This window comes from Nipponia nippon, unplaced genomic scaffold (genome assembly GCF_047370975.1).
Source record: "Nipponia nippon isolate SJK-2023a ecotype South Korea unplaced genomic scaffold, ASM4737097v1 scaffold_7, whole genome shotgun sequence".
Taxonomy (NCBI): domain Eukaryota; kingdom Metazoa; phylum Chordata; class Aves; order Pelecaniformes; family Threskiornithidae; genus Nipponia; species Nipponia nippon.
Genome location: NW_028262391.1, coordinates 14,143,626 through 14,247,714, shown reverse-complemented (window position 1 = coordinate 14,247,714; position 104,089 = coordinate 14,143,626). Strand labels below are relative to the sequence as shown.

Below are 104,089 nucleotides of genomic sequence, written 5' to 3'. Positions count from 1 at the left end.
ACATTCAGGCCTAAATGTCAAAATAATCTCCTCCTTTGGTCCATTGTGTTTGAGCCAATCAATCACCTTCATGCTAACACTCACTGAGCTGGCTGGTAATGAGAGCTAATCAATTCTGCTCACACCCAGGCTCTGCACTACCTCGGAGCAGGTCTTCTGCCATATGTTGGAAGTAGGTGCTGGCTTTCCTTGCTGCCTGCTGAGCCCTGGCAAACTGTGAGCCACATACAGTAGCATAAACCATGATAAAAGCCTCCCACACACCTTAGGAAATACTGTGCGCTGCCTGACCTCTAAGGAAGCTGCAAAAATCAGCTCGTGGTGTAATGCAGGGACTCCTGACATCAGGATAGCCCAAAAAACAGTGAGGCTGCACAGTGTCCACCTGCACCACTCCTGACTGGGAGCTACTTGGCTCCAGGTGCCCCAATGCCCTCCAGATGCCTGTGATAATGGCCAAGAAACATAAACGATGAAAAAGGATGTTTTCATCTCACCTAGCCCATGGTAGCTGTTAACTCTGCTAAGCCTGCAGCAGACCTTTGCCCTCTGAATAACAACAGATGCTGCTATGGAAGAACTTGCACATTTGAAGTCCAGCAGCAGAAAACACTTTACAGCACAGAAATATGGGTACATGTAAAACATTCACTTTGTTTCACCTTAGTTTGGTTTGTGATGTCCACACTGTTCTGGCAGTACATGCTATGCCACACAGCTCCTCTCACCTATGCATCAAGGGCAAAACCTGATAACATGGCTCCAGTTTGGACCATGAGGAATTTACTAGGAAAAAAACCACAGAAAAAGATACCAGCACGACAAGCATGCCATACTGCACCAGCAAGTTATGCCACAAGTGTCAGCATTGGCATGTGACAATGTGCTGTAAAGCAAAACTGACACTCAGCAAAGAAATTTATGAAAGTCGTCTGTCAACATTTTTTATTTGCAATTCTTCAAGCTGTCACAAGCCTCACTTTGCATCTTTACATCTTAAACTGCACTGATTGTGCACCATGAGTGTTACTGCCCCAGAAAGACATCGTTGCCACACTCTCTGAGCAAAGCTGAAGCAAGTGGTGTTGTAAGCTCTCCAGGCTGATTAGAGCTAGCAGGAAACAGTGTGTGCCATCCTTCCTGGCTTCATGCCAGCAAAGCTGCAGTATGTATGTATGGTGTAGACATGAAAAAACCCCTGACTTTTTGAGGCCTACAATTCCTAAAAAAAAGAAGATTCAGAATTATCATTAGTTACAGCAAACAAAACCAACCTTTGCTAATGGGCATACACTAAAATACACTACTTTTAACATGGGGGGGCATTGGCCCTAAAACATGCCCAACACTAGACCTCCATTAATTGTGGCATAGCTTAGCCCTGGTCCTAGATGGCAGGGCTCAGCTTGTATGTCACTTTCCATCAAGGGAAAAAAAAAAAAAAAACCACCAAGAAAAGACAAAAGTGAGTGTCTTCAGGGCCCAGTTCCTCTCCCAAAACTGGAACAAAATTTTTAGTTGCTGCTATGGGATGACCCACTGCAAGCACCTATGAGTAAAATCAAAAGAAACACCACTGCACTTCCTCAGTGAAGCAAAGCATTCACATCTTTCCTCTCCCACCGCAAACGCTTCAGCCTTCAGGGTGATTGATTGAAAGCTGTTTCCGTGGAATAAAAGGCAACAAGGCTTACCTCCTCCTCACCAGCATAGAGTAAAACTTGACTGCTTTTCTTCGACTGCTGAGCAACAATCATGACATCAACCAATTCCCCATGTTCTTCTTTTTTCTTAAAAAAAAAAAAAAAAAAAAATCCCATAGCCAGGCCGATACATTTTTAGCATCACGTTTAAGCATACCAATGTCTCAAACCTTTGTGGCCACAAAGTTAAAGCTAAGTAACTACTATTTCAGGATAGAGCATTTCTTTTCATGATACATTTATAACTAACTGCTGCATGCACAGAAAGTTGGGTATCTTCCCAGCCTGCCTCCCTCTTGGACTTCAGGCACCTTCTCTTTGGCAAAGGTCTAGGTCAGCATGGCTCCAGGGCTCATTTCACCAGTGCAAACACTATGGATCATTGTTATGGCGCAAGGAGCTCGCACAGGCTCCAAAGCATTCCCACCTGAGGCAACTGGAGGATCAATGCAGAAAGATTTGACCTTTTATGGACTTCTGGAAAGGACAAGAACTCTGGTCAAACAACTTCTTGGAAAGAGAAAAGGGAGTTTGGTTTATTCAAACCACACTCTGGTGCAGGCATGGGGATAATCCATCTTTGGGAAATGCCATTAATATTTACTGAGCAATACAAATGGATCTAGGCTCTCAAAAAAAAAAAAAAAAGGCTTTACCAATTACAAAAAAAAAGTGTCTGGGTACAGGATCTGGAGAGAAACAGAGGATAACCCTCCCAAGAGCCTATTAAGAATGGGTTATATATTGTTCCATTTTCCATGCTCATTACAATCACTGCCCCAATAATAGCTGCATGCTGTGCCTTTTTCTATTCTAGTACAATTTTCCTCATGGGAACTAAATATCTCAGTTTAAATACTGAGCAGAGCTGGTAGAAGAAGGCAGTCTGCTTCCGCTGTGCTAACCTTGTGTGTAATCTGCATCTTAGCTGGTTACTACCCTTCTTTCTCATTGCTTGACACAAAAATGAACGGGAAGCACAGGGGAGGAGGAAAACATTGGTCAGACAGTCAAACTAACTGACATTGTGAAGGTCAAAGTATGTCAGACTTAAAGTCTTTCAGAAATAAGGCTTTGGTGAATTTTAATTCCTTGAGCTCTGAGAAAAATTGCAGGGAGAAAAGCAATCAGTGGCTCCATCTTAGCACCAGTCCCTAAACTAGGACTTTGATGACATTTAAGTCTCTATATCCAGTTCCTGACTTGGCTCCTGCATACAGTGATGCTTTACTTTCTCAGGGGTCAGAGTTTCCCTGGGAACTTGTCCTTGTTGAGTCCTCAGGGCATCCCAGTCCAAACAAGGCAGAGCAGTTTCTGCTCGGGCAGCAGTGGGATCCCAAGCCAAGTACCCTGCTCAGGCTTTCAGCTGATGGCCCAGCCCAGAGGGGGTCCTCACAGAGTCCTCCCCACAGCACCACACAACTCCTCCAGACATGCCAGGAAAGACAAGAAAACAAGGCTCAATGTCCTGGACAATTCTGCTTCTAAGAACCCTGATTTGTGCAGACCCCATAGCAAGAACCCCAAAATCTGAGACACAGAGATGTCAGCCCTCCTGTTACGCCGTTCCTAGTCTGTACCCCTGGTGCCCAAAGTCTCCAACCGCTGGCAACCAGCCCCGCCGCAGGGGTGTCATGAGAATCACAACATTTTGGTTTATGAAGTGGTCTAATCATATGATAATGGGACCCTGCAAAGGAAAAGAGCTTCCAATTTGACTGTGCCTTGGAGGGGGTCACTTACACGCTGTGACTCTGACACTGCCTCTTACTAATTTTATTTTCCAAGTTACTACACAAGCTGGCAAGTGAAATAGTTCCACTCAAGTCACCGTTAAACAAAGAGGCAAGCCAGTGCATAGAGCACAAGCTTTGATTGACATTAACTCAATTTGAAGATCAAAAAGAGGTGTGTTTACCTTTGTGTTATCTTCATTTTTAATTTCCACTATTTTCTATGCTTCCTGCTATCAGACAGAACAGAAAGCAGAACTAATAGGGAGCAACACGCTGGGAAAACATTGACTTCTGGTGTGGAAGCAGGAAACCTTATTTCACAAATAGATGGATACTCTGGTCATTCCCAGCTCAGTCATACATCTACAAATGTTCCTCTGGGCTTCAGATGGGTAGTTTTCACGTGTGTATGTAATGAACTTCCACAAGGTCACATTTAGGGCACTGCAAGTCTTGCCCTTAGCCAGCAAGTTCAAGTGATTCTCCTAGCAGAGTCAATGGGCTGCAGTGTAGGACCTAAATCTGAATTCAAACTGTGCAGTCAGCACGGTAACCAGAGCTTCCCAGGGAATGCTCCCCATGGGGACTCAGACACCTAAATTTGCCATGGAAGAGGGTCTAGTTCAAATTTGCCATTTTTGGATTCCCCTTCCATATTTTTCCTTACAAAACCAAACCCAACTTCTAAATCCTACGCTCACCTCTCTTTTCTTGAATCTCCAAATACAAAAACTGGACTATTTGAGAATTTTAGTCCATCTGTAGAATTGACTGGGCCTTTTATAAAGTGGTAGCATTTAAACCAAGAAAAAAGTTAAGTATTGGATAGATCTGATTGCCAAGGAGCATGAAAACATAGCTCTAGACATGCCCAAACCTTGGAGTCTGCATCCATATAGAAATTTAACTTTGACTGTTGCAGCTTGAGCCCGTCTATTATTAATTCAATAAAACCATTTTTTCTGTTCAGAAATATGTTCCTTGGGAGAAGATTCTGCAACCACATCAGCAGGTGGTGGCTTCAGAGAGACACCAAATGGATGCACTACTGAGAGACAAATCTGGGGGTACTTCAAAGACAAGCTCATGAATGAAATGAAATCTTTCCAAAGGCAGCATGAGCTTGTTCCAGGTGAAGGCTTTACCTTTTCTTTGTAAAACAGTTGCCTGCTCCTGCAGATCTGCAGGAATAAGTTTTAAGTTGTTGTAGCTTGTAGTAAAACAATTGGGAAAAAAACCCAAACCAAAACAAAACAAAAAACAAACAGAAAAGCCCACATGGATTTTGCTTTGATTTGGAAACTTTAAGGAGTTGAGAATCAAACCCACCCTCAGGGCAACTCCAATGAAATCAATGTGCAACCCTGGGAATTAATCTGGCCCAAGCCTCATTTTCTCTTTAACTGCAGGAGCCAAGGTCATTTTCCCATCTGGATTTTACAGATGCTTCTGCACATACTGATGAGTTATACCTTTTATCAAACCTTGACCATCATTTTCAGGGCTAGAAAATGATTGCATAGTGTCAGACAACCACAGGAAATAGGATGAAGACTCTTGGTGTTAAAATCCAGACCTTATATTTGCTATGTGACACTTTTCCTCTGTTCCCCAAAGCCATATGCAATATCTTTCCACAGGGCAGTGCAGGACTTTGTCCTCCTTTGTCTCCAAGATCTCTCCCTTAGTGCTGGATAACACCACTCATCCTCTATCTTAACTTAAGGGAAGCTTCTTTTTTCCACATCTGTGGGATTTATCTAACAGTGTGGCCAGCATTTCTCTGCTGGTTGAAGGACTGAGAAGGACAAACTGTAAGCATAACTTTTTGGAGGGAGAGTGTGTCTGTTTGTCTGTCTGTCTGTCCGTCTATCTATCTATCTATCTATCTATCTATCTATCTATCTATGCCTATAGCCTTAACCCCCTCTTATCTCCTCAGCAATACACCTTGTACCAGTACATGTGACATCTGGATGGATTTGATCCTGCAGGAATCTCTGATGAGCATCTTGCAGTCAGGCTGCCTTAGACCTTGACTTGGTCAGTACCTTAAAAACTGCTTTTGAGTAGTTGAGGGCAAAGACCTAGTGCAAGCATGCAATTAGGGCAATTATTCCAAGGTCAAAAAAAGTAGATGGGTCAAAAAATGCAGCAAGGATCAGGTGCAGACACCCTCTCTGTCACAAGGTGTCAGACATGCTGGCCAAGGCTCTGCTTGATACAACCAGCAGTACCTAGCTTCAGTGAAGAAGATATGTCATTCAAACATGGCAGTGACTATAAGTCAATATATTGGAGAGAAAGGGTTTGCAAAAGCAATTCCGGCCTGGAAGCAGACTACACAAGGCTATCTTGTGCAGCCCCTTTTACCCTAGGCTTAGTATGAGCACGTCACCTCCTCAGTCTTTAGACTGGGGTGTTAAAACACACAGATGCCAGCTTCAAAGCCATAACACTGGGAAATTTGTGGTTTGTGATATTTTAATATCCTGAGCAGAGGATTATTTGCTGTTTAGTGTGCTTTAAAATGTTCTCCTTCTGCATAATTGATAGCTTTACTGCTCCTGGACAGAATAACAAACAGCTGTGCTGTTAAAATAAAAGAGATCCTTTGGATCATCTCAAGGCAGCATCTTGGCAGCCTTGGAGCCACAGTGACTTGTGGAAAGGGTGAACGGGTGTGGGGTAGTCTTGCCAGCTGGTGCAGGCACTTGCAGCTGCTTAGAGTTCATGTAAAAAAGATCTCATCGTGGATATTAAGGGCAGTAATCACAGTTGTAAATCGTAAGAGTCTTACTTCTTGTGTAACAGAGACTAGTGACTTAGGGCCAGAAGTCGTAGATGAGCTTGACCAGAGGTACCCAGGTGGGCGATGGAAATGCTGCTGCAGGTTGCTGGAAATTCACATGCCAATGTTCTATTTACACGATGCAGCAGAGAGTTCATCCAGAGGCTGGAGACCAGGTAATCATATTCTATACATGTTTACTTCTTGATTGTTTATTCAATAAGGATCACATCAAAAACCCACTGGAGGCAGTGAGAGACTCCTATTGACTTTACAGCAGTCTGAATCAGACCTGAAGCATTCAGAGCTTTAATTTGCACACCTGGAATTTGGTACTGATGATTCCAAAGATCTGTATGAAATTATAAGCTCCTTTTGGAGTAATGTGTTCATCACACATCTATACTTGCCTGAGGGTAACCTCTTATAACCTGTTCCAAATAGCTGTCCTGCCTGGATTGACGCTTCCTTAGAAGAGCTATGAATGAGGATCACCTACTAACCTCCTTCCATGTAAAAATTATTTCTTGGCCCAGATGAAGGAAAGCATGGCTGGCAAGGCTGGCAGAAAAGATGGAGCTGCAGTTCAAGGGAGTTGGGAGCAGTTGGGGCAGAGCTGTAGAAAGGGCTCCAAATGGCTTTGTGTGAAGTTTCAGCTAATGTTGCCTGGTCCCTCTCTTCTGTTTCCCCTTCTAGACAGGACACCACAGGCACTCCTTCCTCCCCTTCTCCTGCACCCCCATTCCCCTCTGGCAATACCTGAGCTCCGCCCTTTGCCTCAGCTGCTGGGGTCCCTGCAGTGCACAGCAGAGTGGAGAAACAGCTCATATTGGTGAATTCTGGGGTAAAACCTTTCTGGGTCCCGCTCCACACAAGCCAAATAAAGATATGAGCCCAGTAGCTGGCAACCTTTGCTATACGTAAAGGCACCAAAGGGAATGATCTGTCAAGGTTTGGACATGTCAGATGTGGAGTCAGAACAGGTTATATTGTCTGTTGACCACTTGATAATGAAGATCTTTTGCTCAGTCTATATAAGATTGAAAATCTAGGTAATATTTTTCTGGTGTAACAGTATTCTTCCAATGAGAAGAAATACAGTCTCTGATTTGTATTCCTCTGACTTGAAATCATTCATTTTAAATGACTGTTCTGCTAATTTAGAATCTGGGCAGGCATGGAAACAATTTATTTTCGTTTGTGAAAGGAGCTGAGCTTGAGTTTCTTAAGTGCACATATACTTTGTTGCTTTGGGATACAATGCAACTCCCTGCTAGAATAAGATTTCGTAAGTGGCAGGAGCTCCATAGTGAGCTCCATGATGATACTCTCACCGAGGGACCTGTCCTTCACCTTCCCTGGGCTTTGGAGCAGACCCAGTGATAGCTGGGCTAACATGGCTTGCCTTTGAGGAAAAAGCTCCACACAGCCTTTGTGGAAGGTGTGAGGGTGGGATTTGGCCCTACAGCGCACCCACAGCACTGTGGGGCACCTGATGAAGTGACACGTTGTGACTTCAAAGCATATGGCTGTGGTCCCCTGCCGGCCACAGTGTGTGGAGCAGCGCAGTATCACGTGCCCTAAATGTGCTGGCCAGATGCAGTGGCCCAGGAGCAGACATTGCTTCGTCCTCTCCCTCTCTGACAGTCGCACAGCACGTGGGCCCCACCAGCTGCACCATGTTTTGCACTCACCCCTCCTCAAACCAAAGCATCAGTTTATGTCTAGTCAGAAGCTTCTTGCTGCAGGCTGTTCCCCACAGGCTCAAGGCATGTGATGAAGCCAGAGGCTCTTTGCAGCATTTCTCCCACCTTCCACCTTCCTGATTAACCTGCTCGAGGAAGGTAGATTGAACGTCAATCTGTTGCATCACTTTGTCTCCTCTACAAGAGCTATTGTCTAACAGTCACTTAATGTACTAAACCTTTTTCAGATGGCCACAGTGACTTTCACACCCATCCCTACATGATGCAACCCAGACTGATGTTCACACAGGAGCCTAGGCTGACTTGGAACTTCTGGCTGAACTCCTCTTCTCCAATGGGGACCACTCGTCTCCAAATCCCAGTGTGAGCTCTCTTCTCTGCTGCAATGGAGAAGTCCTTGTGCTTCCCACAACCTCATTGTAAACTTACAGTCTCACTGCTGGAAACATGGAAACTCTTCCAAAAAGCATACTTGTGCAGATGCAGATAAACCAGGATTTTGACATCTCTAACAATGCTGCTATCCCAGTAAATAAATTATCAGCATTCACTTATAATTACTTTTGTTATACTTGTGCCTGCCTCACAGCGAATTTCCCAAGACAGAGAGTTCTGTCTGTTAACTCCATTTTCCCTAATGTCTAAGCAAAACCCATTTTTTTAAAAAATGCTCCTTATTATTTGAAGCAGAAAAGTAATTGGTATTGAACAAAAGCTGGATAATATTGTCTTTCGTGATATGCTGAGCAATGACTTGGACTACAGCAATGTTACATGAAGCGAGGATTTGTTTAAATAGCTTTCGTTCTGGTTTGCCACTAAACCTCAGTAATAGTACATTAAATACATGTATTTCAGTACCCCAGCACAGACATTTTGTTCTGTAACTCGGAATGTTTCATCTTACCGCTCTGAGGATTCTTGCCAGTTGGCAGCTTTGCACACGTGCTAAATTGCTAAATTTTTAGCGTTTACCCACTTATCTAGTTTGACACAGCATGCTTGCACGAGGCAGAGGGATTTGGGCCTGGGAATATGGGCACTGCACTTTCAGGGTTGTAGACACTTAAATTGGCACTCTGTAGTCAGATAGCATGGCAATGGGGCCCTTGCAATTAAACTGATAAACAGCAAAATATGTTAGAAGCGGGATGAATTGAAACCATAGCCACCTAACAGCAGAATGATTTGCAAGAGAGACTGCACTGTCAGGAAGAATCATATGCAAAACCTGCCTGATTTACTGCAGACAGCTCATCCCCTTTGAAACCAAAGAGCGAATTCATGCCGTATCTTTGCACCTGCCACCCATGGGTTTGAAGTTGATTTTGGTCCAAAACCAGAAAAGAGTTTGTCTCCATATCTTTGATTCAACTAAACTGGTGTGGCAATTAGCTGCTGCCAAACTAGGGCTGGAGCTTTCCCTCATGCTTACACCACCTCTTGTCTGGCCCCTGTTCAGAACTAGTCCAAAGCACTGAACCCAAAGAAAATTATTTGCTGGTTTAGCCCCTGAACAGACTCACCCCAGGGGCAGCCAAGCACCAGCGCTGCACAAGGGGCAGGGTGGGAGCCTGTGGCCAACCTGAGGGCGACAGCTGGAAGCAGGTCTGCTGCTGTGGGGAGCAGATAGCCCTTCCATCATCTTATCCATAGTGTCAGGCCATGCCCTCGGTGCCTGCTGTCCTCACCGCAGACAGAACAGTCAGATCAGGAGACTGTGGAAGATTTCTAGCCACTGTCAGATTAATGAGAGACTCACAGTCCTAGGTTGGCTTTTGCTCTGAACCAGACACTTTCCTTTCTCTGTTGACTGGTATCAGAAATGAAAATTAACAACAACCCACAAATACAAGCACGTTAAAGCTATGCAGCTACTATGAATACACAGAGACAGAGTCATCTCACCACAGATGGCTGCTCTCAGTATTTCTAGCATTGTTTCTAACAATCCTACCAGAGACAGCCAGGACCACGGCAGACCCCTAGATCCGCCAGCCATGTGTCCACAGGTAGTCTGCAGAAAGAAATGCACGACAGCAGCCTGCTGACAGCCTGCCTGGTCTTCATGACAGCAATAAACTGCCTAAACTTCTTAGCAGCATTGTGCCAAGGTGCCAGCTGTGCTCAGCTCTGTTCTGGGTGCACCAGGGACCCCATTCCAACTGTGCCTGTCCTGTCAGGTTGGTATCAGAGCAGGGAGCCAGTCTGGTTCATAGAGTGGCCCTGAGTATCCAGCACAGGCAGCACCAACTCAGCCGTCTTCCCAGGGAAGAAAATTGGCTTCTAGAGCCCTTTGCAAAAATAAATAAATAAATAATTCTCTTTATTCAAAAGTGAGAGAGGCTTGTGGCCAAAATTTCACATTTTGCAGTATTTCAGAGAGGTCTAGTCTTTGTTCTGGACAGAAACTCCAGCCCAGTTGGCACAAGTCCCATGGGTTTCAGGGAAGCTAGCGTTCCATTCTCTAACTTACACTGCTGAAAGCACTGGCTTATGAAAGGTGAAGAGCTTCGAAGAAATGGGTTAGAGCCTGGCCTTCCTTATCAGTTTCCTGGGGCTTTTAGTGCTAGTGGCAGGCGACTAGCTAGTAGTGAAAAGCATCCACAGTAACAGCAGAGCCCCAAGGACTGCTTCAGGCAAAAGCTCCAACCCGTCTCCTGGAAGAGCCTTGTCTGGGGTGCACAATAACATCACAATAAGACAGCCCGTAACAGGCTTTATAGGGAAGGAGTTGAACTACATCTCTTCTACTGAGCTCTTCACCTTTGCGATAATCCAAGATAGTGAGTTTCAAAGGATTATTTATCCTCCATGCAAAATAGCCGTCTCTCCCCAAGGTAAATAACAGCATATTAATGACTTCAAATGAAATAGCAGTTCTTCCATTGTTTCAAGCACCAGAGCTGTGCAGGTTAAAAAAAATGTTGTTAACAAATCTGTTGTTCTGAATCTGCCCAACCTGCAAGGGTTTGAATACTGGAATAAATGCCACCTGGCTCTGGGAGTCTGCTTTCACCGGCAGCGCCAGGTCTGCCTGCCCTCACCCTCTGCTCCCCACGCACCCTTAGAGGAGTGATTGGGTCTAGTGCCTGCTGTGTTGGCTCCAGACCAAGGCAAGCTGGGCTCTATTCCCAGACCTCCCTCTGCTTCCCGATGCTGTGCAGCTCAGATCCCTTCTCCAAGCCTCAATCTCCCCATCTGTAACAAAAGAGGAGCCATTGGTCTCTTTATGAAAGCTCCACATAAGCAATGCAAAAGCAGAGAGAGGGAAGGACTGGGACTATCCAAATTGCTGCTCTATATGCAATGGCCTGAGCTCAAGAGACGATGAGAACTGGGCTCCAGCTACCTCCAGCTCTGGTTTTGGAAGCACACACCCTCACTGCTGAGGATGCACAAATCTAAATGTCCTTCCTCCTGCACTCCTGCCTGTTTTTCTATGGCGCCTGTGAAAATTACAATTTTGTCATTTGAAAACAAAAGTGCTTAGCTGGCAAGAAAAACTCCATAAAGAAGGCAGTGGAAGCTTTCACATCTGTACTGTCTGAACACCATCTGTCTCCCAAGTTTACTCTGAAAGCAAGCAAATCCCATCCAGTCCTCTTGCTATATATCAGTAAAATGCTTAGCAGTGGCGCTTGGAGAAGGAATGAACACATTTCAATTAGACAATAGCATCGTAAAACACCAGCTCAGTAAATAAAAACCTGGAGGTTAACATTTGTAGAGATTAAGCAGTCTGTTAAGTAAAGTTTACCATGGCATGTTAGGGTTTTTGTAATACATAGTTGTATACATGTAACATCCAAAACAGGCTCCTTAGCTTACTTTTCAGACTGTTATTTTTGCTTTAAGCATATGTAACTACCTCTCAAGAGTTACCGGAGATCCAGAGACTGGTTTGGAGCTGTAGACACCTACAGAAACAGGGGTATCAATTTTGGTAGAGAAAGGAAGGACAGCAGAGTGATGGAGAGGGAAAGCAGAATCACAGAATGGTTTGGGTTGGAAGGGATCTTTAAAGATCAAAAAGGCAAATCTTATCTTTGCTTAAGGGTCTGGTGACAAGTGCTGGAAACAGAAGGTAACTGCTGCAAGTCGGCTAGTTACCATTCAGGAAAACCTAATTGCCAGGTTAGATGGAACTGAATGCTGGGATAACACCTTGCTGAGAGCCCTGAAGTATATGCATCACCACTAATTTCTAAGACTCTGCAACCACTATAGTTATGAGGTTATAACTTACTGCTTTCCTTTCTGTAAATCTCAAAATAGCCTCACAGATCTTTGGTCCTGGAAGGATGGAGTGACAACTATATGCACTACAAGCCTACGCTAAGAGCAGGATCCACTCTTTCTTGGCTGGTTTTGCAGACAGCCCTTGCCTCCTAAGCAGAGTAAACCTGGGCGGGTTTCAACTTCTTCCAAACTCAGATAAATGTTTTTGATTAAGATAAAGAAGTACAAATAGTCAAGAAAGGCTGCTCCCGCAGAGTGCTCCTGGGGTAGCAGGTCCCTGTGTCCACAGGCAGGGCTCACAGGGCTTTTCAGAGAAGTAGTGTCCTCCACCTGCTTCAAGAAGTGGCTGCTCAGGGCTGACGTCACTGTGACCATCCACTGACTTTATGAACAAGACTTGGGACAGAATTTATTCAAAGAACCTCAGGAATCTTCAGTGTGGAAGTCACAGCACATTCGCACTGCAGTAAATTGGGCCTCACAAACAGCCAGAAACATTGGTCCCGTATTACATACAGGGAAACAAGTCTCAAGACAAACGCAATCTGTGACGATGTACCTTCCACCGCACTCCAGTAACAACCAGACCAGATATGCGTGGTGCGAGTACTCCAAAGAGCTGCTGAAACCTGCTGGCTGCCGAACACCCCTGCACTACAGCACTCTCACTCCTGTGCTGCCAATTCTCCTTCCTCGTCGCTTTTACCTCCTGCTTCAGCATCATTCCCCCCCCCTCTGAGCTGAGAGATTATCTCAATTATTCCAGCTGTTGTGCTACACCACACTGAACATAATCAAAGCTAACAAAGCACGCTTTGCTGGCTCCATTGTCATCTGGCACTGAAAGCTGATGATCCTAAATGAACAGTACTTAAGCTGATGTCATACTCGAGGGAGTTCAGCAGGGGAGAGGGGCAGAAGAAAAAAGAAATAAAGCTGTGGATTTTACACAGCTGGGTTTTTTATTATCATTAGAAAACTTCAGAGAAGTATTGATAGGATGGGATGGGAGGAAGCTGTGATTCTGGGGGTGTATCAGTCTTGATATCTTTTTGATATGCAGCCTTCTTAGACAAATATCCCTAGGAATACCTCAGATTATGAATGCAGATTTACCTGGGACTGTGCTCATACAAGGTCCTGGATAGCCCTGCAAATTCATTCACTTATGCAGATACAGGCAAGATGCACTCTTCCACTTTAAACACCATGATTAACACAGCAGCATCTTCAAGGCATCCATCTGAAACAAAATGAAAAAGAAAAAAAAGACCTTAAAGTAGAGTCCACATTATACATACTTCCAGCTCATTTCCCTAAGCAGAGAACTTCGGGCTCACCAGCACCAGAGTGGATGATAAATAAGGGCTATAGCCTTAGGCAAAAAGAAGTCCCTCTGCTTACCCTGCTCCACCCAAGCTTGCAGCAGTCAGTGCACAAAGGTGATCTGAGTGGGAAAGAGGAATGGAAATAATTTCCCAATGGTTGGTAGAGAGGGGACTGCCTCTGCCAGTGGATTACAGGTATGTGGCCGCAGTCCACTTCTGCCTTTTGGGCTGCTAAGTCTCGTTGCAAAAAATTAAGAATACACTATGTGCCCATGAAATGGCACTCCCCTCCCATGGTTGTTTTTTCAGGTGCTATTAAGGTCCACATCACACCAGCTGAGAGCAGCTCCCTAAGTGAGATGCTCTAAAAGGCTGGCACCTTGGGAATCCTGAGGCCATCTCCAAAGAGTAAGAGAGCAAAAATTTCCAAACCACAAATTGTCAAAACTCTTTACATCATGGCCCCACTATTACAGATTTTGAAGACATTTAGTCCTTTTTAAAAATTAATGCTGACATTCCCAGATCCTGTCCCAGATGCTGGAAAGGCCAGAAACTTTGCAAGTTTTCACGTGATGCCATTTCAAGCAGGCTGAGAAGCATTTCTTGGCTTCTCAGCATGTGAACCACAGCAAACTCTTCTCCATTATCATTCTCTAGTATTGCACTCAGGGATGTACATTCCAGGGGCATTCAGAGCTTCATGGCAAGCACAGAATCATCTCCCAACATCTAGGCTCGTGTTGCCCAGAACAAAAGAAGGGAACCCCTGTGTGTTGTAGAGCTATGGCACACAACTGAAGAGGCCAATCTCCATCTCATACAGAGCAGCATTAAACATATACAGAGCAAGTTTCATAGAAAATTCATATACCCTCTATAAGACATCATGCAAAGGTGATACCCGCATGCACATGCAGAACTCTTTAACACCCAGTACCTGAAGTATTAATATAGTACAGCAGAAACGAGGTAATCTCTAAAATGAGGACAGTGCTCCAAGAACGGATTGATCCAGGGTTGCCCTTCAGTTCCCAGTTGCTGACAGACAGCAAATTGATCACAGTGTGGTATGAATTTCTCTCCTGACAATTCAGGCAGGCGAGGGCCAGGAGCTCTGTAAATGCGTAATCTGCACCTAGCACTCACTCACTACGTACTAAACAACGATAAAACCTTTGGAGCAAGCTGTTTCTCCTCCAGTCGGTTAACATCTGTATCCAGCTGAACTCCTGGGGTGATAAGTACAGCAGCCCTCCTCCTCTGAGGCAGATAAGTAAAACATACTGTAAAGAAAAGTACAGGGTATTGGCACATCTCTCCTAAAGGGGCTGTCAGCAGCTGAGTGCTGCAGTCCCCGTGAATGCGAGGAACAAGAGGGGTATTTTTTCTAGGGAGCCTCTGTGCTCTCTCTGCCTTTCTCACTGGTAACTGATCCATTTTTTCATTCCTCCTTCCCCCTGGCTTGGTGTGCATAGAGCCATGCCCCAACGCAGGCCACAGCAGCATCTTTGCTAATTCTGCCACCTACAGTTTGTGCGAGTGTATGCGTATGAGTGCACACATTCATAGGCAGAGATAAGAGACTTGCTAGAAATTTATACACGTATTTATATATATACGCACATATATACCTATATATCTATATATCTGAGTACTGAAACATGATCAAACCAGCCTGTAGCTCACACATGAGAGGATAGAAATAAGCCTGGAAATGCTTCTGCTCTTCTGGGGAGCAGGTCCTCTGCCTACAAGGGGAAATCAGGCATTGAGCACACAAACTCTGCAGGAGCACAAGCCTTGCAGGGAATGAAATAGGGTCATTCTCATAGACTTTGTGAGTGGTCCTCAGTCCCTATCTCAGAAGAAGTGCCACAAGCACAGAAAAGGGATCTGGAATCTATTTTCCTCCCTGATCAAACACACCAGTGGATCTAGCAGTACCAGCTCCCCAGAGGTCCCACAAAAATGGTGGCAAGTGGGAGCAAGTGCTAGAGTGGAGCAGTGCAACGGCTTCAATAGTCGCAGTGATTTAGCAATCACCATCAGCACCTCCATTCCACCCCCCCAGCAAAAGGGCCCTGCACAGTGGAGAAGCTTTTTTAGACAGTAGGGAAGACAAATGGGGCAAAGAAAATGAATGCAACAGCTGAGAGCCTTGGGATTTAATCAGAGCTGGCTTTCTACTGCTTACTGGCTGTCTTTTTCACTTATTTTCAAGGGAAAATGTCCACATCTGTAGAAAATATAGAAGGTTTTAAAAAAAAAAAAACTATTCCATGCTCACTTTTGTATGAATGAAATAGAAAAAAAAAAGTGTGTTTTTTTTAAATTGTTTTCTTGTAGAGATATTTTAAAAGAATTAAAAGAGGACTTCACTGGTCATATGTTGTCCTATAGCAGTCAAGTTAGCTGGGGTGCTCACAAAAGCCATCCCTAGGTCCACAGGAAAAATAATGGCCACTCTCGGGTAGAGGCTTTCCTTGGAGATTTGCCTCCCTCCCCTGGGTATTCCTACAGCTCTGTGCAATGGCTTTGTCTTTTCGTTGGGGTTTCATCCAACCCATAGAAGGCTGTGGTGACCTGACACCATCAGGGGACTGTACTGACTAGATTTCAATTAGCATATGGGTAGACCTCAAACAAGCCCCCACGATTGCTGAAGAGCCTATTTCTGTCAGGAAAAACCACCTGCAGGCTTGAGCAGATGTTTGCAGGAGAAGACCTTGGAGAGGCTTTAGTGCTCTGCTCTGGAGCTACTCATCCTTTCTGCTCCCTGCTCCACCCAACCCCAGAGAACGCAACAACACACTCTGTTTGGACATGGGCATGCTTGAAAATGGTTATTTACAATGATTTCACCTGGACTGACAAGAAAACAGGAGCACAGAATGGTTTGTAAATGCACCCTGTGCCTAAAAGCCTGAAAGCAGCTGGCCTCTGGCCAGGCTATGAGAACAAACAATGATATTTTGGGGCAGAGGCGGCGGTGAGCCCAGCTTCTTCCTGCTATTATTTGACTTTTTAAAATGTACTTAAATGAAGAGGATATTAACTAATCGGATGTCTTTCAGTTTGACTCTTAGCTTTGGCTTGTGATATAGTAGATGTACAAACTGCACATTCCCAATACCCCCTCCAGTCATCAGTCATTCCTCTCACCCATCAGTTTGTTTCTTTTCTAAAATGTTTCTTTGCTGTAAATTTAAGCCTTTTGTGGGAAAGAGAAGATGGAAGAAACTTTTCTTCCTTTCTGTTCATAAGAAACACTTTTATTCTGCATGTTAACTGATTTCTTGGCTTTTGAAGAAGTAAACAAAATGTTAAAAAGTCAAAATCAAAGATGAAATATTGAGGTTGTGCTGACTCCTTGTTTCTTTTCCAAATCTGCCATAACCATTTGAGATTTTAATTTCTGTTCCAAAACACCAAGCGAGAAAATCATTTACAAATCATCAAAACTCCCACAGAAATGGGAAAAACATTCCCACTTAACCATCTGGACAACTATTGCGTCTGCTCCAGCTTACGCTTGTTGGGGGTCAGACCCCAGCCTCCTCACCGGTGAGGGCAGAAGCCAGCTCCATCCCGCAGGTGATGGGACCACACTGACTCCTCCAGCGGGAGGTCCATTTCCCACAGGGCAGGTGGCTGTGGTGCCATGCAACTTGTCCTGCACCATCCCATGCCAACACAGGACACAATGTTACTGAAGGCTGACCCAACACCACAAGGAATGGCACGGAAAACTCCTTCAGGGTGATCCTGGCAGGATTTGGGGTTGGGTGAGCATTTAAATGGCTGCTTCTGGGATAGGCTCTCAGCACTTTTGAACAATACAAGAATAACGAAACAGGCCTTTGATTTTTTTTTTTTTTAATCTGCAGAGGGTCACTTACCTGGCAGATCTTTGCCAGGCATACTACTCTCCTGGACATTTTCTGCTAGAGAGAGACATTTGGTGGGAGCGGAGAGAAGGAAATTGAAAATGCAAAAGGAAAATTTGACCAGACTACTCCCACTCTTTAAAAACCCGAAATACATGCGTGCATGAGTGAGCTGGCTAGATAGGAGCTTAAATCCCAGATGGAGGTAGAGTCACCCAGCAATATCCTTATTTGTACCCTTCCTTCTTCCCTCCATCTAATTCTGTTAATTTGCAGCCTTACATCCACCCACCACAATAAGAGCCCCAGAGAAAAGGGGAAGCCCTTGATCAGGGAATTGACTGGGGATGGTCCCGCAGACTCACAACCACAAACTTGTCTGAAGGAACCTGCCGTCATCAGGTTTCAGAAGCTAAGCCAGACTGTCCTGGGAGGTGCTGCAGATGAAGACAACCACATGTAGCTGAAGGTCCCCATATTTAACCACAATTGGGTGGTGACAATTTGCTCAGCTCACTTGTTGCTGCAGGGCTGAAAGGCAGAAAGACAGAAAAACTGTCTTGTGGCAAGCCTAGCTGCCCTCTTCCTGAGGAAAACATGGCTTTGGCAATCGCACTGCAATCCTGAACCCTTCTGCTGAAGCCTGTGGCTTGTTTCAACCGAGTCTGTTGGAGTGATAGAGGACAGGAGGGTAAGGGAGTTCCTATCAATTTTCTGAAAACAGGTTATCTGGGTACAAAAGACCACAAAAGCCCTTTGAACAGGGGACAGACTGCAGAGGTGTCAGAAAAGGGACACTGAGAGAGCCACATGAAGCTTCAACAGGACAAAAAGCCAGAGTTGGATCTTTTTTTCTTGGAGATCACAGTCAGCCAGCCAAGGGAAACAAGCCCGTGGGAAACTAGACTTCCAACTCTTATGCAGGGACTCCTAACGTGTTACTCTTCATGATAGGACTGAGACACCCCAGCAAAAGAGCAAATTCAGTGGGCAAGAATAAGGTATGGGACCATTGCAACAGCTTGATCAAAAGGCAAACAGTGGTCCAGTGGCTTTCTTTAGCAGAGATTAGTCTTTTGATCTGCCTCACTTGTGGAAATGGCTTTCTGTGTGCCCATGTCTGAGCAGCTGGCAGGATCGGGACCTTCTCCCCTGCCTCGTAAGATACCCACCAAGCATGCCCTGGAGAGCTGTGCAGATAAACAATACATGAAAATGTATGTGAGGAGGAGTGTGCAGGACTGAATACACAGGGGAAGAAGAAAGAAGAACATGAGAAACCAGACATCTAACAAAGAAGGAAGAAAAATAATCAGGCAAAGCAGTAAGATGAGAGAGAGTTGTTATTAGAGGCAAGAAGTGAAAAGAGGCAAATTAAACACCAGTTCAAACCAGAGTAAAAATAGAACAGGAGGAAAAGGAAAAAGAAAACACCTGCAAAGGAACAAAACTCATGTTTTTCAGGAGGTGCTATCACACTCACACATCTGCTCTGCCAGCTCTGCAGGGGAGTGCACCCTGAAATTAACTGCAGGGCAGCGGGGTGCCCCAGGGAACAGCCCTGGCTGTAGCCCACCCTGACGAGTCCCCATGCTCTCCCAGTGGATCAAGTGAGATAACAAACTTGGGGACTGCTGCTGGGTCACTGCACTTAGTTATTTGCATGAAGTATTGAACACTCACCTCAAAAAGAGCAGATGAGCTCTTTGGCTACTTTTCAAGACACCTGCACCTCCCCTCACCCACAGAAGACAATGAAGTTTGGGCCACTGGGGCTAAATCCAGCTAAAAGCAAAAGTTAAATCCAGGTACACAATTAATTGGTGCAGAATTCTTCACATAGCAGTATCAAGCAGGAGCATCGCTATTAAGATATCTCAGAAAGTTGTTTAAGACAGACTCAAGGCCTGTGTATTTATATTTAATTTGCATCCTGGTCACAAAATTAAAGCTAGGAATAAGACCAAGATCAAAACTTAATCCGGGGACATGACCTCCCAACTCTGCCTCATGTCTAGCTGGATTCACAACAACAAGCTACATTAATCCCTGGGGACAGCAAAGAAAACTGAAAGCAAAGCAAATCAAAGCAGGAATTTATGTGTAAGTAAGAACCATATGACACAGGGTACAAAGCAATGATAATGCATCACTGCAAAAATCACAGATGATTAGAGGCATATGGGGCTGTCTCCCTAGTCCCTTGCCAAAGAGGCACACTGAAATCAGCCAGGCTACTAATGACAGACAGAGGTGATGGCTGTTGGTGCTGCCCAAAATGTCTTGGCATTCTCCGATGAGAGTGTGTCCTGAGAGAAGAGGTGTCATCATCCAGACCTGTCAGCATCTGCCACAGGGGTCACAAGGGGTGGGAGGAGAGCAGCCTCAGGGCAGGCAACGCAAGGCAGCAGCCAGGGAGCAGACTGGGAGAAGGACCCAAGGTGACTCTTTCCTTTGACTCCAAAGAGAGATGAAAAACAGAAGAAGGTGTCATTTCTGCCCCTCAACACATACCAGCATAAATCCAAAGCAAGTTCAGTGCCAAAAAGGCAGAGCATGTTCACTCATGAGCTGTCAGTGCTACCACCACAGCATTGGGAACCTCTCCTCCCAGCACTGAGTGAGGCTGGACGCCTCTTTCCGAAACCTTGTATTTTCCTTCAAGAATGCTCTCTTTACCCATTCTCCCTCCTGCCCTCCCTGCTGTCATTTCTCACCGTGATCCCTTTGGATCCCTCAGAAGCAGCTTTGAAATGAAACTTTAGGGGATGCTTTGGCTATGTCCTTATCCTGAGTGCCCAAACTCAATAGCAAGTGTCACCTATACATATCCCAGGAATGCATCTGGTATCGCTCTTACCTCTGGCTGACATGGAGACATCCATTAGCGTCAGGCACTGAAAGGGTAAAAGTGAGTCACAACTCCACACCTGTGTGCCTGCCCTGCTCGATCCTCATCCCCCACAGGATTAGTCTGATGGGCAGGAATGTCTTTAAGGGTTTAAGAAAGCTGTTGTACTCCCTTTTCTGCCTCTGGCTTTCCTGCCTGACCTTCACCAGGTGACTCTGCAGTTCAGCTCTCTCTCTGCAAAATCAGGATTATAGAACCACTCTGCCCCAAGACAGCATTGTAAGAATAAATGCATTAATAGTTGTATTAGGCACAAGAGTAATGAGAGATTGGATGAATATAAAAGATTACTGCACACTTGATTTCTAACTTTAGCTCCGAGGTCAGACTGAGTTACCTGACTTTATCAAAGTGCTACTCACACTGACAGCCTCTGGAGAGTCAAAGAGCTCCGGCACAGAGGCAGAAAAGTCAGCCTCCTCTCAATACTCTTCTCAGGACCTGAGTGGAAAGACCAGACCTGGTCACTCTTCAGTTCTGCTGTCACTTCACTTACAGCACTTACCCGCATTTCCAGACTTGCACACATATCTGGAGATCTGAGCAGAATGAAATATCAAGCAAAAACAAAGCCCTAGAACACATATTTAGATGCAGTCATAAAAACACAGTTCTTGCTTTGATGGTATGTTATCCTGACATTTTCTGTGTGTAAATACATGCTACTCCAGCTAATCTTAGATGAATCCAAACGTTAGCGCACCAGCTATTTGCTTTAATATGACCATAGGTCTTTGGGAAAAAGAGAAGCTATGTGATAGACAGGTGAGTTGGATATTTGCATGGAAATGGAAAATTTTGTGTCAGGGTTTTATAGCTATGGGCTTCTTAAAGAATAATAGTTTTACTCCAAACCCGTCTTCCTCCCGTCCCTGCATCGCAGGCTGCATTGCTGCTTTGCTTTGAGAGCTCTGTAATGCTGTATTTACTGATTCAGCTAACAGTTAAGGAAGGTCAAGCTGACCTTGTCGTGCACAGGCTGTCTGGGTAGGGAGCCTACTGGGGACCGTATCCGTCTGGCTAATACAGCCTCCCCGTGTGATAAGCCTGCTACTTGTGGAGTTAATATTCACACCCACTCCGTGCAGGGGTTGCAAATACCCAAGGAACAATTAACCTGCCACAAATGCTTGTTTCATCATTTTTAATCCAAGGTGTTGACAGGAAAAAATATGTTTTTGTCCTACTTGGCTTAGTAGGAAGCAGTGAAGTCTACAGATTTACTGATGAAATACTTCCTAAAAGAAATTCTCAAACAATGAGCCCTCCAAACAGCATCTCTTCATCCTCTGGTTTTCATGCAGCAAGGAATTTAAATTTCCCGTGACTTATATCTGCTTTTGTGAGGGAAATGCCCTTTTAAAACATGCCAATGCCTACTGACTGATGCAGCTGCCTTGCACTTAGGAAGAAACAGTTAAAAGAAATACATTAAATCTCACGACAGAGCCAGACCTGCTGTCTCAATTCCTTTGAGTCAATCAGCACATTGTTGCTCCTGTAAATCAAAGGCAATTCTGCAGTACAACAGCATTTTATTAAGCAGGTACTGCCCTGCAAAGGTAAATGTGTATGCATATTAACTACAAAAATTTATTCAAAGTTCATAACTATTGTTTTGTTTATAGTCTAAATATTCAAACACATTATTTTAACTGACGTGTATAAGTGAAACACCAAAGACATATATGTATAGGCATATACTATAGATGTATAAATACATCACACATACATATTTATTTCACTACACAAGATGATGGAATTATTGTGATCTCATGTAAGGTTGGATGCTGTTTTCTGTAGATCATGATGACAACTTCTGTTGGAAAACTACAGGATATTAGCCTTGGATACTCTGAATACATTCTCAGCTTTTTGAGGAGCTGCAAGAAAGCAACTTATATTCAAGTTAAAACTGTTCCTCAAGAAATATGCACATTCTGAATAATGTGATTTTTCAGGCCAGTGTAACTAAAGACTGTGAAGCAGAGGAAATAAATGCACAAAAGAAAAGACTGGAGAGCACCCTGAGAATATTTATATTGTTAATTACTAGATAGGAACAAAATATTAGTGTATTTTATTATCATTGTAAGCTTCCATGTCATATCAAAAATGAAACAAGGCTTACGATCGCAGAAGGTTTCTTCTACAAACCAGTAGCTTACTATGAATTTGTCCACTGTGGTTCTTGCTCTTCAACTAGTAAAAGGGATGCTCAGCAGCAGACACATGGCTTTACTGAAAAGCCAGAGCATGGATGAGACAGCTTTTCTGATTTAAGATTCCAAGTGTTTGCAAAAACTAGGTCCAACCCAGCTGCATCTCTCACTTTTCTGCAGCATGGGCATGTGAATGCATTACTTGAAGGTCCCGTAGGTACACTCTGAGAATCAGGAACCACAGAAAGGCCTTGCAAAACCCAGCAGTGAGCACAAGATGCCTTACCGACCATGAATAGTGGGTCCAACTGCTTCTTGCTTGATGCGACAGCACAATCCACACTCTATGTGAACTGGCAACTTTATCATCTACCAGATCCTTGGACGAGCAGAAATAAGCACAGCTATAGAAATGCTGTAATCAAGAGAGAGCTCTCAGAGCACCTTTCACTGGATAAAGCAGTGGAGTTCAGATATACAAGCCAAAGGCTTATAGCACGAAGAATAAAGCAAGGGTATTTGCCAACTTTACCTTCAATCAGTGCCTCAGGTGCTGCACTGATTCCTTATACCTATTGCAGGAAGTACGTTGAATGCTGAAAACAATGGGAGACGAGCTAACGATAAATCTTTGTTACGGAGGCTGTCTAAGGCAATTGGTAAGTTTGCAAGTACTGATGCTTATATGTATGTGGTCTGTGCAACTGCACTGGGTATGCACATAAGCAGTGAATTCCATGCTAGATGTTTACTTAGACTTATATATGTTATATAAACACACAGACCCCAAAGATGTATTTTTCAATATAACCCATGGCCATCCCACATGACCTAGATAATTCAAGGGCAGGAAAGCTACATAACATAGTATCTTTGCTGATAACAAAGCAATAATCTCCTTTCTGTGAGGAAATGACAGGTTTGAAATTGCCTTGTGTTCCCAGGCTTTAAACTTGGCAGCATGTCGGTTCTTGTAAATGTTTCACTCCAGAAGAGTCTGGCTATCCATTATTAGCAGCTAATTCACTGTCAAGCACATAGGCAACAACGTTTGGACACAAGCAATGAAACACCAGCTGTTAGCCTGCTGCAACTCCCCACGTGTTAAAGATCAGGGGATTTTCTGACATAGGAATTTATTTCATGTATCATGGGTCACTCTTCTGGTGAGAACAGCAATTCAAAGTCTGGGCTTTGCAGAGAATCTCTTTTCCCTGTCTAAGGCAAAGTCGTGCTGTCCCTTGTCCCATGGACAGATAGAAAGGAGCTTATTTTACAGTAAAAGAAACATGTGAGAGGAGAAATGCTAGTGCTCAAAATTCATGTCAGCCAGAAAATCATTGTTGTATTGGATAAAAGTACATGTGTCTGCTACCTAGGCAATCTTCCCCAGTAGCCAACTTGATGGGGGCATTTCGGTTGATGTTAATTTGTGATAAAGAAATAATGCAGTTCTTTCATAATGCTGTCTCTTTTTTAAACCAGATAATTATCAGTAATGAACAATTAAAAATAGCTTTATAAATTTTACCATGCTCTTAAACAGGAAATGACTAAATTCATTGTAGAGCTTATCTGCCATAAAGAGATTCAGTCAGCTCTTCTATTTATAACAGCATCTCCCTTAACTAATTAGCAGCATTAGCATTCACAGGCTGTTCACCAGTAGGAGCCAAAGACCCTCATCTCCTAGTCTGACCCTTGATATTTTGCATCATTATCTCATGAGGACTTTCTGCTACCTGTGTCCTCAATAAGTCAAGGTTCTCTCATCTCTTGACGACATACTTTTGTCACAGCCAATGTATTATTCTGCCATGAAGTCACATCTCTGTGTATACACGTGGCATAATGGCACATAGCACAAAAATTCTGGCCAGACTCACCACCACCCCAAGTCCTCAGTCCTATTGGCTATATTACCACCAATTTCTTTGCAAAGCTGTTCAGCAGACATAATATTAGATCTTTGCCTATGCCTGAGTGACAGAGAGAAAAGAAAAATCTTTCCAAAGTAGAGGGAGAAAGCCAAATTATTCTGAGTATTTGCCAAGAGCAGGAGGGATGTTTTGAAAAGAGGTTTTGGTACCAGATTGAAGCAAAGGAAGGGAACAAGGAAGAATAAGTCCTAAAATATTTCCCTTTGCTGGGTTGTCTGCCCTCTAGGAAAGAGCAGACTGAGGTTGCACTGGGAACCCAGCTCAGACTGCGAGGGCAAAAGCTGTGGAGCAAGTGAGGTTGGCTTGGGGAGAGATCAGAAACCATGTGGAGTTGGCAGTGATGAAGTAAAGGAGGGATTGAAATCCGATCCCAGATTTGACAGTCAGGGAACTACAAAACTTTGTGTGGAATAGAAGTCAGTCAGCTCTACAAAAACAAGCTGGGAAATCCAACAAAGATACAAGCTGTGCTGGTGGTTGCTTATAAAGATAGGACCTCTGAGAAGAGGGCTGCTAGCATTTGCCTTGCCAGGAAGCGTGCAGAAAGCATTGCACTGTGCTCAGCCTATTTACATGGTGATTTTCCTGGCTTCAGGAAGTGTTCAGGCTGTCCCTCTGAGAAGCCCATTTTGTATTTATAAGGCTTTATGAACTTGCAAAATCTTTCAGAAATTCTGATCTGTGCATAATTTCCCATGCTTTTCTTCAAGTGCTTTTCCTCTCCATAAAAATGTGTTATTAACTTTCAAAATCTTACCGCATCACCGTTAAATTCAGGGGAGGCTTCAGAGCATTGAGACTAAGCATTGGAAACTGGTCCATTGGAACCGAAGGAAGAAAGTGTTCTGGGAAACAAGAGAGGGCAGGAGGGTTATAATCATTCTGCATACGAAGAAAAGAAAGTTGGAATTGTTTAACAAAGCAAGCACACAGCCTTGTGTTCTTCACTCACAGGAGGAAGGTACAATGAAACCAAAGATCAAAAAGGGAGAAGAAACAAATTTTTTGGCCTCCTCTGAATTGTTCTTCATACTGCAGACTGGCTATTGTGAAACCCATTTATACATGTGCTCAGGACGTGTTGTTTCACGGCCAATATTTAATCTGCGGCCAAACAAATGCACACAAGCATCCAGACTTTCCCCAGTATGTTGCTAGGTTCCTGGTGAGCAGATTTGTCACGCATCACAAAATGCAGCCCACAAACCCATTTCCCATCTTTCCCAGGTTTCAAAGATTTGTGGATGCCAAAGGTAGAACAAAGCTTTCACATTGCCTGTGTAATACAGATCAGAGGATACCAGCTGGCACATCTTAGATCAGTAAAATAATTCTGATTAGTACCATTTTATCCTAAGGAAAGACATCCAGTTGTAAGAAAAAAAAAAATCATAAGCAATAGAGAATCTACTCTGTCTCTTGTCTGTCTGTTCCGGTACTAATTCCCTTCTTGCTGAACATTTGAACTCCACCTTTAGATTGAATTTTTCTAGCTTTGGAAACTTTAGAAGTGCTGGGTGAGATTCTCCAACCTTTGCAATAGGAAGGAGTTGAGACTAGCTGATAATAACAGCATTTCTAACTTGAACATCTCTGCATCTCTGAAAATACTATGAATTTTGACAGGTTTTCAATACATTTGTCCACCCACAGAGCTGATGTCATCTCACTTGCTGAAGGAAACTGTAAAGGAGAGATTTCCTTTGGCTCAAGAGAGATGCCTGAGTAGGGGCAAAGTCTGTCCTGCAGGCATTTCAGCCAGCAGGGAACAGCCTGAGAATTCACAGGCTGTTGTATTCAATCAGTGGCCAGAAACAATTAGAGAGCTCGGCTGGGTGTTTCTTCAGCCTGCCTTGCTCAGGCAGCCCAGCTATCGCTGGCGGTAAGAGCCAGAACTGCCTCTCTCCGAGACACATTATTAAAAAGCATCCTCCCTTCCCCTGACACAAGGTTATCACTGGCTGTGAGCGGGATGACATGCCAGATCTAGTGATATGGAGGGGATAGGAGTGCTAATAAAGTCCAGACCAGTCAAATAAGCTGGTCTCCAGCCACCCCACCACTGCCTGTAACATACAGCTGGCCAGTTCAGACACAGCCGTGTTCTTGACACCTTCTCCTCTCATCGCATCTTCTCCTGTGCAATACCTTCCCCGTGGAGGGGCACCCCCTGACCAAAGCAGCTCCAATGCTATGTGTGTCTGTCTGCAACACTCAGTCTCTCGTCTGTCACTTGTTGCACTGGGTGTTTTCCATACTCCTACATCTCAAGACAGCTTCCTGCCTTCATCCCCACACTGGATCCCATCATGCTCCCCTGCAATTAGACTTTGTTACCTACATTAAAAATGGCAATACTGGGGCATCTCACTATTCTTGACATTACTTATGGAACAGGGGAGAAACCCCAGCACTGACCTGCACCTTGGGCATGCCACCAGACCCGGCCCCATGCTCCCAGAAGCCCTGCTGGAGGACACATTTCCCAGGTCCCTCTGGTGCCACACAGCTCGCTCTTCCAGCCCTGCTTGGGAGGGAAGGGAAGAAAGTGGGGAGGTCTGATTTTGACTCTTCCTACCTGCAGCTTGGAAATATAAGGGCTGTAAAACTAATCAGTGTTTTAAATCAGTTGGTGAAATTTTCCTCTGTCAGAGTCACAGCCAGTCAGATAAATGTGGAATAGGCATTGGAAAAAGATGGATGTGACAGGTCTGATTAATCCAGGTGCTTTTCTTGAATAACGATAATTGGGGTTTAGCATGGCTATACGTATAAAATCAAATTTAATCAGTAAATGGACTGCCTCCAATCTTACTGCCAACCCACCCTCACATTTATCTAGGGCTACTACTGTAATTTCATCGAAACTGGAGTTTTCACCCTGAAAATTTCTTCTTTCACCTTTGATGACATTTTAATTCTTTCCTTTGCAGAATGCAGATTTGGACTTTCACTCTAAGAAGTGGAGCTGCATGCACATGAGCCTGGTCCTATCAAGGGGCACAAAAGATCAGTGAATTTCACCTCACCTGTGGCTGCAAGACTCTGCTAATCCACAGCTTAGAAAGAGAAAACAGCAGGGTAATGCACTGACTGTCAGCTGGGGCTGCCAGCAGGAAAATGTACCTGAATATTCAAACTAGAGGAATAGACTACACCAGCTCAAGGAGCAGCCCTGTGAGCTGCTAATTGTAGTTGGCCTTTGTCTCCAGTGGCTTTCTCAGTTACAGCAGATGCAACATGGCTCATTAGTACTGCAGCACATAGGTGTAAGTGTAATTGCAGTAATTGCTTATCTCAACTATCCCAATCATAAGCACGTAAGCACCATCCCCTTGGATAGTCAGAGGACCTGAAGATGACACTTGAAATGCATCCTGCTCTTATGATGACATGGAAGATCACCAGAGATTCTCCAAGTGGTTGTGAGGCAACTTCAAGGCACTCAATATTACCTTTTTATTTGTATACCTGATGTATGAGCTTGTGTGGGTTAATAAGCAGTCTGCTGCCCTACCAAGTCAATGTAACTCAAACTGTGCTCCAAGAAAAGGATAAATTCATCAAACCAGTACGCAAACCTCCCTGGCCAACACTTGGTAGCTGTGACTTGACTCCAGCTCCTGGATCTGCTAGAAGACCCCTGGCATCCCAACATGTCTGGCTTGGCTCTGGCCTTTGGCTTGCTTCCAGACCACAGATAGAGTTTCTGACCTCCAGCCAAGCCCTGGTTAATGGTCTGGATTGCCTGTCTGGGATCAAGTAGGCTCGATCCAAGACCCACAGAAAAAGGAGCTATGCAAACAGCTACCCCTCAACTGAGAAGCTTTAAGTCAGGGAGCTGGTCCCACACATTGCTATGAGCGTGCTCCTTGCTTTCAGATCAGGCAAATGAGGTGAGGAGGCCTGGGAGGAGATAAAACAATCATATAGGAGGTCTTGAAAAATATCCACGCTCTTATATTCATAAATCTATAATTGTGAATAAAATTATGGAACAAAATAGCTCAATGTACATATATACATTCCTCTTTACATAACGGTCATGCAACGTTTATTGCAGAATTCCCTGCTCTTGCTGTCCGCAAAGAACTACATTAAAGTTTGCATACTGTATATTTTACTGAATCTATTTCACAGCAACATTTCTGCAGATTTTGATGTCTTTTTAAGGATTTTTTAAGGTTTGTCTGAAAGCGGGCTGCTGTGGTGTGACCCTGAGACCTGGGATCTGTTAGCCTTCTGGAAAGAAGCCAGTCCTACTGTTTTCTGTCTAGGCATTTCCTCTGGGTTTGCATGCCTGTTCTTTTTGGGTGTTCTGTAATTAATGTATAATTTATTACTTTATGAGGAGGTTTGCAAGTATTCTTTTTATAACAAGATGGGCAAAAGCCAACTCTGGGGTAATAGCTCAGGAATCTCCTTGTATTTGTATCGGGGAGGAATTTGCTGCTGGTGTTTTTTGGATGATTAAGCTCTTAATGTACAGGCAATTCTTGTTCATAAATATTAAATGACCATCCAAATAACAAACTTCCTAGTGATGATTTGATTCTTAGTTTAAATAAGCTACTGACTCTTATACCAATAAATCTCACCTAGTGTCTTAAGAAAACAAACAAAAACCCCTTACCTCACAAAAAGTGTCCACAAAGGATTTACCTGGGTCTCTTGTACTGTCTTTTGATGTTTAGTTGCTCTCTTCTGTGGGAGCTATTGAACTTGGCTCTGTTCAAGCCGGCATCTGAGTCAGCTGTTTCCTAGCTCAAGACACAGCTGGTCTCCTTTACCACCAGGTAACCTGGCTGGTATCATCAGTAGTGATGTTTTAGACTCTCCATGAGACTCTTCTAATTGGTGCCTGCCAACGGAAATGCTTATACATGTACATGTACATGATTAAGCGTATATGAACTACTCCTCTCAGCTTGAATGAAGCGCTAACTGGGGCCCATGGCTAAGCGACAGGGAGGGAGCTGGATGCAGTGGGAAAAATTAATAACAAGGATGGCTGGAGCAGTTTGCCTAGTCATTTCCATCAGAAAACAGGACAAGTGCCTGCACAGTCCTGGCAAGTCAGAACCAGGCTCCTGGCTTGTAAATCAGGAGCTACATTACAAGGGAATTAATGGAGTTTGGTCATTGTGCATTCCTACAAATGTGGTGTTACTGAGGGAGCAAAAAACAAGCTGTGTATGTTATACACAGGCACTGAATTTCAGTGTAGCCCAGCTGTTTAAGCTGAGCCTTCTTTATCCTATGACGAGGCTTGGAGTGACATCCCAGGCTCCATCCCTCCTCTGTGGGTTCTGCTGCCTATGAGGGCTTGGCCCAAATACTTAACAAGCCAAGAGTTCGGCTCCAAAAGGATGAAGCAAATAGGGAAAGCAGCCACTGCCCCAGGGGGGATAAGATACATACGACAACGATGATCAGTCCTGGTGGTGCAGGGCACACATGCTCTTTGGCCAGGATCCAAGCCAGATGCTTTGTTTTTCTCCTCTTTCTTGTTGCTTTTTCAAGTAGGCTCTTCTTGACTACTTCTAGGGTGAGCAAGGCCATAGGGGAAAAAAAAGAAATACATGCTCTGCCAGCTCCTGAACATTTGCCAGTGATCTTCAGCTTCTCAGATTTGCTGATCTCCAGCCATTCCCCAGTGGAGGTGATGAATATGATGGGAAATACAAGACTGACAGCAGGAAAATTGCTGTCCTTAGCCCCCTTTGTGCATCACCTAGGACTAATCGGTCCCTTGAGGGATCCCTAGGATCTGTGGACCAAAGTTTAATGACCACCACCTTAGATTCATGTCTCCTCCTCTCACAGGTCTCTGCAAAACTTTTTTAGACTCCTCTGCTTTTTACAATATTTTCCAGGTTTGTACAATGTCAGACTTTGTATTTGTCTGATTGATAGCTATAGGGAAGGGGTGATTCTCCACTCTCTTACTCCCTTTCACTGGAGTAAGTTGCTGATCTAAGGTGTCCATGTTCATCAGCCAATCATCTAAGAGCTTTTTCTGTGTTTCACAAGTCACTCTTAATTTCTGTTAGCATTTATGGAGACAGATTTAGGGAAAAAGAAAAAGGACCAATATTTACTTCTAGAGCAGCAGCTGTTCAAGTGATATTTTTATTATTTTAACAGAATGGGTTTCAAATCTCACCATAGGTGAAATGAAAATAATCTGATATAGTCACTTTACTTCCAACTAGTGAAGAGCCTGAGAACTGCTGTTGTTACACTGCTTTTTTAGAGCACATCCCAGTGGCCCTGGGGCCTGCTCCTCCCCTCTGCCTGACCTGCAGTGGCTGGCACAAGGAATGATGGAGCTCGTCCTACTCTTTCTCACTTTGAAAAGCTGCCTATAAAAAGCATGTGGATGGGACTGCAGGAAACACGTTACATATGGCAGGCAATGGGTGGTACTCCCAAATGTTTACATATCAGAAAAGCTAATGAAAATAGATTTTTTCACAGATAAAAACTTTTTTTGCCATGGAACATGGGAGCAGTTCTGCAGTAGGTACAGTAGGATGGTGACGGTGTGCTAGCATGGTAACACACGCTGATGTAGAACAGCTCTACCACTGCTTTGACACAGGAAAAACTTGGTCCAAGCTAGCATTTCTATCCTTAATCAGAAATAATATATCTTCTAGGAACTCACCCACCCACTCGCAGGATATAAACATCCAACATAGATGGGGGGGGGGGCGGGGAGGAAGCAAAGAGTTCCTCAAGCTCACTGGAGACTAATTGTTTGAATCAAGTACAGCCTGAATACTTTTTCCCAGGGCTTACAATATTCACAGAACCATTTCCTTGTTTTATTACAAATTGCCCTGTATAATAATGCTAAGCATCAAACCACAACACCTACATTCCCCCTTAAGCAACTTGCATTGCAATTCAGGGGCTGGAAAGCAGAGGAGAGCTGTCAGCACTAGATGGCTGTATCATTTCCTGATGCTTTTGCTGGGGGCTGCAAAGTGTTTAATGCTGGCTGTGTTGAAAGAGATTAACTTGTGCTGACAACACCCTACCTGGGGTGAAACACTGGAGGTCTGTGCTCTCCAGGGAGCTTTAATGCTACAGGTATCCTTTATCATCTGCACTCAGGGAAAACTTCTTTATCAGGTGCTTCAGGGTCTGGGTGAATCATGTGAGAGATGAGGTGGTGGCATGCCACGAGTTTGGAGTCACATCCCCCATCAGGGAAAGGACACCCTTCATGGAAACGCTATGGCCAGTCTAATGGAAAATGTTACTTTGGGCTGGTTACATGGTCTTCTTTGCAAAGAGTGTCCTGAGCTAACCCCTGCCCATCTCCTGCCCTCTCTGCAGGCAGGCTGCTCTTGCCCTCACCGCCATCAGGCAGAGGCAGCTGGTCCCAGGCAGCCTGGGGATCTGTGCTCCTCACCGAGCCCTGGGATAACAGCTCTGAGTTACGCTGTCCGTCTGGTGTGGTTAAAAATTAAACTGCCCTTGCTAATAGTTGATCTGCAGCTCGACAACAGACAGGGCTGACTCCCTTAGAGCTGATTTTGGCAATGCACTTAACGTTCCACCTCTTTGAATAAGGTCTGGCTATGAGAGAACTGCTCTGGACACAGCTGGTGCCAGAGAAGTAACGTCTCCTCCACACACTGGGCATATGCCCATGCTTCGACACCAATGGGCGATGCTCAACTCAGTCCATTGCATCTGGAGTTTAGAATTAACCCCTGAAGATTCAATTTATGAATTTAAATATAATACAAACAAAAGCATCTGGTGATGGCACAAGCAGATTCTGCCAAACAGGTAACAGAAACCAGGATAAAATGTTATTGCTTTGGTTATTAGGACAAACTGGTCATCTCTGTGAGGCAGCTCAGCCACAGCAGATGATACAGTAGTGCCACTTGATACTACTGTTAACTTTTTGAACCTGAACTATAACTGGAAAAATAATAATCAAAGGAAGGAAGCATAGGCTTGAATGGTCTATGTTGAGATGATAAAGTGCATTGCAGAAGGTAACAGGCATTTCTCTCTATCAAAATGCTTGTCCGTTTAGATGGAAGAAATTAATAAAACTATACATAATAGCATTGCTGAAAGACTCCCCAAAAGCCATTAAATGCAGCTGAAATTTGACATGATATTTGGAGCTCAGACCACTGCTTCTTCCAAACGACTTTGCAGAGCCTCTTGTTTATTAATGGCTGGAGATGCTGCATACCTCTTCTTTCTTTCTTTATTATATATATATTAACAAAATCCCTGCTTTCCTGGATGAACGATGGGATGCCTGCGATTACAGCAAGAAACACGCACCCTGGTAAAGACATACTTGTAACATGGAGGTCTAGAGGTACCCATCATACCTTGAAGGGCCACATAAACCTGCTCAGTATCACAAAGGGCTGCCAGTGCAGAGGTGAGCTCTTGTGATATGGCCCCTTCTCTCCTAGAAATTATGCTAAGACTGAGAGAAAATCTCATACAGACCCTGAAATTAATCTCTGAAGTTCACTTAAAATAACTAATTACCTGTGTTAAATTAGAATACTTGAAAAGGTATAGCATTATAGTCCTCCCTCAGCTGGAGAATAAATATTCATCTTCCAAGATCTACAGATCACCTCTCCAAGGGTGCTATCCCCATCTTTCATCTTAAAGTGGTAGAGAACACAGAACATTTATTTTCTATTAAAAAAATACAGATTTTATGAAGGCAGACCAACAAGATAAGTACTTTCTTCCTCAAATCTGAAACAAAACTCTTCTGGGCTCAAGGAATCTTTTCCAGGCCTCATTTAATTGTAAACCTGGACTTGTACAATCCTTATGAATTCCACAGTGGTAAAGGATATGTGATTATACCATCTTTATTTGATTATATTAGTTTGCTCTTCAGTGCCATAACGCTTAGCCATTATACAAACAGACAGAGATAAGTTATAATTAGCGACTTTGGGAATGTTCTGAAGATCACTTGTAATTGGCAACAACAACTAAAAACCCCTAATTCATTTAATTAGACATGTGATGGATATTATGACTTGTAAAATGTATCTAAGCTTATTGATAAGGAATAATTATTAAAAGCAGCTTCTCTTTACTAAAGAAGCAGTAGCAGATACATTATAAACAGTGTTAGATCTGTAAGTCTCTGCTTAGGACGGGTATTGTCATTTTTGCTTCTTCTATTCTGCTGTAGGGCTTCAAAGGGTCTACAGAATGGAATTAAGGGTAACACAGTGTTTCTGCAAAGATTATGGGCTGCTCATACAAGCACTGATGACAAATTATCTTAAGATCATGTCCAAAAGTGCTGTTTTCAGACCTGTGCCACAATAACACCTACATCCTGGAGAGATAAATTAATGTTTGTAGGCCCTCAGAAGAGAGTTACTCCAAAATGCCAGGTATGATGACTTGAGCATTTCCATTTCAGGTTACTGAAGGGTATTATCATTTGCACGAGGTCTGGAAATTGGTCTCACACTGTGCTTTTAATGACAAGGGAATATCATGATTTGGAAATCTAAGCAACTCATCAGGAGGCTGGGCTCTTAAATGACATTTAAATTGAATGGTGGGTAAGATGTTCTCCAGAGCATCCTCTATCAGCTTTATGTTTTGAGTTTTGCCAATCTCAGGATAAAAACTATAATTAATTTCTCCTTTTCAAACCTTTAAATTATAATTAAAGACAACATACATAATAAGAAATTTTTCTCTTGGTATTGCATGCAATGTCGGAGTTAATTATTATAATTTTAGCTCGGGGTTTTTATCACTCAGAATGTTAATCTCTGTTACTCTGAGAGATTGAAGAAAACTGGAAAAAAAATCTGTAATTGGTTTTTCCCCCCAAAATGCTTCTGTGCACAACTTGAATGTAGCGTGCATCTATTTTTGACCAAAATATTTAATTGGCAATGACTGCAAAATAAACTTTGTTCTTGTTCTCAAGAGGTTTTCTCCCTGTAAGAACTACTTTTGGTAATTAAACAAAGGTGAAAGAATATCATACACAAAATTGCATATGCTCATTAACTGGGATGTTGTACAGATTCAGCTGGATCCAGCTTTGCTGGATTTTAGCCTTAACGGCTCATCTCCACAAGCGTTAATGCTCTCTCCGCAGCTTTGTACAAGGAAATGTTGCTGCTGAAGTCAGAGAGACTATTTGGGAGGCTCAAGTTAAACAAGTTTTCAAGTTTTACAGGATCAGGGCCATGGTTTGTCTCTGGGAGCCACTAAATCAGTGTAATGTTGCACTACAATTTTATTACCTGTATTGTTTTCTATTGCTTTCAAAGCTGTTTGGTGGAGTGTTGCTAGCATCCTGGCAGAGGCTGTCTTACCAATAAAATCATTATGTTTATTGTTACGCTATCAAGCAGCTCAGGAGGGTTTGTAGTGCCACTGCTTATTGTGGGACTGGATAGAAGGGCTTGGATTCAAGTCTTGACTCTATCATCAAGGCAATGCATGGCCACAAACAAGCTCTTGAATGTAAACTGCTCAGCCTGCTGCCCAACCTTCTCCCTTCACTCCCAGAAGACAGCCTGTATTTTGGTCCAGCTCTGTAGGTGGGATGGTAGGATGTGCTAGAGCATCTGCAGCAGCTCAGTCTGGCCGACCGAGGTAACAGCAGCAACTCAAGAGGAGCAGCCCAGGTTTTTCCCTGTTAGCAACCCGAACGTGGGGCTCCAAGCCTCTGAGGATGTTTAGTGCCTGTGTTTTGTTGTGTATTTCTGGAGAGGTGACAGACACAGCTGCAATGTTGATGGGGCTGCAGGGGAGATGAAACAGCCTTGTTCCTGCTCTTCATTGGGAACGCAAATCCCACACGGGGCAGGTGTGCAACAGTCTTTTTCTCCCCTGTAAGCCCATGCATCTTGCTGATTGACCTGAATTGGCTCTGCCTGCACCAGAGGAGCCGTGAGCATGCACTGACTCAGACTTGGCACTGTGATAACACATCCTCACAGCTCTGGTCAGCTCTGGGCTGAAAGAGTAAACTCCTGTGTGCCAGGAAAGAGCAGGCGGAGGTACTCAATGCTGCCAGCTGTACCAGGTATGCTCCTGCACTTTTGTCATGTCCAGTGGTGTTCACAGAGGAAATTACAAAAGCCCAGGATAGTCACAACCCGGCCTTGGAGGAACAGCTTGTTTCTCCATTGGCTTACACATATTGTCATTTACAAGCCAGGAAACGTATCATCAAACCAGGAACAAATCCCATATGTGTGTTTTATTTAGCATAAAATGTCTTTCGGCATAGCTTATTTCCCTTTCAATGTGAATACACCTTTACCAGGAAAAACACTGTTGCAGTGTTCACGGTGTAGATGTCCACACTAACGTGGGTTGTGCAAAGGAATCTATACTCCTGCACAGTTTAAATTCACAACTTAGATCTATTTCTAAGTCCTTCACGTGCAGAAAAGGTAAAGCTTCTCCAGGCAGAGGGAGAAATTTTTGCTACCATCATGGTAGCCACAATACAAGTAGCAAGGACTTAAATCTCCACATATACTCAAGTTTTGTAAAGTCTCCTAGGACGTGAACATGAACCAAACAGATGGAAATCAAGCTCTAATGTGAAGACATGAGAGATAACATTTAGGAAGGAGAAAAATTATTTGAAAAGTGAACACTGAAGTATTATCTTGAACATGAGAGAACAACAACTTGCAAATCAAAACAACCCTGATTACTTTTTCAAGCACTGAAGGTGAAATTGGCTTTGCAGCCCACATTAAGTTGACTGACACAGTCTAGCATTTCATGGACATAACCTAGACCAAAGTTCTCTTTTTTTAAAGCAGGTAGCTATAAATCTATACAAATACACGTACATAGACATAGCTCTATTTCATCCTATCCAAAAAATCTTTTCACTAGAGAAGGAAAGAAGCAGCACAGGAGTTCACAGCTGCCATATATATATTTACACCTTTGTTCTAGAAAAAATCCTGTCTGAACTGTATTGAGATTTGTGCAGAAAAACAGATTCTCTTAGATTTTTGGACTGAGCATGTGCTTAAAAGAAAATTTATTTGTGGTCCTTGGCCACCTGCTGAGCCACTATCTAAACTACCTGTTAACCTGCCATTGCCACTTCAAAACTGAAGCTGTGACACAGCAAACCTCAGTACATGACATAAGTTACTGAAAAAGATTTGCTGACAGGCTTATTGGCTGACGTTGGTCAAGCTGCTTCAGTGTTTGGGTCCCATGTTGGCTGAATTATTTCAGTTGCAACAGGTTGCAAGAGTTAACCAAGACGGCAGAGATTAGCTGTGCCGCACAGCTAATTCCCACCAAAACTGTCTCCACTAATGGAGTTCTCAGTTCAGATTTTGCAGCATGGCCATGCCTGCAGCTTTGGTCCTGGCCATCACCCTCAAAAAACTCAGAAGTATCAGGACACAGGATTTGAGCCTTTCTCTATTTTAAGTCTCACAGGAATACTTCCTACCTGACCTTCCTCTGCTTATGCCACAAACAGTTAGAGTGGCCCATCATTCAGTGCAGCTGTGCATCCCATGGCAACGAATAATCCACTGGAGGAGGGAAATACAGCACAGGTTTAGCAACAGATTATGTTCTGCATGTGGGAGCATAGAACCGCCACCTCCCAGCCCCAGGCCAGCAAAGCCTGTCCTCCCTCAAACTCTGAAAATCTAGGTTTCCCTAAAACCAAAATCGCAGCTTTCCCGTCTAGCCTGCTGAAGTAAACAAGCAGCTTCGGGGTCCTTCTCACCTCCTTCAGCTCCCAGGGTTGCACAGCCCACTCTTGACTTAGACTTTATCTAGTGTATCTTCTGGCATAAACCTCTCTGAAGACAGAAGGGGCAATGTTTCAGACCACCACTCAGTAACTTTAGGGGACAGTCCCTCTCTGTAGCACCCTGGAGTGCCTTGTCTTTCCCTGAACTGAGCTTTCCGCCTCCACCTGCATGCACAACATTTATGAAGCATCCTGGTTTACCCATCAGAGAAATAATGTTTGATGCAGTGCCTCTGAACTGAGTGATTTGTCAAGGTAACTGCAACGGGAGGACATAGCATCGCTAGAAGCTAATGTATTACTGTCCTGATAGATTCATGTTGTTAAATTGATGGCTGACATTGCTGGACCTCTCAGTGGAAAAACTGCCTGGGCCATCAAAAATGCCATGTTAAAAATACTAGTATTTATCACTTACAGGGTGCTTTATAGCCTTGGAGCTATTTACAAAAATTAACTAGCAGATCTCCTTCAGTTTCCGTGGTGGGTAGTCTGCATAACTAACATTACTCTCATCTTATAGAAGGGGGAATTTGAAGACCTTGTGAACTCAATTTCCAGCACTGGCTGAGTACCCACAGATCCACCTGAACACTGTAAGGGTAACAAGAAAAGTGCACCTGAGACATAAACCTATAAACACTGGGCTATGAAAAGATTGGTCACAAACTACATTAAATTCTGTTCTCTCCCAAAGGAATATAGAAATATGCCCTTTGTTTTTAGAGATGTGATACCATATCTCTATATTAGGAACAAAGGAGGAATTCTGAATTGTCTAGGTTTCACCTGGTATCATAACCCAAATCCCATTTCTGATGTCCCATTGAGCTCTCTGCTTATTAGTATCAGATGTCACAGCAATTCAGTCAGCTTCCCAATAAGAAAAAAAAATATAAGCAACGCAGTATCTGGGTGTAATTTAAAGTTCACTTTTTTGGGAACTTCTCTGTCAGTCCCAGAACTTTACAGCAGACCATGCGAGACAATCCCTTTCTCCAGAAACCTCCCCATCAGTATCACATTTGCAAGTAGCAAGTCTATTTTGAGAACAGATTAAAAACAACCATTCTGGCAAAGCCCAACCGCCTTTGACTGCCCAGTGACTCCTATGTAGAGTTCTCCCTTGTAGGCTATCAAAACACTGGCAGCACTGCAAGACTGTTTGTAAGCGTTGCTCTCCAACACCTGATTGCAAAGCTGTGTTATGCTCCTGGGAGCTCCCACACACCAATACAAGTGCTGTTTGTATTACTTAGAAAAATAACGAGGTAATTTCTCCTTCACCTTGTCCTTCCAGCTGTCACTACTGCACGCTCCTGACTGCAGAGGCCATTCCCTCCAGCCTCTGTGATATTCCTTGCTATTCACAGGTGCTACCAAAATAGCTCTGGGAGCCGACATTATCACTGCCTGGCATTTTCCTCTGCTGGTTTGCATTTTCAAATTGCTGTATTCCTGTTAAAGGTGAGACTTTCAAAGCAGGCAAAAGGGACACTGTGCTACAGTCCAAGAGGTCTTCAAAATGGGAATTAAACACCCAAAACTCCATCTGTGCTTTTGACAAATCTCTGCCCCCCCAAATGAAGATGAGTATTTTTGACATCTGCAAAGCAAACTACTGAATGGCCCAACCTTCCCTACCTTTAATGTTAATACTGACTTCCCTTAATCCCCGCTCTTGAAAAATGCATCAGGCACATGTCTCTGTTTTCAGAGGACGAAACCCAAACCGGTCAGCCCAGAATAGCTTTGATCTTATTTATTGAAGTTGTCTTTGTGAAATATGTTCCTTTTAAAAGTCGGTTATTAGAAGTTCAGAATAATGAGACCATTAAAATAACTTAGCACAGGCTGGGATCAATTAAAATAAATAGGTATGAATAAGGACTTTAAGAACAAGTTGCTTCATCAGGGAATTCAACACTCAGCTGTGTCTACCTTGGCTTCAGTATGTACCACATGTATATTCATAGCACCTTGACTCAGAGTTATATACAGCTGAATGCCATGGTTATTGAATCAACTCAAATGTACTATATTATTTTTTCAAGGTAGAAAGATTGTTTTTAAAAAACACAGTGTATGCCAGTACACTGTCAATGAATCTTTAGTGGTCTCTTTTCTTTTACAGCCATATGTAACTGCTGTACCAGCTCTCCAGGTATATAAGCCCATGCTTAAGTTTATTTTGATCCAGTAAATCAGGTATTTAAGGCTAGGCTATTCACAGGGCTGAATGACTTTCAGCAGGATTTGGGGAATTTAACCTCTCTTTGTTGAAAATTGCAGCCAAAATACTTAACTGAATAGGGATGAAAAAGCTTAACTGGAGTTTTTTAGCTCACCAAATCTGCTGCTTTCTTCCCAAACTAAAACTAAATCTAAAGAAGGGGAAATGTTGCTGAATATACCTTGCATAAAGAGAATTTTTTCTGATGAGACATAAGTCTGGATATGAAAGCGGTTATCAACATGAAGAAGGGATCCAGAAGAAAATATAGCAGCAAGAGAAAAAACCTTGGAACAGGAAACTAGATGCACAGTGTCTGTCATGGCTTGCAAATAGGTAGAAGATCTGAATAATACTTTTATGTCTAAGACCCAGCATATCTTTCCTATCTAGAAAAGCAGTCTAGAAAAATAAGGTTAAAGCACCATACGGGGACTCAGGAGAGCCCAGTACGACTTGAGCTCAGCCACTGATTTTCAGTGCAAGGGGTCAAACCACCAGTCTGTCCCCCAGTTTTTTTGTCTGTTTCATGGGACCTTTTTGTCTGTTCTTTGCTATAATCCTACTGTCCCATGGCTGCCTTTCCATGCAGTGATGAAGATGATGCATGTTATGCGAGAATGAAGTTTATTTCATGGTGAAGCAGGTGAAAGCAAAGAGACAGCACTGGGAACAGACGCTGAGTTTTAGATACCAATTTTCCCCCAGGTTGCCTGCCCAGACCTGCAGAGTGAATAGCCGTTGGAGTGGGTCTGTCCACAGGTGCTGGAGCCTGAGCTGGGACAAGCCTCCCTGGGACAAGCCCTTCTACTTGGGATATGGGTCCATACTGGAGCTGGAGTCGGGCTCCAGCCATCCCAAAGAAAGGTAGAGAATGGGAGAATAAGAAAAGCCACAATTACTTCATCTTGAACAAAAGGAGAAAAGACAAGTGGGATGACAAAAGCTGCCAGGAGTAGGGGAAAACTAGAAAAATGATGGGACATGGCATTTTCCTGTGCATTTTTAAGAAGGAATATTTGTTTTTAGCGTACTTCAGCTTAATGTTAGAAAGCCATTGCTTTCCACTAGTCTCTAGTTGTCCATCTCTACCAGGTTTAGTTGAAAGGGCTTCCAACTTTATTAGTTTTCTTTCAAATTGTCTTCAGTAACTCTGTCTACGCATGAATGACATCCGAGCAGGAACTTTGCATCATGAAGAACTGCATCTCAATAAAAAGCTTTCAGCAAGCAGCAGTTCTCCAAGGCAGGGAGTTATTAATGTATTTGAGCATGCTAGTTAAGCAAGGTAATTAATATATCTCTGAACATTAGGTATGCATGGCCAACTCTGATAGCTGTCAGCAAAACATAATCTAGGTAATTTCTAGCATATAAATTGAATGTATTCATGAAAAACAATTTCTAATTATGAAGACTAATTAATTTTGGGGAAAAGTCTGCTTTTGTTTAACTGGAGCAATAAATTTAATTATGATAACAAACACCCAGTGGACAAACAGTTCTGAAGAACATCATCTCTGTCCACAAATAATCAGTTTTCTTTTATTTAAAACCTGATCCTGTTATGTTACCAAGAAAAAAATAACTGCTTATTGCAAACACAAACATGATTTCCTATGTTATATTTAGGGATACGTCTGGCATTAAACGCACTTGCAAAGGTGCCAACTGAATACGCATATGGAGCTAGGTATCACAACCTGCCTGATGCTCAGAAGTGTGGGCGAGACATTCAAAACCACAGGCAATTGATAAAAAACAAGTAGCTGGAACAGAAGGTATTTTTTTATTATCAGCTTCCAGCAGCCTGGGTAGTGGATACAAAGCAGTGGAACAAAACCAGGGAAAAAGCTGAGCTGTGCCAAGCTTTCTCTTTTTCTCCTCAGGACAGCAGTCACCCTTAAAAACCAGCAAGGTGTGAATCAGACCCTATCCTCCTTTGTCCCCATTACATTCAGTAATACTATGTTCAGATGCACCCTCTCATGGCTAGGACAAGGCAAGTATTTCGGTCATCCCAGTGCTAGCCCCTTGAGCAGAAGTTGCTGGAGAGCCCGTTCCAAATAAAGGTGAGTCTGTAATTGTCACCCTCTCAGTTCTCCTAGCACTTCCCCATTTTACCTGTCTTCTCCTCTTCCCTGAGCAATAGGTGTGGACTGTTTGGAGTAGGAGATTCAGTCCTTCAACATCACAACACACAGGCTTGCAAACAGCAAATATTATGCTGAGCATATGAAGATTGGGTTGTGCAGGCTAAGGGAAGAACGAGCACTGATGGGAAAGGCTGATGGGGAAAAACCTGTTTCCATGGTTGGGGAACAAGGTATGCGAGGGTTGTGGTGTCATCATGCACCCCTTGGCAAAACAGAAGAAACTCTGGCTCTGTGCAGGCATGCATGTGTGGTCCAAGGAAAGCAACGTGGCCACTCCTGCAGCTGCCCTCGAGCTGATGCTGAGCAGCTGTGCCATGCAGGACCATTGCCACCACAGGGGAGGGACCAGGCTCTCCTGTGCTCCCATCATCAGCCCTCATGCATGGGGAGGTGGCAGTGATTTCACACCGCCACCTCCATGCAGCTGGATGTGCTGTCAGGGAAGGAAGATCCTACCAGCCAGGTCAGTTTTGCTTCCCTCTTTCCTCCTTTCTGGAAGGTGCTCACCACATGGCAGAGTTGCACTGTGATGGCCATAAGGCAGTTTTCAAAATACAACATCCTTCTTTTGCCCGTGGCAGATAGCTGTTTTTGTTTACTCTGAAGTGTTACACTCCACCCTAGTTCACACAGGATTTGAGATTAGAAAGTGAAGTTCAAGCAGCCAGTTAAAATTGCTGAGGTCTGGAAAGGGAGCAGGACAAGAAGCTCAGATTCCCCTGAAGGAGGACAACAAGTCTTTGAAGTCTTTTTCCTTTGCTCAGCCATCTGACTTGTATGCAGTTCATGGCCCTCGGGGTTAAGATTTGCATCCCAAAAGAAAGACTTGAAAAGTAGCTGGTTTGAGGCACTCACAATCTAGAGACTTCACAGGCTTCATGGATAGATGCATCACATTTCTCCAAGGTCTCTATAACCTTGGTGCTAAGGAGTTACTCATGTCAGAAACCCTTCGCACAGTGCTGAGTCAGGTGAAACATCAGCAGGAGGTGGCAAACTTGCTTACTCTTATTTTTCTTCATGATCATTGCTTTCCCTTGCTGAGTACCTTATCAGGGCAAGTTCTTCACAAAGGAGTACTTCAGCAATGAGATGTGCACTCAGATGACATAGGAAAAGCCACAGAACTATTAAAATAAAATAAAGAAAAAGAGAAAAGGAGACTTGGGCTGTCTGAATCTCTGCTAAGGCAGCTCAGAAACATGTAAGGCCTTTAAAAGACTTGAGATGAAATGCAGCCTCAACTTTGAAGTACTGTGTACGTGAGCTAAGGATCATACTGATGGAAAGACAAATACACCCTTCTTCCTCCCTCAAAAGCTCTTTCTTCTCACATTTGCTGTTTTACCTCCAGCTACATTAACCTCGTCACAGCTGGAAGTTTCTGAGCTGTATTCCCAGGAGTCTCCACCTGTGAACTCAAGGAGAATTGCCTGCTTTACTGTCCTCACACTCAGTTACAGGGATAAAGTAGGGACTGGATTCAGGAAGTGTCTGTTACTCCTTCAGGCTCTCATTTGGTCTCAGGCAAGTCACCACAGATGGTACTTTCAGAAATCTCCCAGAAACTTTGGAGCCCAATTAAAATAAGAAGTGAAACAGAGCTGATCAAGCCAAGCAGAACTTGTTTGGTAGAAATGAGAATGGGATCAGTACATGTCAAATCCAGCTGAGTAAGTTCGCTGCACTGTGGGGCTTCTGAAACAGTGACCAGTGAACCTGGGAAGACAGGCTAGGCAATTTAAGAGAGAGCTGAGAAAAGATACGCATCGTCACAGAGTAGTCCCATTGTCAGACAAATCAGAGCACAGCTAATTGCAGTATTAAGACATATCTAACAGAGAAATGCATTGGAAAGATCTGACAGCAAATAGAAAGATAAAAAAAAATTCTGCAATGCTTAGCATAAAACACCATCATCCTGATACCATAAGTGAGCGCAACAGGAGTGAGCAAAATTTCTGTCACTCTGCAGAACACAGTGCCCTGCAGCTACCAGTTTTTCTCATGGGAGAAGGGAATCCCTGCAGTGGCATGAATACCAGCATCTGGCTGTAGGCTGAATTCCCAAGGTCACTTTTAAGCAGAGTAAGAATTCGGCTGCTACTGAGACTTGAAATGCTGCACAAAGCGCTGTGTTGGGCTGGCAGAAGCATGTGGATGCTGCCCACGCAGACCTCTGCTAGGGATCAGCAGTACAAGGGAGAGGCACATACCACAGCCATGTAAGCCCTTCTTCTCTCTCTCCTCGCTGAAGCACCATGGCACTTCAAGTCCACAGCTCCAGCTGCACTGAACTGAGTGCAAGGACCTTGTCCATCTAAACAAGTACCCAAGTACACACCGAGGGGGGGGTGGTGGTGGTAGTGGAAGCAGCTGAGGATTTTATTATTAACGCTGCAATTGCATTTAATTATTTCACATTATAACCAAAGCAATTGGCTCTCAGGTCATCTGCCCTGCAGAGGATCTGCTGTACAAGGAGTGCCAAGACTTGACTGCTTTTGATGAAAGGTCCCTGCAATTACAAGATTCCTGGAAAATGTCCGATTTCAAGAAAGCAGCATTTTCTGGTTGGAAGCACAATACAGGGCAATTCCAGCCAGCTGTACATGTGATCCCCTTTCTGTAGAGCAGGGATCCAAATTATAGGAGGCAATTTTCACTAGAGAGTTCACAGCAAAGCAAGTTGCAGAAGGAAAATCCTGACCGCAGTGTTTGCTTCAGGTATGCAAGGGCAATTCTCATTAGCAAGAAATTATTTAACATAATCTTTATCTTCTCCTTGAAGAGAGAATTGGTATGTGACCAAAGGTTTTGTTTCCCCACCCATCAGCCTGGCCCCAAAGCCATCTTAAATTTTCTCATTAGCTTTCCTGTAGGACTCTCCCACCACAGGATTTGGATGCTTCATAAAAATTAAAGAATTCATTTTGTCAGCAAGTCTATGGTATCAGAAACTATTACCCCTTGGTAATAGTTTACATTACTTGGAAGCTGCAGACAACACTACAGACTTGTTTCGGGTGCATACTTGGAAGCTGCAGACAACACTACAGACTTGTTTCGGGTGCCTGGTGTGAGACGCATGAGCCTCACGGGTTTTTAGGGTGCCTGACATTTTTTGCTCTGAGAGCAGCTCCCAGAGAATTCTGTTAAAGACATGACCATGAAACACTGGGAATACAGAAAAGGAGGATGTGATTAATCCTCATCCTATCCGACTTCAGGAACCTAACAGAAGCTCAATTAGGACTTTATTTGCTCTAACCTTGCTCTATAGTGTCTGAAGAGAAATAAAGCAACCTGTGTCCACATGGCTCTCCAATACCTTCCCTAGGTCTCTTTCCATCTATCTTCCTCTTGGGGGTGGCATGCATTTCCTCAAATATACTAATGAGCGTATTTCCAACAGATTTTCTGGTTCAGCTTCCTCTAGCTCAGCACTACTTCATTGCCCTTATGGAGTCAACAGTGCTTCCAAATGGCCTGGCTGCAATGCAGCAGTCCCCATTATTATTATGGTGCACTTGTATACATTTACTTTTGATATCCCACAAGCCTACAATAAAATGCCAGTCTGTGCTCCAACAGATTGGTAATTATGAAGGACCTACTTATCCTCTTAATAAAAGAGCGATGAAGATAATCAGAAGGACCCGCCTGTGACACTGTCCATTTATCACAAAGATGTTAATTAAATTTTGTTAAACTTTGATGGTCCAGCTACTTGCAAAGAAGGGCTATCACTGTTTCTGGCCATGAGTATAAGGTGTGGTCTCTAGCAAGGAGGCAGGAGTACTTTTTTCCTGAATATCCATTTTTTTTAAGCCACTAGATGTGCACATGCTGAGCCTTGGTTTGCAAAAGCACATGAAGGCAGCAAGCGCCTGTGTGACTGGAATCATTATCCAGGTTGCAGATGCAAGAAACTCAGCATGCAAAATGAATGCATTTAAGAGTCCCCCCTTCTTCCCTGGAAAGGTAGGCCTGAGGAGCCACTTGCAAAATACATCCTTTGATCTTGAGCTGCTGCTGCAGTCTGAGGCTTTCAAAATGCAATAAAAGTATAATTTGAACAGGAGGGAAAGGGTGTGATATGTGCTTTATAGAGAAATAATTAACAAAATGAATTGAAAGGACTGAAATATCCATAGCTTTAAATATTTATAAATTAATTTTAAAAGTCACTATATAGTATTGAATTATCTTTAAAAGTCTGCCAATCTAGGACCTCTCTCAGTTTCATTTCTGCTTGTTATTACAGTTATTAATGCTCAAAAAATGACAGGTCTTTGGCAAGAGAGATGAAATGCAGTTTCCAAAAAACAACGGTAGCTAATGCTTCTGCACTAGTGCAGGGTCAGCTACTTTGCTTTGAGTCACTGGAGAAAACCCAGGCTCCTTTATTTCTCTCCTGAGTGGACGTGTTCAGAGCTAGCTGTGCCACGCCAATAACCCCCCTCAAAGCACTGATTCCTGGCCCTATCAGTGTTAGCAACAACTCTGTTGCTGACTGCCTAATAAAGGGGCAAGTAACAACATCCCTCTATCTGGGATCCTTGCTAGACCACTTAACAGATATGGTGTGCCTCTGTAAAAGACTATCAGTGACAAGAAATACCAGCTTGACAAAAAGTCCATTGGCTGAAGCTGGATCCGATTCCTCCTTGTCCCCAGGATAGTCTGCACGTGCTAGCAGGAATTTTACCTGTCTTAATTTATCCTAAGATAAATTAAAAATATGGATAATGTGGCTGGTGACATTCCACTCTGGCACAACATTACTACACAAGAGGAGACCCACATCTGCTCTCCTACCATCAATACCTGAAAACATTCACCCTGAGACACAGTTATTTTGCTGGATAGGCAATTAGACACATAGTTCCTTCACGTTCACAGATACCAGAGACATCTTGGATTGCTCTTGTATGCCCCCCTTGCAAACATGAGGCAGCAGCTGCACAAGAGCACTGATCCTTTTTCAATATCCCTGCATTATGTGGCTCCTTCACTTCCCTTTGATGCTTATTTCTGACAAATACTCTGTATTCATGTAGCAGCAGGAGACCATTACCCTTTGACAAGAGTCTGTTTTCATTGACGTTATCTCTAAATTATTCTCATTTGATGTGACTTAGATGGGTTACACTTAAAGAGGCTTACATGGCAGTGTTTAGGAGAACAACAAAAGTTGTCAGACTACTTGTTTTATACCAACTAAGGAAATCAAATCATTAACAAAAAAAAAAAAAAAAAAAGGAATTTCCATATTGTAAGTGTGTGAATAGCTGGAGCTGAAATCTTTCCAGAGCAACAAGAATTAAGGGTCAGTTTATGACTTACAGAAGAAATAGTTTAATCTAATTTTCTTAGAGGATTTAATAGTTTAATCCAGTGTTGCTTTAATCATGGTTTAAGATTATACCTCAAATAGGGCTGAATACCACGGTAGAATGGATAACGACATATATGAACAGGGCACCTCCAAAATGGGACAGAACGAGATATGACCAGTAAATAGGATATAGTTTTGGAAAGACAATTCTCAAGCCAGGAGATCACTCCTGTGAGCAGCCATCACATTTTTCATGCATTCACCTTCTGTTCTGTGTTTGTGGAAGGTCTTGTGCTCTTGTTGCGTCTGCTCCTGAGCAGTTCTAGTCCATCACAGCCCACATCAAGGGGAAATAAGCACTTAAGAGATGCAGATCACCATCTGTCTGGTGATGTAGATTACCTGAACTACTCTGCTTTTCACTCACACTTTCTGGCAATTTCCTGTCTTGACTTAATCTTTAAAAATGAACTTATTTAGATAATGATCCTTCTCTGACAGTCAATTGCTTTCTCCAAGTGAGCTGATGTAAATCGAGTAGGTGGCTTGTCATCATACCACAGAAACATCACAGAGATGCAGCAAACTTCAGCAGGCTGCAATTAGTATTTTCAGAGCAATTTATGTGGTTCATTTGCTAGCGCTTCTGCTGGTTGCTCCTACACAGTGAGGATTTCTCTTCATGTTTACAGATGTTACTCAAAGCAGTTTTAATACTTCTTCCTTTAAAATCACTCAATTTATGGGATTCTTTATTACACATATGGGCAACTGAATAAATAAGAAATAATTTGGAAGGCAAAACGTACCCTTTTCCAGTTCAGAAAGTGTCTGTGTACAGAATGCCATCCTCTTAGACATGCTATGTGAAATTATTTGTGACTTATTTCTAAGAATAATGACAGCCTTGCAGCTTGTTAGTGAGAAGTCTGTAGCAAGGACTTGGTATTTCAAGTCTGACCTTTGAATGGGAAACAACAGTTGGAGCAGTTATTTTTCATCTTTGAATAAATTAAAGTAATCCTTAGAGCTAGGACTGCAGTTTGGATTCTCAAGAGTCTGAAAAGGCAAGTCTCCTCTTCAAGTTTTTACCGTAGCAAACACCGGTCGAATAATTGCTTGTAGTTATTTTTTAACGTTCGTTGCAATTGAGTGGAACCAGAAACAGGGCAGACACTTTGTGGCAGACAGTCCCTACAACAAGCTGATATAGCAGACAGCCTCAGGAAGGCAGAGCAGAGGCACAGACACTCTCCCAGTGCCAGCCAGCTCATCAGCAGCCACACTGACAGCAAACACCTGGCTGGGACTCCCAGCATGAAGCCCCATCAAGCATCCTTGCCTCTCTTCCCCTCAAAGGCATCTCTGGGAGGATGGTTGCTTCCCAGATTATGACTGAGGAGGTTTTGATTCAAAAAGCTATCAAAGGAGATAGTTTAGATGCTGGGAGGATAATCCCCATCTATCTGCTTTAAAAAGGGAAGTAAATAAGGATTCTCTCTTTAAATCACAGAGGCACATGGGTCTATTTGGCTAAAAAGCACCCAGGCACGGGCTCCTTAATGTGAAGGCAGAGGGAAATGACAGTAGTAACTTGCAGGGTCAATAAGTACAATGAGGACTGATAACATTAAAAGCTGCAGTGCCAGCATCCTTCCACTACAAAACAAGCTCATGCTTTAGATCCCTCCCTTTCCTCTACAGTGTTTTTAAACATTTCTACAGGTGGCTAACTTTTCTGCTGAGATTGGAGGACCACTGATCAATGTCTCAGATGTGACCGTTTTACAGAGCAGAAGTTGCTCATCAGGATCATTTACTAAGGAGTATCTCATAAAATAGTCACCTAACAGCATATATTAGCAAGGGGAATGTGTGACCATGGGCTATTTCATTTTGCTGAATACTCAGGTAAACTAGATTTTGGGTGAGGCATCCAACTGCATTATTAAAAGTCAAAGAAATAATAAGATACAGTTGCTGCCACTGAAGAAAGAAAAATTCAGATTGAAGTGCGATGCAGATGTTTAAGAGTTCAGGTAAATAACCATGGGAACAGAGCATCTGGGGAGTCTGTGAGTGGGAACTACATAGCGTTATAAAAGACACAGGTTAGTTCAAACAAAAGCTTAGTTTTTTTAAAAAAAAAAAGGTTATGAGCTCAAGGATGGTAAAAATAATTACAAGGTTTCTCCTTCCTTTGTTTTGCAGCTCAGACTAGATGGTAAAAATGGTTGTTCCTTTCTTTGATATCAATGATAGGAAAAACCACTTTTACCATCTAGTCTTGACCTTAGATTTCTTTGATAATGATAATATCCTTGGTTGGGATAAGGTGTTAGAGAAGTCACATGTCGTTAGCATGTTAGAAGTGTCTCAGAGGATGTGATCTCCGCCTTGAATCATAGAATCATTAAGGTTGGAAAAGACCCTTAAGACCATCGAGTCCAACCATTAACCTAGCACTGCCAAGTCCACCACTAAACCATGTCCCTAAGCGCCACATCTACCTGTCTTTTAAATACCTCCAGGGATGGAGACTCAACCACTTCCCTGGGCAGCCTGTTCCAATGCCTGACTACCCTTTTGGTGAAGAAGTTTTTCCTAATATCCAACGTAAACTTCCCCTGGCACAGCTTGAGGCCATTTCCTCTCGTCCTATCGCTTGTTACTTAGGAGAAGAAACTGACCCCCACCTCACTACAACCGCCTTTCAGGTAGTTGTAGAGAGCAATAAGGTCTCCCCTCAGCCTCTTCTTCAAACTAAACAACCCCAGAGCCTGTGGCTCTTCCCATGTCAGAGCTGGATTGGAGGCTGCGGGAGAAAAGAGGCTGAAGATCACAGAGCAGCCCAGCTGCAAAAGCCTCGGTAATGAAGGAAGCAGCCTGTCCATGCTCCCGGTGCTCAGTGTGAACCAGTGCACACCAGTGGCCTGATGGGACTTTGTGCTAAACGGTATCAAAGACTACAAAGACACCAGCATCCAGAAAGCATACTCCATCCGCCACTGCCTCAAAGCACATCCAGAACAGGTACTGCTGCAGATCAAGGATACCTGTGGACACACAAACCTGGATTTGTCACCACATCAAACTTCATTTGACATTTTCACTTCTGTAAAATATTATTAATAAAATCCTACCTTTCTGGTTACCTAACGCTGCACACAAATGTGATGTTTTCTCTAGCTGACAAGGAGATGACAAGGGAATGCCATTCTAAACCAAGACATTGAAAGTGAGAAATTTAGACCCTTCCACCAGTAAATCCGTTGAAGACAGGCCCTAAACCTTCCTCTCCTTTCTCTGAGGAGGAGGAGGAATGAAAGAGTTTCATATCTTGGTGAGCACCTTTACAGGTGCCTCTGCATTTCAGAAGTTTAAAGAGAGCCAATTTCATACTATTTTGCAGGACGTTAAGACAAACCCTTTAAATTGACCCAGAACATGCCTAACTCCCAAAGTTTTACTCATGCTCTAAATAAAGTCCTTATGAAAGCTTTGCATGCACTGTCCATTCTGCCCTGATGAAAAGCAGATACAATATTTATTTACTTATGTAAGATTGTCTTCTCTGGGCACTGGGCCCAAGTATAATAATCATCCTCTTTTGAGAAGATGGCTTTGAACCAAGCCATCTTGATGAAGTATTTCTCATAGCCTCATTTACAGCTGCGTATCAGCCAAACAACCCAGCTACAAACAGAAACACCAGCAGGAATTGCTTAAGTACTCTGGTACTTTGGAGTCAAGGTTTGGCAGAAGAATAAAACACAAAGAAATATCCTTTGTGCTGCTGTCTTTTGAGCTTTTTGATGAAAACTGAGGCTTGCAAGGTAGTTTCAAGCCATGTAACACACATATGAATAGCTATTGATAATACAGACAAGTCAAATTAAACAAGCTAACTAACATTAGAAACAAAGGCATCCGTGGTTGTATTTCTTGCTACTCCAGCCTGAATACCCAATTCATGCCAGAGCTGGAGGAGGAATCAATATTATTGTTATTATTTATTTATTTTTAACTCTAATATTATAGCAAAGTTCTTATTAGAATGAGACAGAGACATATTTTCTAGTGTTTTTTGTCAACATTAGTCATAGAATTTATTTGAATAAGAAGCCCCCTATTTTCTTCAAGAACAATTTAGGTTTTTAAATGAAGCAAAAATCTCTTTAAAAAACTATCTTTTTTGATTTTTCTTCCAAAACAGAAATTTTCTCACATTTCTGTTTTAGTGAGCAGACACTGACAAAAGTTTAGGTATTCTTTTAGTTGGTTGTGGCTCTTTGGCTGCACTACTTGGCAGATTCCTTGGGAACCTCATACCACACAGCCTGCTGAGCCCCAACAAGCATGCCTGAAATCTGGGACACAGGACTCCTTTCCACCTTGCTATATTCCACCTTCTGGCAGGCACACATCATTCCCCGTGTCAGATGTGGGGTTGTATGGAAGGAAACTAGAGCCCACAGGCAGTATTACACAGACCTGGCCAGGTACCTGATTTGGATTGACAGGAGGCCAGTACCTTACCCCTGCAGAATACCTCTTTAACAGCTCAGACATAACTTAAAAGGCACCTGCAACTCACAATAGCACACACCTCCTCTAATATTAAGCATTTCCAGAGAGAAAACTTGAAAGCAAGGAAAAGGAGCAATTTCAGTGAGGATAAAGATGAAAGGCTAAGAGCAAGATCACAGAGAAGAAACCTTGCATGGGTGTGGGTCCCAAAGCTCCAGCTCCTCTAGCAGATACTGCATTCGTGCTTCCCCAGCTGTCCCTTGCTCACGCTCAGCCCGCTGCTCTCCTTGTACAGGAGGGACTGATCAGACCCTTTTCCCCGGGAGCTGAAAACCTCAATCAGAGCAGTATCAGATGGTGCCCTTTTCCAGCCCCCTTTGCTGGAGCAGCCCTGCCTGGCCACAGCTTGGCAGGGAGGAGGGAGCCAGCTGCTGCCCACTGCCTCACTCCACCAAGATCCCTCCGGTTTGTTTAAGCAGCACAGCAGCAGGTAGCATTGGCAGTGTCACCCATGATGAGAATAGATGTTACTCATCAAGCGCTGGTGCCTGAGCTGAGACAAACCGCGCTGGGTTTCTGTGAAGTGCAGAGAGGAGAGTTTTTAAATTGCCTTATACCTCAAGGACACCAGTCCACACTCAAAGGTCAGAAGCATTGAAAAGCAACACGTTCCTGATGCAACCAGCTTGAAAAGATGCAGAAAGGATTAAGCCACGGTGCCTGGCACTGACAGGCAGGGGAGGGGCAGGGTTGGGTAAATGTTTGCTGAGATGTGGCAAATGCAAAATTGATTTTCTTCTTCATTTAACATGTTTTTCACTCTCTTCCCCCCTTCTCCTCCCCTTTATGATTAAATTTAAAGACAAGAGTGACTTCAAAATGCAAACACACTTAAAAGTTTAGAGGAGAGGCATAGGGAGAGGGGTTTGAGAAAGGAAAAAGCTGCATATCCAGCACTGAGAGAGAAACTCCTGAATTAGGAAAGCTGCAGGGATGCAGAAATAGTATGAAAAGGGATTCTCTGGGGAAAGAGGAAGGGGATGGTCTTGGTTTCAGCACACTTCATAGGATCTGAGCTCCTGACTCCTCTGAGAGAAGGATGGCATGAACACAACTGACAAGTCAGGACCGACCATGCTCATGGTTTAGTTTAACTTGTACGGGCCTTTCTCATGTTTGCTGTGCTTCACAAATAACAGAGATGAATTAGACATCTTCTGGAAGAGGAAAAATCCACCGTGGATTTTAAATTGTCTTTAACAGACTTTTCAACTGTCTTTTACCTGGTAAAAAGCTGGGAGTATTTTGAAGATCTGTAACATTACCCTCATTTATTGCACAGCAGGAATGTCCTTGGGGGGTGAAATGGGATGGGAATATTGTAAATTGAAGAAAGTGTTTCTTCAAACATCACAAAGCACTTTCAAACTTTTCTGTCTAATTCAACCATTCAGAGCTGGTCAGGCTTGCAAATCAGAAGAACAATCAAACAGGGCAGACTTCAAGTTTTTAGCTTAATTTTTTATCTTTTAATTACTTACACACACCATTACTGATCAAAACATCTGGAGAAGAGGCTCGAAAGCCACATTCAGCAGCAAGCCTGCAAAGGAGAAATACCTTTTTGCTTTGCGTTCAACTATTGCACTATTGGGAACAATATCTTTTTAAAGCTTTCCTTAAACTCATATTCCCACTCCTTTTGCCTCCTTTGCCGCAGTTTTGCAACCTCAGCTCTGCCAAAGCTTTTTGTTTAGAGTAGCTCTAGACACCCTCACTCTCATGGCCTGTGCTATCAGTGTTTAGCAATGCTTCTTTCCACACTTGGCATCCCTAGAGATGCTCGGTTTAATCCAGTGTAGGTTTTTCCCAGCCATCCAAATTAGCCCATAGCAGGCGAGTTATGTGGTGCTTATTAGTCATCTGAATGCACACACACACTGCTAGCGCTAAGCTGAAAATCTCACCTATAAGGATGGCAAGAAACAATTCAGAGGCAAAGGGAGGTGACCCAAACTGTCCATTCAGACTGAACAGCTTGTAGCAGGTTGATTCTGACTGGCCAGGTGTGCGGCAGTGCCTTAGACCCAACTTAACACAGATATACCATTAGTATGTTCTCAGGTAACGACTACTTATTTTAAAACATGCTGGCTGGGGTAGAGTCCCCTGATGGTTTTGGCTCTGAAAATCTTCTAACAAATGAACATCATGGCAAGGTTTTTCATGGGAATAGCAAAGCAGAGGTGATTATTGGGAAAGCCCCAGTTCCCACACATTTAGCACAGTGCTACCTGGTTTTCAACTCCAACATAATACACAAACCCTCAAAACTCTCAGCTCCTGAGGCTCAGAAACAATGTTTCTGAAGGCCCCTGCACCATATAAATCATGCATGAAAACTTCCAGAAAGCAGAGTGCTACCGGACACATACATGCCCCTCAGAGCCCCAGGACACAGCGCCATGCCAGCTACAGCAGTCCTGGTGCCTCGGTTCCTCCTTCCCTTTTTCTTGTCACAAGTATTAGAAATCATCGGCAACCTGGCCATAGGAAAATGATGTCATCAACTATTTGTGTGTAGCATCATCCTGTGCTTAGCGTCATGTGATGTCTTGTATGAGACCCAAGGTAAGGTCCACTTCCAAGCCTTTCTTACCCCACGTGACCTAAAAGTAAAATTATGTCAGTGAAAATCTGGATATAGCAAGATATCACTCCATATATCGTACTCCACTGAGCCTGGTGGGGACTATGAGGCTAATCACGTGCTGCATCCAAATCCAGACAAAGCTGAAGAAGCTTCCTATCAGTAAATCTATAGTCTGAACTGGAACTGCCCATCTGACAGGCCTGGAGTGGTCTAAACTATGCTGGGTTGCTCAAGTTCTGTTTTAAATACTGCATATCATAAAGCTTCCTAAGAAAAAGTGTTTTCTGCACTGCACGGATTGTGGCAGTGCAGTTGCAAAGTTCAAACTCTACTCTGTCCTCCAGCTTGAATTTATGAACAAAGATCAGTTCAGAGCTTATCCTTAGGCTTGGCTCTGCCTCAGGATCTTCCTTTGGGACAGCTCTGCCTGTATGCTCCCTCCTCTTTTCCCTTGAGAGCAGGGGGTACACAGGAGACAGCAACCTGCTCCAGTGAGCCAGCAAAATCCAAATCCAGCAGGAGGGTGGGATGTTTCTGGCAAAGAAGAGCTATGCCAAAGCATCCTCCAACATCTCCCTGCCAAAAAAGAATTTTGGTACCCCTCACATTGCTCTGTGCTGATTTATTTCTGCAGCAAGGGGAGTTTTCCGTGTGCTTATTAACTATCTCTAGGACATCTTTGGCAAATTACATTGCTGCCTTTCTCCTTGAATGCATCCCACTGAAATCTGTATTCCTGTCACCTGCCCCCACCTCTTTCAGTGGCAGCTACTCTGTTCAGCTGTTCTTCCACTTTGCATTTCTGTTAGACTAGCAATATCTGCATAACATCTTTGGGGGGAAAAAAAGCTTTTGAAATACAGCTTTTGTTTTAATGACAGAACAGCATATGCTGTCACTCCTCCAAGCATTTTCTAAGTGGTGATAATGCTCTCAACTTATTTAAGTACAGTATTTTTCCACCAAGGCTCTTTGTGTAACGATGCTCCCACCTCATTATCTTTCAGTAGCGGTGCTAGCAAACAAGGTACATGGAAGCCAGAACGATACAGGTTGCAACTCAGGCAGGCAAGAACTAGCCAGGGATGGTAACAGACACAAAAAGCTGGACCCAAAAATAAACCAGGAGAGCCTGATGTTAGGACTCTCTGGCACAGTTACAAAGACAACAAACGCAGCCTGGACTCACTGTCCTTTTGCATTTTATGCACAAGAAATACCTTTGTTAAAGGATGCTGTTTGCAGCAAACTATTGAAGCTACACAGCCATCTTTTGTGCCATGTGGTGGCTGGACATGAAAGTGCCTTCAGATAACGGGCAGGCTCCCATCGCCAGCTCGCCATATGCTTCCTGCCCAGCCCACAGTCAAACCGAGATGCTCTGATCTGCAGACCCACGCACGGCACTCTGCCCAGCGGCTGCCTGCCTCTGCTGCCAGCACATGGAATGACTTCCAAAAGTCAGCCAGTAGAGGTGCCCATGGGTGAGTTGAAAGGCTGTGAGATTTACCCTGCTGTTTGTTCATACAGAAAGACAGACCCACGCTCATGTTTGTACCGCTGACACGGGGAGCACTGTCACCCCCCACCAGCAGGCCTGTCACACGCACACAGGCAAGGACCAGTGCCTGTGACCTGGCCCTAGAACAAGACACATGCAGCACAGAGAGCAAAGGGCAGAAGGTTGGTCCCAGATGAAAAAAGGTAAGAATCCATCTCCACACTGCTGCCCTAAGAGCTTCCCATGGCTCACTTGTGTGACAGCATCTTTCTGCCTCTTCTGGCTGTGAGAGCAACTGTGATTCCAGATGGTATCTGCTCCCATGTGAGTCCCACTCAGTGTGCTTGCACACATGTTTTGACTTGTTTTGTTTAGATTTGCAATATCATCCCTGGCTGGACAAATGCAAAGTGACTCATTGGCAAAGATTTTTGAAAATTATTGAATTATTTACTGACTTAATACAGATAGGAAGCTGCTCATTAGCTCTGATTACATGTGACCGTGGTTGATTTAAACCAAATTTGCTCTTTGAATTCAAAACGCAAACAGAAATGACAGCAACAATGTTTGTCAGTGCTAGGCCTGACCAAAGTTGCACAGGACACGAGCAAGTTTTTCTGCAGAGGAAGAGGGATTGCTTGGAGCACTTAGTGCTGCTTTCCCTTCCCATGTGGACAGCAGATATTTGTTTGTTTCCCCACTGATGCCAGGAGTGAACAGGTAAAGCATGTGCCATGGCTCTAGACTGTCCCATTATAATATACACACAAAAATATCGTGCATCGGAGAGGGGGATATTTCTGCATTCCCTTAAAATAAAGCCAAGGAATCCCCATAACCTACATGCTTACATTCCCAGATTTGTTTCTAAATGAAGTTCCAACAAACTACAAATACCCCAGCTTTGCTTCGATATGCAGGTGACAGCCCCTCTCAGACATGCAGCTGGCTCTAGGGATTTCATTTATTTCAGAATATAGTTGAAGTACGAAAGTGAAGACGGAGACTGGAGAAGTTCCAAAGGCCTCAAAATGTCACCCTTGTTATTAAAGCAAAAAGACAGTATGTAGGGCACGAGCTGAGAAAAGGACAAAAGTTTTTCTGTGAAAGAATCAAATTGCTTTTGCCTTCTCCAGCTGTTGCCTGCAGCTTTGTTGACACTTCCACTCGTAAAATGTAAGGACATGCTGGATGTGACCCGAAGCAAACCTGCCCATTGGGGACATGGGGTTTCCTCCAGCTAATGTCCTGGTAAGGAAACTTACCTACCCAATGGTTGTTTTCGGATGTGCTGCCCACATCATAGAGGATGACTCAGGAGTGAGGAAAGAAAGGTGTGGAGTGACTGGAGGTGGTGCTGGAATTGCCACCCCAAGGTTCTCCTCTGCAGACAGCTGTAGGCTGATAAGAAACAGCCACATTCTTCCCCACAGGGGTGATCAGAGAGGCAGTTCCTTAGCTTAGAGGAACACCCAGCTTGGAACTGACAGCCAGAAGTAGCGGTTTGTGACGCTAGAAGCAATCCATGCTCTGGAAAGGATTTGGCTCAGGCTGGTACTGGCAGAGCTGCAAGACCCAGAGATGGAGCAGACAGTGCAGAGGGGCTAGCTGAAGGCAGGAGAAGATGCTCTGAGTACATGCTTGAATGGGATCACTTGGAGTTAATTTTTTCCATTTGCACTGCACATGCCCTTCTAGGGCTTGTCTCCCTCAAGGAGTTCCCAGACAGATGCTAGAGGAAGGTGTAAACTTTGCAGAGAAATCTGACCTGTTGTCTAGACCATCCCAAAAGAGATGCTTCATTTTTTCTTATTTATTCACAGTACACCTCCCCCCAGGTGCTAAGTCTCCCCAGCTGAATAACACTCAGGCAGGGCACAGAGGTGGAGTAGATTGGTTCCTTTCCTCTCCAAGCTCCCTCGGTCAACAGCAATGCTGACTCCCTGTCTGGGAGGCACAGCACCAGCAGGTCCTGGAGATGCCACGGGTCTGCATTGGCTCACTTCAGGGTTTCACAGCACAGAATTAAAGAAAATAAGTAAATCATGTTATGATGGAAGCTCAAGCTTCCTAATGGCAGCTGCAGTTTGGCTTAATCAGATAGTAATGCCTGCAGGTGCAGTCCACCAAACCCACACTGAATTGCTCCTTTTCAACCAGCCCTGCCAGGAGAAAGCTTTCCACACCTTTAGCCGAATCGCAGAAAAGCCTGAATGATATAAACATCAAAGAGACTACTTATCCTATTCTGCCAGCAATATTCCTGGGCAAATCCCAGATCTGAAAACCCTCCCAGACAGCCAGACACCTGTGAGGTCAACCTCTGCATAGTTGGTTGGTACCTCACACAAGGTTGGCCCTTACATATGTCTACAGTCCAGGCCACTACACAACACCCTAAGAAAGATTATAAATACTTGATCTACTTAATTCATGTCTTGCTGCAGACCTGTTCCAGGTCCGTGATTACAAGCAATCTCCAAGCAGGAGGAGAGAGCTGCCAGAATGCATACCAGTATCCAAGATCAATTTAAAAATCCTATATGTAGTTTTAAAATGCATCTAAAACAGATCTGCACCTCAAATATTCTTGTTCCCTTGAACCTGTCCCAAACTAGGCTCGGTGACTGAGTTCTAGATATTATATGTAAATTACAGCTCATCACTGTAACACCCAAATGCAGCAATATCAATTTGGGATTGAACAGGCTGTCTGGACAGTTCAAACCAGCTCCAATCTCCCCTGCAGCACCCAGGTGCCTCAGTGGCTCTGACCACTTGCTCCTGTGTACGTTTAAAGGCGTGATTTCTTCACTGAAAGGGTGGTCAGTCACTGGAACAGGCTCCCCAGGGAAGTGGTCATGGAACCAAGCCTGTGAGAGTTCAAGGAGCATCTGGACAATGCTCTTAGTCATGTGGTTTAGTTTTAGGTAGTCCTGCGAGGAGCAAGGAGTTGGACTCAATGATTATTACAGGTGCTTTCGAACTTGAGATATTCTATGATTCTATGTACTTGTCAGGACTGTGGTCTTCACGCATCCGTGCACATACACGGATTCCTCCTTAACCAATAAGCTGAACTGTTTGCATGGGAGATGCTTTCCTGGTTGTAGCCATAAATCAGAGAAAATTTAATGCTTCTTTTTCAGATGTTCGAAAGCAATCCTTGTTTTCCCAACACTGAGATCTATGGCTCCGGGGCCATGCCTCTTAGGTTCCTGCTCCTTAACCACATGCTGAAGTTGTGAGTAAGCTACATGGCAGGTGAGCTCAGGAGGGAGCGGACCTGCAGGAGCAGCTCCTCACCAGTGTCGGGTGGTAGGAGTCTGATGGGTCCCTGAGCTCTGTGCTACTAAGCAGCACAAACTTGTGTTGTGCTTGGGTTGATCCTGTGACAGAGGGAGAACAGGTTTGTGAGAGGCACTTACATTATGCCTTTGTCTGCTCAGCCCCTAGGATATTGTCATCCGAGCAGGCAGCTCTCATGTACGGAGCAGGCAGCAGACAAGGGCCTCTTGTTAACGTATTCCTCTTCCCTCCTTCAAGTGGTCCTTGCTGGTTCAGAACAAAAGCGGCTGAACAAGCAGCTGCACATCCCTGCCCAAAAGGCAAAAAGATAAACGCCTCTCGATTTCATCTCACTTGCTCAGTAGGCAAGAGTAGCAATTCCATGTGAAATAACAATGCGACATTGTGAAGGGTATCAGGGGAGCTCCTTTTGTTTTTAAAGTGAAAAAACAAAAGCCAGACCTTAACGACAGCTTATCCTTCTGCACAGACAGCAAATGCAGAGCCTGAGCAGCTCAGAGGAGGTCACAGCCAGTCCCACACCATGAGCAGATCAAGCTCCCTTGCCTTGCTGGGACTCCCCTGCAGGGACTGGGTCTCATTTCCCAGCTCCTACAGTGCAGACTGATTGAGCTCCATCACCCCATCCTACAATGGGAAACTGAGGCATAAAAAGACCAACTTTTTTTTGTTATCCCTACAGGTCTGAAGGAAGAGCTAGGTTCTGCACCAGGATTCAATTTTCACACCTGTCTCCTTGACCTGCCACAGTTCTCCTGCAAAACATCACCTCAGACCATCTCCATCCATGGGGAGTCAGGAACAGGACTTTGTACTCCAAGAAACTTTCCTGGACACATGGGTACGATAAAAGTTTTAAAAGGTGAATTAGCCATCTTCCTGAATCATACCAATCTCCTTTTCCTATAGAAGGCATCTGAACTGTTTTCCAGCCCTCTCTTTTTCTCTCTCTTGCAACTTCTGAAAAAACAGGACATTTATTCAGACAGACAATTGGAGGAACAGCAAGTCCCCACTAGGTTATGGGACAATTTGCCAGGGTCCTGAGGCCCCTAGGAAACGGTGCAGGGATGATGGATGAAGGTGCGAACCAGAATTGTCACTCCACGGCTGAAGCATTAATCAACTGTCAGGACAGCTGAAGAGTGTGGCAGGCAAGCCTGGAAAACAGGGCACCATGCTGCAAGCAAGGCCTCTGCTTCTGGCACCTCCTGCAGAAGGAAAACACTCTGGGAGCGACTTCAGCTATGCACAAGAAGCAGCAAACGGTCCTGGCAATTCCCTAGGCAGTTATTCCTAGAGAAAGCACTTGTTCTTGCATTTTAGAGAAATTTCTTCGCAAGTCCTGCTGCGCTTCCCAGAGTCCATTACCAGCTGTGGCAAGTGACTCCAGCTCTGTCAAAGGGAGAGCTCACAAGCAAGCCCAGCCCTCACTCAACCCCCCTTCTTTTTGTTAAATGTTTTTATTTCTGGTTTGCTTTAAATTGCACTTTGAAGTTATTAAATTCCTTTTAAATTTTTTTTTAATGTAGGTAATTTTTAAAATAAAAAAACCCCACATTGCAGCATAAATGGTCTTTTTCCTCTTTAAAAATAGAAATTAAATGTTTTGTCACTTGAAAAAACCTCCCTTTATTTTGTAGTGAAATTATTCAGCAAGAGCTAATTTCACAAAGAGTTTTGTTCCTTTGAAAATTCAACTGTTATTTGAGATCCTTACATCTCAAAAATATTAGCGCATATAGAACAAAACCTGTAGAAAGCAAGCTCAAGACAACTTCTGTGGCCAAGGAGGTGGCATCTCAGATCACTATTAAGCTGCTCTTTTCTGTTTCTACCTCACTCCTCCCTGGTATTCATTTCCATCTTTTCCCCAAGCTCACACATCTGTAGCTGTCCTTAGAGAAGTGGATGTAGCATTCCCGCTAGCCTGTAGACTTACATCTCTGGTACACTAAAATGACATAGCCTGTGACAGATACAATATTTGAAAATTTTCCTAAGACAGATTTACATACAGAATTCCCCTTTGAAGAGCGGGAGGGACAAGACCTCAGTACACGTCAATATCAAATTCCAGTTTTTGCTCAGAGAATTTACCACAGATTTTTAATTCAGTTTATATCCACTGCTGCAGGTTCAACCCTACTCCCTTGGTGTTAACAGGACTTTGGTGTGTGATTTCAGCAGGACCATAGGAACAGATATCTCCTGCATATTTTTATAATATTAAGCAGACCTCTTTACACATACATTAGTAATAAGAAATTGCCAGATCAAAAGCCGGGAGTCATATTGCTGAAGTTCTGGGTTTCACAGCACATCTGATATCTCTGAGCTAGGAGAACAAGCTTGACATCCCTTCATCCAGAGATATTAAATTTTCCTGCTGGGTCTCAAAAGAGATTTGAAGCATCAGATCACCACAGCTGACAGGTTTAAGCCATAAACATCTGCTGAGCACAGCCCAGAAGGGATAGTGTCAAAAGAGAGAGATTAGCAGCATCTCCCTGCTCTCTGGCCTGGAGTGGTTCTTATTTGGTGCAGAAATGCTCTGGGCTTAGACACACTCTGAGGGCTACATTTTCTCTTTCTCATGACTGTGTTTTGGAAGAGATCTGCAGCCCAGTAAATGAGTTTCAATAGCCTGACAGAGCAAGGGTGGGCAGCCCCGGCAGACGCAAAGGTGCAGTGCACATTCTGCTCCTCATTTGTACCATACTGGTCAGACAAGCCTGAACTCCTGAATAATCTGGAATATTCTGAAAGGCCTTTGGTGGCAGATTTTACAATGTCAGTGTCCAGACAAACTTAAAGCCCAGCCTGAGTGAAAATGCTGTGGGGAAGGTACAGAGGGTGGAAATCCTCCCCCAAAGGTTCAACATGGTCTCATAAAAGTATTCTAAGGCAAAAGTGATGGCTCATCACTGCTTCCTTGGTGAGCTAGGAACACTGCTGCCAGTTGGATGCAAAGCCTGTGAGGACTCCTGTGGTTCTGCTGCCATCCTCCTACTCCTTCAAGTGAGTCCTTCCAGAGCAGTCCTATTCCAGGTTTTCATTAGTGATGTGGGTTATGACAAACAGAGCAAAATCATGAAACTTTCAGACCACACTGGGAGACAACTTCCAATTCAGTGCTCAACAAATTCCCCCAGCCAGAAACTTCAACTTTATGCCTGCTTTTACTACCTCACCACTCCTCACCAAACCAAACACCATGGTTTGCATTTTGCCTTCATCACTTGGCTGTGAAGGAGGTAGATCAGGGTATACATTTTGCATGTACAACAAAACCTACCAGGAACAGTCCCACAGTCCTGGTTCAGTTGTCTGCAGCCCTGTCAGTGGAAGTCTGCAATGCTGTTGAAGCGTATCAGCTTCACAGCGTCAGGCTTATTCAGTAACTAGTTGAGAGATGGAAAACCGACGTGCCAAATAAATAGATTGCATAGTCTTGAGCCAGTCCGGAATGGCTGGAAGGTAAGGGAGTGATAGTGGATACTATAAAGCTGCCAGCAACGTTTTCTGGGAGATATGTAAAATCAAAGATAAAAATGTGGAGCTGAGAAAGTGTAAAGTGCAAATACCAGCATATGGTGGGGGAGCTCCAAGATTTCCATGCGGGAGATTGCAAAATTTGATAGGTTTGACAAGTTCTTTCTACCTCCATCTTCAGCAATTACTTGCATACTATTCAGCATAGAGATCTGCTCCTTCTCTCTTCTTTGCTCCCAGTCTTGTTATTAAATACAATTCTTAAGCTCCAGGGGCTTGCAGCTGCAACAGGAGAAGTTTCCCTTGCTAAGGCATCTTTCCACACCATACAGAGACAAAGGAAGTGTCTGTCTGAAGAAATTACCACAGCAAGCAAAAGACTAATGGGGCCATTCATTATCTTTAATTATATTCATCATCTTCTGGTGATTAGAACACAGTCATAAATTAAGATACATTTAAATCTGGTACATTTGAATGAACTAGATATCCTTTGAATATCTTATGGGAAGTGAATTTGTTAGGAGTAACGATGCTGTCACCTTGATGGGGCAGAAAGGATGCTTTAGCTTGTCAGGGAGCTCAGAGGGCCTTGCAGTACAATAACAGTGGAACTAGGAGAGGAAAGGATCAACCTTTGCTTTGGTTTCTCATGGCTGAACCTCCCAAGAGCTCAACTCCCAGTTTTCAGCAATTTCTCAAGTACTGAAACAAAGGGCACAGCACTTTGTACTTCTAGAATATGTTGATTTTTGTTGTTCTCAACACAGGGCGGGCAGGACAGGACTCTGTCTGTAGAAGTAGTTCCCCTTGTGCCCACAAGGTGATGAATTCATACATAGATGTATACTTGCATAAGGGTTGCAGACTTGGAGCCGTTAATACACTAACCTCATGTACCCTAGGAATGGGAATCTCCCAGGCCTTCTAAATCCCTCACATCTTAATGATTGCACCATAAATTAATCCAGTGGGAAGAATTAAGAGTTCATGGCTTGAGCTGGACCTTCCTGGGGGATGAGTGGATGACAGGGTACATTCTGCCCCAGCTTTTACTCCACTTTTATGCATCTCTAGTTCGTCAGAGAAAATGAAGCAAGTTACTTCCCAGAAAGAAAACCACAGGCACAATTATTGTGCTTCTCCCACATTCTTACACTCCTCCAGGTGTTAACTAGCAGAGCTCAGACAACACAAGCAGAGAGCTGCGGACCTCCTGCAACCTCACCCAGTGTGTCAGAGCACCCATGGAGCTTCCAGCACCATGCCTATGCTGTCCACTTTTGTACATAGCTCAGAGACAAACTAATACACCTGCACCTTGGGATGCTCCATTTAACTCTCTGGCATCTTAGTGAAAACCTGTAGGGATTGTAAAAGATGACCCTGTTTACCATTAGAGAGAGCAAGTCTGCAACATTATCAGCTGTGCATTGCATCTAGAAGTTGGCCAAGTGTAAATATTGCTGTTTTTTAATGTGGATTAAGGCACATGGATAAGGTATGTCAGCTTAACAAAACACACTGATATCAGCTGATCATCAGTGATATCAGCGGGCCTGGTTGTAACTCACATGCGTCATGTTACCGTGTGTTTGCTGTGGACAAAATACATGCAGCCAGCAAGTTCCCATGGCTTGGTCAGTCCTGTTTTGTGGAAAAGGACCTGCTTCTCTCACACAGACTGTCCCAATCAGGAACAAACAGCCATGTGGGTAACAAAAAGCTCTACTGTTATTTGTTCCTGGATACAATTTTTTGTTGATCAATCCCTGGAGCACCACAGTGCTTTACACCAATAACAAGAGCGTACATCAACATATCATACTCCGTATGTCAACAGCCAAACAAACTATTGCTGTTAAACGATCCACCTCTGCCAACACAAACACCTCATCATTGGCAGCAAAGAAACACCCTCTTTCCAAATTTGGATTTAGCTACATGCCAGAATTTGTCTATGATCAAATCATTCTGGAGCTACTTTAACCATGTTTCCATTTTCATTGGAAAAAAAATAGATAGGAAAAGCCTAGCCAGTTTAAAAAAAACTACATGAAAAGTGATAGCCGGTACATTACTTCAGAGAAATAAAATGTTCGATCTGACTGGAACTTTTATCTGTGAATACATCTGCAGGGCCAGGATTACTTTGAAACAGGAGGATTTCAGAGCAGAAGCAGTTCTCAGTCTTAGCAGCTGCTAAGAAATTGTTGAGTGCCTTTAAAATCTCCTTTATTCCCACCACTGTCAAGATAAGCCCAGTGTAGGTTGCACACATAAAAACCCATAATGCAATGAACAGAAGCTGAATAACAGCGTTGAATCTGAATTTAAATTATTTCAAGCAATTAAAAAGAAAAAGAGATAAGAATAAAAAAAGCCAGCCTGAGGCAGAGGTAAAAAGAAAAAAAATAAATAAAATCAATAGAGATCATTCTCACTCGTTGCCCAATAAAATAAAATGCACTAAGATAAAAGAAAAACAGAGTAAAATACAACCAGAAGAACATGATCTTAAGAAAATAACTAACACATTTCCTAATAAAAGTATTTGCAATCAATAAATGCCTTTAGAGCAAACGCATACTACTTTCTGTGCTGATTTACGTGGTGCATATCTGACTTTATCTGACATCTCCCATTGAGGTCCCAGAGTTTCACTGCCAACCTAAGTGATGCAAGACAGAAAAAGAGAGTCCAGGCTGTTGTAGGTAATGGGAAAAACATTAAGTCAAGGTGATGCTTTAGTCCTTCAAAGGGCCCAAAGGAGGCTGTAGCCCAGGCACTCCAGTGACTGTCCTGTGCTTAACATTGGGCCTAAGTAATAAAGAATATATTTGTTTTTAATTCCTCCTAGTTACATCTTTTCTACGTATTTTAGGTTTATTTCTTTAGACTGGTGCTTTGCAAAAGAAGCATTTAGCAGCTTCTAATGAACAATAAAAGTACATTTTAAAACATACTAAATTGCTTCTGGAGAGGCTCTTCCTTTGTTAATCTATGTGCTTTTCCTTACCTTAAGTCACAGAGTGGTGTCCAGTCCACATACATTTTTAAGTTTGAGTTACAGAACAGAAGAAATGACAGCTGCTGGAGGGAGGAATAACATCCATTTACCTGAATAAGGTACCAAATCTAAATTCCTACCACCAACATTCAAATAGCAGCACTTTTATTTGTCAGAAATACGTAACTACTTGTAGCAACGGAGGTTGAGTAGCCACAGTAAAATGTCACTTTTCATGTCAGCAGGTTTTAAAGTCCCCCCTTCTCCCCTCCCCAAAAAGATCTCCCACAGAGAGCGATTACACTGCTGTCTAGTCTAGCCCATGAGCCCACATACGTTGGATTGTTTTCTGTAACTAAACATGCCTAAGAAAGTTTGAAAAGCTACTGATTATCGAGCAGCTCTAGGTAATGACTCTTTTCACACCCACAACTAGAAAACACCACTTTATTTTCAATTCATGTAAGTAATCAAACCATAACTATGACCCAGCAATATCTGAAGATGAAAGCATTCAGCTGATCTAGGCAAAAACTTCCTCCATCTTTGTTCAGGATGAAAGCACACCTCTATGTCTTTGTTGTTAGCTATTTGAATAGTTTGGTGCTGTAGTTTGGATCTGAACTTGCAATTTGGGATTGACAATGCATTTATACTTCCTATTACACATCCCACATGCGTTTAACCTCTGAACATGATGGCATCCTTAATTTTCTCTGTTACATCTCATTGTTAGGCTGTTTAAGTTCATTTGAAAAAATCATTAGCTTTACATTAAGGATCACTGTGGCATCTGGCAGATGATCTATAGATGGAAATTGTGTTCGTATGGAGCTCCATCAGTGCTCACAGACTGAGAAACATTATTTGAGAGAAGGACTGCACTAACAATATTTGACACATAAATACACGTCTGTGATCATCAATAATCTCACAGTGCAATATCAATAATAGCATTCATAAGACCCCCATGGAGTAGGTAAGCAGGATTACCGAGACTGCTGAGATGGGGAAATGAGGCATAGGTACTTTAGAGAAAAAATTGGGTTACAAATAAATAGTACATCTAAACACATGAACAAAAAGGAAATTAACTCAAGTCTCTCTCATCTACTGCTTGAAACAGAAACCCATCCTGCTCATCCATCCGTCTGATGTCTGAAGTGCCTGATCCGACATGGAGGGGGCAAAATTTTAGGATCCTCTCGTCTCCAAGGTTTTAGCTTCTTGTAGGCACCCAACCAGCAATGCATTTCAATAGAGGAAGAGAGTAACAGCCACCCTCACCAAGGCTGAGGCCAGCAGAACTGATTATCCTCCTCCCCCCGGCAGTAAGTCAGGAGCCAACTCTGAAGAAAAAGTGCTGCTGGTAAGGAGACTATCAGCAGCATTGGACTGATGAGCCTTGTCATCTCCATCCATTACAGCTTTGATCAGGAAACAAAATCTGCATCCTCCAAGCCCACAGACATACAGTGAGAAGACATGAATGTTTTCTTGCCAGCCTTCATTGACTTTTGCATTATAGGCTTTTTTATGCTTATTTCTGTATTTTTATGAGCGCTAGGAAGATAATTCCTGACTATTCCATTCATCCATACTTCTGTTTGTTAAATATATTTTATTAAGTCAACAGAGCAAAGATTATAGGGAAAAATGAGACAGTTTAAATGCTCCATATTACAGAGAGCAATAAAAAAAAAAGGTTTAAGTTTCTTGGTTTTATAAAACACAATGGGCCATGTCCACTCCTGAGAATAGCTTAAGCACACTGCACCCTATAAGATGTTTTAGTTAATCATCCATATTAAAAGTCCTGTTGGTATGATGAGGTTTGCAGAAATATTTTGCATTAATGGTTGATTTTACCTTCAGTTTGGGAAAGACACAAGAGTCTCTTAGAACTAGTAATACTTGTGCTAGTGGGTGCCACCATCCCATATCCCTAGCATAGCTGAAACAGGTCCTCCTCTTTGGAAATACTGCCCAGCTTTGTCCCAAAAGTTTATTATCCAACTGACCTCTAAGGATGAGTCATTCAGTTCCAGCAATGAGCAATCTCTAGGTTGTCACTACCACAGAGTTACCTGTGCATCATTCCCACTGGGACAGGATTTTCCCAGCAAGAAAGTTAGCAAGATACAAGAACTTAGAGGAAAGACCAGATCACGAGGATGCACACTCTGCCACGACGTAGGATATTTTTTTTCCAGTAACACTTCTCTCAATTTGTTCCACCATCCAGGTTTGAGATTCTTGGGAATTAACATTAACTTACCAAGAAATGTCAATTCTTGATAGAAAGCTTCTCCAGATAAACAGTATTTGTTCATCAAATAAACAGGAGATAACACCACTCCTATTGACTTTCACAAACAATTTCTGCAAAGGAAACCAATCTTCTTCTTTTTCATAGAATCATAGAATGCTTTGGGGTGGAAGGGACCTTTAAAGGTCATTTAGTCCCCCCTGCAATGGGCAGGGACACCTACAACTAGATTAGGTTGCTCAGAGCCCCATCCAGCCTGTCCGTGAATGTTTCCAGGGATGGGGCATCTACCACCTCTCTGGGCAACCCGTTCCAGTGTTTCACCACCCTCATTGTAAAAAAATTTCTTCCTTAAATCTGGTCTGAATCTACCCTCTTTTAGTTTAAAACCATTACCCCTTGTCCTATCGTTATTGGCCCTACTAAAAACCCTGTCCCCGTCTTTCTTATAAGCCCCCTTTAAGTATTGAAAGGCTGCAATAAGGTCTCCCTGGAGCCTTCTCTTCTCGAGGCTGAACAACCCCAGCTCTTTCAGCCTTTCCTCGTGAGAGGTGTTCCATCCCTCTGATCATTTTTGTGGCCCTCCTCTGGACCTGCTCCAACAGGTCGATGTCTTTCCTGTACTGAGGACCCCAGAGCTGGATGCAGTACTGCAGGTGGGGTCTCACCAGCGCAGAGTAGAGGGGCAGAATCACCTCCCTCAACCTGCTGGACACACTGCTTTTGATGCAGCCCAGGATATGGTTGGCTTTCTGGGCTGCGAGAGCATACTGCCAGCTCACGTCCAGCTTTTTATCTGTCAGTACCCCCAAGTCCTTCTCCTCAGGGCTGCTCTCAATCCCTTCATCCCCCAGCCTGTATTGATACTGGGGGTTGCCTTGACCCAGGTGCAGGATGATTTTTCACACATTTCATCAGTGTATAATACAGTCAATGAGCCCTTGCCCACTAAAACTTCAGCTCATTGGGTTTGCAAATATTATCAACCTCATCTCATGCATCTGAAGGCAGAGGGCAGCTCTGCATCTCTTCAGGGCCCAGTCATCAAGCCTCTGCTTGAAATAGAGTGCTACAGCTTAGTCTAGAAGCCACAACAAGACCATTCTGGAAAGCTTGCAACGCTCTAAACCTAGCTTGGCATTGGTAGGAGAGACTTAGAAAAGAAGTCAAAGCAAGAGCATTTAGGTGGTCAAACAGCAGTTCACCATGCTTGAGAAGAGACAGGGTCGAGAGTGATTGCTCATCAGCATTTGGATCTGGCAGGCAGAGCCATGTCACACAGCTCATGCAAAATCCCGTTTGCGTTCAGTTCAGCAGCATGAGATCTTAGGCCATACCTGCATAAAACAGGAAGCCAGGGAAAGCCCACACAGGATTAATATTCCCTCTTGACTAACAAGGTGGCATAAAAGAGACCAGACCTGATGTAAAGCCACTGATGGTCTGATGCCTTCTCTTTCCTAAGAGAGTCAAACGTGACAATGCAAACTTTGGCATTGCATCACTGTCAAATTGGGCAAAGCACAATGGGGAGAGTGAGCAAGCTCCCAGATTAGTAATGGCTTTTGGAGGAGGGCAATAGGAGTTAAACAAGCAATAAGCGAAGGTATAAAAACACAGACACTGTCTTGGTATGAGGGTAAACAAAAACATAGAGGACAGGAATGGAGCTGAGGCAATGAAGGCTTTTCAATCAGTAGCTGAGGGACACAGTTTATTAGCCTAGCAATAAACCTTATTTGCTGCCTGTTTGTTGATGAGATTCAAATTCAAAACACATGGATAGTATACAGTGCATACTGCTGCTGCTTAGCTTAATACTGCAGCATGTTGAATTAACCCCATCTTTGCTTGCTGTATATCCTACAAACAACTTTTACCAGCAATTATAAAAATTGATTGAACATTTGAATCCAAATTTTGGATGCACAAAATCCAAACTGACCAACCAAGCAGTTATTTATAGCGAGAAAGTGGGGAGAAGCTACTGATTTTTTACTTTTTCCTTTAGACAAATGTTTTTATTGCATGCACTGTGGTCATGTTCACATCACCCTTATCTCCAAAGAGCTTTGTGCAAGACTAACAACCACCAGTTTCATGCCAAAAATACCGTGCTAGGTGAGACTCTGGGGGGTACACTGCCTAAAGGAGTAGGAAGGACCCTCTTTTTAACTACTACTTTTGCAGGTATGTTGAGGGACTTGCACTGCCTGCCTCGTTGTGAGAGGGAAAACACTTACTTCAGTGACAACAGATATTCTGCTGTTGTTCTGGTTCCAGGGAGAAGCAGACATCAAGAAACACAACAAGAACAGAAACCCACCATTGCATTCTTTTAACGTTGTAGTATGGAAGAAGGTTAGTATCAGTTTTCATCTGTCCACCCTGACTCCTCTGCCTCCTCTCAGACATGACACCAGGGCTGAGTCTTGCAGAGGGAAGACGTTGCAGAGCACCCCCAGTGTAACAGCACAACACATTATAGGAGACAAAGACAAAGGCTGGACAAGGCTGGTTTATGGGTTTATTTAAGGGATTTCTAGCAAGGGTAATTTGTACCAAGGTTACTCGTATAATTCACTAGTGCAAAAGACAAGCAAAAATTCAAGTTCTTGGAGGTCCAAGAGATCTTTTATTCTTTAACCTTTTTAATTTTCTTTATTTTTTTAACCACTAAAGGAGGGAAAAGAGGGTGTTTCAGCCCTGAACTATAAGGCTGACTTACAGCTGGTAGCTCAGTAATTGGTATTTATGGCTCAGAACACATCACTAACACAGGTTGGAGGCTGATATTTTCATCACTTCTTACTTTGCTCTCAGCTTTGCAGCGATTTCATGCACTCTGAGTTTGTCAATTACCTTCCTGAGCTGGGACAGTGTGATTTGTTTTTAATGCACATACAGTGAGTTTTAATAGCCTGTTTTGGTTTTTTGCATTTGCAATTTCATGGGAACAGATTCAGGGACAAATACACAGGGAAGGCCAAGAGGGCACATAGTCTTGATAAGCACCACAAAGGCTTCTTGGAGCTTCATCTCACACCAGCCTGTAAGGTATCTGCTCCCATACGGGCTCCTAAAGCCCCAGCTAGCACTGCTCCTTTTGGTCTGTGGCCTTTGAGCTTCTGGCATCTGTTAATCTGTTACGTAGTTCTCGGGCTGTGAGTTTTGCCCTTCTGAAGAGTGGAAATGATGCTGAGGGGTGGTACAAACATTGCAACACTGAAACCTGAAAACTGTAGGCTGGATGGAAGAAGATATTATTGAAAGAGTTCACGGGATGAGTGTGCCAAGTCAATCCAGAAAAAGATGTCTTGACAGAAACCTATGAACATAGGATGAGGTCTCAGTATGAACTGGGAGGTGTGAGGGCAGCTCTCATGAGACATGCTGCTAATTTTATAGTCTGCAGCCCTGGATTTCGGATTTGTGAGGAAGTCAAATAGCCTCTCATCTATAATTCAATCCTCTTTTTCCTGGATTCCTAGAGTTCCAATTTCCCCAAAAGATATAACGTGTCCTGCCTGAGGGCATAGGTACCGATAAATTGAAAATGTCACCATTTTGTCGTATTTGTCACTTTTGGCAGCCACGTACTCAGAATAGGAAAAGGAAATGAAAGGATCAAGTGCACAACCAGCCAGAGCCCATAGCATGCACAGAGGCTGGTTGGGTGAAATACCAATTCCCAAAGTCATAGATAGATCAGATAGCATGGATAAACTGTTAAATACACAATAAAATGTAGAAGACAGGCCCTATATGGATTCCAGTAATATGCCAGAAGTAGAGAAGAGGTACTGGAAAGCCAGATCAATCTGCATTCCCAGGATTTCTCAGTGTTAAGGATAGAAAAGTGAAGGCCCTGGTATAGAAAAGACAGAAAATAAAATATTTCAGGGAATATGCACAAATTTTCCTGTAAATGGGCTGCTGGAATAACCCAGTTTCAACTGAAGCATGAAAGTCAATAATCTTCTCTGTAACCTTTCTAAACTCTGCTTTTCTATCATATATACTGAGGCTGAAGGGAGATAATCTATTCAAGGTATGACTATAGACACAAACATTATATACAGCAGAGTGCTACTTCAAAGAGAAGTAGTTACTCAGCAGTCTGTCTCATGATCAGCACCGGTAATATTTAAGGCAAGTGTCACTTATCTTATTGAGAATTTTACCAAAACTAGGAAAGACGTAGTTGCTCTTCCCAAGAAAATGATGGGGGTGAAGGGTGAAAGATGGTCCAAATTGTTTTTTACCTATCAATTATTTGTCTGTAAGGACTCTTAAAAATGGATTTCTCATATATGTATTACAATTGCATAAATCATTTTATATCTATATGCACTGTACATTAAAAATGAAATTGGGAATATTTCTTCCTGAAAGCTATTTCTATAGATGTCAAACTTACTCATGCTGACTTCGTCCTTTAAGTTTCTTTGCAAGTGAAAAAGTGCCTGAGCAGAGCACATCATCTCATTCTCAGAGGGCTGTGTCTAATTTCAAGTTGTGTAATTACTTTGGGTAAGTTGTTTTATCCCTGATGAAGGGATCTGTTGCAGTCCATGGAGGGTGCCTTTCCATCTGGGCATCAATTAATAGATACTCCAGGCTAAGACTTACAGTTTCAGGACTGCTCTAATTTTCACTTGACAGTAATGAGACTGTCAGAATAATTCTTATCTCAGTAGAAATAATCTCTCTTGTTCAGTGCTACACAAAAGGTAAGACTGTCACTCACTGAGTTTCTCTCATACAAGGGCCAAACTGTTAGTGATAGGATCAAATAGAAAAAGCTGTTAAGGGCAGGCAGGCTTGCCCCATCAATAGAGGGCTCTTTCTTAATAAATGGTTTCCAGATTCTTATTCATTCTTTTAGCTACCCATGACACAGGCACTTCTATCTCTTCCTTAGAAAGACTACTTCAGACAAGAGTTTTTCAGGGAGCTAACAGGGCTGTCATATCCTCTCTCTCAATAAATTAGCACCCTGCTATACAAGACATTCAGGTTGATCTTACAAAGGCAGCATGATTATATGCTTTGATTTATTCCAAAACAGAAGTGCCCAGCTTCAGGTCAATATTAAAAGGGGGTGGGGAGAGAAGAAAAAAAAAGAAAAAAGTATGATTATAGCCAGAGAGACTATCAGAACAGAACCCAAGAAGTCTCCTGGCTTTCCAGATGAAAAAATTATGAAATTAGGTTTCCACTGCAGAATAGGGATATTTCTATCCTCTCTGGAACACCGCACAGACAAATTCCTTCACCTGTGGGAAATGCTCAGATATTGTGGCAATGGGCTCTACATAGAACAGGCAGTCACAACCTAAGCTTATCATCAAGTTTATTGCAAATTAATAATTTTAAATAAAGTAGCTTTATAACAAGTGATGACTGAAGTAGGAAAATATCACTGTTGTGGTACAACATAGGCACACACAAACAAGCTGCATCAGCAATAAAAGGGAGGAGAAAACCACCTCTGACTAGGTGTCATTTAGAAAGGCATTTATTTATGGTTTGGCACTAGAGTATTTGAAATTACTGATGCAACACGCTGACATGACATATCAAGTGTTCACTGGCTAAGCTACCATTTCTTCTACCACAGGGACAGACAGGTTAAAAAAAATTCAGGCATATGTCTGGTAATATATGAAATCAATTATTTCAGGACTCTGAGGCAGGAAGAGGGAAGAAAGACTGGGGATAAGTTGACTGCTGTTGAAAAATGCTTTGCACAAGATGCAGTGATAGCAAATATCCCAGTTTCAGTGGGCTAAGCTGTGATCCACAGATAAATATAGATTAAAAATACAACTGCACATACCATCAGATTTACAAATCAACAAAATTGAACTTGTAAATGACAAAGCGTCCATTTCTTTCTTTGTTGAAAAGTACAAAAATGCTGCACTCAACTACATTCTTTGAGCCAGTACTTCTTAAATATTGATATGACATAGGAAACAAACAGAAGTAGCAGAGTTTCTCCCACCCTCACAGAAATCCACATTTTCCACTGATAACCCAGAAGGAAATATACATAAATGTATTTAGTAGAGGATGTCACGTGTGACATACTGACCTAGAAGACCATTGCCGTAACTACCTCATTATACATCTCTGCAGTGCAACACAGCTGGAAGAGGCAGCGGAGAAGCACACTCCCAAAATGCAAAAACCAGCCAAGAAATATGCAGTTGCCTCTTGCCTAATATCCAAAACCAGAGTATGTGAACTCCACAGCCAGAGCATTGCTGGCCTTCATCTAGCTGCTTTTCCCTGTGCTCACCTCCGAAATTTATGCATAAAGTTTTTTTGGCATTTAGAGTCTGATCTGAAGATAGTTGAACTCAGTAGAAGCCCATAGCAAGTGCAGCTGGGTTTGGGATGGACTGCATAGAGAAAGGCATTTCTCTGCCCAGTGCCATGCACCCCAGACCCAGACAGGTCCCCAGCACTACCGGAGCATACAGAGCACATGCAGAGGGAAGATCGTTCGTGTACGGTCTATACCCAATTCTCAGCTCTGTAACACTGATATAATTGCCAGTGCAATACCTATGTGACACAGCAGACAGTCAGAGCTCTCAAAGTGACAAATAAACTTAAAAGTGATAACTCTGTCACACAGCTTCAATTACTCAACCACTTTTTTTCTGCTTACTGGTAAATTGCTCATCAGGCTGTTCTTGCTGTGGTTTTGCCTGACTTGGTTTCCTCTGGTAAGGAGACAAATTAAAACAAGGAGAAACTGAAAGCTAGGAAAAACACTTCCCCCAGTTTCCCATCTGATGATTTTCACCCTGTTTTACCAAGTACATTATAGATGACATATTAATTGCAGCACATACAGGACAACACAAAGCAATTAACACTTCTCCTGTGCTTCATGGCTGCTCTCTGTGCTGTTTCCACAGGGAGTTATGACGTAAAATCTCATGACTAGCATGAAACCAACTGTAGTCATCACTGAATTTATATTTTTCCACGTCTGCCTAACACCCCTTTCAGTGGGCTTTCTCCTATAGGCAATCTGGCAGCCTGAAACAGCAGACCTAATTTCTACAGACATGGCATAAGACCAAAGTTACCCACTTCTGGCAGAACTGGGGATTTAGAGGAAACCAGAAAACGTTCAGTAATCTACCAAAACAAGGGGGAAGGAAGGAGTTCCAGCCCTGGTTCCTGGCTTTGGACAACTCCTTGCATCTACCCCAAACCAGACCTCAATGCCCTTTGATTATAGGACCTGTTTCCATATCCACTATGCGTCCAGCTTTCCCTCTACCAGTGTGCTAAATTGCCCCTGTTGCTGGTGTGTATCTGTAAAACTTGCTAGAAGTATATACAGCATCTAACACAACAGTATCCCGAGCCTCATTTAGGATTGCAGCATTACTGGAATGCAAATACAACAGCATTCTTAAGATATATTAGTGAGTTAAAGCATAAAAACTACAGGGAGGGCTGAGCTTCTCAGATCTCCAAATCTGGAGCTCTGAGCATTACTAATAATTTGATTTTATTAAAGTCAATAAATATTGGCATTAAATCCAGCCTTCAGCTGTAACTTGTCATTAGCATTCAGCAGAATCCCCCACTAGAATTGCTTCAAAGCTGCAGGAATGACCTTACACCCATAATTAATCCTATCATTGTTAATGTTTGGTTTTAGGTATTGCAGCTCTTCCCCCAGGTCCCCTTTCAGCCTGTTGTTCTTTGCTACCTCCTACTTCTCCATAACTGCCAGGCTGGCACCAGGACTGAAGGGTCCAGCCACAGGCAAAGGTGATGTCAAGTAACTGGCTGATGGGGTTAATTTCATTCATTGCACCAAGGTCCATGGTCACCATGTTCTGCTTTTAGCTATGAATAGTGCCTGTGTGGTGCTAAACAAGAAGTCCTGGCTAATCCCAATGAAAGAGAAAGGAAACTCCATTTAAGTTTGACAGAGGATTTAGCAAACATGGGCACTATTTCCAACCTCACCATGTGGCTCTTAACAAATCAGAGACCTGCAGGTAACTTGGGATGTTTAAAACAGCACTTACAGAACTGTCCTAATACCCAGCCCTAAGGCTGTGTCATCAAAGGCTGTAGTCCAGGATGACCGTGAGGTGGTGAACTTCATCAGCAGGGACAGACACGCTGCCAATCTGGCCTGCCATGCATGCCTAAATCAGTAAGGATTACATCATTGCTTGTGTAGGTGTATACTTTACTTAGCATCCTAAATCTGTAGGAAAATAAGTTACCTTGGCACTGGGATTCTGATTGGTGAGACTTGTCAAATTATAAGAAGGAACCAAACTCTTGAGGTCCTTCCCTTCCAAGATGTATTTCAATTCTAGAAGCTGCAAAGTTAAGCGTTAAAAGCAAGACCCAGAAACACATCTTTTTGTCTCCGGTTTTGATGCTCTGCTTTCCTCTAAGTTAATTGGCAAAATCCTTTTATTTGCATATCTCACTGGGCTTTTATAAATTCTCTGCACAAAATTTGATTTAGAAAGGAAAGCCTGAGAGCCTTTTAAGCTGAGCAGTTGGCAGATGCCTAGGACTGTATATAATGTATGCCTATACCATAAAGACATACGTTGGTAGTGGGTGGACTGTATATCTCCCTATGCACTTATTCCTATTTTATGGTATTTTAAAATAAGAAATACCATTCAAAGGACCTGATTGCCTCAGGCTGGCAAAAATTTACAAGGCTCACTTGAAACGTTTTTGCTTAACAGCAGAAAAAATATCATGCATTTGAAAGTGAAAATTTCAATCATCCCAATCCCGGTGACCTCTTCTAGGTATTAAGATGCTATTGGCAGACAGCTCTCAAAAAGATAAATCTTGGCTTTCCGCAGCAGGAGAATGGCATTTGTTTTCATGTCAGGAGTAATGGTGTTTCTGAGGGACATATTGATTTCATACAGATTTTAGAGAAAATAACAGCTGGCCACATACATCAGTGATGCCAGAACACCCAAGTACAAGTGCCCTGAAGAGGAGGGAAGCAAGTATGTTAGTCTCAGGGCTACACCTCAGAGCTGGGGCCAGAAGGCATCCTGGGTCCAAAGGCCAGAGAGCAGTGAGCTGTAGTGATACAGAGATGTTACAGGAGATATTTTGACTAGTCTTTGAGGGTTGCCTGAGCCCTGACACTTAGAGCAGATCTACAAGGTAGAAACTGAACACCTGCATCTCTCCCTCCACCCAGGCAGGTCCTTTGCTTTTTAAGGATGGGAGAGGCAAATTTTACACCAAGAACATGCAAAGAATACTTTCTTGGAGGTTGTCAAACAGTTCTAGGAATGCAAAGTCAACCAGCTAGTAGAACAGGATCAAAATCCCAGTAACTGTTCTCCTGAGACCAGAGCTGGCTTTGACAATCTTTAAGAATGAAGAAATATAGAAGAAAATATCATCATATCTCCAGGCCACAGAGCAGGCCACTATGAAGCCACAGATGGGGGTGGGTGGAATCCTTTAAACTGAGGTTTCAACAGTGGCCTGCACATAAACATCTCCACGTTTTTAATGAAGAACAAACATCACCCAAACCACACTGAACCTCCTGGGTTTGGTAGTACAGCTCAGAAACACTTTTTTTTTGCCGTGCTGAGTCAGGCCACATAACCCCAGAAGTCCCAGTGCTAGTAAAGCCAGGCATCATCCTACCTCAGGTGATCATTTTGGGTACTGACCAGCAGCTGCTGTGGCAGGATGAGCAAAGGCTCATCTGGTGGACAATGCAAGATGCTCATGGGAGAGCAGTTGTTTTCAGCTCCTATGCTGCAGTCCTGCACTTGTATACGGGATGGTTTTGTGATATTAGAACAGATGCGTTTTCCAAGCATGACTGCTTCTTTTGGGGGTAATAGCCATTAATAGCACCCAGGAAGGAGGCACAGCTCACCAGCACTGAGGGGCCCACTTCAGGATGAAACAGACTGCATGCAGAAACAACCCCAAACCTATTTGTAATGTCTCCCCAGTTTCAGCATCATCCCCTTCCCAATCCAATTTTAGTAACAAATATAATGACTGGGCAAATATTGAAATTAGTTTGCCAGCTGGTTTGAGTATCTATTTCTGAAAACATCTTAATCTTCTGGAAAAGGTCATAATTTTTAATACAGTTGGCAACACAGTCTTTTAGAAATTGGTACAAACACAGGCTTAAGGGGGTTTTAATACTATTCTTCTCTTTCATTGCAGATCAGAGAGCTAGAATTACTGAGGTTTTTAAACATGACATGTATTTGCTTTTATAGAATGAAATTAAAACAGGACAAAAAGGCTTAAATATTTAAGGCTTTTTTTTTTATTAACAGATTGCAAATGGTGCAGTCATGACAAAACATACAGGACTTCCCTGCATTCCAGATGAAGTCATTAGCTGGGAGCCCTGTGTCATACTTTGGAAGCATTTTGACTGGTAAAAGGTTTTCTTTAAGTTTGCAAGTCTTGGACCAGAAATATTTATTTTCTGGTGTACCTCGGCGAGAGCGCTTTACTGACAACACCATTCATATGTCATTCTCATTCACACTGTTTTACCAAACCTATCAAATTCCACAGCTTCACTACTGCTGAAATGAACCCATCATTTTAAGGAAGAGCAGTTACAGTACTTGTTTGGGCCCTTGACTGCAGGATTATTTTATTAAGCTCAGTGAGGAGCAGCCCAAGGTAGAAGAGCATCCCAGAGTTTCACCATCAACCTGAAGCACACACTGCACAGGTTTGAAAGTGTTTACAAAGCCATAGAAATTCCCAAGGACTTTCTCCAGGGCAAAAAGAGTGGGGACTCCACTTTTCATCCACTCAGTACAGAAGCCACTATCTCCACATATCCCAGCCATTGGTCTTAAACCAGTACCAGTCCCCTTCATTCAAGTGACTTTAACTCCTATTGCCAGGGTCAAAAGGATAGCTCAGTCTCTCATTTACTGATATTAATGCAATTTCCAGTTAAGACCTCACTGAGCCTGTTTGGCAGCTTTAGATGGGCATGCTTAGGACTGATTTAATATCCATGCAATCTCAAAATAAACACACTGCTGGCCTTTCAGCTTCTGATCTCCTGCAGGACGGAGTTGGCATAAGGAGAGCAATTGCCATGACCCATACTTCCCTTGCTGCTCTTATCTCATGCACTTGAAACATATCTCCTAGTGACAGAGGAAAGAGCAGAGCTGGCTCAAAATGTTGCCGTTTTTAAAGCAGGGGGGAGGGGGACAAAAAAAAAAAAAAGAATGCTATTTTTTTTTTCTGTCATTCATTAAAAAGAACATGTCCTAAAAATCTTTAATGAAAGAGTCAGAGTTTTTGAAGTAAAACCAGAAAACAGACTTCTAAAGCAATCTATAAGAGCAAATGTGATAGTTTCATAAAAAATAAATTATATTCCCTCACACAACTTGCACTCTGTATTTAGCCTTGGCCAAACCACACAGTCCAGGGCTCCTGGCACCCCAAAGAAAGCTACCCAGTTTCACCTCAAGCCTCAGTGATAGGCAAAAGGGCTCAGAAGCAGAATATTTGTTTAATCTCATTTTCATGGAAAGTAAACCCAAGGCAAGTCCCACTAAAATAAAGCATGCTCTAGGGAGATCAATGAAGACAACCCTGAGGCTTCATCCCTTTCTGCATCATGTGCAGCCTAGGAGAGACTTCAGAGTCCTGATCCAGAACTGGATGCTCTAGTATTACTGCCTGCCAATATTGTAGTGTTGCCTCTGTTTATGCCAGAGCTTAAAAAAAGGCCATGTAGAGGAATTCATATAATTTGGCTTCAAGGCATGAAGCCAAGGTGTTCTTCACTCATCACCAAACAGCAAAGGTTTGTTCAGCTTCTGAAACAGCCCAGGCTACTGATCTACAGATTATACTGCAAGGCCCAGCTTTTTGTGTGTCATGGCTGAAAAAGGTGAGGAGCCACTTGGTTGCACACAACAGAGCTTTGTCTGTAGTGGTGGGGCTACGTTTGACTGGCACTTTGCATAGGAGGGAAGATGATGCCTGGGGCAAGGAGCTGCAATTCACCTCTACTTTTCTGAATTACTATTAGTAGCACTGAGATTGGACCCAGAAGCCTGATTGTTGGTCAGGATTTCACCATGCTTAGCAGTGTGCAAACACAAAATAAAATTGCATTCCCTGAAGAGTCATTTTCATGCTTTTAAATAAAGTCACTAAAGTCATAGCTGAATTCCTTTGAATCTCATTTATAAATCAAAATAATTATTTTAGTGAGTGATGACAGGTAATAAGTGGCACTGTCTCTTGTCTTTTCCACTGCAAGATGAACCACTTTCCTTGAATTACAGAATGATTTCCCGATGCGATACTCCATCCCACACTCACTCTCCCCTCTCGCTCTAAAGACGCACTGCTCCTCTTCCCTCTTCCTGCATCCAGTGCTGGGAACACCAGCTGAGTACTGGACCAAAGAACTCATGAAAGCAAGGATTATGTTATTTAGAGCAGTGAAGAGTTTCCTTACTGCCTATACACCAGTGTAATAAAAAAAAAAAGTCTCATTTGCTGCAGCTCACAGCTTCAATCTTTACAGATATGGCCTAAGCATCTGCTTGCACACACTTCACAGCAAGGCGTCCCACCAGCCAAATACATAATCCCTGCATTTGAAACCACCCACGAAGGAGGCAACTATTGAATCATTTTGGGGGCTGGCACAGGAGATTTGCATCTTGCTGGTTTCATTACCTTGAATAATAGCACAACAGATTTGTAAGTCACATTTAAATCGATTTTAAATGAATCCAAACCCTAGATGTAAACATAACCAAAATGTTGGAAGAGTCTGTGTTTTAACCCATTTTTAGACCTCCTGTGTTTCTGGGTTAGTGAGGACTGAAAGCACAGATCTCAGAAGAAGGGGGGTTCAGCACCTGAGCCGCTAGCAGAGTCTGAATTAGAAAGGTGGTCCAGCCCTGAGAAGGAGAGAGGAGGCAAAACCCTGGATACAAACATCCGGGCATGGAGGACAGACCATCCTCGGCATTTCAACCCAGGTTCTATTTTAGGACTCCTTAGCACAACTTATGTATACCACCAACTGACTCACAGATCTACTAAAGCAGAGCTAATATAGGGACTGTGCTCTAGCTGATACTGGAATAGTGCACCTAGTGGTGTCTGGTTTCACAGCTATACTATTACTTAACACTATTCTTTCCTTGTTCCTGCCTTTTCTATACAGAGGGACATAAAATGCAACATATTCCTGTGTCACTGGCAGAGAAACAAGGTTCAGATTAAACTCAGTGTCCAAAAAACAATGACACCGGCTGCAACAGCTCTGCAAAGGGGCTGTGGTGGGGTATGGGAAGGAAAAAGCGCCACCAGTGCAGAGACGCTTGGCACAAGTGATAGACCTTTCCACAACTCATCAGGCTGGAACAGAAGCAGGCTCCCCACAGCAGACAGGATGGTTCAGGGTTAAAAATGTTTTTCCAAGGAGATTAAAGCTGAATTTGACTGATATTCCTAACATCAAGTATTGAGCTACAGTTGTTTCTCAACTTTCTGAATGTTCTACACACACAAAATTAAAACAAAAAAAATCATAGTAAACAAATGTTTTAAAGAGGTCTCTTTCAACAGTCCTCCATGACATCAATACTAGCTGACAGAAACAATGAGAAAAGTCTAAACTTCAGGCTCTTCCCAAACAATCTTTCTGAAACATTCATGATTTTTTTAGCCAAGCAATTATTTTCCCTCCTTCCAAGAGGAAACTCCTATGTGAAAAGGCAGAGAAAACAGGTACTAGGCATGAGCTGGAAACAGCACTTTTCCAGGTGCACAGAAAAACCTCATATTCCTGAGAAACCCAAGTTTCCACATCTCTAACTCTCGACCGATCCCACTCTCCATCCTGACTCTGAGCACTGCAGCCCAGCAGCAGCCATCAACAGATGATACTGAGGTGTTCCCTCCCCTACTGCCTGCATCCAGAAAGCAGTCATGGATGGGGGATTTCCTGAAAACACGTTTAAAATCCTTAGTGCTACAGATGACACAACACTTGGAAGACATGTTCTCCATGTCACTCTGGAGCTACATATTTTCCAGTAAAGCATTGGGTCATCTCACTGCAACTGCTTGCTTGTGCTGCTGGCTATTGTCTGCACCATAAAATAATACTGTTAAAGAAAAAAAAAAAAAAAAAAAGAGAGAAATCAGATTTCAACTGGCTTTGTGCTGGTCTGGGAGCAAAGGAGTTACACACTAATGGACTCAGTGGGCTATCTTATGCAAACAAAGACATCCCTCCTTCCCTGTCTCCCCTCTCTCAGAGAAAGCCAGTCGCGATTCTTTATAATAACTAGAGGTAGGATATGTCTCCAACTTGTGGGGTTCCCCTCCGCACAAAACAAAAGAGAAGCAAACAAGATTTAAGGAGGTGATCTCCGCAGCTCGGGAATCATTCCAAAGATTAAATCAGTGCTCTGCCATCAGCTGAGCTTAGCACATTTCAGCTGGCGCAGTCATTTAACTCCATGACTGCCACAGCCTGCGAGCTTAGATGACAGTCACTTCCCAAACAGCCACTGCCAGCTGGGTTTTCTGAGCAACATAGCCCTTCAGAGAGCACCCTGTGTTGCCCCCAACACTGTCTGCAGCACGAACAATGCCAGGATATCCACTCTCATACTTGTAGACAATTCTGCACAAGATGCAGCACATTAGAGACTCGGGGAGGAGCAAGGGTGACCCAGGGCCAGGCTGGCAATAGGGCACAGAGTAAATGCAAGGGCTGGAGGCTTTGCAGGACTGGCAATCTGGGTGCCTATGTAGGAAAAGACTGGGAGACATCCTGCCTGCTGCTACAAACTGCAGGTACAAAACCAACAAACTACAGACTGGAGTCTGCCCACTTATACCAGGGCCAAACAAAACCCACCCAGAAAGATGCAAGCAGTTAAGTGGGTTGGGGAGATATTGCAGGTGTTGCAAAGTGCAGCTGTGAGGAGAAGCCACTGCAGTTTAACAGTGCTAATTCACCATCACAGGACTAAATCACAAGTTTTGAACATTATTATGCCATGAAAGCAGAGTTCAAATCTCTTTCCTTTAGTTAGATTTGGGACCACCTGTCTTCGTACATTTAGCAACAAAATCTGTGGTGGTTGGGGGTTTTACATGATTTTCTTTTTTTCCTTTTGCTTTTAAATCCCTCAGTATCTGAAGGTGTGTGCAAAACCTCATGTAGGCTGTCCTCTCACTGATGCACTCTCAGGCTTGGATGTTTAAGCAAGAATTTTCTTGCAAGTTTGGGAAGTCAGTTCTGTGAGTTTTGAGTGGTGTTTTGTTTGGTGGTTTGGGTTTTTTTTGTTTTGTGGTTTTTTTTTCTCCTCTCTCAATCTGAAAAAATGATTGTAGCAGTCATGGTAGTTTTTCATGTATATTCCTTCTCCACACACACACACGCAAGCCTTTATATAAGGTGTTGTACTTCTTCACACCTCATTTCCTTTACTTCACAAGAAGAAAGGTGCTTTACAATAAAGTTTTCCCCTCATGCTCTCCAAAGAAATGTTTTTAAATAAGTATGAACTCATTTATTTCTTTTAATGGTGGCCACTTATTTTTTCAAGACAGGGCCATCCACAGAAGTTGCACATTCTATCAAGATTGTAAATACATTTGGGTAGAGAAGCAAGGTAGTTCTCCCTTGAAAATAAAATAATAATAATAATAATAAAATATATCTCCAAGCAAGAGCAATAGATTGCCAACTGACTTGGAGCATCACTGGTTGTAAAATACAAAAAAGAGAAGCATCAAAGAAAGGACAGGAATAAAGTGGTGTGCTGGCGCAGGAGCTGAAGATTATTGCTCCATCTATGCATTAACTTAGGCTCATTACAACCTTGGGGAAGTCACCCATATTGGTGACACCTGTCTCCCTTGTTGGGGACAACAAAACTAAGAAAGGCTGCAATACCCTTTATCTGGAGGATTTAAAACACAGACAAATGTTTTCATGGGAGGGCTGAAATATTATTGATCTTGCCTTTGTAGCAGAAAAAAAGCATGACATGGAGCTGGGGGGGGATTCCCATGAAGTATCTCCTGTTACTTTGTAGCTGACACCTGTTAGCAGCTCTACCTTGACTTCAGATCAGCAGACGAAAGTATTAATCTTTGTGAAGATCACGACACACAATTTTGGGAAGAAAAAGTAATTACAAAATGGGTAACGATATAAACCACCTAAGTAAGCCAAAAGACTACTTGCTTAGATGAACAATAAAATAATCTTTGGAACAAATCAAATTTAAACCATCCCTCATACAAATGCATTACTAAATGTGTATATTTAAGAGAAGAATAATTTCCCTCGGATACTCATCCTTTTCCTGTACCAGCCTCGAGCCCATGGCTCTGCGCATCAGGAGGGCCAGAAGGCAGGACGAGATGGGTCACTGACCTAAATTGGCCTGGCAGCTTGCAGTTCCTTCTCATCCTGGCACCTGCTGCAGCATTTAGCCCAGTATGCGTGCAGGCAGACTGCCAAGCAGCTTTCCATAGCATCACGCAAGTTGGAGGGGCAAAACCCATGAGACTTTTCTGGACTTTCTAACTGCCAGTGCAGGCACAGGCATATCTCCATGCATGAGGGCTTTTGCATCCATGAGACGCGTTGTGCTCTGCGTCACAACTGGAAACGCTAAGAGAGTTGCTTGTCCTCAACCCAGCTGCAGCACTGACAAGGAGCTCCAAACCTGGCATGTGATCTTCAAGGCAATTAACTTCATCTCCTCACTGGGCTGTGCAGCCCCTCAATCACTTATGCAAGCAGCTAAGCTGAGCAGCAGCTTAATGTCAGCACAGAAAAAATATGGCTGTCTGGAAACAACCACTTAGACTGATTTTATTATGTGGATAATGCAAAGATCTCTGTTTGGTAATAAAGTCTGTTAAAATGTTCTGAAGAACAACTGCATCAGTCTTCAGAGGGCATTTGTTCTACTCCATTTGGCTCCGGTCTGAGACTGAGGAGACTCTGATCCTGCCCACAGCTGCTACTGGGGTCCTGGACAGCCTTGGCTAGGTAAGGTCACATCTCTACAGCTTCTCTCCCCTGCCTCCATCTGCTGCCTCCTCCATTCAAACTGGAAGAGTCTATAGGGGAAAAATCTGTAGGGAAGCACTTCTATGCTTCATTAGGTATTTATTCAGAGCTTAAATGAAACCTGTTGCCCTGAAGTTAACAATAACTTCTGACATACTCTGAACTGAACCAGCCCAAGCAATGTTGGGTTAAAAATTTCTAACTCTTATTCTGATCTCATACCTGGTTCTTCCCAAGACACTTCTCGTGTTAGTTGAGTTACTTCTGATTTACACCAGGGAAAACATATTGAAATGCTGCTATGCACAATTTTCATCAACATGTGGAAGATAACTTTCAGCAAAAATCAGGTTAAGACATGGGCATGACTATCCAGAAAGCCTTTCACTTCAATAAGCTGAGGACAGTGGGCTCAGGGCCAACATTGCATTTTTGAGATTAGTTGTTCACTGTCTGCTTTCCCCCACTTCTCACTAGAAAGATTTTATTTTAAAATCAATACTTACAATACATTTACCACCACAGTCAGTTCCTATTTCAAACATAAAAATAATAAATAAAAAGACCTCATACACCTTTCCTGCTGGAGTTTAATACTGCCTGGAAGACATGCAAGTGGACGACATGTTTCCTTTACCAGATCACTGCCTGAATGCCTGCTGTACTTGCAGCACATGCTGTGTTTGTGGGGACAGCCTAATATTGCTTAAGAAAAAAATTCCTTCAGGCCTCTCCCTCAAAGATCAGGAGCTAGGTCCTGATAAGACAAATGAACACTCACAGAATTTCTTGAGCTCCAGCTATGGAAACAATTCCTACATGCAGGAGATAAATCACCCCACTTAATTCAGTGAAAGTTTTCTTAGCACAGAAAACAGGGAAAACTATATGTATAAAAAGTGAAGTAGCTGTCAAAGACTGATTAAAAGCAATCTCTAATCTCTCCAAAGCGTTAGTAAATAAAATATGGTGTTACTTGGCTTCCATCATTTCATTTTTTCTTACTTAAAATAAACGAGCACTGTTGCTTATTCCCATCCTACCATCCCTTCTCTTTGTAATGCAAATCTCACCCTGTCCTTTGTGTTCAAGTACAAGCCCAGAAGCAGAAGTCAGCCCTGAGCTCCTGCTTCAGTGAGCACACAGCCATCAGCTCCCAGATGCTCCTGTACATAAGTCCCTCACTTCTCTTATTTGAAGAGGGCAGTAAGGCTTTAGAGATGACAAGTGTTGGAGCATCTAATATGGCTTTAGGTAAGCTATTCTAGTACTTGACTCATTAACAACCTTTACTTTATTTCTAGCTTAGCTTTAACTGCCAGCTTCCAGCCTTTTGACTAAAGAGCCTAGTTAGATCTGTTACCATCTTGAGTTCTCTCCTACACTGAAGTTCATAAACTATGATCCACCCTTAATTTGCTCTTGAATGAAGAAAAAACAGTTTCTTAAATCACTTTTGGAGACTCTTCAGCTTGGAATCACCTGAGCAGCACATTCCTAGATGTTTTTCAGCTTCTCAGGATCCTTTGGAAACATGGCCACCAGAACCAGAAACAACAGCAGCCTTACAGCGCCGTGCAGAGACAACTTTGCTCAACATTCCCAAGACCACACATCCACAAACTCACACCAGGAGAATAATCTTAATACCTAATAGTAACTTTAAGAGATTTTTTTTTTTTCAGTGTCAGCAGTTTTGAAGGCAGTCTTCCACTTAGCAAACATGGCCTACATAAATTTTTTTTCCCAAAATACTTGGCCTTTCTTATGTATGCTATTTAGATGACCACACTTTGCCAAGAAGGACAAATCCCTGTCTGTGTCTAATCTGTCAGGTCATTTTACCTCATTCTTCTAGAACTTTAAGACAGTTTTGCTGGTGACACTTCTGTTATTTGATTCCTCAGCCCTCCGTACTTCACTGAGGATTTCGTTACATACAAAACCTAACCCCATAGCAAACAATCCTGTCACCCACCACTGATCCACAGTTGAGCAGGACTGGAGCACTCAGTAGGATGAAGCAGGGCAGCACCAATTAACTGGCCATAGCTATTTTCTTCCAGGGATTTGGGGCCTCTTTGACAACAGCTTCATCCATTCACCACGTGCAATACGGGAAGCCAAAGTCCTTTATTGTTTTGCTTCCCTGGAAGACTAAAAAGTTTTGCTTAGTTTTTATCCTGGGGAATAATAAATAATCAGGAGGCAAAGCACTCATTTGACATGTAGAATAATAGAATCGTTTAGATTGGAAAAGACCTTCAAGATCAGCAAGTCCAACCATGAACCTAGCACTGCCAAGTCCACCACTAAACCATGTCCCTAAGCACCACGTGTACTCGTCTTTTAAACACCTCCAGGGATGGAGACTCAACTACTTCCCTGGGCAGCCTGTTCCAGTGCCTGACTACCCTTTCAGTGAAGAAGTTTTTCCTAACATCCAATCTAAACCACCCCTGGCGCAACTTGAGGCCATTTCCTCTCGTCCTATTGCTTGTTACTAGGGAGAAAAGACCGACCCCCATCTTGCTACAACCTCCTTTCAGGTAGTTGTAGAGAGTGATAAGGTCACCCCTCAGCCTCCTCTTCTCCAGGCTAAACAACCCCAGCTCCCTCAGCCGCTCCTCGTAAGACTTGTGCTCTAGACCCTTCGCCAGCCTCATTGCCCTCCTCTGGACACGCTCCAGCACCTCCATGTCCTTCTTGTAGTGAGAGGCCCAAAACCCGAACACAGTATTCAAGGTGTGGCTTCACCAGTGCCAAGTACAATCACCCCCTGGTCCTGCTGGCCACACTATTCTTGATACAAGCCAGGATGCTATTGGCCTTCTTGGCCACCTAGGCACACTACTGGCTCATATTCAGCTGGCTGTCAACCAACACCCCCAGGTCCTTTTCCACCAGGCAGGTTTCCAGCCAGTCTTGCCCAAGCCTGTAGTGTTGCATGGGGTTGTTGTGACCCAAGTGCAGGACCTGGCACTGAGCCTTGTTGAACCTCATACAGTTAGCCCCAGCCCACCAATCCAGCCTGTCCAGGTACCTCTGTAGGGCCTTCCTACCCTCCAGCAGATCAACACTCCTGGCCAACTTGGTGTCATCTGCAAACTCACTGAGGGTGCACTTGATTTCCTCATCCAGATCATTGATAAAGATATTGAACAGAAATGGACCCGATACTGAGCCCTGGGGAACACCACTTGTGATCAGCCACCAAGTGGATTTAACCCCATTCACCACAACTCTTTGGGCCCAGCCATCCAGCCAGTTTTTTTACCCAGCAAAGAGTACACCTGTCCAAGCCACGAGCAGTCAGTTTCTCTAGGAGAATGCTGTGGGAAACAGTGTCAAAGGCTTTACTAAGGTCTAGGTAGACAACATCCACTAAGTGGGTCACCTTGTCATAGGAAGAAATCAGGAGATCCTTTGGTTTGCATGCAGATTGGGTATCGGCAGGAACAGCAGGCTTCCCCAGAACATATGTGCAAATATTCAAGAATAGCAAACAACAAGGATAAACATAGTTGGACTAAACAGCTTTTCTGAATAGAAGTGAATGTTTGCAAATGCTGCTTTGCAGTATTTGACCTGCACTAATGAGTCCTCTGTATTCAATTACCTGGTCTTTCACACAAAGAAACCTTTCTGATGAAGGGCATGCACCTCTAGCTTCCCTGGGGGGCTTAAAAAGGGGTTCTGAATGAGCATCTCGGAGGAAATACCAGGTTATTTTATATATGTTTATATATATATAAATATATATTGCATATAATTCCCCAAAGCAACCAGCTTAAGCATGTATCCTTGACGATAGTTCAGTATTTACTAATTATTGTCATTCATCAAATGAATCCACTGAGCCTTAATGCTGCATTAGCATTAGAATTTGACATTGAACTATATGGTTTTTAACTTTCATAATTTGAACCTGGTCTGACTAATATATATTAACGATGCGTTCCTAGGATGATCCACTGGAATCTGTGTCAGTGGAAGAATGCTAGTAGTTTTGAGGGGGACAATTCCATATTTTCCAAGAGTAAGCAAGAAAATTGAATATTAAGATTCTGCAAAAAACCCTACAGCCAGCACTAGAAATTTACCTTCAGTGAAAGAATAATAATATTTATCTGGAGGAGCAGTGGCTCAGAATAGATGCTGCCAAGATGAATGATTAACACACATTAATTGTGGTAAGGAGTTTTCAGTTTCAAGTGTTTTCAAATGAAAAAACAGGAGATTTGATAAGAAAAAGAAAAAGGTCTACTTTCTTCATTCAAGTGCCTTTTAATTTTTTTTTTTTTTTGCCTTCTGAAAAACAAAAGAATTTGCATATAAGTGACATTTTTAGTAAAACACATGGTTCACTGAGCTGGAGTCAATTTCTGACTTTTCAATTGCCAATTTATCCACATCCCCCCCCCCCCCAAAAAAAAAAAAAAAAAGAAAAAAGGAAAAGGAAATGGGAAGGATACAGTCTGGGAAGAAAGCAGCTTCCAGCCAGCTCTAGCATACTAATAAGTACATGAAGCAACCCAGAAAGACTTTCCTCTGTGGTAATATTGGTTTGAGCAACATCAACAGCAGTTGCCAAGGAATGAAAGCAACATCTGATACAGGAAGTTTGCAACCAGGTTTCATTTATCTTCAGCTTTCAGAAGTAAAAGACTAATGCTGGTCAGAAGAATGTTTTAGTTTGCATTTTCTTTTATCTGCATGTAGATTTGCAATGGGGGAAAGGGACTTTTTTAGTACAGAAAATGAGATCTGAATACCAAAAGTCAGTCATCCCCCTCATACAGATTCACACAGAATAAAAACACAAGCTCGAGTCCCAGTGTGCCCTGCCAGCTGTTGTACAGCCATAACCAACATGCATCGCTGAGTACCGCTGCCTACCTGGAGGAACAATCTGGGACTCGTGCATCACTGCTTTGTGTGCAAGGCACATCGTTTCCAGATTTGTGGTGAGCACCACAAGTAACATTACACACATGCTGCTAACCACCCAGCTCTCCCTGGAAGAGACCATTGACCTGGGCAACACTCACATACAAAAAAAAAGGGGGGGGGGGCATCTTCCTTTTCTGCCTTTCAAGAATCCTCTCTAGACTCAGACATGGAAAACTACCTCATTTATCCATGAAAGCACTGAAATTTTTATCTCAACTTCTCCTTTTCTTTGATTTTACTTCAACAAAAGTCTCTTTTTCTATTAAGTGCTTGTCATGGGTACCCCAGCTGGCAACTAAGCACCACACAGCCGCTCGCTCACTCCCCCCTGGTGGGATGGGGGAGAGAATCAGAAGAGTGAAAGTGAGAAAACTCATGCGTTGAGATAAAGACAGTTTAATAGGTAAAGCAAAATCTGCGCATGCAAGCAAAGCAAGGAATTCATTCACTACTTCCCACCGGCCGGCAGTGTTCAGTCATCCTCAGGAAAGCAGGACTCCATCACGCGTAACGGTTACTTGGGAAGACAAATGCCATCACTCTGAACGTCCCCCTCTTCCTTCTTCTTCCCCCAGCTTATATACTGAGCACAATATCATATGGTATGGCATAGCCCTTTGGTCAGTCTGGGTCAGCTGTCCTGGCTGTGCTCCCTCCCAGCTTCTCGTGCACCTGGCAGAGCATGGGAAGCTGAAAAGTCCTTGACTAGTGCAAACTCTACTCAGCAAGAACCAAAACATCAGTGCGTTATCAACATTATTCTCATCCTAAATCCAAAACACAGCACTATACCAGCTACTAAGAAGAAAATTAACTCTATCCCAGCTGAAACGAGGACAGTGCTTCATCAGACAGTCACAAAAAGTGCCACATAAAAACAGCCTAAATACATCTTAGAGCTCCTTCAATTTGTCAGCCTCCATTTTTGTTCTAGCTGTTGTTTCTTAACACCCTGCTGAGATGCAGTGTGCTCGTTCGAGCAGGGAATTCCTCAATTTCACCTGGCTCTGTGTATTTGTGTAGCTGACACTGTTTCTTCCCTTGGGACAAGCGACTGCTTCCTGACAGAGAATACAACAGAAAAAGAAATTTTTTGGGAAGCTAGCTAGTGACATCCTTCTCCCTCTGCAAACTGAGCACAAGGTCAGAGAAGACATTTCTGTTTTGATTTAGGCATCAGCCCCTTCACTTTGAAGGTGTTGGGAGATTTTAAGAGATGATCGATGCCCAAATTTACCCCTGGAATCCGAAGACAAGATCCTACCCTGGTAACCAACTAATCCAAACCCTCAATTCAATGGAGAGGAGGGAATATTTGTGTAAGTGTGAGGTTACCAGCTCCACTCAAAATACAAAATAAGGAGACTTAAGCAGGTTGGCACACGTTGCTTCCACAGACCAAACTTTGGTGAGGAGGAAGGCTGACTCTGTTGTCAGAAGAACCCAGATTTGTTTCATGCCCAACACATTGCCCGTCATTTTCTTAAGTAAGGAGAATATTGTATTAGTAAGGCTTTTACACTGACTCTGTCTGTAAGCTTTTCCTACCCATTCATTCACAAGGCAATGGATGAGAATCGAACTGCTCATATAAAGAGCAATAAAGCCTCAGACAAAGGAAGAGCCACAATTACAAGTATCAATCTCCATGAAAGATGCCAGGTGTCAGCATCAATGAGAACATCTCAACAGCCTTGACAGGACTGCAGGAAGACAGCGTCCCTATTCTCAATGCTAAATTTAATCAAGATACAATGTACCCATCCAAAGATTATACACAGCTGAATCTGCCAAGTTACCTGATATGAATGGTGAACAATTAAATGAAGAAAACTTTAATTTACTTTGATATCAGTAGCAAGTGTTCCCTGTATAAGGTATAAAAGCTGGAATTGCCCCAGATTTCATGTATTTTGTTTCCATAGAGACTCTCCATAGCTCTGCACAAACCACAATGCTACTTCCTCAGCACAGCCTGTGAAGCAAACTGTTGATCAACACAAAGGAAGATAGGGCCCTGTTTAATTAGCATAAGTCAGGAGAGCTCCCACTGGTAATTGAGCTATATGGTCCCCAGGCCTGAATTTTATATCTGGGGGTGGGGAATTCAAGCACAGAGCACAGCATCAGGAGTTTCCAGCACCTGAGTAACCCCTCCAAAGCATTGCAGGGAAAAAGTGTACCAAAAGAAGCAGAGAGGTGAAAGTGAGGCAATGCCTACATAGAAAGTGAAGCAGCAGCAGCTGCCAGGTCAAAATGAAAGGGGATGGTTTGAAGCAGAAGGATAAGGTTAATACAAAGCTTAGCTCCAGTACGCGCTATTCCCAGCTTGCCTAAATTTCTCTCTTACTACTCACTCAGTGTTTCTCCATAATTATATGGCTAGGTATAAGGCCTGCTGAAAACAGAGGAGCCTGAAATCAGGGGTCTAAACGTGTACTACTTCAGAGCAGGGAATGGGATATTACTTGATTAATTCCACCAAGAAATCTTCTTCTAGGGTGAAAACAAATGGACACAGCTGAAAAAAAATAAATCAAGTTGGGAGGTGAACTCTATTTCACATTTCTATCAAGGAACATATTCGGGCAAATGATCTTTTCTGTCAATTGTTTTCCTTAATTGTTTCCTTTCAATAACAGCAACCAAATAATAAAGGTGACTAAGGAGTATATTACATACAAACAGCAGCATTCCTTATGGAGCAGCAGCAGCTCTGGGAAGATAATATCATCAATCTGAGAGAGGAAACAAACACACTTTGTCCAAAGTGTCAGCACTGGACCTTGCTTGATTTTTCAAATGAATATTTTCAAATTAAATCTTCAATGAATGCAAGCAGAATATTTATTGCAAGCATTACTCAGTCTATTGCCTCTTGAAAACAGATTTAATTAAATGGTGAGCACCAATAAACAGATCAACTAAATATTTTTTATTAGAAAGACAGAACCAGAAACCAGATAGAAACAAACCTAAAAGACTTCGGGAAAACCCCTTAAACTCCATTTTAGTAATCAACTCTTACTTTCAAGGCATTCTTTCTTTCTTCAGAAAGACATGATCGTTCTTTGGACCCATCTCCTACAGGAGCATACCATAAACTTGTCACAGGACTTAACACGCATGACCCATCTAGGGACCATTCCCTAGTTCTAATGAGGCCAGGGCCAATTCACTCACCCTACACTGATTCAGACCATACCCACAGGGGAATGTCTTGAGGGGTTATAGCAATATGGTTGGATGTTGGTTACCTCTGTCCATCCTTAGGACTGCACTCCTGGTATGTCATAAGAGTTTCATTTAAACTTCCTCCCCTGTGTCTTAGCTAATATATTGGTTTAAAGTCATGGCTTTACCAGCCCTAAATGGTATCACTGGAAAAGAAGAAAGGAAAAAGATGACTAAGGAGAGGAGCCAATAACTCCCCTTTATGCACCACAGCTGAGCTAGTGCTAGAAGTGCGTTAAACATGGAAGACTGAGGATATCACAAGTTATTCACATATGTTCCACTAAAGAGAACTTCATATGGTTTAAAGTCTTAGGACCCTGAATTAAGCCTAGACTTTTAAAGCTCTCTGAGCAAGAGGAATCAATACTCAATTTCACAACAATTTCAATGTCCCCAGGCTCTCCTCTTCCCAAGCCCCAGGGCATTGCACTTCACCCAAGCACATCAATAATCCCACATGCACAAATGAATAGATCTCAAGCCTCAGTCGCAATGGCCAGACCCCAGGCATGGCTAAACCCTGGAGTTACAGAAGTCACTCTGCATGTGTTGGTCCCGCAGGGATGGCACACAGCAGAACCAGCCTGTACCACTTTTTCACCCACCTTTGCACACCTGTGGGCACACCAGAGTGTTAAAGGAGGCAGCACTGGGTGCATTTAAAGTAGGTGCCAGCTAGCTTGCACCAGGTGAGAGATACACAGTGATACACAATCACCAGCTTGCCTTCACTCAAAGAGGGACACAGAGAAGAGATCAAATTCACAAGGCTGGGTGAAAGCAGATTAAGTATTTTCATGCACTTCCCTCAAGAAAGAGATCTTCAATGCAGAGCAGCCAGCCATTCAGTGAAGTCTTTCTGACCTTCTGTATATGGGACTATCCAATTTCAGTTCTCATTTATATATAAAACCTCCTTAACAGAAAAGATTGCTAAGTCCAGAAAAATTTTAACTGCATTTCACCCTGGACAGAATAAGGCAGTTAAAGTGATGTTGATTTATTTATGCTCAGAGCACTCAGGTTAGGACCTGAAGAGATTAGAAAAACATCATGTCAGAAATACACTTTGCTTTGGATGAGTCTTACTTCGCTGTCTTTTTTTTTTATATATACACCTTTTAAAAAAAAAAAGATTCTTAATAAAAGCTTTATTGTTCAAATTAAAGGTTTTTAATCTATACATGGTTGGATACCAAGGAGAAAAGAATACTGTAAACACAGAGTGACCATGTAACACACATGGGAAAGGTAATGGGTGGTGGATGCGGTGCAAAGAAATTACCACAGCTAAAATGGCTGTAAAAAAAGGTCTTAATATTCTAATGTTATAGGACACCCACCCCTCCTGAAAGCAGTGGCAGAAAAAGATGCAGATCTTATAACAACAACAGTCAATAGTTCCTGAGTTTGCAGACATAATCTTATAGCTGTAGAAGAGTGTCTGTATTTAAGAAACAAAGAGGAAAAACATGCCCATCTATGCAACAAGAGAACTATTAGTCTGATTTCAATAGCCTTCAAGCCTTTAGAACAGATTTTGAAGCAATGTATATTGTGAGTGAAAGGAGACCAGACTGAACCACAACATGCGTTAATTACAGGGAGTTAGAATTCGACTGACCCAACATCCTTCACTGCCAGGAGGGGCAAAGGAGATCTGGGCACTATAACCTTCACTAAAGCAGTGGGCTGCATTTGCAGTAATTACTTCCCAACCTAACTTCACAATTACTCCCTAACACTGCGAATACGTGGTACATCTATGACATTTGCAAATGACACCAACTTTGTTGGCTTTTACAGGACAGCAGAGGACATCATGCAGGTACAGATGCTGTTGACTCCTCAGTTAACAGAAGTGCTATTTAAATTTAAAACCTGCACAGAAATAGATTAATTTGGGGATAAAAACCTGAATTTCCATTATAAGCTACATGTTTGTAGTTGGAAATGTTTGAGGAGGAAGAGATGTGGATCCTATGACAACTGAAGAACCATAATGAAGCTGCAAAAAAAAAAAAGTCACTATGATCTCAGAATGCTTCAGAGATGATCCATCCCCTGGAAGTGCAGTAGTGCTAGACACCACATACAAAGTATCTGTGAGGTATTTATCCAAGGAAATGTATGTATATATGTAGTTCAAGCACAATTTAGAAAAGATGAACTCATTCTAGAAAAGAGTAGACTCTTAGCATGGTTTAAGTAATGGAAAGACTGCTTTATGAGAACTAAAAAAGCTGGCTTGATTTAGCCTGTCAAAATGAAGGCTAAGAGAGGATGCAATCCCTTTGCTTCAGGTTTAAACAGTAAGAAGGGAAGAACTATTGGAGCTAAAAGACAATGCTGTATGAAACAGCTGCTGAATACACTTGGGCTGGCAGTCAGGTTTTAGCTCTCAGAGGAAGAGGGCTTGGGGTAACTAGTTCCTAATAGGACAACTGAGGAAGGAAAATTCAACCTGCCTGGCAATGCTGCCTGCTTGCTTGGCAAAAAGGCTTGTATCGCTTGTCTGTGCTGGTAGGAAAACCTGCTCACAGGCCTCAGTTCCCAAAAACCTCTTAAAAAGAAAATACTTGGACAGTGCGCTAAACTTTAAGAGGACTACAAGACAGTTACTGAATTCCCCAGATAGCAATCCCCAGATAACAATCTGCATCGCAGTCCTGCAGACAGTGTGGGCAGCCTTAGAAGTAAATTTTCTTTTTTTTTTTTAAGCTTGCCTGAACATCCCATAAAAAGAGGAATTACTACAGTGAAAGAGAGAAATTGATTATGCAGATAGTACTGTCAAATGCAGGAGGAAAACAAACTAAAAAAAATAGAGCAGAATAAATTGTTTCTGCAATCTCACAATAAGTTACATTTAAAAAAAAATATCCCAGGAGGTAAAAGTGAGAGAAGAGCGAGGTGCTCTTTAAAAAAAAGTTTCCTCTGTCCTTTTATATGAAAAGACATATGATCATATTTTTTTTTTCCCCTTGCACAAAACACAAATATCCTGGGAAACCATAGGCAAATTACTCAAACAAAAAGAAAGCTGGAAAGACCATTTAGATGAGGAACCAATCAATAAAATTGCTCAGAAGAAATACTTATCTGCATCCTGTTTGAGATTGACATGGGAGGTATTAATATTGTATGTGCTTGTCTAGTGGATAAGATAATCGAGCACCATCAAAATGCAAAGCAGCTCCTGCAACTTTTCCTTCTCCAGCAGTAAAATCTACTTTTCTATCTGAATTCCCTTTCTCCTGCAATGCCATCTAGAGGAAACCAGACAGATGAAAGGGAGGGCAGAGACAAAGGGATGAGAAGGCGGCAGGTACCAGGTAAAGCCAAAGCTTCCCCCCAGACCTAGCTAATGAAATGAATTAGGCTTTCCAATTTATGAAGCCATTAGAGGAAGAGCAAGCCTTGGCTCTGACACCTTGCTGGTACTTGCATAACAAATTGCATTTGAACAGCAGATGACTCAGCAAGAGGATTTCCACAACACCTTTCTAAGAAAGGCACCATCTCTGTACTATGGGTCCCTGGCTGCTGAAGAAATCCTCATGAATTGCATCCCTTCTCCTGTGATTTAAATCTGAAAACATCTGAAAGAAAAATCCTTAAACACCCCAGATTTGACAGGGGGAATAAAGGAAAAAGAAAAATCAGGAACTAAAATTTCAGTGAGTTGCAGGCATCTCCAGGCAAACCAGCACAGTGCCAGGAATTTGGTTAGGGAAAAGATTAGACCCCAGTTTTCACCCTCATCCAGTCTTCTTGCTGGGACCTTGGCTACTCACTTAAACTCTCTGTAGTTCAGCTTCCCAATAATTTCTTCTCAGAGGGGTTGGAAGTGGTTGTGAAAAACTAAGACTTTCCGAGGCACTCTGAAGAAAGGCACCTCGGCACACTCAGCGTTACGTTTTTTGCCATCAGCTTTAGCCTTGTTTTGCATAGCAGCAGGGACTGCAGTCACCGGCTCTTAATTCCACGAGGACTAATACAAGATCAGGCAGTGTTAAAACTTCAGCAATAAGTTGGCCACATGCAATACAGAGTACTATTGAAAAACACATCACTTTTTTACCCTACAAAGAATTCAATCCATTCATCTCAGATCACAGTTCCCAAATACTGCTAATGTAGATGTTTTTCTCTGAGGGCTTTCTCCTCAGAGTTCCCCTGGCCTCTAAAAATTAATCACAGTCAAACTGGAGGGAAGAAAAGAAAAGAAAGGAAAAATAAAACCTTCAAAGGTTTTAGGGAATAGAACAGAATATTTTGTTTTGACAACCACTGGCTGTAGTTTAGAAATTTAGAAGATGTTTAAGCCATAAGTTTGATGAAACTAGCAATAAGGCCACGTTAACAAATCTTGATGTTTTTATTAAAAGGTCTGAGGAAAAAAAAAAGGAAAAGATTTGTGCTATTCAGGTCTGGACACTGCCTGATTTAACAGCTTTAAAGGAAATTTTAAGCAGCGCACATTTAAGTGAATTCGCTTTTCCAGCAAAAAGTTAAAGAAAAGATAACTTCCTCTGGTAAAGGGAAAGGAAGAGAGCAAGAGCTGTGAATGCACTGCTCACACACAGATTCTTGTGACTGACAGAAATCTCCATTCTATATGAAATCTATTGTTCGAGGCTGGGCTTGCAGACAGTTAGCTTAAAAGCAGGGAAGTTTTACCTTGCGTTCAAGGACAAGTGTTACCCAGATATCAAGAACTGAGGGAACAAACTGCCTCAGTACAGCACATCCAGGCTACAGAGGGCTGCCTGAGTCTGTGGATGGCGATCAATTTTAGGAAGATGTGTTGCATCCATTTTTACAAGGATTTTCAGCATTTTTGCAAAAATAATTTGTTTTATGCTAGTTAATATATTTTTACAATTTTTTTTTTGGTGGAATGCATCAGTTGCCTACAAGAAAGACTGTCCTAAGGTCTACCCCATAGCCACATCTAGGCAAGACTCCATCACAGAAGTACTAGGACGGATGGAGTGTTGAAACTGAGATGTAGTTATAAAAATATCATTTTTATAAACAAGACCTGAGATAGCCTGTTGAGAAGTCTTGGTCTCTGCCAAAGGTGTGACAATCTAATTCCCAAGGCTCTACTTAGGAAAGACTGGTTTGTATTTCTGAAGGTAAATGGAAAGTCTGAGTCATCCCAAGTCACCTCCACTTTTCAAGAACAGTGTCCTAATCAGCAGTTTTTAGTAAAAGTCACCAAAATAAGTCCCTTTTTTCTCTTCTTCCAGAAGAGACTTGAAACAGTTCAGTTTATCAGTGCTGAAGAGGACTTCTGTGTCTGCTGATTATAAGCACAAACAAATACTATTTCCAAATCTTTCTTACAACAATCTCCAGAAATCTTTCCCTCTCCTAACATGGAATTTCTGCAGTTCTTACAGAAACAAGCATCAGGCATTTAAAAAAAAAAAATGTATGAAGTGAGAAAGACTCATCAACACCCTCTAAGTTCTAAACTCATAGAGCAGTTCCTGGGTCACTTCCAGTTCCCCACCAAGCACACAACAGGAACCCTTCTATGCCTCTCCATCATCCTTCAGCATTCAGCCTTTATTGACCAAGTTGCAACCAGGAGATGTCCACATACCAGCCCCACACCAGCTCCATCAGTTTCCAGCGAGACAAACCCCATTGCGGACTGGATGCAGCGGCAGTGACGATGGTGCAGTGGCCATGCACTGACAGAGTGCACCAGACCCTGCTTAAGAGCACACATTCCCTCTTCCTGGAGGGCTAACTGTATCATATTTCTTTTCACATACAGGCACCTCCATCTCCTCTTAATTATCTTAAAGTATTAGGGGAAAAAAAACCCAAGGAATTCAAATAGACTTCCCAGGCACCAGCAGCTCTAATACCCCTTACTAGTTTGCAGGATTTTTTTTTCCCCCTGCTCTCAGCTTGGCAGCATTCATGTCCCTTACCTTCCCATAAAAAAAACACAACAAAAAACCCCACACAAAACCAAGTCCTTTTACCCTCTGCCTTGAAGCCAATTTGAACCAGTGGCACAGAAACAGGCACCAGGACATCTCTAAGTGCAGTATAAATACTGATAAATCTTTCATGAAGCAGCTACTCTGCTGCACAGACCAGACTGCAAGCTCTTCCAGCAAAGCCACCCCTACATGGAAGAAATCATCATCATCTCAGCTTGCTACCCCAGGGACAGCAAAGGCTAGTTTTTATAGTTACGCTCTGAAACTCACAAATGATTATTTTTTTTTTTTAAAGCACAAAGCAGGTAATCAATTTAGAAAGAGAAATAGATGATGCCTCATCCCTAAATAGCCCAAGCTCTCTCAAGCTCATAGAGGAAAACAGCATATTTGCTGCCCACACATGAGTGACTCTAACCTACAGCTGCACACAGGCTAGGGGATTTTAAATCTACTGGCACCTGATCATGTAGCTGCAGTTCATTCAAGTATGCGCTACAAACTAGTGCTGACAGCATTGTGGAGCCCTAAATATTTAGTAACACTAGTGCATTGTAGTGCACCATTCTCCAAATGAGCCGAGATACTGTTTTAATTTGTTCTGTCACAAAACAAGGAAAGTGAAAATCAGAAATGACTGTAACAAGAAGATACCAGAGCCACTGCTTAATGTAGATAAAATTGGATCTGATTTTTATTCTCCATAGAGTGGTTCTCAATCAGAGAATTTCCAATTTTAGAGTATACATGCTATGGTTTTAAAATCTGTTCTAGAAACCTTTCTAAAAACACAGGAGAATTCCAGCAAAATACAAGAGTTGGGTCAATGAAAGACTGGCAACCACTGCAAAGCAATGATTATCTCCTAAGAATTGCAGAGAGGTTAATTTGCCAAACAGCTTACCAGAAGTAACTCCAGCTGCTAAGCCAGGGAAGGGTGGACTGAGGCTTTGAGGCAGATTCAAAAGAAACAGGTTCTCCATAAAGAGAAAGCAGAGGTTCAGCTGCAAGGGCTGGGAGCAGGTTTGCAGCTGTTTCTCAGCCAGATAGGCACTGGCACCAGGGGCAAGAAGCACAGCCATACCAGCAGGCACCCACATCCTCCTGGGTGGGAAAAGACTGGAGAGATGCCTTGACTCTGGGGACACTGTACTTTTTTGGTAATCCTTTATCTACTAGCAAAAGAGAAGGTTGTATTCCTTCACTGAGCGCAAGAAGGACAGCAAAGAAATGCAAGATAAATCACACCTGACACTACTCTTAATACATTCCTCTAAAAAGATGGCTAGACCAAAAGGTGTCCATGTATTAACCTTGATTGAGAGGCTATTTGTGCCCAATATACTAAAAAAAAAAAATAATCCAAGAACAGATCATCCTTAAAAAAATATTACTTTTGTTAGGCTGCCAACATCAGAGCACACTTTGGCTTTTGGCTAAGCCAGGACAGAGGCGGTTTAAGCAATTCAGAGCACAACTTCCTTTTGGAAAGTTACTTTAGAAATCAAAGGTCACAGGGTTGTCCTAAGAAAAAGGTTTCTTGTAGCTTGTGCTCCATTTTTATTCCATGAGTCTTTAGGCATGAGATTTCTCTGGTGGTTTAGGCTAAGCCCAGTACATCTCTAAACTTTCTAAACAATTCCCAAAGTAAGTTGGGGGGAAAAATTAACTTTGAAGGATGTTGGCACCCAGCTTTCAATAACTGCTGGAAAAAAGGTGCTTTGCAGGGCACAAGTCTCTCTGCAAGTCTTTGCCTGGGCAATCCTTGGTGGCGAAGAGTGTTGAATGAGACTTTGCAAAGTGACTATAAAAGAGAACAGGGTATCACAAGTCATGGGTTTAGGGATTTCCTGCCCGGTATTAGCACTCGATTGTAAGGTCCCCTGGGGAAATTTCAGTATGTTTTGCAAGCATTTCCATTTCATCTTGAAAATGCTTTCCACTCCCCACACCATGCTAGAAAAAAGAGAGAGACTTGCATTTTAGCATCGAAGAAAAGGGAGCCAAGTGAGAAGAGCAACTTATTCAAGAGCTGCCCCCAAAAAAAAATTCTAGGCAGTTTTCTCGTAAAGGATGATATCTCAACAACACTGTCCTGGGTGGATATCACTGTAAATCTTCCTCAGGGCTACTCTTTATATCAACCCATATCCTAGTACTAAGTGACAGCGGCTGATGTAGCTGTACTATTAAATTACTGGGGGTCACAGTGATGTGACCGAGTGGTAGCAGTGGCAAAGAAAGTCCTGGTTTGGTCACCTCAGTGCACAGGGCTTTGTGCATATGCTCAGGGAACAGGAGTCAACACAAGTATACCAGTTCCTAATCACCAGCTACTTCAGAGGAGCCATAGGGTACACAGGTAAGGTTGGATGCTAAGAGATTTTTTAGATAATTTGTTGGTATCAAAAAATTTTTAAAAAGCAAAAAACAGAAAACCTAAAACCACAATCATTGAAGAATGAGGTTCAATGCAATACCAGCTTCTCCAGCCCAATGTCAACCCTGGAGCAACAGTCCAGATTCAACACTCTTAAGTTTAATATATTCTTAAAAAAATAACAAAAACCAAAAACCAAGATAGGGTGTTTGTATTCCATGGGTGCAAAATTCAAATGGAAGTAGCTAGAAAAATAGTGAGTAATAGGCAGTAATACCTTTGCAAACATCCCTCAAGGCCGATTTGTCACACATTGATGGTCTAAAAGCAAGCTCTATTCAGAAGAGCTATTCCTTAGGGATTATAATAAAATTTTTTAGCCATCTCTGATTCAGTGCACTTTTAATCCCATAGGAATGGCTGTCATTTCAGGAACTTGTAATGGATGAGAGGACAGCCTATGCCCCATCCTTACAGGGGAGGAAAAAACCCACCAAACTCCAGGACTGTAATTCACTCAAGATGGTTTTATACTTTAACATTCTACTTCACTGCACTTCATTATCATTGAGAAGAAGGCTTTGAACATTTCCCTCAAACACATCCTTCTAATAGTGATAGTTCTGGACACAAAATACATTTTCTTATGGTCATAACATAGTAAACTGTTTCACCTCCAGTCCCTCAAAGCTCCCAGCACCCCCTGGGCATTCAGTTGTAAGGGCGGGCAGTGTGTCCTTGAGCACAAAGAACAGCAGCATGCAAATAAACAAAGCAGATGCAATATAGCTCCTATTTCAGGTAAAAGGTAGCAGCTGGTCATGTACACAGGGGATTCTTTCATTTTGGGGCCGCCTGAAACATTTCAAGACATAATTGATGCTTCCCCATTGGTATTTTAGTTCAGAGAAGGGGTATGCTTTGGCAGCAAGTCTCCCACCCATCCTTCCTTACCACGCTTTGGTCTGTATCATGGACCAGTCTCCAAGTGCAAGAACTGGTTTCCTTCCAAATAAAACCAGACTGCAAGATGCTCTCCAGGTATGCACCAGCATGCTTCACCTGCTTATGGGTGTTCAGTCCCTGGGATTAGGTCAGAGCTAGCACAGAGCAACTACTGCACATGTGCTATGAAATGCATATGGTGTAGACATTGGCTCCTCAGCACCATGTTGCTCTACAGATCTGCTCTCATTAGGCTGCCTACTAGACAGAAGGTAAAGAGTAACTGATGAAGTTGAGCTCCTGTGAGGTTGGACACTGCTCCACAGGAAACTCCCACTAGCAAGTGGCTGAAACCCCACCTACATATAATCACTTGGAAATCAGTGGAGGTTATTCCCCCCAAGCAATCTGTTTAATTTCTCTTCAAGATTATTCTTAAAGACTTGGGATGAAAAAAATGCACTCGTATCATATGTGCATCAGGATCCTGTGAAACACAAGTCTAGAAAGTTCAGAGCTCATGCCAGTAACTTTAAAAACTTTCTGTCTGTCTGGTAGCTGTATATTGGGGCGGATTTCAGTAAGAAGTAGTGTTAGAAATGAAGGAAGGAGAGTTAATATCTTCTAACTAGAGGCAACAGGACAAACCCCTTAAAATTACTGTTTATTATCAGCAATCTCCACTATCAGAACAAATTGCCTATTGAAAGAGTCACACATACACACAGTTTTATCACTTACTAATGTTGCAGTTTGAGGCTGTAGAGTTTTTGTCCTTATTAATGGGATATAATGGAGCTTTAGGGCATGTCCTGCTGTTCAAACAAAAGAATTAGCAGTTTGCCGTAAGCTCCCATTACAAGAAGCTGTAGTCTTTCTCTGCAGGACATCTCTCAATGAGGCTATATCTAGACTGAGCCCAAGAACCTCCCTGCGGGATAAGCGGTCTTAAACCTGCTGACTCCAGGGAAAGCTAGGGACATTCAGTGTCCCCAGGTGTCTCACCTTTGCCCCTTTCCAAGATGACTTCACTTATCTGATGGATGTGATTATGCTGAAAGTTCCCTGGCTGGATTCTCCATGTAAAGCCTTTCACAAACAAACCTGGCCATTTCCTACCTGATCAAAAAATGGATTAGCCACAGATTCACCAAGAGAATAGGCAGGCACACAGGGGAAGAGGACACACCACAGCACCGGTGCTTGGTGAAGGACACACATCTTTCACCATAAGGGCAGAAGCAGCCTGCACTCCCTGGGGTGGACAACTGCAAGATCCACACACTACTGCCAGCTTCCAGCTCTCAACTGTTTCATAAGAACTTGATGTCTAAGTCAAAATACTCAAGATGCCACCATCTAAAGTTCAAAAGGAATAAAACACTCTTTCTTGTATTTGCCTGTGCAATGATATTCTCTTGGTTTGCTTCACTCAGGAAAGGACATTAACATTATCTCTGAAGCATTCAGAAAAAAATTAGTGGAGTACAAAAAGCTTAAGTAACCACCCTCAGCTGAGCTATGAAAGTAGCAATTTAGCTCAGCCTAAGGGTAGCATGTATAATAAAAAGCAGACTTTTTCCTGTGATATAATTCAGATAGCCTTAATGGATTTTTTCCCTTTTTACTTTTAAACAGCTGCAGCAAAGTAACTTACAATTATCATATCTTCAATTAAACACACTGTGGGGCTTTTGGGTGATCTAGCATGAAAATATTGTCTGGAAAAAAATTTACAAGCTGCTAAGAGTTAGTGGTAAGTTAATTAAGTGAAG

The 104,089-nt window shown here is 42.9% G+C and overlaps 1 long non-coding RNA gene across 1 annotated transcript; it reads right to left on the bottom strand.

The window, feature by feature from the left end:
• Nucleotides 1–1,091: 1,091 nt before the first annotated feature.
• LOC148050832 (uncharacterized) lies at nt 1,092–90,417 on the bottom strand. Its single transcript, XR_015700812.1, has 4 exons — nt 90,243–90,417; nt 13,295–13,421; nt 1,695–1,790; nt 1,092–1,222 (listed from the first exon to the last, which is right to left on the bottom strand). It is a non-coding gene; the product is annotated as an uncharacterized LOC148050832 (long non-coding RNA).
• Nucleotides 90,418–104,089: the final 13,672 nt, after the last annotated feature.